At 48.3% G+C, this 130852-nt stretch overlaps 16 protein-coding genes and 5 long non-coding RNA genes across 54 annotated transcripts in view; 12 read left to right on the forward strand and 9 right to left on the reverse strand.

The window, feature by feature from the left end:
- The first annotated feature begins 349 nt into the window (after nucleotides 1-349).
- Nucleotides 350-1017, forward strand: LOC133144742 (uncharacterized). The gene is made up of 2 exons (XR_009710766.1): nucleotides 350-527; nucleotides 618-1017. It is a non-coding gene; the product is annotated as an uncharacterized LOC133144742 (long non-coding RNA).
- Nucleotides 1018-4272: 3255 nt separating this feature from the next.
- LOC133144688 (protein Wnt-2b-A-like) lies at nucleotides 4273-6579 on the reverse strand. The gene is made up of 4 exons (XM_061267575.1): nucleotides 6354-6579; nucleotides 5553-5830; nucleotides 5194-5458; nucleotides 4273-4502 (listed from the first exon to the last, which is right to left on the reverse strand). The coding sequence occupies exons 1-4, from the start codon at nucleotides 6478-6480 to the stop codon at nucleotides 4273-4275; spliced, it is 900 nt and encodes a 299-aa protein (XP_061123559.1). The 5' UTR covers nucleotides 6481-6579.
- Nucleotides 6580-11722: 5143 nt separating this feature from the next.
- Nucleotides 11723-13540, forward strand: aurkaip1 (aurora kinase A interacting protein 1). 3 transcript variants are annotated; one of them, XM_061267368.1, is made up of 4 exons: nucleotides 11723-11869; nucleotides 12252-12366; nucleotides 12663-13045; nucleotides 13198-13540. In XM_061267368.1, exons 2-4 carry the CDS (start codon nucleotides 12315-12317, stop codon nucleotides 13312-13314), a joined length of 552 nt encoding a protein of 183 aa, XP_061123352.1. In that variant the 5' UTR covers nucleotides 11723-11869; nucleotides 12252-12314; the 3' UTR covers nucleotides 13315-13540. The 3 variants fall into 3 exon arrangements, with proteins under 3 accessions (XP_061123352.1, XP_061123370.1, XP_061123361.1); XM_061267386.1 differs by having other exon boundaries at nucleotides 11866-12005; XM_061267377.1 differs by lacking the exon at nucleotides 11723-11869 and adding an exon at nucleotides 11956-12107.
- Nucleotides 13541-13912: 372 nt separating this feature from the next.
- LOC133144275 (matrix remodeling-associated protein 8-like) lies at nucleotides 13913-18562 on the forward strand. 3 transcript variants are annotated; one of them, XM_061266847.1, is made up of 10 exons: nucleotides 13918-14193; nucleotides 14974-15000; nucleotides 15113-15415; nucleotides 15598-15699; nucleotides 15844-16305; nucleotides 17384-17545; nucleotides 17616-17646; nucleotides 17722-17801; nucleotides 17888-17941; nucleotides 18017-18562. In XM_061266847.1, exons 1-10 carry the CDS (start codon nucleotides 14163-14165, stop codon nucleotides 18040-18042), a joined length of 1278 nt encoding a protein of 425 aa, XP_061122831.1. In that variant the 5' UTR covers nucleotides 13918-14162; the 3' UTR covers nucleotides 18043-18562. The 3 variants fall into 3 exon arrangements, with proteins under 3 accessions (XP_061122834.1, XP_061122831.1, XP_061122840.1); XM_061266856.1 differs by having other exon boundaries at nucleotides 13919-14193; nucleotides 14974-14996; XM_061266850.1 differs by lacking the exon at nucleotides 14974-15000 and having other exon boundaries at nucleotides 13913-14193.
- On the reverse strand, nucleotides 18153-20126 carry LOC133144700 (uncharacterized). The gene is made up of 2 exons (XR_009710753.1): nucleotides 19800-20126; nucleotides 18153-18753 (listed from the first exon to the last, which is right to left on the reverse strand). It is a non-coding gene; the product is annotated as an uncharacterized LOC133144700 (long non-coding RNA).
- On the forward strand, nucleotides 18998-29784 carry LOC133144114 (segment polarity protein dishevelled homolog DVL-1-like). Its single transcript, XM_061266545.1, has 15 exons — nucleotides 18998-19481; nucleotides 21658-21727; nucleotides 22058-22188; nucleotides 23497-23615; nucleotides 23744-23897; nucleotides 23961-24054; nucleotides 24151-24220; nucleotides 24474-24613; nucleotides 25039-25115; nucleotides 25285-25352; nucleotides 25422-25499; nucleotides 25585-25719; nucleotides 26132-26299; nucleotides 26378-26596; nucleotides 28206-29784. The coding sequence occupies exons 1-15, from the start codon at nucleotides 19312-19314 to the stop codon at nucleotides 28574-28576; spliced, it is 2064 nt and encodes a 687-aa protein (XP_061122529.1). The 5' UTR covers nucleotides 18998-19311; the 3' UTR covers nucleotides 28577-29784.
- Nucleotides 29785-29968: 184 nt separating this feature from the next.
- On the forward strand, nucleotides 29969-33801 carry LOC133144348 (uncharacterized). 15 transcript variants are annotated; one of them, XM_061267024.1, is made up of 7 exons: nucleotides 29969-30109; nucleotides 30239-30291; nucleotides 30431-30742; nucleotides 30809-30850; nucleotides 30937-31050; nucleotides 31585-31610; nucleotides 31695-31961. In XM_061267024.1, the coding sequence occupies exons 1-7, from the start codon at nucleotides 30027-30029 to the stop codon at nucleotides 31959-31961; spliced, it is 897 nt and encodes a 298-aa protein (XP_061123008.1). In that variant the 5' UTR covers nucleotides 29969-30026. The 15 variants fall into 15 exon arrangements, with proteins under 15 accessions (XP_061123008.1, XP_061123018.1, XP_061123036.1 ...); XM_061267034.1 differs by having other exon boundaries at nucleotides 31698-31961; XM_061267052.1 differs by having other exon boundaries at nucleotides 31701-31961.
- On the reverse strand, nucleotides 33006-36075 carry LOC133144710 (uncharacterized). Its single transcript, XR_009710758.1, has 2 exons — nucleotides 35939-36075; nucleotides 33006-35422 (listed from the first exon to the last, which is right to left on the reverse strand). It is a non-coding gene; the product is annotated as an uncharacterized LOC133144710 (long non-coding RNA).
- A 135-nt stretch (nucleotides 36076-36210) lies between these two features.
- LOC133144438 (OX-2 membrane glycoprotein-like) lies at nucleotides 36211-39781 on the reverse strand. Of its 2 annotated transcripts, XM_061267124.1 has the most exons (7): nucleotides 39635-39781; nucleotides 39085-39138; nucleotides 38920-39012; nucleotides 38559-38810; nucleotides 38171-38500; nucleotides 37397-37520; nucleotides 36211-36845 (listed from the first exon to the last, which is right to left on the reverse strand). In XM_061267124.1, exons 1-7 carry the CDS (start codon nucleotides 39645-39647, stop codon nucleotides 36821-36823), a joined length of 891 nt encoding a protein of 296 aa, XP_061123108.1. In that variant the 5' UTR covers nucleotides 39648-39781; the 3' UTR covers nucleotides 36211-36820. The 2 variants fall into 2 exon arrangements, with proteins under 2 accessions (XP_061123108.1, XP_061123114.1); XM_061267130.1 differs by lacking the exon at nucleotides 39085-39138 and having other exon boundaries at nucleotides 39635-39773.
- gemin8 (gem (nuclear organelle) associated protein 8) lies at nucleotides 38934-41646 on the forward strand. 3 transcript variants are annotated; one of them, XM_061267270.1, is made up of 4 exons: nucleotides 38934-39075; nucleotides 39849-39891; nucleotides 40728-41040; nucleotides 41199-41646. In XM_061267270.1, the coding sequence occupies exons 1-4, from the start codon at nucleotides 39053-39055 to the stop codon at nucleotides 41456-41458; spliced, it is 639 nt and encodes a 212-aa protein (XP_061123254.1). In that variant the 5' UTR covers nucleotides 38934-39052; the 3' UTR covers nucleotides 41459-41646. The 3 variants fall into 3 exon arrangements, with proteins under 3 accessions (XP_061123254.1, XP_061123262.1, XP_061123245.1); XM_061267278.1 differs by having other exon boundaries at nucleotides 39008-39610; XM_061267261.1 differs by lacking the exon at nucleotides 38934-39075 and having other exon boundaries at nucleotides 39739-39891.
- A 6244-nt stretch (nucleotides 41647-47890) lies between these two features.
- LOC133144452 (neuronal membrane glycoprotein M6-b-like) lies at nucleotides 47891-60747 on the forward strand. The gene is made up of 7 exons (XM_061267143.1): nucleotides 47891-48410; nucleotides 56211-56397; nucleotides 56481-56640; nucleotides 57060-57228; nucleotides 57750-57823; nucleotides 57910-57975; nucleotides 58324-60747. The coding sequence occupies exons 1-7, from the start codon at nucleotides 48341-48343 to the stop codon at nucleotides 58474-58476; spliced, it is 879 nt and encodes a 292-aa protein (XP_061123127.1). The 5' UTR covers nucleotides 47891-48340; the 3' UTR covers nucleotides 58477-60747.
- Nucleotides 60748-61790: 1043 nt separating this feature from the next.
- Nucleotides 61791-66959, reverse strand: LOC133144520 (ras-related protein Rab-9A-like). 3 transcript variants are annotated; one of them, XM_061267303.1, is made up of 3 exons: nucleotides 66284-66959; nucleotides 63554-63759; nucleotides 61791-62946 (listed from the first exon to the last, which is right to left on the reverse strand). In XM_061267303.1, exon 3 carries the CDS (start codon nucleotides 62900-62902, stop codon nucleotides 62297-62299), a length of 606 nt encoding a protein of 201 aa, XP_061123287.1. In that variant the 5' UTR covers nucleotides 62903-62946; nucleotides 63554-63759; nucleotides 66284-66959; the 3' UTR covers nucleotides 61791-62296. The 3 variants fall into 3 exon arrangements, with proteins under 3 accessions (XP_061123287.1, XP_061123277.1, XP_061123270.1); XM_061267293.1 differs by lacking the exons at nucleotides 61791-62946; nucleotides 63554-63759 and adding an exon at nucleotides 63866-65661 and having other exon boundaries at nucleotides 66284-66488; XM_061267286.1 differs by lacking the exons at nucleotides 61791-62946; nucleotides 63554-63759 and adding an exon at nucleotides 63866-65614 and having other exon boundaries at nucleotides 66284-66465.
- An 11917-nt stretch (nucleotides 66960-78876) lies between these two features.
- tmsb4x (thymosin beta 4 X-linked) lies at nucleotides 78877-81201 on the reverse strand. 2 transcript variants are annotated; one of them, XM_061267538.1, is made up of 3 exons: nucleotides 81042-81201; nucleotides 79964-80073; nucleotides 78877-79812 (listed from the first exon to the last, which is right to left on the reverse strand). In XM_061267538.1, exons 2-3 carry the CDS (start codon nucleotides 80061-80063, stop codon nucleotides 79778-79780), a joined length of 135 nt encoding a protein of 44 aa, XP_061123522.1. In that variant the 5' UTR covers nucleotides 80064-80073; nucleotides 81042-81201; the 3' UTR covers nucleotides 78877-79777. The 2 variants fall into 2 exon arrangements, with proteins under 2 accessions (XP_061123522.1, XP_061123530.1); XM_061267546.1 differs by lacking the exon at nucleotides 81042-81201 and adding an exon at nucleotides 80219-80634.
- A 577-nt stretch (nucleotides 81202-81778) lies between these two features.
- Nucleotides 81779-87039, reverse strand: LOC133144420 (ribose-phosphate pyrophosphokinase 2). The gene is made up of 7 exons (XM_061267110.1): nucleotides 86705-87039; nucleotides 84094-84277; nucleotides 83551-83649; nucleotides 83225-83349; nucleotides 82852-83025; nucleotides 82607-82766; nucleotides 81779-82382 (listed from the first exon to the last, which is right to left on the reverse strand). The coding sequence occupies exons 1-7, from the start codon at nucleotides 86824-86826 to the stop codon at nucleotides 82290-82292; spliced, it is 957 nt and encodes a 318-aa protein (XP_061123094.1). The 5' UTR covers nucleotides 86827-87039; the 3' UTR covers nucleotides 81779-82289.
- On the forward strand, nucleotides 83393-86820 carry LOC133144731 (uncharacterized). The gene is made up of 2 exons (XR_009710764.1): nucleotides 83393-83682; nucleotides 83861-86820. It is a non-coding gene; the product is annotated as an uncharacterized LOC133144731 (long non-coding RNA).
- A 3028-nt stretch (nucleotides 87040-90067) lies between the features above and the next one.
- Nucleotides 90068-113673, reverse strand: LOC133144020 (histone deacetylase 4-like). Of its 4 annotated transcripts, XM_061266389.1 has the most exons (28): nucleotides 113398-113673; nucleotides 112928-113339; nucleotides 110361-110543; nucleotides 104290-104358; nucleotides 100142-100488; nucleotides 98988-99138; nucleotides 98340-98481; nucleotides 97732-97850; nucleotides 96870-96998; nucleotides 96658-96767; nucleotides 95824-95958; nucleotides 95553-95736; nucleotides 94502-94743; nucleotides 93611-93826; nucleotides 93299-93494; nucleotides 93092-93225; nucleotides 92917-93019; nucleotides 92786-92832; nucleotides 92593-92700; nucleotides 92386-92441; nucleotides 92108-92195; nucleotides 91926-92045; nucleotides 91723-91820; nucleotides 91533-91651; nucleotides 91250-91383; nucleotides 90986-91070; nucleotides 90705-90849; nucleotides 90068-90301 (listed from the first exon to the last, which is right to left on the reverse strand). In XM_061266389.1, exons 3-28 carry the CDS (start codon nucleotides 110380-110382, stop codon nucleotides 90262-90264), a joined length of 3339 nt encoding a protein of 1112 aa, XP_061122373.1. In that variant the 5' UTR covers nucleotides 110383-110543; nucleotides 112928-113339; nucleotides 113398-113673; the 3' UTR covers nucleotides 90068-90261. The 4 variants fall into 4 exon arrangements, with proteins under 4 accessions (XP_061122373.1, XP_061122365.1, XP_061122380.1 ...); XM_061266381.1 differs by lacking the exon at nucleotides 112928-113339; XM_061266396.1 differs by lacking the exons at nucleotides 110361-110543; nucleotides 112928-113339; nucleotides 113398-113673 and adding an exon at nucleotides 108051-109000.
- LOC133144738 (uncharacterized) lies at nucleotides 100424-103221 on the forward strand. The gene is made up of 2 exons (XR_009710765.1): nucleotides 100424-100549; nucleotides 102297-103221. It is a non-coding gene; the product is annotated as an uncharacterized LOC133144738 (long non-coding RNA).
- A 3745-nt stretch (nucleotides 113674-117418) lies between the features above and the next one.
- aamp (angio-associated, migratory cell protein) lies at nucleotides 117419-120710 on the forward strand. The gene is made up of 11 exons (XM_061266904.1): nucleotides 117419-117912; nucleotides 118159-118293; nucleotides 118363-118482; nucleotides 118585-118724; nucleotides 118794-118938; nucleotides 119094-119177; nucleotides 119348-119463; nucleotides 119547-119641; nucleotides 119752-119842; nucleotides 119903-120057; nucleotides 120135-120710. The coding sequence occupies exons 1-11, from the start codon at nucleotides 117822-117824 to the stop codon at nucleotides 120208-120210; spliced, it is 1248 nt and encodes a 415-aa protein (XP_061122888.1). The 5' UTR covers nucleotides 117419-117821; the 3' UTR covers nucleotides 120211-120710.
- Nucleotides 120711-122201: 1491 nt separating this feature from the next.
- Nucleotides 122202-124401, forward strand: LOC133144412 (G-protein coupled bile acid receptor 1-like). Its single transcript, XM_061267100.1, has 2 exons — nucleotides 122202-122340; nucleotides 123293-124401. The coding sequence occupies exon 2, from the start codon at nucleotides 123347-123349 to the stop codon at nucleotides 124388-124390; it is 1044 nt and encodes a 347-aa protein (XP_061123084.1). The 5' UTR covers nucleotides 122202-122340; nucleotides 123293-123346; the 3' UTR covers nucleotides 124391-124401.
- A 32-nt stretch (nucleotides 124402-124433) lies between these two features.
- Nucleotides 124434-130174, reverse strand: LOC133144212 (keratin, type II cytoskeletal 8-like). Of its 7 annotated transcripts, none has more exons than XM_061266789.1 (11): nucleotides 130035-130174; nucleotides 129609-129738; nucleotides 128688-129017; nucleotides 128368-128576; nucleotides 128232-128292; nucleotides 127839-127934; nucleotides 127589-127753; nucleotides 127396-127521; nucleotides 127105-127325; nucleotides 126984-127009; nucleotides 124434-124973 (listed from the first exon to the last, which is right to left on the reverse strand). In XM_061266789.1, the coding sequence occupies exons 2-11, from the start codon at nucleotides 129708-129710 to the stop codon at nucleotides 124888-124890; spliced, it is 1422 nt and encodes a 473-aa protein (XP_061122773.1). In that variant the 5' UTR covers nucleotides 129711-129738; nucleotides 130035-130174; the 3' UTR covers nucleotides 124434-124887. The 7 variants fall into 7 exon arrangements, with proteins under 7 accessions (XP_061122773.1, XP_061122788.1, XP_061122757.1 ...); XM_061266804.1 differs by lacking the exon at nucleotides 130035-130174 and having other exon boundaries at nucleotides 128688-128842; nucleotides 128930-129017; nucleotides 129609-129779; XM_061266773.1 differs by lacking the exon at nucleotides 130035-130174 and adding an exon at nucleotides 125315-125432 and having other exon boundaries at nucleotides 129609-129779.
- The window catches only part of LOC133144327 (keratin, type I cytoskeletal 18-like), a 2213-nt gene continuing 1069 nt past the window's right edge, over nucleotides 129709-130852 (forward strand). The window contains exons 1-4 of the mRNA XM_061266918.1: nucleotides 129709-130172; nucleotides 130260-130342; nucleotides 130529-130685; nucleotides 130762-130852. The exon at nucleotides 130762-130852 is cut by the window's right edge and continues 71 nt beyond it. Of these exons, the coding sequence (XP_061122902.1) occupies nucleotides 129795-130172; nucleotides 130260-130342; nucleotides 130529-130685; nucleotides 130762-130852 (709 nt within the window). The 5' untranslated portion in view covers nucleotides 129709-129794. The remainder of the gene's footprint in view (nucleotides 130173-130259; nucleotides 130343-130528; nucleotides 130686-130761) is intronic.

Below are 130852 nucleotides of genomic sequence, written 5' to 3' on the forward strand. Positions count from 1 at the left end.
TATGTTGACAGGCTATGCAGTTGAACTGCATAGTTCTAAGTCTAACTTAGAAGTGCATAGTCTAACTGTTAGACTGAGCTGCTCTCTGTCTTTATGTCGCTCTTTAAGTGTTCAAACGCGGTGGCTATATGAACTCAATTCCGAAGTTAAGCTGATGGATATAATATCTAGTGTTTTTTTATAACGTCGTGTTTCATTAGAACAAAACAGCTTTAAAAAGAGACCCAACGGAGGCAACGAAAAAAGAAAGTTCTCCAGCCTTACGGCAGGGGGTGCTAGTGATCCCGGGATGCTACACGCGCCCACCTGTAGAATAAGTGATCTCCACCAGTTTAAATTGACAGTGAACAACTGAGGAGCACTCGTCCATTTCTTTCGTTGTTGTTTTGTTTCCTTTCGTTTTCACATTTCGTTTTACAATGGAGGATGACATATCCAAAGGATTTTCTTTCGGTCGAAGCAGGATGTCACCAGTAAAGGGAAATCGGCAGTTTGCAAACATACTTTATTGAGGCTGCGTTCGACTTGTAAATAATGGCATGAATATCATTTCCAGTGTTGGCTGTGCTTGTGTGGTCGCATGGTGGGTGGTAAGGGAAATGTGCTTTTCTTCCAAGTGTTGTGCAACAGGATGTCTCATCGGCCCAGACAGCGAGGACACCTGACAAAAACACCTCAAGGTCGCTGAGAAAGGAGAATAACACTCCGTCCTGGTGGTGGTCGGGCTTCGCGGCTGGGGAGAACCCAACCCAACCGCCAGACAGCTGAGGCCGGTCAGCTGCACTCACCGATAACACTCAGACAGGGAGGAGACGGCCATCGACCGGTCGGTCATCACACAATGTTTTGCATGTTTGAATATTCCTATTGTGTTTCTTTAGAACTGCGCAACCCGGATGAATGTGTTGTCTCTTGATGGTCACAAGTTCACGGTCGCGAGTTTTAGTGTGAGGGGACCTGGGACCCAGGCGCCTGGATTAGCTTGCTTTGTCAGGAATAAACAATTGGTCAATTCGGTCTAACTGATCAACTTGACAGAACCAACTCGCAAAATGGTTAGGTGCGCCCGCCAGTGTGCGGATTAGGACATAACGACTCATGTGTTAAGTGTTGATGGCAATTTGGAGTCCGATCAATAACTAGAATCCGTAGCCGTCAAGGAAGAGCAACTCCGGAGTTCAAAGGTTGGATTCGGACAACGGGACTTCGGAGCATGTCTTTTCAAACGCACAATCGAAAACAAGTTTTTCATTCCATGTGCTTTATTGAGTGTTTTGATGTGAGAAGATTGCTGACTGCTGAGATTTTAATTCAAATAGTTCAAATTAAATAATGAACAAGCCACTCTCGAGCAACGTTCCCCAACCTTTTTTTGGGGGGGACACGTTTAGGTGTCAGACAAATTTTACCAGGGGGGAGGGTGACGTCAGTGCCTCCCTAGTCATGAACCTCACCGCACGTCACAGCTCTTTCTGATGAACTAAATTGAGCAGTCAATCAATGCGTGAGACGCCACTGTGGACGCCGCAGCCGATGTGGCTGTATTGCCAAGTGCTAACGTTGTCCATTTCCAAATGCTGCAAAGGAAAGCAAGCAAGGTAGGTAGATAGGTCGGTCTTAATGCTCCGTTTGAATTTGGCGTCTTCCGTGTGCAAGCATCACGTTCCGTATTCAATGCGCCCTCCCTCGGTCCGTCTGCTACGTCGCCAAAGTGAGAGCAAGTCACTGGCAAAGTCCTGTTTACAAAAAAGAAATGTTGTTCGGCCGACTCCTCTTTTTATAAATCCGGTAGGAGCGATTCAGCAGCAGCTCTAGCTCTAGCTTTTGGCGGCCAGTGACACCATGCAGAGGGCTTGTGTCGTTCCACGGTTTGGTATGTTCCAACTGTGACCGCTAGAAGTCGCTACATACCTTTTTCTTTTTAAAGGAAATGGTTCGCTGGACTCAGCTATTGTATAGTGAGTGTGTTTTTTTTGTTTTTGTCGGGCCAAGACGCGTGGACTGAAGCCAGCCTTAAAACATTCAGTGTTAACGCCGTGTGCCTGTGCGACGCTTGCTTGGCCTCGCTTGTGTTTGGCCAGTTGGCTGGCGCATGTCGGGCGGCTCTCGTGGCGTGGCCTGGCCTGGCCTGGCCTGGCGGGATGAGACGCAAACTTGAAAACTTCGTCGATACGCAGGCAAAGCTTCCTCTGTTTGAATGGAGCGTGCTCTCTTTGTGTGAGACGAACGGACCGCCAACTCTCGCTGAGTCGTTGCCGGGCGGACGATCGCTGGAAGGCCGGCCGGCCGGACGATCGCTGGAAGGCCGGCCGGGGTGGCAGAGACAAATGGGGTGTCTGGAAAGGGCCAGCCAGACACGCTGACACAGCCAGATAGCCAGCCTTGCGAGCAACGCACACAAACATACACACACGGATAGCGACCAAATGATTGATGCACGGGCGGCAGGCAGGCAGGCAGGCAGGCAGACGGGCAGGCAGCCACGCAGGCAGCCACGCAGGCAGCCAGGCAGGCAGGCAGGCAATCTTTGAAGAGCCGCTCTTGTTTGCATTTGGCTCCAAAATGTTGCTCGTTGAGGAGTTTTGTTCTTTTGAGTTACTTCTATGTTATTTAGTGCCTTTTGGTTAATGTGCTTGCTGGGCACGAGGTCAGAAGAAGATTCTTGAAGTTCCACGGATGGCCATTCGTATTTGGCTGAGTCACACAAACGACCATAGGCGTGAAGGGGAACATTTTGCCGTGACTCTAGTTAAAACATCTAACTGTAAATAAAACTGAAATCACAGTATTTAAATGTTATTTTGTATACAGTTAAACAACTAATACTGTAAACGCAACTGGAATCACAGTATTTAATTGTTATTTAGCATACAGTTAAAACATCTAATACTATAAATCCAACTGAAATCACAGTATTTAACTGTTATTTAGTCCACAGTTAAAACATCTAATACTGTAAATACAGCCAAAATCACAGTATTTAACTGGTTTTTGCTTTACAGTAAATACAATAATACTGTAAATAGGGAATACAGTATATCTACTGTAAAACGTTTTTACAGTAAGTTACTGGTTACTAGCTGCCAGTTAATTACTGTAAATTTCTCGGAAATTTTTTTACAGTGTACGAAGAAGCGGCTGAGTGTGAGTGAGCCTGAACTTTGGCGGTTGTTTTTGTTCAACCCGCTGTAGCGGAAAGTACGATGAGCGGCAAAAGCAACATCTTGGCGCTTTGACAGCATTCAGGCGTGCCTGGAAGAAAATGTTTGCACGCGTGCAGAGATGCTCGGGGTGTGCGTGCGTGCGACGTCTGCTCGGCGCTGCCCACGCAGCCTCGGCGCATCTGAGCCCGACCAAAATGGGTCAGGGGATGCTTCTTAGAAGAAGCGCTTGAGTTGTGGAGCCCCGTTGCACTGCTCAGAGATCCGTCCACGTCACTCAGGTAGCCATCGTCGAGCTTGTCCGTCCGTCGGCGGCGTTTGTCAGCTGCTTTGGCTCACTGCTATCTTGTACCTCCCTGCCGGCTCCCGTTCTTTGGTATGTTGCTGGAATTTTTCCAGGTCACTGTTGTTTGTACCTTGCGAGGTGGGTGTGTAAATTCCCACAGCGGGAGAGAGATAAACACACGCAGCCATGCAGTGACGTATGTACACAGATCACAACCCGTTCTGCCAAAGGGGGGGGGGGGGGGGGTGAGTATAACTGTGTAAGCGCCCCATGCTCAGCTGGACATTTTCTCTATTGTGCAAGAGGACGAAAGCGAGATTTGCAAGCAAAGTAGTTGGTGAGTCAGGGAAGGGCTTGCATTGGACTTGATGACTGAGTGAGAAAGGCAGAAGGGTCACAGATTGAATTTGAAATGCATTGCCCTCTCAAACACTGGCGTAACATTGTCCACGTCTTTAAGGAGGGCGTGGCGTGGCGTGGCGTGGCACAGCTTCCGCACAGAGACCTTCTTTCTTTGCCTACGTCTGATTTTGACTCAATGTGCCGCACTTTATACACAACGGCGGTGGTGGCGGCGGCTGGTTCTGAAAGCGCTCGACAAACAAAGGTCGGTGCCGTCTGCTGGTGGCCATCTTGCGAGTTCCCCCATCCCGAGTGGTGCCGGCTCTCCAAAAGTTAGAAATACGGTCGGGCAGAGCACTTTCTCACACACGCACACACACTGCCACAATGGCCTTTTTTGCCTGCCTGCGTGGCTGCCTGGCTGCCTGCCTGCGCCTGCCTGCCTGCCTGCCCACCCGCCATCCTGCCCGCCCGCCCGCCCGCTCAGGTCTTGTCCAACCAGTCAGCTTGCTTGGGGGCCTTGCACGTGTGCACGTCCAGCGTTTCCTTGCAAACCTTGCACTCCACGGCGCAGCACCACTGGAATTTGCACTCGCACTGGGTGAGCTGCTCCACTGTGCTGGTGTCGTAGCCCCGCCCGCAGCACATGACTTCGCATCCGTCGGGGCTGCGCGACGTCTTATTGCACGAGCGCCCGGCGGTGCCGATAGAACCTGGAGAGCAGACAAAAATGCCGCTCAATAGCATGTCTCGTTACGCCACAAAAAACGGATGGATGGATGCATGGATGGATGGGACGGATGGATGGGTGGGAAAAAAGAAATGGGAGTGCATTAACTCAATGTGCGCGTGCGAATGTCACCCACGGCAAGATTAGCGCCGCTGTTTGATGAGAGAAGCTCCGTGTTTGCCTTGCCAGCTATGACAACAAGCTCGGCAGTTATGCAGTGTTGGTAGAGTAGCTCGCGCTCGCGCTCGGCCTTTCCCAAGCCACTGCACCGTGTGTGTCTGTGTGATGGACGCTGAAATGGACAGTGGAGCGTGACAGACAGACAGACAGACAGGCAGGCAGGCAGGCTCTCACACTCCGAGGCCCAGTCTGCCCTCCGGCCAAGCTTAGTTCAGACAGACAGACGAGACGGGGCGAGAGAGACTGTGACCAACAAAGACAAGTGACTTTGTCGTGTGTTGTTGTTTTTTTAAAAACGAGTCGCTTGAGGCTGTTGCCAATCCCGCCGGCAACAGAGGTGAGAAAAGAGGGGCACCAACGGACAGAGCGAGTGAAGTGAGCCAGGTGTCGACACCTGAAGCCCGCTCAAGCGTTTCATCCAGGAATCGGCCACGCCTTAGGCTAGCAGGAGATGAGCTTCCGCGGACGCATTGGCAACAAAGATGCTTGATTACCTGTGGATTTGTCCGGCAGGCAGTAATCGGGGGAGTTCTCAAAGTAGACCAGGTCGTTCTCGGTGGCCTTGCGAAAGGCTCGGTCGGCCACGGCGAAGCCCGTCCCGTCTTGGTTGGTGGTCACCTCGACGGCCCCGTCGTATTTCCTTTTCAGGTAGTCGCCGGTCTTCCTGAAGTCCGACGTGGCCATCCAGCACGTCCGCAGCGCGCACGAGCCGCTCACGCCGTGACATTTGCACTCCAGCTTCATGAAGCGCTTGACTGCCTGCAAAAGGCCCGCTCGCGCCGTCAATTGGTGCAAAGGGGTGACCGGCCGGCCGGCCTAACCCAACCCAACCCAACCCAACCCAACCACCCACCGATCGTCCGCAGCGGTTGTTGTGCAGGTTCATGAGCGCCCGTGCGTCGCGGAGCGTCTTCTCTTTGGCGTCGATGAAGGCTTTGGCGAACCTGATCCCGTAGCGGATGTGGTCGCTACAGCCGCCCCAGTTGAATTCCCCTCGCTCGTCCTTGTCTCCACCTCGCTTTTGTGGGTCGCAGCTGCACCTGCCCAGCTCCCCTTGGCTGCAGGCCCGTGTCAGCGCGTAGACCACCCCGGCGGAGGAGATGGCGTAGACCAACGCCGCTTCTCGGCTGCCTGCCATAGACAGAACCGGGGGGAAAGTTTGGCAACCTAGGCCCGGCCGGACAAAGCGGGAGCTAACCCTAACCCGGATAGCAAAGACAAATGTGATGCAACGAGTCACAGCCTTGCTCTGACATTGAGTCCGATGTTTACAAAGCATGTACTTTTTGCATTTTTGAGAAGCGAAAGGCAGGAGCAAGAGCCAAGAAGAGTCTGTTGACGCCGCCTGGGCCGAGCGAGGGAGGGAGGGAGGTAGGTAGGGGCCCGGTTGGGAGGGGCCCGGTTGGGCGGCTGTTTTGTGTGGGAGGCCGGAGGAGGGCATTGCTGCTCATCATTCAAAGCAACGCTGCTCGGCTCTGACAATCGCTATGGTTCTGTAAATATTTACAGCTTTATCTATGAAGGGAGCAACGCTGACAAAGCTGCAAAAGGCTAGGGCAACGATGGCGCCCGCGGCAAAACGCCAGGGCAACAATCCACACCAAAGCGTTTGCCTTCAGCTACTTTCCAAACGGTACCTCAGCTCGGGACTTACTTCTGAGCAAGACGCGGCCGAAGACGGTGGGATCGTGTTCCAGTGTGCTGCAGTTCCAGCGATGACGTCTGAACTGGTGCTGGCACTCTCCGATCCACTCCTCGGTGCCCTGGCCGATGGCCCGCATGACATCCGGGTGGCGCTGGCACAGTTGCCGCTGCTTGTTGACCAAGGCCGGGATATTGTCGCAGATCACGCGTGCACCCAGCGCGCCGATGTACCTGCGCACGCATGGGTGGTGGCAAAATCAAATGGGGTCAAGTCAAAAGGCAAACGACCGCTACGAGCGTGGAGCGCCATCAAAGAGGCAGGCAGGCAGGCGGGCGGGCAGGCAGGCAGGCGGGCAGGCGGGCAGGCAGGCAGGCAGCCGCCTCAAAGTGCCCGTCAAAGGCCGCGCGAGCCGCAACTCATCTTTCATTTCTCCTGAGAGTGGAGAGGACTGGACTGGACTGGACTTGGGTGGCTTGTAAATTATGCGGTGTGGGCTGCAAGACACGCCGGCCGGGGTGGGTGGGTGAGCGGGAAGGAGGCGGCCTTCCGTTTCACTTTTTGCACGCAGCCCTGAAAGCAGGCTTCACCTGCCACCGCAAAAGCGCCCGCCGGGAGGCTGCCATTTTGCATCTTTGGCCATTCATTTGACAGATGTTTGGCATCAAGTCCAATATGGGCCAGGCGTCAATTTTTCTTCAAAGGCTGGCGCTTGCCTCGCTCAACTTTTGCCTTTGCTGCGTACGTGCGTGCGTCTTTGTACGTTGCGGCGCCGTAGAACAAGATTGTCGCGCTATGCTCTGATACATTCGGACCCACGAATCCTGAAGTCACACCACATATACAACAAGGCCTATTTTGGATCAGATACTTTTGTTGCGTTGCAAATGTCAACAACAACACTACAATGAATAGCATGGCCTGTATTTCAAGTGCATAGTTGAATTATTTGTTAATTTTTTTTATTTTTTTTTTGTAGAACAAGAAAAAGCCACCATTATCAGAACAGAGTTTTTTTTTTTCATGAGGTCATTTTTCCTGTTGCCTGCTGGCCCATCTGCTTGACGTTTTTGTTACAATATCAATGAGGAATACCATTTGTCTTTTTCCCTTGTTATTCAGAAAGACTGAAAAATGGCTTCGGCTCTTATACCCTGTGGATATGAATGAGCTCGACTCGAATTGGCAACAAATCGAAATGACCGGCTGCTTGTGCTGTCGTGGCAAAGTGATGATTGCTTCACAAACCTCAATTGCAAACTTCCCAAGTGAACCAGAACCTTCCCCATAAACTCATTTTTTTAAAGGTAATCTATTGTAAAATAAAATAAAAAAGGAAGGGGGGGGTGACTGTTATTTCTGAAAACTTGTGCATGCTTTAGGATTTGAGCGCTGAGAGGGGTTCTTATTTCTGAGCCACCAATTAAGGCACATTGCAAAGCCCTAAAAAAACGATATGTACCACGCGCGATGGCACTTTTTGACTCACCACCATGACGAATCCACTCGTGGGGTGAGCAACAGCAGCAGCAGCAAAACGCACGCCCAGCTGCCAGCAGCGCTTGTGGAATTTGGCCGTGACTTGAACGAGACTGCCCGGGACCCGCTGCTCCGGGTCTGGGCCAGCCGCCGCGTCGCGCTCAGAATGGTGTCCAAAGCCAGCATGCTTGCCTCAGATGAGATGAGATGAGATGAGCTGAGATGAGACGGTTTGGGAGAAGAGTCAGGTGGCGTCATCCAGCGGACGCGTGCATGCCGCCATGTGCGTATGCACGCGACTCGCGTGCGTGCGTCTCTTGCGCCTTGACCTGAGCGAGCGGCGAGCGCACCAGCAAGTGTGCGGCGCCCGCTGCATGCGCTAACGCCCGCCTATCCTTGTTCGTTCAGGCACCTTCCAGAGGCCACCATGGGCGTCAGCATCGGCAGCTTCATCAATGCGCTCCCAATGGCAGCTGGAATAGAAAAAGAAAAAAAAAGCCAGTGGACCGCTTCTGTGATAATGCTGGGACCTTTATCGGTGTGGCCGACACACTGACAGAGGTCAGGGGGAAGGAGCCAGAGAGCCAGAGAGCCAGAGAGCGAGGGGGAGGGCACCCCGCTGACGCCCACTGGAGGCCAGGGGCTTTGACTGTGGGAGGGACGGAGGGAGGGACGCAACAGGGAAGACGGCGTGTGTGCGTGCATGGCTTTGGCCCAGTAAAACAACCTGATTCAAGGCAATACCTTTGATTTAGGTAGACAAGCGGATGCGTGTCTTGTGGTCATCATGCTCATTGTGGAACACAACAATTTGATTTTCCAGGACTCCGGTCCACGAGCGAGACTGCTGTGCTGCCTTTGCAACCTCAGCTGGGTTAGTGAGCTGTGCCCTTCCCGCACTGGTCCAAAAAGCAAGAGCTCGCCACGCAAGCTTGGCTCTCTGCTCGCTCGCCACGCAAGCTTGGCTCTCTGCTCGCTCGCTCGCCTGGCTCTCTGCTCGCTCACCTGGCTCTCTGCTCGCTCACCTGGCTCTCCGTTGCAGCAGTTTCACAAAGTCCTTTTTTTGCTTGAAATTCCTTTCTGCTTTTTTGCCGGTGCCCTAAGAACAATCCACACAAACGGAGGCGTATCGTCCATCGGATCAGCGCCGTCTTCCTAAATACGAACCACGTGCGTACAAGGCAGACGGCTGGGTTGACTTCTGACCCAAAGAGGAGCCACACGCGCACTTGATTATAATCAAGTGCATAAAGCGTCTTCGCTCAGGTGGTCCCGGGATGCATTCTAGTCACTCGGATCACAGCTAAAAATGGCGGAGGATGGGCCACCGGCCTCGTAGCCCTAATGTCCGCAACGTCCTGTCCTCCTTCAAGCAACATCTGTCTCTGGGCTCACGGTGAGCTCGCTGGCTGCTTTAAACAGGCTCCAAACATCCAGCCAAGCTTTTTTTTCCCTCGCTCGCTGGCATCGTCACAGAATTTCAGTCCGACTGCTGATTTGTGGGCGTGAAATCGTAAAGCACACGCAATCCTGGCACCGAGCGAGCGAGCGGGCGCAAAGGCTCCGACTGCAACCCGTAGACGGGCATGGGCGCAATGTGGCAACGTAACGCCACGCCTAAAAAGACAACGTTGTCTGTCCTCTGGGGACAGAGGAGCCAGCCTCATTACACGCCGAGTGCGTGCCAACACCAGCAACCGTTTCTTGTTGAGTAACGCTAGATCTGGCCTGCCAGGCCAGAAGCCTGAGGAATGATTGGCCGCCTCAGAGGAGGTGTCGGAGCCGAATGAAGGATGGATGCACGGAGCGCTCGTAAAGATGCCAGGTACGACGAGCCTTTTCGGACAGCGACCCGGTTTGTCCGGCCACCGCAAAACGAAATGGAAAGCGGCGGCGGCGGCGGCGGGCAGCTTTAATTCAAGAGCCTCGGTAACCAATGGCCTTTACCGTACGGGAATGACGAGCTCGCCGTTGTCCAAAGAACAGAAGCGCTGGCTAAAGTTGCTTTCATGCGAAGGCCCGCACCAAGATCCCAAGCTGCACTGGGTGGAGGCAAAAGTTGAATCATTGGGTCACTTGCATTGGATACAAATATCCTCTGACCTGCTGTGTTTGACAACAAACTTGAGCTTAGAGACTCTTTTTGTTCACTTGGAAGCGGACAACAAGTACACAACGGTGGGTTAGTTATCTTAGTCAGAGAGCGAAGCGCTGACTGTGTGCTTCAGTTCTTGGACTTTCATTGCTAATTGCAGCACCAGCTGCCTGCCATCATTTGCGACCCAAATGATCTGAGCCGAATCACGTCTCGTGTCACGGCTGTCACTGCCGCCGGAGCCTTCTACTGTAAAGGCCGCTTGCTTTTCCAGCTGGATGTATTCACGCTGCGCCCCTTCTCTTGCTGCCAGAGAATGAAGTTGCCGGCAGTCGCCGCCCGAACAAGTGCGAGTCTTGGGCACGACGGCCTTTTCGTTGAATTTCAGGCCCGTTGCCTCAGTGGGGGCAGGCAGCGGCGGCTTTGCGCACTTTTGCGTCCACGCAGATCGGCAGATAGTGTCAGCAGAGATCTTATTAGAGAAATGGGTGGGTGGAGATTTGGACAGTAAGCTCCCCAGAGGGAGCTGCAACTGGCTCCTGTTAGCCACAGGCGTATCCAAATCAAAGGCCCGCATGCGCTGGGAGGTGGGGCAATCTCACCTGGTGGCCACCCGCTCTGGCTTCCCAACCCGCCCGACAAAAAGGGGCTCGCTCGGACAGAGTTGGATTCAGCCAAGACCCAAATGTGACATGCATTTTCAAATCATCGGAGCGAGCGTGTGCTGCGGAGTTGCCCTCAAACTAGCCAAAATGGCGCTCACACACAAATTCTGGCCGTAATGACGCTCAAACGCAACGATGGTGTCAAAGGAGCAAAATCAGGCAGTTTTGCACGCTCAGAGGAGGCGCCGCCGCAACTTTCTGCTCCAAATGCGGGTGAGGTCAAAGCTGGCCAACAGGGCATGTCTGAAAGAAGCCTCGTGAAGATCCCTCCCGCTAGGCTTCAATTTCCTGCCATCTTCTGTCTCCACTTCAGTTCGGGCGCTTCAATGGCTTCCCGTCGTCGCCGAGCTTTTCTGGCAAATGGACCAGCTGGCTAAGTGAGGACACAAGTGTTCCTTGCAGCATGGTTGACACCCCGCTTGAACCGGGTTCGCCCCGTGGAGTGGAACGAGACCAGCGGAGACTGGCATGTCCTTGGCAGGAGAACCTCCCTACCGATCACCCACTGTCAAGAGTGAATTGTTGCCCACGATTTGGTCAAGAGTGATTTGTTGCGTCTGGCTGGCTGGCTGGCTATCAATCAGCCAAGACACGGACGGAGCCATGATGTTATGATTGGGAGTGGACTTTGTGATACGTTGCAAACAAGGTCTAGAATTTGAAAGGAAGTTGGTTTTATCAGAAGATGATGTTCCTCACAAAGATGAAAAAAGGCGCTCCTGTCCTGTGGCAGTGACTCGTGGTCCGAGAAGTCAACACTTTCTTCCAGGTATACCGTAAAGTAATAGTTTGAATCAATACAAAGTACGTACTATATAGTGCGCCTCTGCGGCCTGACTCCGCTCTGTAGTCTGTAATCTCTTTCTTCTGAAGCCGTAATACAAGGCAGTGTGAAAAGAAATGCGTGAAGCAGCAAGGGCGTGAACCGTGATAGAGCGAGGGATGACTGCATTTCTGTCTCCAAAATAATTGAAGTGTGTGGTCAGATCACAGAGTGACACTGTTTCAAATAACAAACCTAAAGCATTCAGTGGTGAAAGTATTTGTATAGGACTACTCGATTATATTTGTTTTGTATGAAGTCTTCACTTATAGTCTGTAAGCCATCCGGAGGGTGGCGGTAATGTGCTATAGTCGGCCGTTAAATGACAACGAAGAAGAAGGAGGAGGAGGAGGAGCCCGGTAAGCGGAAGTACGTCCAATTCGTGCGACACCGAGCGGAAGTGGACGCGGCCCGCCCGGTGTTGTGTCACATTGAAAACGCTCTTCAGACTCATCGCTCGTTTGAGGTAAAGTCAATTCTTCGGTGCTCAGCTGCTACAGGAGAAGCGGTCCGGTCGCCTAGGCTCGAAAAGAGAAGAGCACTTTCTCTCTCGCCAGCGTCCTTTGTTAGCGCGTTAGCATTAGCTTGCACGTCAAGTTGAGGTGAGCTCCATCCGTATACCCAAGGCAAGACGTCGCCGCATCAAAACAGACTTCGACGCGTCCATTTTGTTTAGTTTGTGACGCCGAGAGAATGAGCGTTGAGTTGAGTTTTATTCACGCAACATCCAAGACATGCAACAAACAGTAATTACGGATGCGTGAAAGGTCACCCCAAGCAAGCTATTTAAAGCTTTTAAAAGGGGGCCTGGTTTCCCATGCGTGCACGTAACGATGAGCATTCCACAGGACATTGGCATGGCAAGCCACTCCTGATGACTTGACAGGCAGGCTGTTGATGCTCTCCGAACGATGTTGACGTCCAAACTGCTCCCTCGTCTTCGTTTGCTGCACAGGACCATTTGTAAGTATGAAGAGAGGGCAGGGCGTGCGTTTGCTGCGCTGCACCCGCCGCATGTGTGCATATTCATGCGGCATTTATTTGCTCATATCGCCTACGGCGGCACTCACGATGAGACGGGCTGTCTGCGCGCTTGCCCTCATGCTCTAAGATGCCGGCCGTGTGGGGAGTATCTTCAACACGTCGCCCGAGAGACGACTTTGTATGAAAGTCCTTGCTTCTTTGCGCGTTGAATGGATTTCAAATGTTTAGCGACCATCTTGTGACTTGTGTATTCTGATGCGTCCTTTGCCACGGAGACGTCGCAAGTGGCAGTGCGCAGCCGGCGCTTCTGGCGTCCGCCCGCCCCCTCGGCAGCAGGGCGGCGCGTTACACCGCAGCGGCCGACGACCGCCGTCCGCCTCGATGGCTCCGAGCGGAGCCGGAACCGGACGAGATGCTGGTACCCCGCAAGCTGTGCGTGAGTCCTCTGGAAACGTGGCTCTCGCTGCGCTACTCTCTTCCTCCCCTGCCGCAGCGGGAGCTGCCAGTTCTTGAGGAGGACGTCGATGCGCCCCTCGCTTGCAAAAACGTCCTGGAGATCCGGCGCCGCAAAATGAACCGGCACAAGTACAAGAAGCTGTTGAAACGGACCAAATTCCTCAGGAGGAGAGTGCGGGAGAGCAGGGGCAGAAAGAAGCAGGTACGTTCTGCCGGTCCAGATCGGTTCGGTTGACGGCAAAAAGCTTTGGGGTGGGGGGGGGGAGGGGGAATGAAAATTCACTCGAATCCAACCGTGTTATGTGAAAGAATTTTTTGTGGAGAAATTTCACCAAGATTGTTTTGTTTGTGCAGAACCGTTTTGAGAAGGACCTGAAACGGATTTGGATGCGCGCTGGGCTGAAGAAGGCGCCGGAGGGATGGAACACGCCCAAGCTCTTCATTAGACAACACGGAAACCGAAAAAACTGAGACCCTTTTGACCTGACGCGAGATAAACAACTTGCTCTCCGTGGTCCCTGTCGTGCAGTCAGTCTGCTCTTGTTCCGTTTTTTTGTGAGCACCGGGCGCAGTTCATCTTCGATGCTGTAGGTGGCACTGTCGCCAAGCGAAGAATGCCCACCGCAATGACTACAACTCCCTCCCTCTTTCTGCGGTCTAGACATTCTTGCTTGGAGAATTAAAGTGGTGAAGTGAAGCACATGTGAACGTGTGATTGTTCAAGGGTGGGGGTGGGGGGTAATCCACCGGAATCGCTACCAGCTCAGTGGCCTAGTGGTAGAGTGTCCGCCGCCATGAGACTGGAAGGTTGTGGGTTCAAACCCCGGCTGGCCGGGTCATACCAAAGACTACAAAAAATGGGACCCATTGCCTCCCTGCTTGGCACTCAGCATTAAGGGTTGGAATCGGGGGGTTAGATCACCAACTGATTCCCGAGCGCGGCGGCATCGCTGCCACTCACTGCTCCCCTCTCCCCCAGGGGATGGATTAAAATCACACGGGGATGGGTTCAATGCAGAGGACAAATTTCACCACACCCAGACGTGTGTGTGTGACAATGATCATTGGGACTTTAACTTTAACCAGCCTGATTTGGAGCAAAAAGAGAAAACAAGCATCCCCCGCTCGTGAGTTTTGCCCAGTGTTGGGTTTCAGGGGGCGGGGCGTCAGTCGGCAGCCCATCCACTCCAGACGTGTGCAGGGCAGGCCAGCCATCCATCCGTCCAGTCAGACGACCAAAACAAGTACCGTACGGTCCACCCCAGTCGCTCCGTGGTGACCTACTTGATTTGCTAACTTTTGTCCCATCCGAGCCAGACATGCACGTCGTTTTTGTGACTCTGCTGCCAGGTAAGTTTGTTGTTCTTTCAAAAGAATGGTCTCACATTCCGTTGGTCCACCGACTGTGTTTTGCTCTGGAAAGATGCTCAATCTTTGTTGGGAAACGCACTTGCCTTTGCGAAGAGCCACCGCGCCTAAAAAAAGTTTCCGCCTCGCCAAAACTATGCAGAATGTTACTTTTGACGAAATAAATGAACTGGGTCAGCGGTAGTCCAATCCGTAAGGTTCTTCAGACTGGTCGTGAAAGGCACGTTGCCAAGAAACATGAGTCGCCTCGGCCTGGGGGATTTTTTTCCCTGCTATGGTTTTGGCCCAATGTGTTTCTTGTTAACTTTGGTGTGAGCAGATGGAGGAGTCAGCGTTTTTCAGCAGCCTCCCTCCCTCCCTCCCTCCCTCATTCACTAACGAGCCTTTCTCAGCGGGAGGATTTCATGACCGGCTCTTAATTGAGCATTTCAAAGAGACCCGACCGGCTTCGAGGCAAGCAAACAAAGAAAGACACGGCAATAAATCGGCAACGTTCGTCCTCGTTGCAAAATGTTGACGTCAGCCAAGTGAGGTTGATTGGAGGTGGCAAATAGCAAAATGGCTGATGTCACGGAAAGTGCATTGGCGGCCTGGTTGTTTTTTGCTTTAGCCTTGGGCGCACACCTAAAGCCAGAGAAATGGTCTCCCTTTCCTCACCTTTTCTTTGTGCTTCGGGGTTGAGCTGCAAGCCTCACCTAAGCTTGCACCGATTTGAAACGGATGCAACAGCAAGACTAATTGTCCTCTTTTTGTCCCTTTCAGTTGTCGTCGTGCTCTTCCCGCCAGTAGGTGAAGTATTTTTGGGTTGTTTTTGCCGACACCTTCCGTTTGTAACCAGCGTCGCCGCGTTTGGCTAAGGCGTGTGCCTGTGTGTGTGTGTGTGTTTGTTTCCCCACACCAGCGTGGGCTCAGGGGAGCGGCAACGGCAGGCCGCTCCAAGCCGAGAACATCACGCTGGCCGTCGGCAGCCGGGCCGTCCTGCCTTGCCGCAGCCCTCGCGCGCTGTGGACCCAGGACAGACTGAGGGACCGCCAGAGGGTGGTGCACTGGGACGTGATCCGCAACACGCCCAAATACCGGGTGGAGCGCCTCCTGGATATGTCCCCCGGCGCCCGCCCGAGGCTCTACGACAGCGCCAACAAGGGCCGCCTTTCCATTCCGGCCTCGGCGTTCAAAGACGGCAACTTCTCCCTCGTCATCACCAGTAAGACCGGCCGGGCCGGGCCGAGCTGGCTTGGTGTATGAGCTAATATACGTACGGGCATCCGATTGCCCTCGACTCTTGTCGTTGCCGTGATGGGAAAGTGGTTTTGAGGCCAAGTCAGTTACAGAACCAGCGTGTTTTCACTCGGGCGGGCGCATCTCTCTGCCCCCTTCTTCCGCCAGATGTGGCGCAGAGTGACCGAGGAGCGTACACGTGTAATCTGCACCATCACTACTGCCAGAATCAACAGTCTGTTCGCATTCAGCTTAACGTGACCAAGTCAGGTGAGTGTTGCGAGGGAGGCTACACCCTTAACAACTTAAGTTATTAAGTCCAAACAAATAACCCAAAGCAAGCAAGTGGGTCCAATCGATCACGTTCCAGCCAGCGGGCGCAGCTTGACCAGGGCGCGTCTTGCCGCGCGACAGCTCTCAAGCAGAAGCGTTACTGGGACGGAGAGAAGACGGTGCTGGTGGCCTTGCTGGGCAGCTCGCTGGCGCTGCCGTGCGTCAACCGCCACCCCCTGTGGAGGGACGGGCTCCAGGAGGACCAGCAGCAGGTGGTCCACTGGGACTTCCAGCCCCCGGGCGTGCGTCCCGACAGAGCCGAGCGCCTGGTGGACCTCTACGCTTCGGGAGAGCGGCGGGATTACGGGCCGCTGGCGGCCCGCAACAAGCTGAGCGTGGCCGACGACGCCTTTCGCCTGGGCGACTTCTCGCTGTCCATTTCCGACTTGCGGCCGCTCGATCGAGGCCTCTACTCCTGCCACCTGCACCACCACTACTGCGGCCTGCACGAGAGACGCGTCTTTCGACTCACCGTGGTACCTTGGCTGGCCGCAGAGCCCACCGCGGCTTCGGAGGCCTCCCCCAACGACCGACCGGAACCAAGTAAGCCCGTCGCAACTCAAAGAGACTGACGAGCGGCTTTTGTTTTGAGAATCGGGTCTGGAAACACTGGGAGGCGATGCGACGGATACTTGGCTCCGCTTTTGTGAAGGGTGTAGCCGGGCGGGCCATGGCGCCAATTCTGATTTTCGCGACGGACGGGGCGAGCCGCACCGCACAAATGGGCCGACTCGGATTCTCTAAAGGGAATGAGAAGGGACGCTTTGAGTGGCAAAGATTGTGGCCTCTCCCACAGCGGAGCAGCCCTCCCTCGCTCAGATCCGCCAATCGTCACCATCGTGGGATTGATGCCGCTCGCAAAAGTTTGGCGGTGGGTGGCTGGGGGAGAGGAAGCTTTGACGGTGGCTTTTTCTTGTGAGGAAGGTTGACCACGCTTGTTGGTTGCTTCCAAAGCCCCGCTGCTCACTGGTGTTTATCAGAGCAGCTGTGTGTGTCCTGCCTGCGGGGGCGGGAGCATACCGGATGCGCTCAGAGTCCAGCATGCAGTTTCTCCAATGGCTTTGCCTTGGCTCCAATTCTTATTGAGATGATTGGCGCCCCGCCCCGCCCCGGCTGCACTTTGACGCCAACCTAGTAGTCAACGCGGACGAGTGCGCATTCCAAACGCATGAGAGCTCGCTCTCGGGACATAGTCCTTCTTGGACCGAACGTTCTATTGACCTCTTTTGCTACTGCCTTCCACCAACGTAGAAAACGGTGAATCCAAAAGCGACAGGCAGACAGAGCACATGAGAGAATTTGTCCCTTCTCGCACTTTTCCTCTCGGCTGTGGTCAGCCTGTCCTTTTTTTTTTTTTTTCCCCTCGAGGAGGGGAAAAAATGCGTCTGGAAGTCATTACTGGCGACATGACTCCCGTGCGCTTTACTTTTCCTCTCTCTGACTTTGAAAAAGGGGAAATGAGACAAGAAGAATCCTTGAAGGGGTTAAATCACCCTTTTGTTTCGTTTCCACGCGGCGGGCCCGCAATATTCTGGAAGGATCGGGACCAGCGTCGAGAGCAGGCATTGCGCCGGTCCACCCGTCAAGACTCGAGTCTTGACGGCTCATCGTATCTTGGCAGGAATCAAAGACGTTGACAGTCCTCACGTGGTCAACGTCATCCTCCCGGAGCATCGGAGCAGCCATGCGGTTCAACACGTGGGCTACTTCCTGGCGGCCTTCCTGCTTCTGGCCTTCGTCGGCGTCGCAATCCTGGCGCTGACTCGTCGGCGCAAAAAGAGAGGTGTCCTGTTCGGTTGGCGGCTAGCGTACAGCACCAAACACCCTTTTGATTCTTTCGACATTCCTTGCAGGCCTGGCATACCACCTGCGCGGATATGACGAGTAAGAGCCACGCAAAAGCAAATGTTGGTAAATGCGATGCCTTTGCGGGGGAGAACAACTCTTTTGTCTTTGCAGGAGAAGCGTCAGCTATGAAGGGGAACGCTCGCCGGACTGCGCGGAGCTGAAGAGCCGCGACCCGGAGCCGTCCGGTTCAGGTAGTAGATTGCATCCACTCTGCCAACGTGGAAAAGGAAACTCCTGACTTTGTGTGTGTGTGTGTTGATGCACGCACGCTGCACAGATTACAAAAACAACCTCCTGAAAGAGCGAGACATGAGCAAAGACTGCAACAAGGGTAAGCGGCCAGAGGAGGCCGAGCAGTTGGCTCGCCACACCAATGAACGTGCGTGTGCGTTCTGTCCTCATGCAGACTTTGATGGCAAGCTGTGGAAGTGAGGAGCTCGGGACACGCTGCTGCTGCTGCTGCTGGCAGGACCAGAGCAAACGCCGCCCGCCGCTCAAGGGGGACCAAATGACAACCGAGCAACACGGCACGTAGCTTTTACTTTTTTTTTTTTTCTCATTTGATCACGTTTATTCCTGAAAATGACAGTCACTTTTATTTGCCGTTTTGAGGTGCCATGCCCCCCCCCACCCCAATGTTTTCTACCTTTTCTGGCGTGGATTAGGTGTAATGTGCATGCATACGGACGGCGCTCAAAGGTCTTTTCATATGACAATAGTTGCTTTTGCACCCTTTGTTTTTTGTTGCGTCCATTCTGCTGTATTTTTATTTGCAAACCAATGTTCACTGTATACGGACAAAGTCGCCAAATGTTGTGGCACATTACTTGTTTTTATGTTTCTAAATTTGTTTCCAATGTGTAATAGTGCGATAGTAAAGCATAGACTTTTGGAATCAATTGATCCAAACAATGACAGTATTAATAAATAAATAGATAAGATACAAAGAAAACTCGGGGTGAAAAATCCATAACTGCAGGCACTGATATATGAACACGACTTGTACACAACATTTGAGGGTGGGGGGCCTTTTTTTTTCCCCTGTGAAAACTAAATCCCAGTCACCTCGTCGTATTTCCGCGACACCGGGGCTGGGCTGGGGGTATGTCTGGAGTGCAGTGCAGCTCCTCCGGCATTTGATGTCTGAAAAATATTCTGAACCTCACTCACATGTATTTGGTATGAAGATTTGAAATAGAAATGGACGAAAAGGCATGAACGAGAGCGTGGTGGTGTCGTCAAACGATTGACAAATGAAGGTCGTCCACACCCAATATGGCGGGCGGCGACGCGGGCGTCCCAAGGCGGCGCCCTAGCCCGCCCCGCATCCATCTCCGCGCTCTACCGCCCCCTAGCGTGCACGAGCAGTCCCCGAAAGCGCCACTCGGTGGCAGCAGCGCGTCGCCAGCGACGCGAGCAAACGTTCCTCCCAGCAGCGAATGGCAAGGATGTGGATGTGGATGTGGACGGTCCCTTCCTGTACTACAGCCCGCGGTGGAGCAGAAAGACGGCCAACATGTCCGAGTCCACGCGGGGCACGTCCCCGAAGCGGACGCTCGTTTACTAGCGCGTGCTGCTGCCTCTAAGCGGAGCAGAGGCGGCGGCAGCGGCGGCGGCAGCGGCGGCGGCAGCCCACAGTTGTTGCCCTTCTCTTGCGGTGGGTGGTGTGCCTCTGTCAATGCTCGCCCTCCTCTCGGTCTCATGGCGGAGACCAAAATCATTTATCACATCGACGAGGAGGAGACTCCCTATCTGGTCAAATTGGCGGTTTCTCCGGACAAAGTCACCTTAGCCGATTTCAAAAATGTGCTCAACAACCGACCGGTGCACAGCTACAAATTCTTCTTCAAATCGATGGACCAGGATTTCGGGTGAGTGTCGTTGTGCTTGTTGTTGTGCCGATTGTCTTATTGCCGGGAGCAGTCCGAGCGCGCGTGCGGGGGGGCGGGCGCGTGCACGCGCGGGTTCGCACGCTTCCTGGCACCTGCTCGTTATTCCCGGCCGGCCGACCGACCGACCAGTGCGCCGTGGACGAGCCAGGGAGACGAGTGTTCGGGCTCAGACCAGATCCGCACACTCACGTCCGTTGCGGCGTCATGTCTGCTTCCTGCTTTGTGTCGCGATTGGTTTTATCCGTCAATTTTCAATGTGTTCCAAGGCCCCTCTGTAAAATATCGATTCTCACTCACCGTCTTCGCCGACGCAAGAGCCGTATCAAACATTCCATCTTTCATTTGAACCGACTGGATTCTCTCTCGCCGTGATCATGTCTGCATTGGCTGGCTGGCTGACTGGCTGGCTGGCTGGCACTTGGCGCGGCGGCGACTAATATTAGACCGCCCGTATTGTCATTGGACTGGACCGGACCGGACTGGACTGGACTAGCAGCCCGTAGCGGTTTGCATTTGAGTCTTTGTCTCCAAAAGCATTGACGTTTGTTTTGTCGGACACAGAATCTTCCTCGGGCGTGAGTGCGTGGGCTGCCATTGACTGGCGACCAGTCCGCCCGGGGTGTACTGCCGCCCAAAGGGGTCGCTTCCAACTCATCCGTGACCCCAAACGGGAATGACAGGAGAGAACATGCCTTCTTTTTGCTCGTCTCTCCCTCCCGAATGGTCCGCCAAGCCCCGATCGGAAATGTATTTTGCAAAAAGTAAAAAGCATGCTCTCTCAAACGTTGGCAACTATGAGAAATGGGTTGCAGGCAAAAAGGACTTTTTTCAAAACCCCTTTAGTGTAGTTTGCCCGCCTTGGGTGCACGCGGAGGCTACGCAAATGTGCCATGTCCACTTTTCCTTTCCATCTGACAATAGCACCAGGAAAGCCATCTGAAAGCCAGGGCCCGCTCTATGTAATGTTTGGATTGACACCGAGCGGCCTGGTTCTGATGGCCGAGCGGCCAGGTTCCCGTGGTTGAGCGGCCCACTTCCCATGGCCGGGCGGCCTGGTTCTGATGGCCGAGCGGCCCACTTCCCATGGCTGAGCGGCCCACTTCCCATGGCTGGGCGGCCCGGTTCTGATGGCCGAGCGGCCAGGTTCCCGTGGTTGAGCGGCCCACTTCCCATGGCCGGGCGGCCCGGTTCTGATGGCCGAGCGGCTAGGTTCCCGTGGTTGAGCGGCCCACTTCCCATGGCCGGGCGGCCTGGTTCTGATGTCCGAGCGGCCCGGTTCCGATCACGCGAACGGCCCTGTTCTGATGGGCCTCCGCTTTACTGACTGACTGCGGCCTCCAGCGCTTTTTGGGCAAGTGCTATCCAGAGGCTCTCTCTCTCTCTTTCTCTCTCTCTCTCTCTCTCTCTCTCTCTCTCTCTCTCTCTCTCTCTCTCTCTCTCTCGGCGCTTGAACGGAGGCCGCTCCGAGCGCATTCGGGCCTCTGAGAACGCTGGGACGGTCCGGCGACAGAAAGGAGAGGGCGGCAGGCTGGCGAGCCAAGGAAGGAGGAGAAGCGCAAATGGGTTGCGCTTGCTTGCAGACGCTGTTTGAAATGGAAATGAGCATCCGGTGGACCCCCTGCCGCGCTGCAGCCATTTTCTCCCGGCGCCATTTTTCTCCGCGCTTTGAGGAAGGCTTCCTCAGAATGGAATGGAGGTTTCGCTGAACTGGCTGCGCTGATTTGCGCCCGATTCGTACCGGACGCTATCCACGTTTCACCGTCCGAAGCCCGTCGTGCCTCACTGATCCGTTACAAGCGCTACTCATCACAGATTCATGACGCGTCTCCGCTCCGACAGCAAATTTGGACCATACCGGAAATCCCCACGCGGACCTGTCAATCATTGACACCGTTCCGGTAAGAGGAAGCGACTTGCCGCAGCACGTCATCCATCAGCTTTGCCGTTGAACTTTGTCCCGGCGGGTCAACGGTTAACCAAGCACAAGGACAAAAGCTTTTTTTGCGGGGCCGTCCGTCCAAGGTGCCAGCGCACATCATCGGACGGCTCCAGGTTCTTTTTGTATGGAACAAAATGGAGTGCTCCGCCTTTCAATGACGTCATGGTGGTTCCAGCTGCGCCCTGACCTTGTGCTTCTTTGCCCCTCCCTCCGTAGGGTCGTCAAAGAGGAGATTTCCGACGACAACGCCAAGCTGCCTTGCTTCAACGGCAGGGTGGTGTCCTGGGTAAGTCTGACCATATGCAAACGCGGGCAGCGCCATGCAAGTGAGGACGCCGCCACGCAAATGCCGCTCAGCGCCACGACAAGTGCGTTTAGGTTGGGCTGCTTCATTAGAGCCACCTTGGCAACCGATATTTCTCCCTCCCTCCCTCCCTTGCTTGCTTGTCATGAGCGGCGTCATCTTCACTTGTCAAAACAATGAGCATGTTGATGCGTTTAAAGATGCTCACGCTTCATCACATGCACACACACACACACACACACACACACACACACACACGACTCCTGTCAGACAGCAAAAGTGTCAAATTGCTGCTTTGCGTCCGTTCGCTAGTTGGTGCTAGCGGAGAGCGCTCACTCTGATGGAGGATCCCAGTGCACAGAGAGCAACCCGGAGCTGCTGCTGCTGCCGCCTCCTCTGGAAAGAACCGGCGGCATCGGTGACTCCCGGCCCCCTTCCTTCCAGTGAGTAGGCCCGTCCGTCCGTCCGTCCGTCCGTCCGTCCGTCCGTCCGTCACCCACCGCTTGTCATCGTCGGTGTCCCTTTTGAGTGCCGGTGGGAGGGAGGGAGGCAGGCAGGCAGGCAAAGGTGCTTGGCGCCGATGCGTGAACTTGCCGCGTACGTGCCAGGGGTCAACTGTGCTCCAGGGCCGCTTTTGGATCCCTGCTCGCTCGCTAGCGCGGCTCCTCTTTGTACAAATGCAGTTCTTTATCTACAGCCAGTCATTGAGTAGCATTCGATACTCCGAGCACTCATCCATGTGTGCTGGCTGCCGCATGGAAAAGGAAAGAAAAGAGAAACGAAAAAAATGCTGTGACCTGATCAAGTACTCCTCTTCCCAAAATAGACCTTTTTGGGGGGGGGGGGGCTTTTTTGAGAACTCTTTTTTTTTTTGATTGCTCTCTGCTGGCCTGTCCAAACATCATCTTGTCCTGGAGTTCGGACGACTGCCTCCATGCGGTGGGTGCAATGTGACAGTGCAACGAGCTTCACACGATGATTCCCCCCCCCCCCCCCCCCCCCACACAGCCTTTTTCCTTTTCCTCTTCAGCAGAGTCAGCGGAGCAAATGATGAAATGAACCCATCCTCGCCGTAGCCTGCCTTTCGCGCTCTCCCTGAATATGATGAGCGCTTCATTTGCCTTTTGTGCCTTATTCACGGCATTCCCGCCATGAGGGCGCAGAGGAGCTTGTGCAGGTTGCTAATCCCGATGAGCGCACATGAAAAGCAGTCATCTCCGTTTCCCAGGAGGGAGGGAGGGAGGGAGGTAGAGAGGGAGAGGGAGGAGGCAGACATTTGCAGCAAGCAAAGGGGCTGGCGGATTTGAAAAAAGGGCTTTTTGCATTTGTCCACAGCTGCAGTTTAGCCTTGAATCATGTCGCTCCAGATCTGGAAGCTGCCGTAGCCTCACGGCCGGCGGCCAGATGCGGCTCGTAGTCCTGAGCCCCGCTCGACGTTGCGACGTGACGTGCGCCTCGCCGGCGGCGGCCATCTTGGGCTCACGGCCGCCCGTCCACCTTGGGCTCACGGCCGCCCCTCCTTGCCGAGCGTTAACTCGCGTTAGGCGTGCGCTATGCGTGCTTGCGGAAGAAACACGTTTGCCAAAGTGGACGCGCGGCTTCGGCAAAGCCCCTCGACCCGTAAGCCCCCCCATCTCACTTCACTTTGAAAAGGCGTGACCTTTCGGCCATTTGAAACGCGTACCTCATATTACGTGCAGAACCACAAATGTTGCCATTCTGCTGCCAACCGGACTTCTTCCCGATCGCAGTGCCAACGCGGTGAGCAGTCGCGACGGCCCGGATCCCGAGACGGGCACCGAGTCCCTCCTCAGTCACCGGCGTGAGCGGGAAAGGGAGCGCGCGCGGAGGAGAGCTCGGGAAAGCCAGCGTAAGTATAGGACAAAACGGACCGACGCGGAGCCGGCCGGCCGGGCCAGCGTTCGCTATTGGGGGAGGCGCGGCGCGGTCCGTCGGCCGGGCGCTCTCAACGCCCGCCCGTCTCCCGCTCGTTCCCAGTACCTCGCATCAACGGCCACACCAAATGTGAGCGCGCGGCCAGGGACTCGGCGGCGGCGGCGGCGGCGGCGGCTTACGACAGCCCCTCGGTGGAGAGCAGCGAGCTGGAGTCCAGCTCCTTCGTCGACAGCGAGGATGACCGAGACGCCAGCAGGTAAGGGCCTTTTCTCACTCCCTTGGCCCGCGCGCCGTTTCCCATGTTTGTTTTTCCTCTCAGGCTCAGCAGCTCCACAGAGCACAGTAGCTCCTCGCAGCTGATGCGCAGGCACAAGCTCCGCCGGCGCAGGCACAAAGTGGCCAAAATGGAGCGGGTGAGTGGCCAAATTGGCCGGGCGACGCCGGCCGGCCGGCCGGCTCCGGTCGTGGGCCACGCACGGCCGTCACGCTGGCTCCCTCTGCCCTCGCAGTCTTCGTCGTTCAGCAGCATCACCGACTCCACCATGAGCCTCAACATTATCACCGTCACGCTCAACATGGGTGAGTGAGGCAGGCAGGCAGAACTTCACGCGGGCTCAAAGGTGACGTGCTGGACGCAACAGCCTTGATGGCTGGCCACGCCCATTTGCCACCCGCGGTCGACTTGCAGCTACTTCCTGGCATCCATCCGCAAACTCTCGGCGCAGAAGCGTGCGAGCTGTGATGCGTCCATTTTCTTGACTCTATTGGCTTCCTTGAATTCAAAGAGCACCTTTTGCCCTCACTGAAGCTCGTTCTTTGTTCCGGCCACCAGAAAAGTACAACTTTCTGGGCATCAGCATCGTGGGTCAGAGTAACGACCGAGGCGACGGCGGCATCTACATCGGCTCCATCATGAAGGGAGGAGCCGTGGCCGCCGACGGCAGGATCGAACCCGGCGACATGCTCCTGCAGGTACCGTGCGTATGAAAAGAGAGCATCTGCTTTCGTTTCATGCTTTCGCAATGGTGGCTCCTTCCATGTTGCCCCGCATGGATCGTTGTTGCTCTTTTTTACGAGCGTTCAATTGTAAAGCAATCCAACCGCGCGCGCACTTTTCTTCGCGGCCACTAGAGGGCTGTTTTGAGTCAAGAATGAGAAGAAGGCTGCTGTTTAAAAAAATAAATAGGCACATACATATATACGTCGATATTTATGTCTAAAAAAGACGGCTCTCGTATTATGCGATGCATTTTTTGGGCTTCGTGTCAAACCTACTATGTAATCGGTATGGGAAGAATGCCGATCCGGTTATCGTAGCGGTGCGGGGGAGGGAGTCCGGTGAGTTGATGTAGTTCCGCCAGTCGTCAGTTAGCGAGCTCTGCCGTCTCTTTCTCCAGGTGAATGACGTCAACTTTGAGAATATGAGCAACGACGACGCCGTGCGGATTCTGAGAGAGATTGTTTCCAAAACCGGGTAAGAACTCCCGCTTCCAAATCTGCTCAAATATCCCCCTTTGGTATCGGTCGGCTCCTGTCCGAATTCGGAGTTGTTGAGCTTGCGTCTGAATCGTGGACGTTAGCGAAGAAGAACCGCGCCGACTGACGATGAACTATTCCTGACTGAGCCCGTGTCTCGTTTTCAGTCCAATCAGTCTAACTGTTGCCAAATGTTGGGACCCCTCCCCTCGAAGCTACTTCACCATCCCTCGAGGTAAGACCGTGTGAGAATCATCTCAAAAGACGGCGTGGAAAGCAAAGCCCTGTTATTGTCTCTGAGCAGCTGAGCCGGTGAGACCCATTGACCCCGCCGCCTGGATTTCGCACACCACCGCCCTGACGGGACCGTACCCCCACTACGGTAACGAGTTAACGGGCCACCGTCGCATCATCGCGGAGCGCACCTTTGGATCGTTTTGTCCTTGTTGTCTTTGCCATTTTTGCAGAGTTTGACGACTTGCCTCTATCGACGAGTAAAACCGACATGGCCACCGTCGTCAAGATGATGCAGTTGGCAGACTCTGGCCTGGAGATCCGGGACAGAATGTGGCTAAAGATCACCATTGCCAATGCTGTCATTGGTGAGCAAAAGAAAACTTTCTTCTGTGAACAAACCAGGCCATTTAGTCCTAGCTAGCTAGCTAGCTACTTGATATTTGTGGCATACGTTTAGTCTGAGGGAGCTAGCTACTTGGTATTGGCGACATACATTTAGTCGTAGCTAGCTAGCTAGCTCCTTGGTATTGGTGGCATACATTTAGTCGTAGCTAGCTAGCTCCTTGGTATTGGTGGCATACATTTAGTCATAGCTAGCTAGCTACTTGGCGGCATAAATTCAGTCGTACCTTGCTACTCACTTGTTATTAGCGGCCTACGCGGAGTCGGAGCTGGCTAGCTACTTGGTATCAGCAACATACACAGAGCGGCGACGGCGGCGGCGGCAGCAGCAGCAGCAGCTTCACCGTTAGTCTGCGACTTTTGTCACCGCGCCAGGCGCTGACGTGGTGGACTGGCTCTACTCCCGAGTGGAAGGCTTCAAAGACCGGCGGGATGCCAGGAAGTACGCCAGCAGTCTGCTCAAACACGGCTACCTGAGACATACCGTCAACAAGATCACCTTCTCGGAACAGTGCTACTACACCTTTGGGGACCTCTGCCAAAGTAAAGTGTCGATGCGTGGCTGGCTGGCGAGGTGGCTTGAGCTCACTGGCCTGACGGGCCGCTTGTTTCTTCACTAAGACATGGCCTCGCTCAATTTGAACGAGGGCTCCGGCAGCGGCGGCTCCGAGCAGGACGCTTCGCAAGCGCCCCCCCCCGCCGGCAACCCAGCCTGGCCCATGGGGGGGCAGCCCTTCCCCTGCCCGCCCTTCCCCTCCGCGCCGCCCTGCTTCCCGCCCGGGTACTCGGACCCGTGCCACAGCTTCCACAGCGGTAGCGCGGGCAGCCAGCACAGCGAGGGTGAGTACTCGCGGCGGCGACGTGACAAACATTTTTCCAAATCTCAAACGGCGTCATATCGCCAAACCGCCGTTTCCAACCGGGAGCCCCAGCAAATAGTGGGCCTATTTTTCTTTATTGCTTAACTTGTGCTGTCAACGAAACGCCGACCTGCCTGCCACATTTCGGGAGAAGTGGCCGCTCTTGAATGTCTGTCACAAAGTGCAAAGGGCAGCAGTTTGGCTCATCCTTCAATATGCCAATATGGCATCTGACAGTCAAGATAAGAAACAAACACTGACTTTGCTATCATAGTTGAATTTTTTTTTTTTTTTTAAACTTGCCGTTAATCATTCACTCCTTCCACGGCATCGCGTCCCACTCTCTAGCGCTACCTTGTGGCATCTTTGAAGCATTACAGATGGAGAAAAAAAAAAAAAAGAACGCAAATAAGTGACTCTGGCAAGGCAATGGTGACGAGGCGGGGGTCCGCTTGACTTTCGAACCATGCCCGTTTGCGTAATCGAGACCTCGCACGCTCTCGCTGTCTGTCTGTCTGTCTGTCTGCCGTGTGCGTCGAGGCCGTGTGCAGCTCTCCCTCCCTCCCTTCCTCCCTCCCTTCCTCCATCCATCCCTCCTTCCCTCCCTCCCTCTTGGCGATGGTGGGTGAAATGCACCATGGACGTACGTATGTACGCACACCTGCGCCGCTGTTGAAATTTGCCAAAAGAAATCTGCTGTAAGAGAGCCAATGGACTAGCGGCCCACAGGTCGCCCACTTTGTTGAACGGGCCAGCCCATCTGGAATCCATCTTCCCGTTTCTTTGGCACCATATATCACGTGTGTGGCTGTTCTGGGCTTAGCTTAGCCTAGTTTAGCTGCCGAGGAAGATGTGTGTAATTGTGTTGTTCCCTCTGTTTCTGCTGGGCAACCGTAGACTGAAGGAGGAGGTAGTCCCAGGACACCGGGGGAACCGGTAAGCCTGCAACAGCCCCCCCCCAACCACAGTCCAATCCCTCCCTCCCTCCCTCTCTCTCTCCGCCGCTTTCTCCCTCCCTCCCTTCCTCCCTCCATCCAGCCTTGCTGTCCTCACTCTGTATGCCTGCCCGTACAGGTCTGTAAAGTGAAACTACCCATCTTGCAGACACACCAAAGAGCGCAGAGTTGAAGTGTGTGCCTAATTTGCAATATCGAAAAGAATCCGTCTCAGGCAATGAAACCGTTCCTTTGTCCGGCATCACACGTCGCCAAAATGGAGCAAGCAGCCTCGCGCCTCACTTGGATCTGGATCCATTTGAATGATGGCGTAGCGGCCGGCAACTATGCTCATGGCTAGGTCAGATGTTCTATGACGTCGCAGCAAATATGCTCATGACAGTATGTTCTAGGTTTCCCAAATGCGTTTTCAGAAAGGTCTTATTGCACGACTACAAATGGCCCGTCCGTCCCTCCGTCTGTCCACGTCCATCCCTCCGTCCGTCCCTCCGTCCATCTGCCAGCCTTGTAAAGCGCATTCAAGCGCTCTTGGCAAAAGCTGCGTTGCCATCCGTCGTCATGGTATTGTGTTCAGGCGGTCCCACTTTGCATCGCCTTGCCGCTGACGTAGGACCCACTGCGTCTTGTGCACAGGTAGCCGGAGCAGTGGCTCCAACCCCGGCGCAGGCAAGGAGAAGGCTCACAAGTGCGGCGCGTCGGAGGCGGGAGGGAGGCGCGGCAGCCAGATGAGCCGTCACAGCCGGGCCCGGTCCAGCGGCAGCCGCTCGCACGGGAGCCGCGCCGCCGCTGCCGCCGCCCCCTCGCCCTTCCCCTGTGCCCGCAGCGAGCCCGGCCAGGCATCCTCCCGCGGCCCCCTGGGCTTGCCGCCGCCCTACTGCCTGGCCCCCAAGGTGGCGCCTCCCGGCAGAGAGCTCTCCAGCTTTCCCCCCGAGCTGACCGCCAGCCGCCAGTCCTTGCAGCACGCCATGGGCAATCCCTGCGAGTTTTTCGTCGACATCATGTGACGGCAAAGGAGACCCGCCAAATGTACGTGTTTGTGAAGTGCTGTTCAACGTGGTGATTGTGCGGAGCGGACCGGAGCGGAACGGTCCTCCGTTCCGTCCGTCTCCTGTGAGCGCTTGAATCGAGGCCTGGATCTCAATCCCCAGAGCGTCGACATGGGCGGGCGGCGTCTGTCTGTCCCAGACTGTGGCGTCAGCGCCTTTTGGGGTCCTGTTGCCATCTCCCCATCAAGTCTGCGACGGGGCGGCCCGAAGAAGATATTGTCTGCATTTGTGCCCAGGGGTCTCCTCTCGCTGAATTTTCAAAGAAACGGTCGACACACTGGAGGATGTTTTGGAGCTTATTTATTTGGTCGCTGCCGCCACCAATGGCCGTCTGTCTGTCAATCGTTTGGCCTCAAATCTTTGGTCGTCAGCGTCAGACACGCGTGCGTGCGTGCGTGCGTGCGTGCGTGCGTGCGTGCGTTGGTGCGTGCGGTTGGCTTTGCTTGCAAGTGAGCATCCAACAGCGTCGCCGCCAACGTGACGACGACGGAGGACAGAGGACGACGCCACTAACCGACCCACTGAGCAAGTCATCGTGGAAATGATGTGTTTTTTGACGTCGCGGGGCGATGTCCCTCCCGTCTGCAGTTTGAAATTGCTTGATTTCCTTTTTTCAATGTCGAGAGCAAAAAAAAATGAGAGCAAAAAAAAATGAGCGCGTTCTGAACAACCGGGCCACCTTGTGACACATTTTGTAATCTGCCAGGTTGTCTGTTGACTTTGAATAATGGACGAGCCTCTTTCTTTCTTTCTTTCTTTCTTTCTTTCTTTCTTTCTTTCTTTCTTTCTTTCTTTCTTTTTTTCTTTTTTTCTTTCTTTCTTTTTTTCTTTTTTTCTTTCTTTCTGTCTTTCTGTCTTTCTTTCTTTCTGTCTGTCTTTCTTTCTTTCAAAGAAGGCCAGCTTGCTCGCTTCCTTCCTTTGCGTTTCATTGAAGCGCACGAGGCACTTGCCATCCTTTGAGTCCAAGTGAAAGGCCGAGCCGAGCCGAGCCGAATCCTATTTTGATGAGCACTTTGGCGAGTTGTCTCTCCCTCCCTTCCTGCCAGCGGTCTGCAACACTGTTTCCAATCAACCTTTCTCTCGAACTGGCTTTCTGTACAATCCAAATGTTAATTGTACATAGATATGTATGATATATGATTAAAAAAAAAATCTCTATGTTGCCACTGTGGGCTAAAGTTTCTGTGAGTGCTCTATAACTATATTTGTACTTTTACTTTGTGCGCAGCGTGAGAAGACTAACTGTTGAGTTCTTCTGTAGCAGCAGACCGCCCGCCCGCCTACGCTCACAAAGGTACTTCCACGTATCACTTGCAAAGTTAGAGTCAGTTGTATTTCTGTCAGCGTAGTAGCCAAACGATGAGGCGCCTCGAGACAAGTCTCATTTTGAATTGGTTGCCAGGTGTGGATGGTCGTCAGTTATGAAGCCCTCTTGGAGTGTGCTTTTTCTCTCTATCTTGGCAGTGCTGCATCTCACTTCAAGTGTCAGCTGTAAGTTGCTTTTCTTTGAGTACGATTTGCTTTTGTGTTCTTCTTCGCCCCAAAAAGTCTGTATAAATTCTAACTCGGTCAAGTCCAGATGCGATGATAGAACCTTATTTGTCTTACCTTTATTCACAGTCGTGGTGGATTAACACAAAACAAAACAAAAAGCAAGAATGTGGGCCAGCATGGTGTGTAGTGTTCACTTACATGTCTTGCAAGTTTGGAATTTGTCCCAAACTGGGCCACGTTTCCATTCAAATGTTCCTACTACCGTCTCCTAAATATACGTTTGTGTTCATTCATGTGTTTCTCTTTTTCTCTGACCAGATTGTGATGGCTGCCCGAAAATCACGGTGGATGACAGAATTTACAAGACTCAAATTGGGGAATACTTTGAGATTAAATGTTATATTAGCAGCACGGAGCAATGTTCGAACGATGTCACCTGGTATAAGATGGAAAATGACGCATTTGTGCCGGTGACCGTTGACTCTCATATTGAGATCAAATGGAAGAAGTTAAGCAATGTGACCATGCTGCTGTTGTTATGTTTCACAAATATACAAGAAAGCAACTCAGGTTCCTATCACTGTGCAAGTGGATTGGCCGTAGGACACAGCATCAACGTGTCTGTGTATGGTATGTCTTTATACGGTCCTGAATTGGGATGATTACAGACCTTACACACCACCTTTGCTTTTCCAGATAATGACATAATGGCCAACATCTCATTTCGCAATGACACCAGTAAGTTGGTGTCTTCAGCATTCTGTTTATATTTGAAGATGATTGTTAGACACATACTTAAATAATAAAGTGTCTTTTTCTCTCAGCAGGTATGTCGAAGGAAGAGATCCGATGGACGTACGTGTACTCTGCTGCAGGCACCATTGCATTTGTCGTCATGGTGATATTTGTTTCTATCATCTTACTGCAACGGTGTAAAGGTGAGGCGTTTTCATCCAAATCTCTTTTTGTGTTTACGTGGTGACACAGTTCTACTTATTTTTGGCTGGTTGTCATTTTAAGGACATTTTTATCGCATCATTTTATACATCTTTTAGGACTCAACCTTTTTAAAGAAAGAACTAACACCTAGCCCGACCATCCTACTCTGTTGCCATTGTGGTGATACGAGATGTGGTGATTAAGAGAGCCAGAATTGTGCACTCGTGCAGCTTTTTTCCAAAACAGCAGGTCACGCAAAAAGTACTGAAATGCACATTGAAAACTTTAGAAAAGTTCACCTCTAAATGTTATATGATTGATATGTTCATTCATTTATCCATGTGTTTGTTTAGTCTTTATTTAGTTTAGTTTTTTTTATATCCATTTTTAGGTCCATCCTGGTATTTCAGCCAAAAGCCAAATACGTACCTGTATACTTGAGAATAGTGTACATCTGTATTTAAATATGAATACATCCACATTTATAAAGCAAAACCTATTTGATCTAAGAACATGACATCTCCTTCATGCAGGTCACGCGACACCAACAGAAACTGAAGTGAGGCATCCTAGTCGATCATCTCCGCAACCTAACATTTGGAAATGGCTCTAGAAATGAAGTCTATTGATTTTTGGGTGTGTGCAGCAGCAGCAGCAGCAGCAGCAGCAGCAGCAGCAGCAGCAGCAAAGCAGAGGCGAAGCCCAAAGTGTGCCAACCCCCTCCGGCAGCTACGAGATGAGCGCAGAAGAAGGAAAGCAAGAAAGAATGAAAGACGACAGATCCGTCACGTATGCCACTCTCGACCACCACCAGCTGCTCGCCGTCGCCGCCGGTACTCCCGCGAGAGCGAGGAGGCTTCAAGAAGAAAGTTCACACTATGCAGATATACTACTGGACGATCGGCTCTGACACATGATGGAAAGTCACCACCACCACCTTTCATCTGCATTCGAGCGAGGGAGGGGAAAGGGCGAACGGCTCGTTTCACATCAGCTTCCTCTCACATCCCAAATGGCAATCTTGGTTTCGGACGAATGACAAGTCACACTCCATCATTATTGGTTGCCACAACAACAACAACAACAACAAAGGCTCGTCTTATTTGATTGCTATGACGAGCGGAAGGTGAAGAAGAAGCAAGTACATAGTTGGCTGTGAGTGAGGGAGGGATGGAGGGAGCCTTGCGGTTGATCACGTTTGCATCTGCAAAATTAGCACCTGCACGCATTCTCACACTTTGACAAGTGGCGCTATCTTTTGCTCCTCTGATGCGCATGAAGAGTTAGCGCTTGGGCCAGTCGGAAGAAACGCTTGTCGAGCGAAAACAAATTCGAAATAAAGAAAATCAATGAGACACTTCGAACGTTGCGGACGGAGTAGCACCAAACATGAAAGTACATTTTCACAACAACAACATGTTGGGAACGTCAAGAGCCCATTCAAGCATACAAAAAGAGTCTAGTGGCTCATTTCTCAACGTGACTGGAATGCGGACGTCGGGCGTTTAGCACGCCATTTTTTCACAGGCACTAGTGATGTGCATTCCAGTTCTTTTAAGTGAACTGAATCTTTAGAATCAAAGTACTCAAAAGATTCGTTCAACGAATCGTCCAAACACACACACACGCACTGATCTTTTTTTTTATACATCAAATAATCAAAAATCATGGTCAAAGCTGAACTGAAAGTGAAAAGTGCCACACCCACCCTCACCCCCACTTTCTGATTGGCTGCTTGATCTGTGACGTCACACGAACACTCTATTAGGTACACCGCCATTTTCAAGTGTGCCAATCAGGAGGTAGGGGTGAGGGCAGGTGTGGCACTTTTCACTTTCATTTAATGATTTTTCCCTAATGAAGTGGCCTGACACGTGAAAATGGCGGTGTACCTAATGGAGTGTCCGTGTGATTCCCTCGTTAAGCGCACTTGCGTGAAAAGTTTTAGCTCCTGCCGAACGTGAAAATGAGCAAAATCTTGTTCTCTCCGATTCACTGAAAAGATTCGTTGTTATGAACGAAACGTTCCCTCACGAGCTAACACTAACAGGCACGCCAAACCACAGCAGATTGATTTGACGGCAACCTCACAAAGGTCTACATGAAGTGGACCACTAAGCCAAGCATTTCTCAAAGAGAAGTGAGATTTCATGGCCCCGCCTCTTTTTCCTCACACTTACAAGTCACTACAAATGACGGACATTTTGAAACCACAATAATATGTCAAGCGCAGGATGTTTTAAAGGGGAAGAAGCCAAAACAATGCTTTTCTTTGCAACATGTCATCAATTACAGAAGTTGGAAGCAGCGCTCTTGACCACACTGTGCGCAGGGAGTATCAATTGGATTCATAGTTATTCATCACATTTATACTTCTTTTAATTGGATGGAAGGATGGATGGATGGATGGATGGATGGATGGATGGATGGATGGATGGATGGATGGATGGATGGATGGATGGATGGATGGATGGATGGATGGATGCATGGATGGATGGATGGATGCATGGATGGATGCATGGATGGATGCCGATGGGTGTAAATTGAATTGCCATTCTTCAGTTGTGCCCTTAGTAATGACTGGCTGGCTGTTTATGGTGGGCAGGATGTGGTCCCCTCCCTTGCACATCCTGCTGGCTCAGAAGGATGCCACAAAACACATTCAAAGCATTCATGTGGTTAAGGTTTTTCGGTTGTCGTTTTTTTCCGCTTTGAGTCGTCAATAAAATGGCAGATATCGGGAAAACGTTTTCACTTTTCAAAGTGTTGGTTTGTATTTGACACAAAAAGCCTAGTGTTCTACTGTACGTTTGGGTGTGTGCATTGCTGTGTGTGTGTGTGGGAGCAAAGTATTTTTGTCAGGGCCCGGCCGGCTTCCAACTGCAGCCTCCTCAAGGCTTCCTTCCCGCCCATAGCAAAGACACGCCCTTTTGTCCAGGCCGAAACACCAATCCACCAGGAGAGCAATCGGACAAGACATTTTTGCACTGACTGATTCCTAGTCTACTGCTACAAAGTGTGCTTGCTCACTGCTAGCAAGAAGGCTACTGGTTGGGAGGCGTAACCCAACAACGTTCCCATTGGCAACAGTCTTAGTAGAGAGGGCACAAAGAGTGCAGTGAAGGCCAACTTGTACCACACAGCTCAAGAAGAATGAACAAAGACCGGAGATGGCAAAAGTACATGCTCGCTCGCACACTGGGAAAAGTAGACGAGTCTTGTTGTGGGGTCAGATTGAAAAAAGTCTCTTTTCAAATGGAGGGAGTGAAAAGAGAAAAATTGACAGAAAATTTCAAATTGAAGTAAAATACAGAAAGTGAGTGAGTGAGTGAGTGAGTGAGTGAGGCAGTGAGTGAGGCAGTGAGTGAGGCAGTGAGTGAGTGAGTGAGTGAGGCAGTGAGTGAGTGAGTGAGTGAGGCAGTGAGTGAGTGAGGCAGTGAGGCAGTGAGTGAGTGAGTGAGTGAGTGAGTGAGTGAGTGAGGCAGTGAGTGAGTGAGGCAGTGAGTGAGTGAGTGAGTGAGGCAGTGAGTGAGTGAGTGAGTGAGTGAGTGAGTGAGGCAGTGAGTGAGTGAGTGAGTGAGGCAGTGAGTGAGGCAGTGAGTGAGTGAGTGAGTGAGTGAGTGAGGCAGTGAGTGAGGCAGTGAGTGAGTGAGTGAGTGAGTGAGTGAGTGAGTGAGTGAGTGAGTGAGTGAGGCAGTGAGTGAGTGAGTGAGTGAGTGAGTGAGTGAGTGAGTGAGTGAGTGAGTGAGTGAGTGAGTGAGTGAGTGAGTGAGTGAGTGAGTGAGTGAGTGAGTGAGGCAGTGAGTGAGTGAGTGAGTGAGTGAGTGAGTGAGTGAGTGAGGCAGTGAGTGAGTGAGTGAGTGAGTGAGTGAGTGAGTGAGTGAGTGAGTGAGTGAGTGAGTGAGTGAGTGAGTGAGTGAGTGAGTGAGTGAGTGAGTGAGTGAGTGAGTGACTTCAGACAGTGGCTGGCTGGCTGGCTGGCTGGCTGGCTGGCTGGCTGGCTGGCTGGCTGGCTGGCTGGCTGGCTGGCTGGCTGGCTGGCAGTGAAGGAATTGTCAATTGTCACAGTGACAATGTTAGTGTTGCCAAATGATGATTTTAAAATGGAGATGAACTTTCCATGAACTAAAATTGTTTCTTAACCTTGTGTGCTGGATGTCCCTCCCATCCAGAGTAGCAGAGCAAACTGCAGACCAAGTCCAAACATGTTCAATTGCAGCAAGCTCACCAACGCGTGCTATCCAACAATGTTTGAAGGAACTTTGAAATGATGCAGCTGCTGATGTCTTCCAAATGATCACCTGATTGATCTTCATCTCGTTTAAGCCATGATAGAGCTTCACCACTCCAAGTGCGATTAGTTTCCAGAGCCTGAAACAAAACAATATAAAAGGTCAATGTTTGGCTCAAAGTAGTCAGAGTTTTTAAACCTCAAAGCTTCAATATTTCAACAGTGTAGGTATTTATTTATTGAAATGACTTTTTGGTCACTTTCCATCAGGTACCACTGTTCACTTAACATGGTTTGCTTGACTTTTGTCAAAAATATTTTGGTTTTATTTTCTCGACGCTCTTTATTGCTCAATGACATTTTTAAAGTCTTTTTTTGAAATCATTATTACTTTTAGGCCTAGATGGTATTCTGTATCCCGCTTACTGCTTTATCACTTGGGATGATGATACCAGTTTGCTGCCATAGCTAGCTTTTGAACTAGCTAATCAGAGGAGCGTACTTCAATTCTGAATATTGATTAAAAAAATAATAATCTGTAATTAAAACAGCAATAACAATCAGGTTATCTAAGGAGAAACGATTTTCTCAATGCACAGAAATGAAGACTTACAGGTCGGAAGATGAAGGAATAAATGAAGGCAAATAAAACTCACCCGCGGTCAGACTGCTGGATTTGTAAATGTCGCTAATTAGTGTGTTTTCAACATTTCCGATGAAAGGGCGCCATGGCTTCTTCCAAGGAAGGAGGAGCGACTCGCGAGCGACACACGAGAAGGGATGCGGCTCGTTAGCCAAGGCCTCCTTCCCTTCCCTTCCCTCCCCTCCCTGCGCCCATGGATTCATTCAAAGCAGGAAAGTGCAACCTCCAGTGGCCATTGTCTGTCCTGCAGACATTGAAATAACTAACGTCTTATTCGAACACAAGTCGAGTGCGTGAAGGTTTTATTTGAACTCAAACATAAATCTACATATTTCATCTTTATTAGTGCAGCAGAAGAGGGCATTGCATTGATCTTGCATAATTATACATGTATTTTCAAATCAGCGTCAACATAAAAATCAAACTGATATATATCTATATATATATGTATATCATTTATAACGTAACCATAATATAAATAAGATCCAGCGTTTATAAAAAAATAATTCAGACAAGTTTAAATTTGCAAATGAGCCAAATGTTTTTTCTAAACATTGGATCTGAAAGTCTGTGTCAGGTACTATATACAATTACTTCAAGAATCTGTCTTCAGTTTGCTAAGAATCTTTCAACTGAAAAGCCCAACTAGGACGTGACTTTTGAGCATGACTGGACTGTTCCTTCTACAATGGTATGAACTGAAGCTATCATTAAATGACAAACTCAAGTAGGTGTCAAAGGCTAATGAAATCGCAGCAAAGCCCCAAGACATTGACTTGCTGTAACAGAAACATTGTGAAGCTGCATAAAGCGGCGCTGGGTTGAAATTGGCTGCTCAGTTGGTTCATTCTGCTGATCGCCAAGCCACAAGCTGTCTGGGAGTGCCGACCAAAAACTACACGACCGAAATGAACTTAAACCTGTGAAGAGGAACCAAAACAAGGAACATGATCAAGTTAATCCAGGTGTTGTTGTTTTGAATTGCCCTTAATAGTTCCAGTGAAGTGAAAATGAAAATGTTTTTCTAAATGGGATCAACACACAGAGGGAGGGAGGGGATAACAATGAATAGTTCATTCATGGGTTCAAAGTGAAAATGTTTTCTGAATGTGATAAACCCACATAGGGAGGAAGGAGGAGATCATTATCACATATTTGAATGATTAAAGACATTGACAAGAACACAAAACGAGGCTTGAAAACTTGTTTGGCTCTAAAATGCTGTGAAAGCAGCCACACCGGCGGACCAAGGTGGCGATGAATAATTAGGATAAAGAAATGTCTGTCTGACAAAAGCAACGTTTCAGCTAAGCAATGTCATTTCACATGGTATTTCTGAGGGTACACTTAAGATCAGGGGATGCTTTGAGTTGAGTGCTTGAATTGTCAATTGTTTGTCTGGATGCGAAGAAGCCCTTTGAGACGGCTTGTGATTTAGGGCTATACAAATCAACTTGACTTGACAACTCACCGCTTTAGTTTTCCTCTAATGCAGACTCCTAGGACTACGAGGACCGTCACACCAATTGCAACAATCACAGCCAGCACAACCATCCCAGTAAGAATGACTCCTGTTTTGGGTGGTGCTCCACCTGCTTCAAAACAAACAAAGACCAATGTTTATACTCAGCTTGCAAACACTGCACCTTCTACTGCAAATCAAAACATGAAGAAATGAGATGTCATTTGTTTAAAAATAAACATTACAATGACTCAGAACTCAGTTATCTAGAAGTGAAACAGAAAGTTAGTTCAACTTTCACTTTAACTCCTCGCAGATACTGCCAGAATAAACAAGTCATGGAAATGACATTTAAAGCAGGCTTCTAAATTGGGTGGAGATGAACTGGTAGAGAAGATATGCTCTACACTGTCGACGCCAGCCTTACATCATGGACAAACTTTTCTTGGGTGTGTACAATTTGGAAATCGGCCCATGCGTGACCGACACCGGCAATGTGTCAGTCAACATTGTGACAGCTCTCATCTTTACTTTAGAAGTAAATGTCAGGTGGAACTTGAGTACCACTCCAGAACCTCGGAGTAAAACCGATGAATCCGTTCTAGTCACCAATAAATACTTGCTTGGGCTTGACCCTACGAAACCATTTCAGCCTAACATTTTGCGCTAGTGTATGATTTTAGTTTGAAGGACAAACATTTGTGTCATAGATTTGAGTTGTGTAAAAAAAGTGGAATGTTTATCAACATTTCAAGGAAAAAGGTGGTTGGAAAGTGGACATACCTGTGTCTTCTTCCTCCAGGCTGGTGGGATCCCAAGAAAAAGGAACCCTCACCGTCTTCTTTTGACTGCTGCTTTGCACCACGCAATCCGAATGGCCGTCCCAACTCCCCACCACGAGCAAGGTGACATTGTGAGTGCTGGTGAACGTGCCGTCCTCGTTGCCCACCGTGGTGGACACCGTCTTGTTTAAAATGGTGGCGTTGTGCGAGAAGTCCCAGCGGATGAAGGGTGGCGGTTTCCCGGTGGCGGAGCAGCTGAACACGGCTGTCGTGGTTCCGTCGGTGAGCCCGCTGTCTGGTTGATCGACCGTTGCGTTCACCTCAGAGATTCCTGCCAAATTTAGCAGCCATGAGCAAACGGTACAAGTCATCCGACTGACTGGTTTTACCTTGCACGGTCAGGCAGGTCTGCTTCCTTTTGGAAGGCTCCGGGAACACGTTGAAGATGCAGATGTAACAACATTCGTCCGCCCACGTGGCGTTCTTCAGGGTGAGGGACGCCGAGGTGAGGGACGTCTCGCTGAGAATCACCTTGCCCCGGTAAGGCTCGTTGATGTGCTGTCCGTGGTACTCGCTGTAAGATGCCACATTCTCAAAGCGGTTGTCCCGCAGACGCCTCTGCCATGTCACCTGCTGCACACCTGAGGCGAGCGAGCGAGCGAGCGAGCGAGCCAGGTCAACCGCTTGTGAGGGAGGGGAGCGGCTTGCAGAGCAAACGGGTGCCTACTGCAGTTTGACTGACTGACTGACCTTTCTGGTCGTGCAGCTCGCACTTGCAGGAAGCATCCTTGCCGTATTCCACGGTTATCTTCCCCAAACCGGTGACCTGCACGCTGGTGGCAGCTGAAACACAAAAGAGTCCATGCTTGAATGATGGGAACAAATGGTCGCTCTGGTATTTTGCAAGTAAGTCACCCCTTAGAAGCAGGAAAGGGAAGAGTAAAAACGGCTGCCGCATCTTGCCCGTTGCTGCAGAGAACAGAAACAGAGGTGACTGACTTTCTTTCGGTTCATGTTTCTTGGAAATGCCATGTAAAACGAAACCGAAAGAAACCTCGTGATGACATTGACTGCATGAGGTTAAAGCAGATTGATTTAACGCCCACTCTTCGAACTCACTTGCGTTACAAACGGGCAAAGTGTGCGAAAATAAGAACCAAAAGTCGCTGTTTGTTATATGACGTTTGCTGTTCATTTTGGGGGGGAAATGTATTTAGCAGAAACATAGCCTACAAACGTTTTGTTTTTTTTGGTAGAAAGAACATATAAAAGACAGATCAAAGCAGACATTCGAAAAAGCAGACAAATTTAAAAACAATTCGGTTGCCGTTTATTTACCAACAACCACTGTGCGGCGGTAGTGAGTGGTTTTTGCAAAGGCTGCTGGGAAATGTTGAGGGTTTTTTTTTTTTTTTTTTTAACTCAAAACAGATTGTGAAATGTGAGTTATTCAGCTAAAACTTACCTCCCGCGTTCATCTATTTCGTGACAGCGGGCGAAGGTCGGGCTGTTTTATTTGTAGTTAAGAGGCTTACACGTGTTTGTTTGTTTGGGAGATGCTAGCGCCCAATGCTAGCGCCTAATGCTAACCAATCGCCTCTCTTGTTTGGTAGCAGCCATGCTAACCTGCTCTTCGTCTGTCTGCTTGATGCTGAGATCTCTTTTATATTCCTCCTCAGATTGTTCCTACTGTCGCCTGGCACTGAAGAGCGAGCGCACATGGTGAGAGCTTCGCGAGGAGAGCTCGGGGCGTACTCCAGCCACAACTTCATAAGCGAATGACAGTTTCGCATTTGACTGACTGCTCTTTCAATTTGTTGGCGGTTGGCTAACCAATTTTCTCCAGAGTGGAAAGAAAAATAAATAACCAAACTGGCAAACTTTGCTTGTGGGTAAAAAAAAAAAAACGACCGTAAAGTTTAACATACCCCGGATAAGCGAATGATTTCAGCCTCAAACGTGAACGCTTATTTGTAGAACTTTAGAAAATATCTTTTGTTATTTGACATATATATATTCTTGGATTTCGAAAACTCGGTTGACGTTTTTTTGCTATTTTTGCTAAACATATGCATAAAAATCACGAATACATCTAGTATTTAGTATAGTATAGCAGCATACAATATGAGCTTGAAATCAAATGATTGTTAATCGGACTACAAGTGCTCTTTATAATTCGAAACATTGTTAAAAAGATGTGCTAGTATATCTTTTTGGGGCAAAACTAAGGATTGGGTTTGTTTGTACCATTAAAATACTATAGCTTGCAAACAAGCCAACAGAGACCGCACCGCGTTGGTCGCACTGATTTCTCACGCTCTATTGCATTCATCACGTCATCTTTGTTTCTGAGTTTGAAATATCTTGTGCGTTGAGACATTTTTGGGGTAGAGAGAAACGCTGTTAGCTGACGTTAACAGTTTGGGCCGATGCTTCAGTTACAAAGTACTTTGGGAGGTCCTGCCTCAGGCTTGCAAATGCCGGTCAGGTTGTGCATGCTATTGAGCCCTCAACCGCCATGAATGCCTAATACTAAAATCATGTCTTCTCCTCGACAGGAGGACGGAAGCGCTCCAATGTCCTGGTTTACCAGCCCCGTCTACAACCGATACTGGCAGCACTACGGCCAAGCGATGGCCTGGCACCAGAGGCACAGGCGGGCCTACCAGAAAGCCTTGGAGGCCGCTTCCGGCCCCATCTACCGCCGCCAGCGAGAGCGCTACGCGGACTGGCGTGCGTGCCAAAGTGACAGTGAAGAGGAAGAGGAGAGCAGCTCGGACGATGAGATCGAATGCGACGTCAGTAACATGGAGATCAGCGAGGAGCTTCGGCAATATTTTGCTCAGACCGAGAAACACAAAGAGGAATTAAGTAAGTAGACAATTAAGGAAATTGTGAGTTCAATTCTCTTCTAATTCATTCATTTTGCCATGCCAATGCAGAAAATGCGGTATTGTTTTGCCGCCCAAAATTCAGTGACTAACTCAAGAAACACCGGTTGACTTGATGACTCTTGCCGTCCTCCGCAGGGCAGCAGCAACAACTTGAGGCCGAGCAAGGGGACAGCTACGTCCCAGCCGATCGGGACCTGCGCAGCACCGGCCGGCAAGCCAGCGTGGCCCCGCCCACCGAGCGGCCGGGCGAAAGGCGTGGGGCCGAGATGAAAAAGCTGTACGGTGAGGATGCCGCCAAGATTCTGGCCATGGAGACGGCCATGCAGCTCACCTTTGACAGAAACTGTGACCGCAAGCAGCCCAAATACTGGCCCGTCATCCCGCTTCGACTTTAGCACTAGTTGGCATATTAAAAGTGGAACACGGGAAAGAAGAGATCTTTCAAAAGACTTCATGTAACTGTGGGTTTGTTGATGTGGGGACAATACTTTTCAAGATGATCAATCGTCTCATTTTGGGAGGAGGGGAGGGACGGACGCTTGTTGCAACTTGTCTTTTATAATAAAGTCAATTTTTCCTTTGACTTGTGAGTGCCAACGTGAGACACACTGTATATTTCAAAGCACTCGCAGTTGACGTTTCCTCTAAACTACAACATTTAAAAACAAGGATGTGATGATTCAAAACCACCACACAATGTTGCCTTAAGTACGGCTTGCTAGCATAATGCTAACATTTAATGGAAAATGCAATTGACATGTGCACGGGTAGCATTAATAGTCCTCGTTTTGTAACCCTTTGGACAAGATATTTGTTCACAAAAATGATCTTCACTGACATGTTTATTCTCTAAAAAAATGACTAATAGACATTACAGTGTAATGTTGTTTCAGTCAGCTTGTGTAAGAAAAAAAAAAAAAGATTGTTCTTCTTTGCTGTCTGCGTAAGCATTATACTGCCTCCCAGTGGCCGAAGCAATTACATTCTAATGATCTACTCTAATTTAAAAAGCAGAATCCGAATAGTTTGCTTCTTTAAAAACAATAAGGCTAGAACGACCCAATGGCGTTTCCTTTTCATTTCAATGTGGAAATATTTGAAATAATGTTTTGAGTTACTTTTTACAAACCTCTGTGGCTGATAACACAAGTGTTCAAATCTGTAAATAGTGAGGGATGAAGACAACTTGACTTGAGATATTGGGGACTTGCAAAGCAGAAAAAGCAGCAAGATGAAAGAATGAGCGACCACAAGGCAGCATTAACAATGATGGCAACAGAATCGGAGAAGCAAGGTATCCCCCATCCATTGCCTTTCTTTGAAACGATAAAAGCATCATTACCACTACTGTGACATCATTTGGATTTTTTTTCCTTTCTTTAAATTTGAATCTTAGCTTTTACCTTGACAGAATGACTCAGGGTGATGTTTTTCCCACAATTGTTTGGCGCCCCCTGGTGGCCAGGCTTCTTACCATTTGCCGTACCCCAGCCAGCCAGCCCCCGCGACCTCCAGGTGTGCATACAACTAAAATGGGTGAGTGGAAAAAAAAAGTTACTCTTTAAAAAAAAAAAAAATAATTAAAAAGGTAAACGCACACAGAATGAGCAGAATGAGGTCATGTTTTGTGTCTCACTTTGCGTTTGTGTGTGTGCTACATTTCGCTTTGTCACTGCGCTGGCTGTTGGGAGGCTTTGCTCGACGTAATGCGCCTTGCTTGACGATTGTGCATCTCTGTTAATCAGTTTAAAGGATTAAAGAGAAAAGAAAAGAGACCCCACTCAGTCAGTCTGCTGCCTTTCACCGTTTCACTAAACCTGCATGTTGTTGGGTCTTTTTTTTTCCCCCTCTCTCTTCCTAAACGCAGGTTGGAAAATGTAATCGGCAAAGTTTGTTCCTCATCCATCACCGAGTGCACATGCGGGCAACTAAGCCCCCTTCTTAAAGTAGATTAGAAAATGTGTCACATCCCACTAACTATGACTTTAAGGCAATTGAGAATATGACAGCCACAAGCTCTTTCAGAAGAATGATTCCAATTCATACGTTTGCTGACTTGATTGATTTGGCGAGCATTAGAATGCATCCATGACCGTGACAAGACGGCGTGTTTGTACACACCTCATCGTCAGCTCCTTGTTGAGATGTTGATTGGCTTTTCACGGAATGATCTGCTCGCTTGGCTGCGGTGGTGCCTGTTTGAAGCACACAGTGCAATTGTCATTTATTGTCATGCGAGGACATCTTTTTTCACTCCAACTGAGAAAAGCACAAGCTTTGTCTTCGCTTGACTTTGGCAACATCTGGTTTCAATCATGCAGCCAGCCAGACCCTTTATGGCCTTCAGAAGTCAAGGATGGCCAACGGGATTTATTCCAATGGGCCTTTTCCTCCAGGAGCTCCTTGTCCTTTTTGGAAGATCCTTATTTGGCCTGCTTGTTCACCTCAATTCTACTTTCACACGGTCACTGTGGGGTGACCTCAGTGAGGGGTGGCCAGACATCCTTCATTTATACTAATAATGGATAGGCTCCAGCACACCCATGACCCTCGTGAGGATGTATGGCTATTGATCGTATTAAACGTTGTATTTAAAAACACTTACAAAACGGAATCTAGGAAAACACTACAACCAAAATCTGCAGGGGGAAAAAAAAAACAACAGATTATCCAAATTCCACCCAGGTGTGGGGGTGACCATGACCACCCCTGGTCACCCTGTAGCGCTGCCCCTGGTGACTACTCCCGCATCCTCTTTTGAGGATTGGCTGGAATATATCCCAGCGGGTCAACGCATGGCTTATCCACGTCATGACAATGAGACGCTCTCAAATGTTGGGGGGGGGTTGGGCCTTGACCACGCCGACCGCATCTTTGCACATGTTTTCAGCAATGATTTTCAAACATTAAGAAAGAGCTCTCAGAATTGTCTTTACTGGGTCATCGACGGACGGCGCTCTATTCGGAGCCAAGCTAATGTTTCCGTTTCTTTTTTTGCAAAGCAATCACCGCTTTCCAAACATCCAGCCCGCATCTTCAAAAGCTGCCGCGTTGCGTAGGCCGCTCGTCTTTTTCTCGCTCAGCCCGACGGCTACTCCCGTGTCGGAATGAGTGGTCGTTGAGAGGACTTGTTGCCATGGCGACTCGGCAATGCACTAAACTCAGAGAGGGGGGGGGGGGGGGGGGGGCGTCAAATCACGCGTAGTCACAGGCGAGGAGTTGTGGAATCGGACGGCCTACGCAGCAAGCAAACAAAGATGAATATGGATGAAGCACAATCGGCATGCTTGCCTTTCTCTTCTCCTGACAAAGGATTGATGAAGACCGTCGTCAAGATGTTCCGTCTTATTGTGACTCATTTGGTACCGCTGGCCCTTTTTAGACGCTCCTTAACGCTAGCGCAGGATTGAATGTCTGCATTTCTTAAACCACATCCATAAATGTCATTGGCAGTCAATGAGTTAAATACACCAGCATCTTTGGGGAAGAGGTACACTAGGTCGCACAAGGGTGCAAGCATACTGCACGTGCGTGGATGTGTGTGTGTGCATTCGTGCGTGGACGTGCGAGAGAGAGAGAGAGAGACGGTTGTGGGTGGGATGATGGCATAACAACATGTGGAGCAGACTGCACACAAAATCTGGGCCAACGGGATTAATGGCTCGTCAGATAAATTGCGAGATGGAGAGATTGGTCCGATGAGGGGTGTGTGTGTGTGCGTGCGTGCGTGCGTGTGGCGAGTGAGTTAGTTTAAACTCGCCAAACTAAGTCAGGTACAACCAGTTGTCATTCCAAATGGAAATTTTCAGCCGCGTTCTGAATGGGTTTGCTTCAATTTACACGGTGGTCTGTCTGCTAGTGCTCCATCACAACAGCACCTTTCCAAATAGAAGATGACATCTTTCGATTGTGTGTGTCAGGGATGGATTATCCTATTCAGGGATGAGAGTGAAACATCTCCTTGGCGACTGAAAACTGAGTGTGTGTGTGTGCGGGAGGGGGTCGTAATTGGGTCACGACCAACACGGCAGATTAAAAGCCCTGATCGCAATGTACACACTGAAACCTCTGAACGCAAACTCCCACACGTACGCGCAAGTTCAAAATGATTCATTCCCTGGCCAAAAGTTCATTTCTATTGTTTGACGCAGCCTTTAGCAGGAAATTACCGAGCAACAGACATGACATGGGAAAGACAATTAAAATGGCGGCTAAATTATCGGTATGACGTGCAGACGAAATAAACAAATTCGCTATAACGTGTGCGCAAACATGAAAAATGTCACCCCAAAATGCAACTTTGTGGTCGTTATATATACCGTTTTTTTCCATGTATAATGCGCAAAATCTAACTCATTTATTGTCCTAAAATCTGGGGTGCGCATTATACATGGGTACAAAAAACGTTTTTTTTTTTTTTTTAATCCGGATATCATACGGAGGCCGCCATTACAGATGTGCTTTCTTCTCTGCTGTTCACTTCGAACACAATGCTCTGGTATCAGACGCTTGCTCGATCACCTGCTCGTTTGCTGTCCCAATGTACCCTACACAAATCCGAAACATTTCTTCGCTATTGAGTATGCTAGCGCATGCGCAGTGATACTGACCGGCAGAATAACAGCCGGTTGTTCCCAAAGATGATCTTTTTTCTGAAATAATTTTACGTTCACGGACTTAAGTAGGAGTCAAAATTTGGGTGCGTATGGGTACAGGCTTTTTCCCAGCATCAACATGCCATCTTTAGGGTGCGTATTATACATGGGGGCGCATTATACACGGAAAAAAACGGTAATCCTTTTTTAAGAGCAGGATTTCTATTTTGAAGCAAAGTGTTACTATTCCAATTGTACATAGGCGAAACCTACTCGGTCTTTTTGATGGAAAAGTCTGAAGCTCCTAAAGCCGTCCGTTTTTGAGACACGAGCCGGTCGGTAGCTGTGTGAGTTTGTGTCAAATTTGCATGGACAGACGGCTGAATTCCAATATTGCAAATTTTCTCAGACAAAGGCAAAGCACTTGAGCAGCTCAAAGTGAGCCCGACCTTTGCTCTGAGCTCTTAAGCTTGGCGGTCGAACGAGATGCAAGACGGCCTCTCGATTGTTGTGTCGGGAAGGCAACTGAAAAGGTCGGTTTGAGGCTTGAGGTGCTCCACCCCACGGGCTTGCTGCAGGCAGGGCTTGCCTTGTCGAAGACAAGGCAGCCTCCCTTTTGCAGGGTGGCTTACTTTTACATTCACAAGAGCAATCCGCTTGTGCTTCCGAGCTTGCCGTTTGGCCGCCATGGTCAGCGTGCGTCCCCTCGGGCCCGCCGAGGCAGAAGAAAGTGTGGCGCCGATAAGATTTCTTTCACTCGGCTTCTCTTTCTCTCCCTTTTTAAAAATGTGCTTTCTGGCTCCCGGCGCTGCAACTGACACGGAGGGTCCAACCACTGCTAGATCACTAGCAGTGTGGAGTGTCTCCATGGCAACAGCGGTTCCTGTACGTCTTCCTGAGATCAGACGGCTTCTCTGCGAATGATGAGACCACAGACTGTTGCGCCACTTTTATGGACCATCCAATCTGAGAAGAGGTGCCCTGGTTTTCTGCCGCGTCCTTCCCGTGAACTCAAAGAGAGAGCTGCTGATTGCTTTGAAATATTCTCAGAAAGCCGATAAGCGGACGTTGGCTTTCAACGCAGAGTTGCGCAGATGTCTGGAAGTTTGCTCACAATGGAATCCAGTGATCACATCAAATGTATTAGCGTGTGACGACGCAACATGCTAGGTAGCACTGGTGGGAGAAGGCAGAAAAGGTCCCTAACTTCTCGTTCCCTTTGATGCTACTTTCCGTGAGCCTAACTAGAGCGTTTAGCCTTTCGTTAGCATGACACATAACGTGGTTTGATTATTTTGGGGAAGTCAAGTCCAAAGTTTTCTCGACAATTATTTGTTCTATATGCCCCCCCTCCGTTCGTCGAAATACGACATTAGTATTAGTGAGAACGTGTGGGCCGGGTGACGGTAACCAACAGTAGGAAGAACTGTATGTGATCTTCTGGACGCGTTCTTAATCTGGCTCCGGGGATTATGGGAGGAAAAATATCCGATGAAATTCATCCCTCCAGATCAGGGGATAGCAATACCTGCATCTCACCTTGTTCTATACGGACAGTATTGGATGATTGGAGATGACTCACGCCGGCAGATACAATGACGGACTCGCACAATGACGGGGAATCGAATCGGTTCAGGCTCGCCGAGAACACGCGACTGCAATGACGTCAATATTTGAGCGTTTGCTTGGAAGACATTCAGCGAGAATAGATAAACCCATTTCTTTGTTTAGGCTCGCAGATCCGCTTTCAAGGTCGCTCGCACGTCAAACGGCCGTTGTGAGCGATGACCCTCGGCCACATATGGCACATCAGCCCCGCGGCTAAATGCACCCGCTAAATGTCGTGTATGTCACGTGAGACATTGTGGTGTCTGATACTTGTCAATGTTTTGAGGTATAGGGATAATTCCTCTCCCTGGACTTGTTTGCCTCAAACGAGGCCACGCGGGGGACTGAGCTAAAAAGCGTAAGAGGATTCGGGACAGATGGTGTCCCATTGTTTTGGGATGTTATTATTGGAAAATGGGGTGAATTATAGAATTATAGACCACCCTCCACATCAGCATCCTTTCAGGTAAACAAAGTCGGCCCTCTTGAGTCAAGTGGATGATCCGATTGGTCAATTGTGACATCAGTGACCACAGTTCAACTAAAGCTCTTTTTACGCCCTAATTTATACTCCGCTGAAAGCACAAGATTTGCTCGTCTCACTTCCCTCCCTGATTTTTCGTCTCAACTCACCAGATGGAGAGGGGGCAGGCAGTGATGCTTTGCGCGCGTGTGTGTGTGTTGTGTGAGTGTGTTTATGTGTGTTGAGTGTGTTTAACGCATGGTTACACATGAGTTTGCATATTTACAGCTCTTGCACATTTGGCTATCACGCTGTGCATAACCCAATTAAAGGATTGCGTTGAACGAAAGGTGCGGAAAGGTGAGGCAATCTTTTAGAGACCACAATCCAACCTGACGAGCGCGTTTGCACGTGAAAGAGCGAGAGATTGTGCTCAAGCGTTAAGAAGCGCTTGGGAGAGGGGAGGGGTGAGAGAGAGAGAGAGACGGAGAGAGAGACAGCGAGAGAGAGAGAGACGCGCGAGCATCAAGTCCCCACTCCACAATCCAGCAAGCATCCTTCTACTGTAAGCCCCCCAGTGCCACTATAGGAGACCCTAAAGCTCCATAATCATGGATGGAACAAAGCCGGCCCTGGACTCCAACGCGGAGGAGACTCAAGACGAAGGACAGGAAAGCAAAGGTAGGCTGGCTTCATTCCCCGCTGCTATTTGCGCCTTTCTTTTTTTTCTTTGCGCCAACCGGAGTCCCGTTTAACCCGCGTGTAATGGCTTCCCGCTGCAAACAATAGCGAGCGGCGCTACTATTTCCCCCTTCCTCCCTCCCTTCCCTCTCTCCGCGGGGGAAAGCAAAACGAGGGCTATCTTTCTCACCTAGCCAGCCCGTGGTGCAGATTTGACGTTAATGGAAGACATAACGCTGCGCTGCGCCCATGCGCGTGCACGACTGTCTTGACAAGAGACACCTCCTCCTCATCTTTCGTCTGTCATTGTCCAGCGGCATCGCTCGGGGGCTCGGCGTTGTGATTGTTTGGGGGGTTTTGCTTCCGTGTGTGTCTCGGGCGAAGTGCCTTCAGAGAGGCTGCCGCTGCCGCCGCCGCCGCCGCCGCGCACTTGACGCAGAGGCGCGCGCGCGCGAGCGCTCCGAGGGCATCTGGCACATCCGAGCGAGCGTCCCTCTTCAGGCTCGGCGTAAAAGCTTCCTTAAAAGGCGCCAAGCTGAATCCCCTCGTAAATGACGTCAAAGTGTCTGCTTGCGTGAACGTGTCACGGTCCCGTTTTATTCGCCGCCATACGCTCAGGTGCGGACTGAATGAATCACTGTCCAGTGCAAGACATTGCATTTTTAATCGGCTAAAAACATAAAAGAGATTGCGAAGCGATGAAGTGAGTGCTTTTACAAAGTGTCATGACTTTCAATACGGTGTTACTTACGTTAGACGTGCGGCCTTAGGGGCGTGGCCTGCTTCGTCTATACATGGCAGCAAGCGGGCGTTAGTCCTTGTTCCCATTCTCTATTTCTCTTCCCTAATGGTTTTGAACTTCCCTCGAGCATGGCATTTGTAAAGCTGCACTTCATTTCGGCCATCGAGTGGGAAATTGGCATTGGTTTACCCTTTTCTTCAGCCCTTTGAGTTTTGACAGCCAGGATGTCCAAATCATGAGCACCATTTTTCACATTTGGATATTTTCGCACACCTGCGACACGCAAGCATGGTCTCTTCCCAGCTACGCTGATGTCAATTGGAGCTGAAGGAAGGAAAGGGGTGTCCCTCCATTCTGCTGCTTTAAAAAGCCATGACATCACTCCCTCCCGAGGCGCGCCGCCCCGCCGCGCGCACGGCTCTAGCCCGTCGTGCAACATCAGCTGGGCGAGCCGGCTCGAAGACCCAAAGGGGGTTAGGGTTGAGCACCAGGGCGGCCATGTTGACAATGAGCGGTTAACCCATGGGTGAGTCCTTTGGCGGCCGGTGAAGGCAAGTGGACGGCGTCAAGTGGTGAAACGTTGCACAACTGAATCCGCCCACTCTGCCGTGCCAAAATAGATTGTAGGCTGGCCTGTTTGTGTAACCATTTGTGTGCGCGCCTTTTGACATCTGGAATGTGACCATGAGCTTACAGCATCCAATAAGACGCTGCTGAAGATTTACAGTAGGGGCCAAGAGAAGCGAGTGCCCGAGTAAGAAGCTTGAGTTGGCGGCAGCCAGCTGATTTGCCTCCAAACGGGAGGACGGGCGGGTTGCATGGTATGAAGCTCAGGTACGGCTTAGGGCGGATGGATGACCGACCGGTATGATTTTTTTGAGGCTAATTCCAATATTTGCTGGAATCAAATTTGATAACCCACCTATGATCCAATATTTTGAGCAGCCCCACTCGTTGAAACACAGCGATGTTTTTCATTTGAGGAATATGAATGAAACAGGCAAAATCCACCTGTTTGGAAGCATCTTAAGGCACGGCCATTTTGCCACATGCATCACTGTTAGGTCTCGGGTCACAAGCAACCACGGGTCAGCAGGTTTCTGAAGCTGAGCCGTGACGGGTTGTTGAGAGCCGTTGAGAAGCGTGATGTCTTTTACAGTTGACGGCAAAATGGCGGCGTTGGATAAAAATGGATGAATTTGGTGGCGCACAAATGCAATATTCATCAGAATGCTGTGTTTCGCCCAGAATTTATGAAATGACTGTGACCACCAGGAAGAGGATAAGATTGACTTTGGCAGAATAGGGGAGAAGGGCTGTGAAGAAAGTTGGTTTGATGACCATCTATCTGTCGGGTGCTGACATTTGCTTTGCCTTTCTGCGATTCATCCCTTCACACTTCATTGTGATAGTTGTCGTCTCTCAAAACGGGCTTTTTGTCAACCTTGAAGCGTGACGACGTGACAAATTAAACCGAGAGCGGAGCACGCTTAAGATTCCGACCGCTAGATTCAGTGTTCAAAATGTTGGGACTTTTTTTCTAGCTGTTATTTGCTTGCTACGGTGATGGCAAGACATTTGTATCCATCTTAAGGGGAAAAGAGGTAGGTACCTGAATGCTCTCAGGTGTCCGAGGTCCCTTTCCTCCAGGCACCAGGCCAAGATTGTTTTCCTCTCCTTGGGCTTTGGAGCGATATGTGGGAGTGCTGATGAAAAGAACACACTTCCATTACATTATTGTCATTAGGTTTCTTTTTTTGAGAGGTTCTCTTCTTTTTACAGCTCAAGCCTACTTGATATAAAACAACTTTCAATTGAATTTGGTCAAGGAATAATCGACAAAATAGTTCAACCTTATAAAAGTGACCACAGAGACATTTTAAGAAGTCAAATGAAATGCCAGAGGGACTTAAGTGGGCTTCCGTACATTTCGGATGGGGCTATTGCATCCACGCGTTCTTGTTATTTGATTTGATTCTTTTATCACTGTATTGTTTTATTTTACTCCATGTAAGGTGACCGTGTCCGATAGGCGCCGTAAAATGAAGTAGTGTATTTTTATGATGATTAAATGAAATGGGAAAGGCCTTTTTGTTTTTAAGACAATCTGGCTCATTTCTCCGGAAAGGCCTCGTTCTACCACATACATAGACGCTAGCTACGTCATGGGAGCACGTGGAAAGCCGTCCCACAAGGAAAGGGTCGGCTGCGGCCCCGGCTCCGGCTCCGGCTCCGGCTCCGGCCGGTGCGTACCTCATTTGCCCACAGCGCGCTGTCAGCCTCCATCTGGAGATGCGCGCTTGCGTCTGTGTATGAGCGTTGGTTGTGCTTTCATTTGTTGACGTGCCAAGGACCAGGGGTGCTTGGTTAAAAGGTTCTATTTTTACATACATGCCTTCCTTCCTGCATTCAGTGCGGGGGGGGGGGGGGGCGGCGCATTGTGCTCCCATTCGCCTCATTTATCTGCCGTGTAGTACAAGCTCAGCTTTGTGGCCAGATTTGAACCCGCCTCCACGTCCACATAATGGACAGCAGTGATATTGGGCCCTGAGCGAGCTAGGAATAGCAGTGGGACAGGTTGGCACAGCGGGCCTTGTTTTCCACTGACGTCGGCCTTATCCGTCTGGCCTTCCTCCATCGCCCGCCCATTCCGAATCCCCTCGTCAGCGACGTCCACCGTTGCTCATTAATTAGCCAGCTCCGTGGAATTTTACACATAGTTATTCCGCAAATCTGCGAGGAAGTGAATCGGCCCTCGCATGGTTGGCTGCCACCGACTTCTTCAGCATCTCAGAGAGAGCGCCACATCGGCCAAGTGGGTTGCGTAATTTCCGAGCCGCTCGCTCGCTCGCTCGCTCGGTCGGTCGGCGCAACTTGTGCCCAGAGGGGCCATTTTGAATTTTGGTGGAGGAAACTAATATCGTCCACTCCGCTTGAGCCTACCCGACGGCACGATTTTCAAAGAGGAGACCAAAAGACACGAACATCACGTGTTCCCTCCCACGCAGTGGTGCACACCAGAAGCGGGAATAAAACGCTCCTTGAATATACGTACGTCTTCAAATATGCATGATTGAGTGAATGGAAAAAAAGAAAGAGGAAATAGAGAGCAAATGAGATGTACTACTGAACAGCGTTTGTGACAAGTTGCCATGGCAACTCATTGGCAGCCCCAAGGGAAAGAGGTGCTCTTTTTACACAGAGCAGGTGAAACCAGTTGGACGCCAAGTTAGATTGTACATGACAACAAATTTGCTATTAGCCAAAACATCCTTCCACCCAATTGATCAAAATAGAGCCTTCAAGCTTTTCACGGTTCATTTGAAGTTAGCTGTCAAACTAAACACAATAGGAGAGTTGTGAATTCCTAACAGCTTAGCCTTTATTCCGCTAGCTTAATGCTTAGACACAATGGCAAGCACATGCACAGAACCTTTTAGGAAGCTGATATTTGAACACAACTGAGGCAGCTACACATTTAGAAATTCATTAGACGGTCATATATTCTTTATCATGTGCGAGGAGCTGAGACAAGCTCTTACTGACGAGAGAGGGCCAAATGGTCGCCCGGGTTTATATCGTCTATGTATCTGTGATTTTCACGTCTATTTCGGCAATCTTACAATCCTGACGCATCGTAACAATTTTGGTCGATAGAAAACTTCACTCTCTCAAGAATAAGCCCAAAAAGAACGCCGAGACGATATACGACGCAGTGACCCGACACTGGCGTCGTAACATATTGTCTGAGCCAGCAAGTCGCTGTAAATGCAGCGTGAGCCGGCGCTCATATTTCACACGCCGCGGCGCGCGGGGCGGCTAGCGTGGTCCCAGGAGGCAGCGAGGTGGAACGCAGGAGCAACGGGCTGACCTCAGAGCGTCACCTCAATTCACTTCTAATGAATAGTCCATTGATTTCCATTAGGCCCGGCCACGCCGGCCTGTCTCTTTCCTATTAGCGAGCTTTTAAAACCACTTTCATGCCTGGAGCAGTGTTTAAAAGAACCGATGGAGTTTTGGCTGAAAAGCCTTTGGGGGCTGGGAGACAAAGCATCTCAGCGTAAATGAAAAGTTGCCACTTGTTTTCAAGTGGTTTTTGAAAGCAGTCGAAAGTGGAGATAAAAGGAAATATCCCAACGTGCGCTTTGATTTTCTTAATATTGCTGGAATGTCTCCGGACCAATGTAGCAATGAGAGTCGTTTTAGTTGGAGCCATTCAACCTTTTTCACTCCATCCCCCTTCTCATCAGCCCACTTCTTCATTAACATGAATGGGATTGAGATCGATTATGCAAGAAACTTCTTCCCCCGTTACGCAATGCAGAATCTTCATCACGAGCAGCGTACTTTGGAGTGGAGCGTCTTAAGTCCCAGATTTAATCTAGCGGCAAATGACGGGGTTTATCGCATATGTTGGCCATCACCCCAGCATGCTAAGCAGCATGACATCAGAAAAAAGCTTCCTGCTGAAGCCAATCACAGCGTCAAGGCTTGAAATATTTGCTTTCCTTGGCAGAGCACTCCATTCTGGTGTTAGCTTAGCTTAGCAATTAGCAAGGCTTCTCCATCTTATCTCTTTGTGACAGGTGTCAGCAATGGCGCTTATCCGCCAGCGACCATTATTGACTTCCGTGCGACGTGCGTAGGTCGAAAAGTAGGCTGCCGAAGGCGGTTTGCTAGCTAACCGCCACGTCCTAACTAGCGTGGAAATTCCCTCGACCCCCAACTATCTATCGGCAGTAGATTGATTACGTGAGCCCAGCAAATCATTTTGGGGCATTTTGTTGGGCGGTTCTTCTATTTTCATCGAGCGACCGACCGTCTTCGCAGTTGATTCTCAATTTTGCCATTCATTACATTCTGCTGCTACTGGATCTGTCGCTGGCATAGACGGATGGACAAAATGTCGTTGTCGTAAATACATCATTCGGAGAGCGTTTCATCCATTTGTCATTCTTTCCCCATGAATAATAGATCCAGTCAATCTCGTGCATATCCAAATGAGGATTTGTTTGCCCAATAGGCTGGATGAAGTGAAGTCAAGGCCAAAATCAATTTGCTCTTTTAAAGCCATCAATACGGGAGAGTCAAAGGGCTCGCTCTGCCGGCTCGATAGTAAACTCTCAAAGGAGAGTTTTCAGTTGAAAATCAAATCAAGCCCTTTGTGTGCTTTTGCAGCATGTCCATTTATTTGAGGTCTGCCGCAAGCTAATCTCTGCCTAAGACGATGGCAATGTGTGCACGAGGAACCCTAATTGTGCGGATGACCTGTCATTCGCCGTTTGTGAGGCAACGGGATGGGATCGGTGATGAAAGCCGACAGGGGGTTTTTAGCTTCGCTTCGTGCGAAAGTGAATCTCGTGCTCTCGCCGGATTATCTGTCATGGATCATCAAGCGAGTGTTTCTCTTTGAGGTGTCAGACTTCCTGAGCACACAACATCTCATTTCTGACATGGTGCAGGTGCATATTGTCTCGTGTAGGTATTTTCAAAGACCGCCTATGTTCGTATGGGCTCATTAGAAGGGTCCGACCCGTATGGCTTACATTATCCATTTATGTATTTATTTATTTATTTATTTATTTATTTATTTATTTATTTATCGAGGCCAATTCCAATATTTGGCCGAATAAAATTCCCATACTTGATAATCGTCAATGAATTTGAAAAAATACATAGCGAATGAAATTGTCAAAGATTTTAGTCTGTCTTAACCTTTACTTTCTAAGAAAGATTTGAAACATTTGACTGTTATTCAAAACTCCCATACTTGATAATCGTCAATGAATTTGAAAAAATACATAGCGAATGAAATTGTCAAAGATTTTAGTCCGTCTTAACCTTTACTTTCTAAGAAAGATTTGAAACATTTGACTGTTATTCAAAACGTAACTTTTACAAGCTATACAATTTGAGTAAAGCTGATTTTTTGGGGGGCTTGGGTTAATGGTCGTATGCTGTAAAGAATACAATATTTTGGGTGGATTATAAAACACATGGAGCAATTAATCTCATTTGTTTTTTCCTTGGATGCCGAAATTCTGCAAAGTGTCAAACGTGCAAAAAAACTACTGATGCTTTGGGGTTGCCAAATGGAGCAGGTCGCCATAGAAACAGCACAAAAGACATTTTTCTTTCATCCTATCTTTCCTGCCTGACAAAACTTCCAGCTTTGTTGGCGAATCTATTTTTAACAAGTTATGTAAGAGTAGCCCCCCCCCCCCCCCCCCTCCTTCTTTGTTGCTCTTGATTCTTTTGACTGTTGATGTTCGCACACGGAGGAAGCTGCGTGATGATTGTGGAGCGTTTCAGAAGGAGAACACTCAATGCTGCCCTAGAAAAACAGCTCCTGCTTTACAATTATTTATTTATCACTGGGGAATGACTTATTCATACCATCTGATGGAGATGTTTCTTCCATGACAAAAGAGGGTGGTGGGGGGGGGGGGGGTAGCGTGTTTGTACAACGAGCTGCCGCTAGCGTTAAATCTGAAGAAAAAGATTCATCCGTTTCAGCGGCCTGCAGTGATATTAATGGTTTTTAAAGAGGTTAAGCAATATACTTGTCATTGTCTGTCTTTCCGTGTTGCCGCGCCATTTGTGTTCAACTGTCACTAAAGACATTTGCCGCAGTTGCTATTTGCAATTATGTCTTAGCATTAAGCTAGCAGACTTGGAATGTTTACACCATGCTTATTTCTTTCTACATTGTACTAGACTATTACTGTTGTTCAAATACATTTTGGATTTTTTGTTTCGATTGTTCCTATGTACATTGCCCCTACCCCGTGTTCTCCTTCAGAATTGTTATTGTCGAATATTTGTCTAAGCGCAGGAAGAGTGGCAGAGTAAAACAAAAAATCAAAACCATTGCTCAATGCTCACTGTGTTTGCTTTTTACGTTGACAATGACAAACGTCTCGAATCTTGTTTGAAATACTTTGATCCATCAAGTTGACAGTAAACAAGTTACAAGCAATAACAAGTGAAAATGGGCCAAAGGATTGTGACGATTCCAAGCACGTGTGACTTGAACCCTGCACGGCTGCCTCCTACAGGATGCTTTGAGTGCTGCATCAAATGTCTGGGTGGGGTCCCCTACGCCTCCCTGGTGGCCACCATCCTCTGCTTCTCCGGCGCGGCCCTTTTCTGCGGCTGCGGCCACGTAGCCCTGACCGGCACCCTGACTATGCTGGAGAACCACTTCTCCAGGATCAGCAGCGACCACGGCACCCTTACCACGGTGTAAGTTGCGGCCCTTCCTCAGCGCTTGGAAGAAATCCACCTTTGCTCCACTTGAAGCCTTTCCCATCTTTCCATGTGGCCAGCGTTCAGATCTTTCAGTACATCATCTACGGCATCGCCTCGTTCTTCTTTGTCTACGCCATCGTCCTGCTGGCCGAGGGCTTCTACACCACGAGCGCCATCAAGAAGGAGCTGCAGAGTGACTTCAAGACCACCGTGTGCGGACGTTGCATCACCGCCTTTGTACGTCTCACACACACACATGCTCAAAGTATGGTGTTGATGCTTTCTTTGGGCTCTCTCTCTGGGTGGTTTTAGGTGCTTTTTCAAAATCTTACAAACCATTTTGGGCCATTGATTACATGCAAAATGTCCCTATTCCTAGCAGCTGGATCCCCTGTAATGCCAATTGGATTATATTTGATATATCCTTCTTCGCCTCACAGAGCCAGCTAGCTTGAGCGAGCGGGAGCATTTTCTGCCCTCTTGAGAGCAAGCCAAGTTGGACGAGCAAATGACATTTGTGTTGTTTACTCGATTTCCATTTCTTTGTGTGTCTTGGCATGTGAAGAAACGGACAATAAAGCAGACTTGGACTTTTGACTTGGATGTAGCAATCTGCACATTTGGACCATGCAAACCCATCTCTCTGCTCTTTCCAGTTCATGTTCCTGACCTACATCCTCGCCCTAGCCTTCCTCACTATCTTTGGCTTCACGGCCATCCCGGTGTTCCTCTTTTTCAACATGTGGAACACCTGTGCCGCCATGAGGTCCCCGGACTCCAACATCACCTCGCCCGACTCCATCTGCGTGGATGTCAGGCAGTACGGTAGGTGGCACCAACACCATTTTCGTAAACTTACCAACACCATTTGGTCAACTTACCAACACGCATTTTGTAATTAGACTCCAAACGTCAAGCCTGAAATAACAGAAAGGAATACATTCCGTTGGGATGGATGGAAACACTTTGGGCTTCCTTTCAATAGGTCTGAAAACGACATTGTGATGATGGAAATCCTGACTGGATTTAGTTGCAAATCCACTCGGGCCGGCTTTATCCCGCCCGCTGTGTGTTTTGAAGGCCCAGTGTGTCACTGTATGTGACCTGCACAGCTGGCTGGCTGGCTGGCTGGCTGGCTGGCTGGCTGGCTGGCTGGCTGGCGAGCAGGACAAGGATCACATTGGCATCCTGGGCAGCCATGCTCTTCAACGGCTGCATAATTACATTCCCACTTGATTTCAATCGGCCTAATATACATGTATACTATATATATATTTTTTTTTGGGATGAGCAAATAAAAGGAAACACAAGCCACGTGTGCCTGACTCAAAGCTTTGATCCCACAGGTATCATTCCCTGGAACGCAACACCGGGAAAAGCTTGTGGTGCCACCCTGGGAGACATCTGTAACACCAGTGAGGTGAGACACGTTGTCAAGCGGGACATTTGCTCTCATTTGGATCTTTTTTTCATCTCCACTAACCTGAAATCTGTTCTGGATTGTAGTTCTACCTGTCCTACCACCTCTACATTGTGGCATTTGCCGGTGCTGGAGCGACTGTTATAGCACTGGTGAGCCTCTCTTGGTCTCTTCGTATGCACGTTGCCATGGTGCAAGCCTCTGTTTCCATAGCAACCTTCTGGCTCCGAGCGTAAAGCCACGGGATAAAACACTCCCCAGCTGTGTCTGTGTGCGCAAAGGGTCACTGTTTCTGTTTGGAGCTCAGATGAGGGCACGTTTGGTTCGTGGTCATTCAAAGCGATGCTTCCGACACAACATTCTTTGGAACGAGAGCTAGAATTGGCCAGAGTTGACCCAGCTATTGAAGTTTGCGAACCATAACTGGGGGTCAGCTCATATTGCATTTAATTCAATTGGGGTTCAAATCCTAAACACATCTCGCCAAAATGTTTCCACAGATTCACTACTTGATGATCTTGTCAGCCAACTGGGCTTACCTGAAGAGCGCCGTCTCCACGCACGACTACCAAGACATCAAGACCAAGGACGACCAAGACCTGGAGGCAGAGGCGCGCTCCAAGGAGGGCCAGAACTCGTCCTCCTACTCATAAGGATGAGCCACTCCCTCGTCATAGAGCGCCGCCCGCCCATTTCCTCCGCTCACACTTTCAACTGCCACACTTAGTAACCCATCCGGCTCCTTCATAAAAAATGCTTTCAATTTTTTTAAGACAAAACAACAACAAAAAACACCCTAGTTATAGTCAAGGGTCCCGCCATCTCCTGAGTCTCTCTGCTCTTCCCTTCCCTTACGCCATGTTGGATAGAGTGGGCGTGTTTTCCCACCAGAAGGGAACGGGATTGAGGGTCAGGAGGAAGGGCACCCCCCCCAAAAAAAATCGGCTTCCGAATGGGAGAGCTGGTCCATCAGGCTGGAGCTCGTATACGGTCGGTGGGTTAACCAAGAGTCACCCGGCTGTCGGGCCGCGGCTCGTCCGAGTGGGCCGGATGGCGTCCTTGCCCACCGCTGAGCCAGCGCAGCCTCTCCATGACCCCCCCCCCCCCTTGACTAAATAAACTGTGTTGACTGTGGGCGCCCGCCAAGCGCAAGTCAGACAGCAACAACATCCTCTCTTTTTTTGATGTTTTATATGCATATATATACGTATATATATGAATATATTGTGTGAATGTGTGCGAATGTTGTCGTTTTTTAATACCTTCGGAAAATGCCAGCGACTCTTAAGATCATTCTTATGTTTTCTTTCTTCTCACTTTACTTCTATACATCACTAACTATTGTTAATGCTCAAAATATTGTTACTGTAAAAACTGAAAAAAAAAAAAATACAGACTATCCCTTAGCAAGTCAAGTCATTTGAAGGCATATGTGATTTGGCATATTGGAAAACGCTTCGCTCAGTTTGAGTTTAATGACTAAGAGATTTTAATACTCAATCATTCAGACCAAAGTTAAAGGTTAAAGGTAATTGCCTAATAATTATTTTCGCAGCACCTCGGGTTTCAAAATGTTTGCGATTCCTGTCTTAAAAGGGTCTTCAGCAGTTTTTCCCAACCAGACACACGTTTTAAATGAGAAAAAATGTCCCTGTCAAAAATGAAAATGAAAGTTAATCATAGATGTTTTAGTGGATGCTCTGCTTGTAACTATAAAATACTGGCATAGATAGATAAACAAAGCTAATTTGTGGTCAATAAAATCAAAAATGTAATAGTGTCCTGTGGCACACTGGTTGGGAATAAGTGATCTAAAGCCCTTGCTTAAAAAAAATAAAACATATTTTACTTCTTTTTGAGGAAAAAAGTCCCAATTGTAAATACTCAAATCATCCCAAAAGATTTAAATTGATAGATTTAAAACCATTTAACGCAATCAGTTTTTTGTCCATGTTATTTACTTATTTATTTATTTATTTATTTCCAAACATGTATTTTCCTTCTGTGTGTTTAGGACTCCAATGCTAGATCAGCATTTGATCATTTGGTTGTGTGAGGGACACAGAGCAGTCATAACACAATGGATTGAGCTTCTTGTGATAGAAACATTGAAAGAATTCATTTAATCGCTTTTGAGTTCTTCTCATTATTCTGTATTGATTATAAATCTCATTTGTATTGTATTTGTAATGTTTTTGATGACCACTGACTCGTCAGTCCCGCTGAGTGTTTTTTTTTTTTTTTTTTTTAACCCTCTCAGATGAGCCACAGACTGTTTCTGGATGTTTACACACTGAACAAAACAAGTCAGGAATTTTCATACATTCATTTTATAATCTGATATTGTTTCGTAATCATAATCTATACTGTATAATTGATCACTACTTAGTCAACCCTAAAAAAAAGAAAAAGTACTATTTGATGAAATGAAGCATGTCAGTATTGTCCAAGTGTGCAGCTGTCTATTCTGTATTTAAAAAAAAAAAAAAAAAAAAAAAGGACTTTATTGCCATGTGTGCTATGTTTGATAAATATATCTCCTCTGCCGCCAAGTGGATGTCAAGTCAAATTTAAATTTCCTATCCGACAATTCATGTCAGGGTGTTGTAATTTCCTTATTATTTGCATGAAGGAGACCTGACTGTGTCTTTGCAGTTTTTTTCAGGTGATGTGTGGTAAATTGTATGACAACTTTGCTAGGCGGTGTTTTCCCCCACTTCCTCTAACCCCCCCCCCCCCCACCGCCCATTTTCTAAAAAACCAAAACAAAACCCCCAAAAAGATCCATTGTACTTTGATGGCAACGTAGTCTATGTAGGTGTTTCCTTATGCTTTTTAATTTAAGTTGGGAATAGTTTTATGACTGCTATACAGTGATGATTTTTGTAACCTTCTCTAGTAAAACCGGTATTTTTATTATCGTGTCACTGTTGTCTCCTGCCTCTTTCTTGACTTCCCTTTCAAATGAATGTGTTATGCAAATTGGACATTTAATCACACCCTTGCATTCAATCCGTAGTTGGATTTTACACACATCCAAACAAAACGGGACATGAAATCACATGACTTCTTTCCACATGCATCCATACCGTTTTTATATTAATTTGACAGCTTACCTGACAAACGAATAGATGTGATGGTCATGGGTACCCACCCTCAAATGAACCCTGGACTGGTGGCCTGTCAACTGAAGAGCACATGTGGACAAGCATTTACATTACACCCTTCAATTAAATGTGTTTAAAGGGAAGCTCAATTTTGGTGGTAAACGTTTATAATAGTTAAACATCACAAAGGAAAGTTTATAATTTGCTCATTTACATTATATACTGCATTTTGAAGGGAGTGTATTTGCGATTAGCTTTAGGCTAGTGCCGTATTGGCATTGAGCTTGTGCGGTATTAGCATTAAGCTAGTGCGGTCTTCTTTGCTTGTTTCGCAAACACGAGGTCTATATTGACTATAAACAAACTGTCATGACGGAGCTTACATTTTTTGGGGTCATTGTTCACAGTTGCTTTTTGTGAAGTGACTCGCATTCAGCATTGGAAACGGACCATTTGGTGTTCAATGAAGCGATTATGCATGGTGTTTGTATTTTGAGGGTCGCCATGAAAACCCGTACAAACACTTAAATGAGCAGAAATCACTCGAAGAAAAGGCTCATGATCAGTTGAAAATCTGAAAATTGTGGAATGAAAAATCTCGTGATTTTGGAGTAGAGAAACACTTCGAGATTCCAAATGCAGCCAGTGAGCGACATTTCCAAATCACCTTCCTTGGAAATGAAACAAGCCATGCCGTTTCCTTCATCGACTTGGGCTGTTCCACGTGCGTGACGTCACATGCCAGTTGGTGCTGTGACTCGAGCGCCAACCGGTGGACATTTTGAAGTATTAATACTCTTCACTTACTTATTGAAATAGTCACATGCTATACTTAAGTTCAATTATAGATACTTGGCTGATCTTTGTGATAAAAATGTTCTTTAATATAGAATATTAAAATAGAATATATTGTTCAAACACACAAAAAACAAACTTTTCTTGAACATGGTGTATGTTTCGGTCTAGTATAACACTTTTTAGAATATCGATTTGTTATTGTTGAAATGTTAAACTTCAACAGCATGTTTTTGTAACATTGTTGACGTTCAGTAGATGTCGCCTGTAACAAAGGATTTCACTTAAGTAGTGTCTCAGTCTGAACCCTAGGGGGCAGTATATATATACCATATATACCATATATACCATATATCTATCTATCTATCTATCTATATCTATATCTATAACGTACAAGACAGCGTTTTAAGTTCTCAAATCAAAGTGTGACGGGACAATGGTGGTCAGGAACTAAGCTGTATTTCGAGTGCAATTTAAAGCAACCAAGTGAGGTACATGGAGCAAAACCAGGTCACACCACCACAAGCAAACATAGGCCAAAGAAACAAAGAGGAACAAAAGTGGGAGCGCTTCAGCAGCAGCTGGAATGGGTGACGCTCTTCCTACTCAAGTCCACCGTGTTGGTGTGGATGAGGTGGTCCGCGCGATCGTCCCGCGTGAGGATCAGACGGATGGCTTCTTCAAAAGCTGATGCCACATTGGTGGAATCCTTGGCGCTGGTCTCAAAGTAAGGCAGTCCTCCGTTGTCACGGCACCACCGCTGCGCGTGCTCCCCGGACACCTGGCGCTGGTCCACGTCCACTTTGTTGCCCAGCACCACGAAGGGGAACATGTTGGGCTCCTTGAGGTCGGCGTAGTAGGCGAACTCTTTCTTCCAGTTGTCCAAGTTGCCAAGACTTTGCGCGTCGTCCACACTGAATGTGAGCAGGCAGCAGTCGGAGCCGCGGTAGAAGGGGGTGCGCAGGCTCCGGAAGCGCTCCTGGCCCGCCGTGTCCCAGATCTGCAAGGTGATACTTTGGCCGTCCACCTCCAGCTCCTTGTTGAGGAACTCCACGCCGATGGTGTGGAAGAGGCGCGAATCGAATTTGTTGCTAACGAAGCGGTTCATGAGGGAGGACTTTCCCACGCCGCCGTCGCCCAGGAGAATCACCTTGAACAAAGGCGACTTGGAGGTCATGGCTTAGGCGGGGCCCGTTTTGAAAGTCCAGGCGTTGACGTCCACTGTTGATGCAAAAGATCACAATATGAGCAAAGTACACGATCATAGTTTGTGGTGCATCTCCGTATGAAGCGACTCGTGATGAAGTATTCATCCAATTTGCTTACGTACTGTTCTGAACTATGCGATGAGAGCTTGAGTGCGGACTGCGGAGTGTATTGAAAAGTTCAAGGGATCGGATTTTTTTGGATCACATGTTCGTATGTGCGTGCATCATCAAAGAGTAAGAACGAAGCTAACTCGAATGGAATCAGATAGTCAGTCTACTGCTGAGAATGAGCAAATTGAAAGGGCCAGGCCGCCGCCAGGCCGCCGCCGTCAGATGCGTGCGCGACAGACAGGCTAAGCCGTGCCTTTCTTTTTGCTCAGCAAAAAAACAAACACTTTTTTGTTGACAAAATGCTGTTGGGATTACAAAAATCAATGTTTTAATGAATTCTGAATTTTCGAAAGAAAATAAGTTGAAAGCTTCCGGCTAGTAAATTGATACACTGCACAATGGATGGTGTAAAATACAGGAACTAAAGCAAAAAGAAGAACTATTAGTGTTGTACATCGTTTGGATAATAAGCGCTAATGTTTTGACTGTCCGATAAAGGAAAAACCTACCTTGTACTTTGACTTTCTCTGTGACCTGTCAGTACAAAAGTGTCTTTCCGTTCATTCAACCGGCCGGGGAGTTGACGCAGAAAGGCGGCGGCAACATGGCGATGGACGCCTGCCTCTGTTCCAACTCACATGAGCCCCGTGTCTGGGTCACGCCTGCCTCCCTGCCTCCGTCCGTCCCTCCACCCGGTCATGTGCAAGCTGCCACACTTTATCGTTTGAGCCAATGGGGAGGAAAAGAGAAGCTTTGTGTGAATCTCACATGCGCCGCATTTACTGTGGAGAATGAACAAATCCATTCAGTCAGAGATGGAATCATTCCTGCATTTCTCATTTTAATGACTTTTTTGTTTGAGTACAACCAAGTGAAGCGAAAGAAAAGATCATTCAAACCAAGGATATCAAAAGAGGAACATGAAGAACAGTAAGGTGTTCAAATCTTTTACACTCTCAGGAATGCAGATTTGATACAAGGATTCACATATGCGGCGGGCGGCACTGAAAGTTGACTTCAGTAGGGTGAAATTCGTTTTATCAACACTTCCCAAAATAGCAGAATGGACACTGACCAGATTCCACCGGCCTCACAATCTGGAAGTGTTATCTTCAAGATTACACTGCTTGACGTGGGCCTAATGGCTTGAATAAGCTCAATTGTTTTGAAAGGTGATCATTAAAAGAAAACCTGAATGCCATGTTATACACAGAAAAGTAATATTAGTAAAAAAAGATGCTCATTTCTGTAATTAGCAAGTGTGTGTGTGTGAGAGAGCGTGTGCGTGTGTGCGTGTTGACTGGACCTCAGGCTGTTTCACGTTGAAAGATTCACATGTCAAGCATTTCTTATGAGCTTCACATGCCTGATCACATGAGAGCCTCTGGTGATGCAGCCAGGGTTTTAGTTATTTAAAACATTTTCAAATATTTGTGCCCGTCAGGCAGCACGCTACACTAGCGGGCGGCTAGCACATTTGTTTCCCAGTCCCCAGGTTCCAGGTTTGAATCAAGCTGTGTGGGTTTTCTCCCGCCAGTTTTTTCCCCCAAAACATGTCATAAAATACATTATTCCAATTTCCATCCATTTTCCATCATATCAGCCAAGAGGTCAAAGGCCACTCACAACAACTGAGGCCACATCCTTAAAGCGATTTAAAACTTCTTATCAATATTGAGAACAATGTGACTTGCCACACAAACAATGACGACAACAGTTCAAAACTGTAAGAGAAGTTTGCTCAAGTATAAAAAAAAAAAATTCTTTCTTTCTTTCTTCATATATAGTCCTTAATCACAAAAAGGGCTTCGTTCACATGGGTGAATAGCAAACAAAGATCAGAGGCAGAGCCAGCCGCTGTGGTACCACTGCTGTCCACAAGCGCGGCAAGTCACAAAGGTCATGGCCTGGTCATCGGGGCCTCCCCGCCGCACCCACGCCGGCATGAAGAGCGTCCCGCGGTTCACCTGCGCCACCCTGCAGTCGGAGCCGCCGCAGCGCCGGCAGCGGAGCCGCCGCGTCTCCGTCCCTTCCACCCCGTGAGGAAGCTGCCGCTCGCTCACCCCACCGGACGAGTACTCCTCCCTCAAGCGCCGGAGCTGGGCGCAGGCCATCTCCTCCGCCGACATGCGGGCCAAGCCCTCGGGCGTCAGGGAGCCGCTCATCAGGCCCATGTGCAGATGGCTGTTTTTTGGGTTCTTCAAGTTGGCTACTTTGCTTCTCACGCAAGCTTTGTATTTGAGCTGATTGCGGGCGTGGATGCGGTGGATGTGGCGCTCCACCTGCGCAGCCAGCTCCGTGGCCTGGTCCGAGTGGTCAGGGCGGAGAGCGGAGATGAGCAGCTCAACGCATTTGGACCTCAAAGCGGCTGTAGCGTCATCTGTGCGATTCTCTCCGGCCAAGGAAGAGCAGGGAGCCTCTTGCTCTGAAGGAGCGCCACTGGAGTCTTCTGCCATTCAGCGTTAGAAGGACCAACTCAAAGTGCGGAGTGAGAATATTTTTTTCAGGTCCTGGTGAACTCCCGTCGTGCTGTGTGCCTTGCGCCTCCACCAGAGCTGCTTTCAAGGAACCTGTTGAGAACTTTGGCGATGAGCGCGCCGCTGCTGTGACATCACACCTGTTGCGCGTCAATACGTATGTCATCGAAGGTTAGGATTTGTCTTTCAATGTGCCACTTCCATATTTGCATCGCTTTGAACGGACATATTTTCGATGGATTATGAACAACAACAATCGCTATATGTACAATGCAAATCAGCCAGTTGCACTAATGTTCACATGGACAGAACATTGGGAATATTTTGGGGTGTGGTGCCGATCCCTGGATGATACTCCCGAGCTTTTGCGCTTTCTTCTGACTGTCTGCTGTGCGCTCTTATGTGCTGTGTTATTTGTTTATTTATTATTGTTTATGCCCTCTTGTTTTTATTTTGCCTTGTTTATCGTGTACTGTGTCTCGTCACCGTGGGATACGTCATTTGGATTGCTTTGTGTGTCTTGGCACGAAGGAATTGACAATAAAGCCGACTCTCTGACTCTGAATATACTAGCTTGTATTGTGTACAAACGGAAGAGTCATGTTGACGTGCAGTACATGCCACGCTTTCTCTTTGTATTGCTCTTTCATTTCAGGCTTTCCACTTGTGCTTCGATGCAATCTTCATTCGATTTCCTACTTGTGACATACGTAATGACAACAAAGCACTCATGCAAGGTGCTTTCTCTTTTAAAAACAGTACCTGAACTCTTTCGGCCTCCTGAACTGCTTTGGATCGAAAACAAATGTCAACAAACTGACTGATTGTCCGGAGCGGCCATCTTGAGTTAGCCGCAAGATAGTGCTGTCGTCTCGAAAAAGGGGCCGACAAATTCTTCTTCGTTTGGTTTTGATTAGCAAATGCCATTGAAGTCACATTACCGTCACCTATTGGTGTGAAGGAGGAATAACACACAGATCCAATTCTAAAAGCCAGCTGACTTTAATTGATACCAAATATTGCTTCTGGGTACTTTAAACCAGACTGCTTGCTTGTCTATACGAGTCTCTCAGATCAGAAGCCGTTTACTTTCACAGAATAAACCAAAAGAATTGATTCTGCGTGTGTGACCCAGTCCAGAAATGAATACTTTTTTTCTTTTTTTTTTAAAGACATATTCACTGGCTGGTTATGGTATTTTAGATAAGATAGTAGAATGCTATCTGTACATCCACTCAAGAATTTGGGAGCTCATGGTATCTCACTCCAAGTTGGGGCAAGTCTTTCAGCTCTTGCCAAATTGTATGCTATTTGGAAAAGAAAAGAAAAAATCTGGCATTTTGTCATTTTGGAGCAGAGATTCTGGAGATTCTGGATTCTTGGAGAAGAATTCTTAAAAGCTGGTCAATCTTTAAAGGACCATGACATGGATAACTCTTGCTTGTCCATATAAACAGCATTGAACTAACAAAGGGTCTATTTTGTATTTCTTAGAAATATTGTTCATAAATCTGTCTAAATGTGTTAGTGAGCACCTCTCCTTTGCTGAGCTATTAGTCCACCTTAGGGAAAAGATAGCAATAATAGCCATTAAAATAATGAATTGTCAATAATCATAGACTGTATTGGCATTCTGCTGTCTCAGATCTTTTCATAAGGTACGTATATGATGAAGGGCATCAGGGGAGGTCATATATAAGCTGAGGTATGGACATCACCATCCACATTTTATATTGGTAAGAAGCTCTTTATATTTACATAGGCACACAAGGCCTCAGAGGGGAAGCTGGCGTCTTCATTGAATAGGCTTCAAGCCGCAGCTCTTAAAAGCCCACACCAAAGCTTTTGGCTGCAGTAATGTTCTCTCTCCCTTAATGCAAATGTACGGGAATGTTCAGAAGGCAGCTGGTGGAGGGTCACTTATGAAAGGCGCGGCGGCGGCCACCGTCGGTGAGGACGTTACGACGAGAGACGGTCATCCATCCATCCATCCATCCATCCATCCATCCTTTCAGCCGCATAAAGAATGGCTTCCAGCTGACCTCCCTATTGTTGACCGCACAAGCATGGAATGCTCCTGGTCGGCTCTTATCAGATCATTCCACTGAGGGCCGTTGAGCATTCCTGCTCTGTGGGAATGGAATTTTACCAGCATGCGGCCCGCTAGGATGGCCTTAGTCCAACAGGTGGCGCTCTATACACTGTGGTGACAGATTTGGAGTATCACTTCCTGCTTGTGCTGGCCCCTCCCCTTGTGCGGACCACACCAGACCAGACCAGACCAGACCAGACATGTCGACGGGGGCTAAGGGGGGGCTAAGGGGGGGCTTGGCTGATACATACAAAGGAGGGCAATTTATAAATAAATATTCTGTAGAATTTCAAATAAAATGCTGGACTGGCTTAACAAGGGCTAGAAGGGAAACTCAGAAATTCTGAGAGGGATTTCTAAATACATTCTATATGCGGTTTGAATTTCATTGTTACAAATGTGTAGCACTTCATTGACGACATGGAGCACTGGTGTCAAACTCAAGGCCCGGGGCCCTGATCCGGCCCACAACATCATTTTGTGTGGCCCGCGTTTCACAACACTGAGATGTGCCAGATTTTCTTTTTTTTCTACCCCCCTCCCTCCGTGCTGCATATACTATGTGAGAATATAACATTGATTTGGGTTGACAGTCATAACAGGGAAACCATAACTATCACGTGGCCCGTGACAATAACCTTGACGCAGAGCAGTAAAATGACAAACAGCGGGTGGAGATAAGAAATGAACAAGAAAACGAGCGGAGCTGTTAGAACAAGCTGCCTGCCGACTCGAAGGCGCCATCTTTGAACCTCCCAAGATATGAAAACATTTCAATAACGTGAAAAGACACACAACCTTGTAGATCACACATGAATGAAAGGCATCCATAATGACTCAGGATGCTGTTTAACAGTGGAAAGCATTGTCTCTGCGCTGAGTGCAAAATGGAGGTTCACTTTGAGGCTGGGCTTAATGTCCTTTGACAAGCGTGTGTGTGTGTATGTGTGTGTGTGCGTGTCACTACTCGCCCACTCATCACCAAAGCAAACACACACACACACACACCATGACCTTGAGTGTGATCCCACATGACGGAAGGAACTTTTTTCCCTGAATTTCAGCCCCGAAGGTTGATCTGTTTTGACTGCCGCTCCTGCCGCGTTCCGTTAGTTCCCACTTTGAGGGTGCCATCGGCGAGACATTGTCATGGTCACCCCCCTTAGGAAACAACATGCCACCAAGCACCAAGACTGAGATGGAGCGCTTTGGATGCTGTCTGATGTGGCAAAATGTGGAGGTGCAAGTCGTGGTTGTTAGTTGCTAAATGCATTCCTGAATTCCGACAATTCATTTCACTTGCCTCTGTTACACACAAAAAAATGACATTGAGCAGATCCAAAGTTCTCCCATTAATCCTTCCCCCCCCCACACCCACCCACACACACAGCAACTGAATATAAGCTTGGCCTAACGAGTTATATATAGCCACATCCTGTTATAAAGTGCCTGAGTGGCATTTTTCTCTCAATTGTAAAATGAAACAAAGTATTGCCAAGCAGTCCAATCTTTTGCCCGTAATTCAATTCTGTTTGTAAGCCTTAAAGGATCAGAACAGAAGTTCTTTTCGATTCCTCAATTCAATTTCAATGAATTTCTGCTGCCTGGTTTCCAAGTGCACATTCAGCTTGGTTGTGTAACCGAGTCTCCTTCGGCGTCTTCAGTCACCTCCTCTCTGGTCATTTCCGTTGCAATTCTAGATGTCCCATAGTTGAGATTCTTTCGACCTGCAACGTTGGAGGACGCCAGCGGTCGGCAAGTCAGACGAGAGAAAAATGCAAGAAAGGCACAACAGGATGGGGAGTATGTATTCATGTGAGCATGCACACGCTCCAGATGCTGATGCGCAACCTTGCAAATTCCTTCCTGGTCACGTGGCAAATCATCCGGAGCAGATTGAAAGCAGGTCGGTCGGTCGGTCGCTCACCAAGTCTCTTTTGCAATGTCTGGCTAGACGATACAAAAACTGTCGACCCTTGTTCTTTTCTTTTCTGTAATTCTTCAAAATGGTCAGAATGGAAGGAAGGTGCCAGAGTGGGTCCACATAAGGTTTTGATCACACCAAAAGCCAGGTGGAGGCTGCTGTCGTTGAAACTTGTGCTTTGAAATATCCGGAGGTCGTTGGGTCGGCCATCTTGAGTTTTGCTATACCAACTAAATAATCACCACCTCTTGCCTCGGTGATGGAGTTCAGAAGACACGACACTAACATCTGATCTCATGTGATTAGAGGCAGACTTTGCACCGTGGACCAACGCATACTCGTGGTTCCGCCCAATTGGACTTCTTTTCGACAATAGAGAATAACGAAATTTTAGGGAAAACATTTAATGGCGGGGGGGGGGTCATTTTTTTCCCAATGAATTTATATTATTATAGAAATTCGTCATTTGAATAGAAGGGGTCCAGTCCAATATATGATGGCGCAATACCTGCATAGTTAACAAAGGGAGTGAATGTCCAATAAACCCATTTTATGACATGCGTTGTTTTAAAGCTGTCCGTGATATTAATGAAGGAGTAGTTGGACGCCCGCCGGCGGTCCGGACAATCCTGGCCTCCCAAACAACCCTCCCACATTCCGAAAAGAATGACGACTCTGCTCTGCAGCAGAAATGGCTGATTCTTAAGCTCAGGGCCAAATAGCGGAAGAGGGGAAAAAAAATGAGCCGCTCAACATGGTAACAATGAAAAGGCATCCAGGTTATTTGGCTGCTTTCAGTGCAACAGGGGAAGGAAGGAACAGCCCATATTCTTTAGCGCTGACTTCATGCAGGAACACGATCATACCCCCAAAAAGTCAATTGCACTTTGTTTTTTTCCACAGCAAAATGAATCGCTTGCAGCCAAGCATTTGTCGAGGAAAACCTTCTTCACCTGCCACGCTTCATTGATCACATCACCGGCCCACCACCAGAAGAACCACCAAAGGCTTCTTTCTAATGAGCAGCAATGCCCACAGATCAGTTGGACAGCTGCCACAGCAGGGGAAACCTCTTGGCAGTGCCTACAGAAACATTCCCTCCATTTTGAAGGTCCAGCATTGACCAAGGCTGGCTTTGTTCAGTCGTGACAAGTAACAAAGAACACAAGCTACATAACTTGAGTATTTCTTCCGTACTTGCTTGGTCAAAATAAGCGTGTTACTGCTTTTGGTCGATTGATAAATACGTTGAAAAGGGGGGACTCGTAAAACATTGGTACATTAACATTGGCATTTATTCATGTCAAAATGATCTTCACCGTGCAAGTCTAAAAACTACTGGTGTTTAAAAAAGGATCTTGTCTAATCTGGGGGGACAAGTATATCCGGATGAAGATTTGGAGTTGCTATTTTTAGCTAATTTAGCATTTTCAATTGACAAGTTTAGCAACGCTATGATGACATAACGGCCTGAGCTAATGCTAGCTTAGCTAGCTGGTTTTCCTATGGAAGTTGACACTTACTTTTTTCTGTTGTTGTGCCCAATTATCAAAACAAATATGTCTCCATTATCAAAAGATGTATTATATCTCCATTCATTCAGACAATTGTTTGATGACTTTGTTCGTTTTTGAACGCGTCATTTTTGTAATTGTAAAAGTACAATGATGTCCTTTTACTTAGGTACAGAATGCAAGTATTTTGACCGCTTCTGCCGCACATATGACATAAGTCTAATGCCACAAGTGCAGAAGGACGAATTCGTCTGTTGCCGTGGCCTGCCTCGAATGTCTGAGGAATGGCCAACAGCACGGCAGGGATGTTCACAATTACACTTCGGTCCAGCTCCTGCGCTTGCGTGTGTGATTGGCGAAAAACAGAAGGGAAAAATGAGGCGCTGCGGACGGACGGATGGACGGATGGATGCAGTGATTACATAAAGCGACGTGTAGTGATTGGCTCCTTCCAAGCGGGCACGCCACAACCTGGTGGATTATGGGTAATAATGGTAGGAGACTGCAGAGAGGACCGACTGTCACCACGGACGCTCTCTATGGATATTAATACCACAGCCAAGCTTCAGAATCAAAACGATGCTGTGAAATTCGACATCAAACCCTTTCGACTATTTCAGGGCAAATATGCTTTGGGGTTACAAAGTTTGTTGACTAGTATGATTAGACGACACAAGCGCAACCCAGATACCAACGGTTGGAGTTACCTCACTGGAGCCAAAACACTTTGACAACTTGTTGACAGAGGAGGGCCTTGGCTTTTTTTTTCTTCTTCTTTTTCAGTTCTCTTAAATGATGTCGGCTATCAGCGACCCATGCGCGCTGAAACACAAGCCAGCAGCCAGGCCAAAGCATCTCCCTCGAGCCCGAGGCATGTACACAGATCGGCCGCTTTGAGTCGGAGCCATCGATTCCCGGAGCCATCTGCCCGATTGCGGTTTCCGTGACAACGCGATGAAAATGCCCACTTTTATTGAAGGCTGCCATCTCAGATGTTATTGTCTCATGTTGTGAAAGTACGCAGCCGTTTCGACATCCACTTCTCGAGTTCCCGTGAAAATAGCAGAGCTGTCTGCAAAGAGATCCGCTTTTCCGCTTGTGACCTTTTTGCCCAGGCTTTCACCTCCATCTTTCAATTCCTCCATTGTGTACCAATGCTTTAACCCTCAGACTTTTTTTTTTTTTCCCTGCTGCCTGCTGGGAATCAGTGGCATGCTCTTTGTTCTGTTGCGTGGCTACAACAGATCCGTCCAGATCAAATAAATAATGGATACTAGATCAACGAAAGAGTTTGCGTACCTGAAATTGAGCAGATCAGACTCATGGATACGTCCTTAAAAAGGTCGGCCGCAGTACACTGAGAATTCTTGTTTGAAGTGTTCCAAAAACAAAATGGCAACACGTCAGGATTCGGAGTGTGGAAATGGAGCAGGGCGACCAAGTGCAGCGTGGACCAGCTTGGTTTATTGGAGGACTCAAAGTGACACGACTTAACAAAACAATAACTTGAGCGACTGACCGGGACGTGAAACGAGAAGACAGCAGGACATGACGACAGCAACAGGAACCGAACCGGACCGACATCGTGGCACTAACACACACCACGCACACGCAATGATCCGACCGGGAGTGCCACACAGACAGGACTTAAATACAAGACAGGTAACAAGAGGCAGGTGAGAATGAGCACACTAATCGTGAGCACGCAGGAGGGGAGGGGAGGGGAGGGGCGAGCACACGGACAGAAAGCACCGACATGAGCACACAGGAAGGGAGGGGCGAGTCGTGACCCAACATATGGCATTTTTCCATTGTTCAAGCTTACTTTTGGATTTTTTTAGCATCATTTATTCATTTATTATTTTATTTTGAATTGAATACGGTTCCTTTTTTGGTATCTTACGATGATGATTTCTTTTCCCACCATATCACACAGAGACATTTGTAAACGCTAGAGCCCTTGTGAAGATCCAAGAGATAAGTACCAGCATGTCCCTCCTACTGAAAGCAAGGTGGAAAATAAAACAAGCTTTTCCAAAACCAAGCTTTAGAGAGGAGGAGCGCCCGCTCGTCCTCTTGATTGGCCCAGGCTTGGACTCCAACCCTTTGCATCCACCGAGCTGTACAATGACACAGATTGACAAATCCATTTTGCAGCGTGGTCCTGTTTGCTTCTCTTCTAATGGCTTTAGCTCCACTGGTGTGTCTGGCCTGGCGGACGGAGCTAGGAATGCTCGTTCCCAACATCGACCCGTTGTTCCTCCATCGGATGCTGCCGGGGACTGGAATGTGGGCAAACGTTTGTGTGGCCATTCTAATCTCATCAGTTTGTTAGTTTGACGGAATGTAAATGGCCTCTTTCGACACATTGGCTCATCCTCATGAAGAGCGGGACATCGACTTTGGGGTTGATCGTTTTTTCCACTTTGATGCCTTCAAAGTGTGTGACTCCTCCAGTCTCGATAGAGATTTGCTTTTTACCAAATGGTTTCATTCTTATGTGACAATGTCCAAATATACTAAACTGCATGAATATCAATCCTTTTATGTCAAGCTAAAAATTGGATATTCACTTGATGACATGAGAGAAAGGGAAGATAAGAAATTTAGCCGCCAGTTCAAAGCCAAATGTATCAAAAGACATTCAAGGAAACCAGGACCACACACACACACACACACACACACACACACACACACACACACACACACGGTGTGTGGGGCAAGAGTTTGGGAGATTTGTTCTGGAAAGGGAGCGATTGTTTCTGGGAACTTGCCCCGCTGACCTTTCCAGACAGAGACGTGGGCGGAGGGAGGTGTGTGAGGGTTCTTTTTTGCCGACAGTCACAGCCATTCTTCCTGAAGCCTTCAGCCTTCTCCAACTACTCCTTTGCTTATCCGTATCTTCGGCCCCAGTTATTCTCACATCCTTCATTAATTCCAGTGATTCCCCTTTCTACCATTAGATTTTTTTTAACCACCCGCCTTTGCTAGGAAATCCTGCAAGCTTAGCGTTCAATCATGAAATGGAGAGAAGAAATAAGAGAGAGAGAGAAAATAGGGCCATTCTTCATTGCGCTCACCTGCTCGGACCTACACAAGAAAAGTTCACCACTATTGTTTGCAAATTGGTAGGGGGTCTCAAGTCCTCTCATAGCGGACATTCCCTCCCCTCCCACATCAGGTCTACAGCAACATCCGAATGTTGCGCAAGTGGGCCGAAAGCTTAGCGCCACCCCCCCCCCCCCCTCCCTCGCCAATGTAAACAAACCCGTTCTGGCCGAGGCTCGCGTTACTCATCCACATCCCGATTTGGTTGGTTTGCGAGAAAAGAGGCCCGAGTTATGACAGAGCAAGCTGGGCCTTTTCAGGTTCTGCTCTTTCTAGGAACCCACGATACGTATGACTGTATGATGATGAGTTGAGTCGTTGGCTAATAATTCCTCCACGCTGTGACGGTGACGCCATGTGCCCCTTGTCCACTCAAAATGGCGGGGGGAACAATTGCGGCATGCATTGCCAGATTGACAAACAAAGACGCCCGACCGACCGACCGACCGCTGCTTGGGTTCAATTGGGATCGGGATGCTGCAGATGGAGGGGCGGCCAGGGAATGTCGGCACACGTCAGCCTGAAGCCTTTATAGGAGGCGGGGGGTGGGTGCAAACAAGACACAGAGAGCGTCTGTCTTCCGTTGAAAAAGACAGCGAGCGGGGCATTCAGGCATGTGGGAGCCGATTGACACGAGTGACAGCTGAAATGTTTTCAGTCTTGTGATCGGAATTTATCATCACCGCCAAAAAGCGCACAAGTCGTTGAATGACCACATCACCAACTTCAGGATAACAAGTCAGCAAAATCACCCTTTGATACTCGCATGGAGGAAACTTGGCTAAGAGGAGGTCAAACTTTCAACTCCAAAACAGGAAGCTCCATGATTTCCTTGCACAGCTGCAGGAAAAAAAATCCAGCAGGTGGCGGGAGGCCACGAAATACGTTTTTTTTTTAGTTATCAGCATCTAAAACACATACGAGTATTTTTAGTTTTTTTTACTCCTTACTAGGTCATCATCTTGATTCATTGAGGAACTGGCCATATTATGCTTTGTCGGTACATCATACCTGCATGGTGATGGTAGCGTCCTGCTGTTTTTCTGGCTGGAACTTGAGCCTTTCTACAAGAAAGCAAAAATAATATTCCAAATGTATTTAAGGTAATCAGAGGTACTTGCGTTTGAACGCGATTGTTTAATCCTGAACACAGCCACATCCCTGCTTATACAAGTTGACTTAGGTCAAGGCATTATTTTTCCTCTTGAAAAGACGACCAAAAAAATGGATTTGGATTTGCCTGAAATCATAATGACAACTGAATCACGCTGAATGCTGTGTATCATTTTAGCCAGGTAACCATGGCGAGCTTGGCCATTTGTTACCATGGAGACGTCATACGACTAGATGCGGTCAGCGGCAGAAACTCAAATGGTGATACGGTAGTTCCGTTTAACAACTCTCGTTCCTCGCTTCTGAGCTACTGACCTCCGTGAACTTCCTTTCAACTGGGCCTCTTCCCTAAGAAGTGAAACATGTACAACTGATTCCGAAACAGTGTTAGCAATGGTAACGAGACGGAGGAGTCGATATATACGTATCTTTTTTTTATTTCAACGAAAGTCGAGCAGATAAATGAAAAGTGGGAGGAAGGGTCGATGAAAACTAGACCACGGGTGGTCTGCACTGGTCCACACCGAAACATTTGTGTTTTGACAAAGAGGAGGGAGGGCTATGTATGGGATGGATGTCAACACAATGATTGAATTCCCTCCAGGATTCTGCATATGTCATGATGTCCTTGGTTGTCAAGGCAAATGGAAAAGAAAAAAAAATCTCATTCCTCCTATAAATGCAAGTGATCAACACATGACTCACATTGGCGGAGACTCATTGGACATCCTCACCATTGCACAATGACGCTTTTGAGCAAGTCTTGTGTCATACAATTGATATCCAGAGAATAGGTCGGTCGGGGTGGGGCTGTGGTGGAGGGGAGCAAACAGTCCCCTAACCTCCAGGCAGGCCTAAGACTCACGCGACGGCTACTGAGAAGAGAAAAAAGAAATCTTGCTGGCAGTAACAAAAAAAGAGGAGAGGAAATTGAAACGGCAGCTACAAGTATCATCTGCCAAGCATGTGCTCTTTTCTGGGTTGATTTGTCCAGACTGCTGATGGATGGCCTGAGAAATCAGCCGCATTTACAGCCAGGTCTGGCATCTACGTATCTGTCCAACACAAATCAAAAACAATGAATGCTCAATTTCATTGAAATCTTTGCAATATCTCATCGCAGTGTTGTGAAAAGTGAAGAAAATGTGCTAGAAAGTGGACGCACACCATTTGCCTTTACGGGCCATGGGAAATGGGCTTTGAATCTGGCCCCCGGGCTTTGAGTTTGGCCCCCGGGCCTTGAGTTTGGTCGCCGGGCCTTGAGTTTGACCCCCAGGCCTTGAGTTTGACCCCCAGGCCTTGGGTTTGACCCCCGGGCCTTGAGTTTGGCCCCCAGGCCTTGGGTTTGACCCCCGGGCCTTGAGTTTGGCCCCTGGGCCTTGGGTTTGACCCCCGGGCCTTGAGTTTGACCCCCGGGCCTTGGGTTTGACCCCCGGGCCTTGAGTTTGGCCCCCGGGCCTTGGGTTTGACCCCCGGGCCTTGAGTTTGCCCCCCGGGCCTTGAGCCAGTAAAATGGCTCTTCAAAGGGCTTTTAAAAATGGACAGACAGGTTGGTTGCCTCACATTGAAGTGGTGTGCACTTACTTCCACAAGGGGAGGAGGGCACTTTACAAGCTGGCAGAGAGTTTGAAGAATGTGCTTTTATAGCGCTGTGTTTAACAAGCCTTTGGCTAGCTGTCTGCAACGTTGAATGAATGTCATTCTTATCAATCAAAGCAGCGGAGGGAAATTTACTCACCTCTCCGAGGAAATTCGACATTTAACAACAGCTCAGCAGCTTTGGTTGATTGCGTCCACCTGAGTGCTCGTGGAATACTCTCTGAAGAGATTTGATCACTGGCGTGTTTTTATAAGCAGTGCTTTTTCCCCTACGTGAATCTAAGTTGGGTCGCAGGCGCATGGCCAATGCTGTTGTTGCCATGGCGACAGATACACAGCAGCAGAATCAGCGTGTCTCGATTGATCGAGACAAACGCAAAGATGAGTGCCAAAGGTTTGTTGCCATGCGCTTGGGTTCCCTTAGCATGACGGTGACATAGCAAATCGAAGCACACGCGCTACACGAGAAAAGCATGAAAGCAGATGGCCGGATTCGAACGGGTCATCACATACCTCCACCCGGAGCCACCGAGTGTGCCTGCCGCATGTGGCGCATGGCTAATCTCCCGAGTATTCCGAGCACCATGGCAGCAGCTGGAAGACCAGGATGTGACTCAGCAACAGCTGTTGCCATGGGTTACCAGACAGCGCTACCTCAAGATCACATGACTTCATTGTGCCGTGATATGAGGGAAACTCCAACCTTTGCCATCAATTAAGGGGGCTAAAATGGAGCTAATTGTTCAATTCAATCTTTTCCAGACGACGTTTACTGCTTTCACGAATAACATGGCTGCCAACAACAGGGAGCTGCTTGCCAATTTAGTCATTTGCTTGCTATAATTTGGCAAATCTTCTTTTTTCACCTTGTTGTGTCCTTTTGACCCGAAGGTGAAAACAAATATGATCTAATATGCTTCTTTTTTTTTCAAATTTCCCAATCTTTGCGAGCTAATTAGAATGCTCAAAGTACGGTTTTTGAAGTTTCTCTTATATTTATTCACGATACTTTATGATTTCTTGTTCATTATTTCACTGACCCTCACGCTGCGGCTGGGGGACTTTTTAACCATGGATTTCCTCTGTGGAGGAAGGTTAATCTGGCCAATCTGCCCCCCCCCCCCCCCTACCTCCCTCCTGAATACAGATTAATATCTCATTAAGCGAAACTGATTTAACACCAATCCACTTACACTATGCATGGAGGACGAGATCAGACGAGGGAAGCCGTGCACGCTTCACGCTAACCGGGGGCGTCACTTTCTCCACGTTGTCCACCTAGAAGAAAGGAAGGAAGGGAGGAAGGAAGGAAGGGCGCGGCGCGGTGATCAGCGGGCGTTGGCGGCTGCCAACTCCATGCTAATGACATTAAGGCTTTGTCGGTCGCAGCTAATTTTAGGATGAAGGCAGTTTAGGAGACGGAGCAAATCTGCCGCTGAGGCGACACCTTGTCCTCTGGGTCACGCCGTCCGTCCGTCCCTTACTTAAACCAGTGCAGCGACTCAAGCGAGCATGTTTTGGGAAGCAGCCGGAGTCCCCGGTCGGTCAACGGGCCAGAAAAATCGGACCATTTTTGGAAAACCCAAGTCAGCAAAACTACAATACAATTCTATTCAACATAATAATAATCATTTGCAATTTAATGATGAGGGATGTATTTTTGTGGTTTCACCATCATCATGGCCAATTTAGGAACTACCATCATAAAAATTCATTTGACACCGCTGATCTACAAGTAGTCATTGGCATATAAAGGACTAAAATATAAATCCCCAGATTTGATTGCAACTTCAAGCTTTAAATTAGTCTCCAGCAAAAGGAGACTTGGCCCACTCGTCAGTAGCTTCAGTTTGGCAAGAATGCACACCTTTTGCTCCAAATGGTCCGTAAATGTGTTGGTTTCTTTTGGTTTATTTACCCTTCTGCTGCTGATGAGGGCCAAAGATACAAGCGTGATGATTGTGTCCTGCAGTGTAGCTTGCAAACACTTCTCCAGCACACATGGTAGTAACAAATCCTTTTTTATTACAACATTTCATGGTTTTCCATTCCTTGCAATGATGTGTGGCAGAGTAATGTAACTGTTGGGACTTAACAAAAAAAATCTTCCAACGATCAATCTCAAAGCACATAGACGCGGTTGGCTTTTTTTCTCCAAAATTGTCAATCACTCAAACAAAAGGGCCAAAGTACATTTTAACCACAAACAAGGTCCATTTTGTTTTCAGAACTAGAGGAAATCGATTTTTTATCATCCTGCGTGTATACAAGAAAAAAAAACATACATACAACAGTATCATTTTTGGGCGGTGGAGGTCATTCACATTGTACAAACAAAGTTGTGCACTTTTTTTTGAAAATTAGAAAGACGACATAATAGCAGAAAAGCTTGACGCCTTAGCTTTGGCGCAAAAAGCAGCAACGCGGGAAATTGGGTGGCGACGTGCATGGTGGTGTGTGTGTGTTTGTGGGGGGGGGGGGGGGGGGGACTTCCCGGGATGCAGGCCCTTCCTCGTCCCTTCCACCTCTCCACTGCAGAGCCAAGTCGGGCACTGAAAAACTTCCAGGATCCTGTACCACATACTCCTCCGCCCCCCTCCACTCTTCTATCTTTCTCAACAAAACAGACCTCAAGATGGCGGCGCGTTGCGTCGACCGAAGGCGTCGTCCCGTCTGCGCGATCGGGTCGCTCACTTACAAACTTATACAGCTACAAGAAGTGACTGATGAGAGCAAGGCAATGCGGAAGGAAGGAAGGAAGGAAGGAAGGAAGGAAGGAAGGAAGGAAGGAAGGAAGGAAGGAAGGAAGGAAGGAAGGAAGGAAGGAAGGAAGGAAGGAAGGAAGGAAGGGAGGGAGGAGTGTTGCGGAGGTGGTGGGTGGGGGATGCGGAGCATGGCGAGGGGCTTCACGACGTCGTCGCCGCCTTCTCCTGTTCAATGGCTGAAGGGAGGGAAGAGAAAACGCTCAGTCATATTTGTGCAGAGAGAGAGAGAGAGAGAGAGAGAGAGAGAGAGAGAGAGAGAGAGAGAGAGAGAGAGAGAGAGAGAGAGAGAGAGAGAGAGAGAGAATGCAGCTCCCAAGGCTTACTCACTTTCTTTTGTGGGCAAGCTGTTCTTCTCTTTAGTCTCCGTCTTCTTCAGCTTGTTCTTGTCGAAGCTGGTCACCTCTGAGATGTCGGGTTTGTCGCTCATCTTTGCAGGTCTGCAAGACCGAAAAAGTCCTCATTAAAAAAAGAAAAAAAAATACAAATAGTTCCCAAAAGTAATTGTCCAAATAGTCGTTTTAAGAATTCCTGGTAGTCTTGATGTTTAAAAAAAAACAGCACCTGTGTATGTGCACCCCTTACTATGAAATCAGGGCGTTGGCCAAATGCATGTAGCATTACGCAGATGATTTTCGCTCGTGGGCTCGTAAGCTCTCGTTCTTTCTTTTGTTCGCCCTGCGGCTGTGCCCGTCGTCATTTGATTGGCATCCATCCCTCCACCCAAGTCAGTCAGTCAGTCGACATCGGGATGCTACAATCAAGTCCGCTCATTTCCATAACAATAGCGCTCCGCTCCGCGCCGCGCCGCCGTGCCGTGCCGACTCCCACAAAGAAGACGCAGATGAACAGTCAAAGCATTTGCTCCTCAATAATTGGCCAGTCTAGCAATATTCTCTTTTTTCCTGCTCGTCATGGCCAACTCCACGTTGGACGACCCCACCTCCTAATTCCATGCGGCTCAACGTGAAGAAACCACCGCCCGCCCAGTTCCAGTTGCTCATTCCAGCACAAATCATTCTTGGTGCGCAACACATTTGAGGAAGGCCCGTGACGGGTAAGTAAAAGTGGGCGCTAATGGGGGGGTGGGGGCCCGCTTGGAACAAAGGGAAACACACACTTTGGCTTGCGTGCGTGCGTGCGTGCGTACGCGCGCATGGGTGCGCTGGTTGGACAAAGAGCGCGTGCATTCTTGGATGAAATCAGTCGCAGCTCCTCTAAAAACAAAACAGCGCAGCGCAGCGCAGCGCCGTTCTGCGGTTGCACATGTTTTCATTTCCATAAAGCCAGCATCAATGCAACATTAGACCTGCTGTGGAGCTGCCGTTTTAAAATAAATAAATAGATATTTCTTGAATGGGGACGAGAATGGCTCAAAAAGACAAGTAATGATTCAAATGTAGCTTACCGTGTGGTGAGGACGAACGGTTTGGAGGAACTAGGCGGTAGGGTGGCAACAGCAGAAAGCCTAACTCTGCCGGACGCAGGCTTACATATAGTCACCAATATGCTAATGAGGTGACATCACCACCATCGCGTCCACAGTGGCGCCACCTGTTGGTGATACCTTTAAACAAGACTTTTGAATGCTTATTACAAACGGGAAGAGGGAAGGGGATCCGAGTCCAAACAATTTGGCGAGTTGTTTCCCACGCGTTTATTTCCCACGAGCGTTTCCTCACGAGTCGTTACCGTTTGAGGCGACGAGGGTCATGAACGTGCACAAGGCGCCCTCTCGTGGTACGATCCAGCGAACAGACCGAACCCATCTCCAAATGAGTCATCTCACGGCAGGCACACCGTCAAACTGTCATAAAAGGTTTGTTTGGCATATTGGATTTCCAAGTGAAATGTCCGAACGAGCCCAAAACAAACGATGAGCTTTACAGCTAAATGACTCGGACCTGCTTTGTACTCGTCAAGGGCCACGGGACTGTTGAAATGCTCGAACAAGCACGGCAAATTTGGGGCACACGACGCCAAACTTAAGCTTATGGGCAAAAACCATTCCAGTCTGGTTTCCAGAGTCTTAATCACAGCTTTGAAACATGATGGCCAACCGACATGAGGCTTCACAGCTCATCCTTTTTGTGTACCATAAGGAAGCAATAGATTGAAGCACACCAATGGAAAAATAGACCAGAATACGCTCTTGTCAAGTTTTATTGCCAAAAGATGCTGCTTGACTTACAATACAAAAAATAGAAGACCCATTGTAGGTGCAAAATTCCTCGGTCATGGCTCGAATTGTGTTTCAAGCCATCTCTGGCTCGTTTCCATGACCTTTCAATTTAAAAGCATTTTAAAACACTTGGTGGGTTGCTAGAGGAACTTGAATGACTTTTAGCAACAGCTGATACAAATGGCTAAAGGTGCATTTCACCAAATAAAGAAATGTCTTCTTAAGTAAAAGAGTTGAAGTGGAATGCTCCAAAGGTAAGTACGGGTATGTAAATAAGAGTGTTGTCTCACTACACCTCCTGGATGGAAACTGAAATTCAAAGACAAGCTGCGGGCGGGCGAGACCTTTTCCGCCCAAACCACCTGGAGACTGAGGCGCTTACGGTCGCAGCCGACCGACCGACCGACCGAGAGCTTGGATGGCAAAGGCGGAGGAGGCCAAAGGAAGCCCTCCCTCTGCTCCGCCTGCTCGTCTTTACAAAGGGACGTGGCTGAAGAGGTAAGACACGGATTCGCCGTTATGGGTTCTCCTGATGGCCTCTGCCAGGATCATGGAGATGTCAATGACCTACAACATTGGACGGACAGACAGACAGACAGACGCCGGCGTCAGTACACGGCAACATGAATTGATATACAGCGAAACGTCGAGTTGGACTTTTTGCGCTCCTTCTGAAGTCCCAAAATGGCACTGCTGTTTTATGTAGCTCCATTAACAACGCAAACCAGGCTCTCATAGCGTGGAGAACGTTCATTGTTGCCCAAGTACGTCCTTTTTCAAATGTTGCACACCTGTATCTTTGGGCAAGCCTTCATCTTCTCCTCCTGCGGGATGGTGTTGGTCACCACCACCGCCTCAAAGGGTGCGTTGTTGATCCGCGAGATGGCGGGGCCCGAGAAGATGCCGTGCGTGAGGATGGCGTAGACCTTGACGGCGCCGGCATCGATCAACCTGAAGCGCAGGAGAGAGAGAGCCAACGTCAAAAGGGACAAACGGATACGCAAGAAAAAGACAAATTGGCAGCTGTGACACCGACTTGTCGGCGGCGTGGCAGATGGTACCGCAGGTGTCGGCCATGTCGTCCACCAGGATGGCCACGCGGTCCTTGACGTCCCCCACCAGCACCATGCGGTCCACTTCGTTGGCCTTCTTCCTCTCTTTGTGGATGAGGGCAAAGTCCACGTTGAGTCGATCGGCGATGGAGGTCACGCTGCACGACAAGGGCTTTCATTCTTAGATCGGTACTTTGAATGACTTGGGGACTCCGTTTGATGGCGTAGCACGTCTTTTTGGTCTTTTCATATCAAATGCGGCCCTCGGTTCAATACAGGCTGAAAATGAGCAAGCGGGCCTTTCGACGAACCACCGGGCCTCGGAAGCTTGCCGCCGCCGACGGCCGATCATCTTACCGCTTTGCGCCGCCGGCATCGGGAGACACTATGATGCAGTTTTTCCACTCTGGGATATTTTCCCGTATCCACTGCAGGACAGCCGGCTCTGCGTATAGATTGTCCACGGCGATGTCAAAAAAGCCCTTGAGAGACAGACAGACAGACAGACAGACAAAGACATTATTCATGTCAATCGAGGGTGGCCATTTTCCATTTAGAACACCGCGACAGATGCTATTTAGCGTTAGCGCTCAGCTAGCAGGACTGAAAGGCTAAGCCATGGAGTTGTTTTGTATCCATGTGGCACTCTATTTCTCTTTTTGAAGTGTTTTTTGTCCACTCACCTGGATTTGTGAGGCGTGGAGGTCCATGGTGATGATGTGGTCAGCGCCCGCCACAGACAGCATGTTTGCCACCAGCTTGGCCGATATTGGTGCTCGGCTCTGGGACGAGCAGATGTTATCATCACAACTCAGGTGAGTGTGTGTGTGAGTGTGTCGAGGGCGATTGGGTAATATACATATACACTTAAAAAAAATCACAGGACGTTTGTCCTTCAGAAGGTTCCATTGTAATGGGGGCCAGTTCTTGTGAGATTTCTACCTGAGCATTCTTCATATGTGTCTGTGAATTTCCTTATTATCACTCTCTTAGGTCAAAGCGTTGGTTTTGTTGCCAAAACACTAAAAGGGGTTGCCGCTGATGCTGAGCTAGCAGACGACAAAGGCTGACTCGGAACCAGGACTTTAAAACAATCACGTGACTATCCAATTTCACTGAACTGGTTCCAAATCATTGTTTGATTACATTACAATTGACATTGTGCCTTTGTTTAGCCATCAATGCAATCAATCAATCAAGTTTGCTAATAACCGCCGCCCGTCTACCTTGTCCTTCTTGTCCTGCCGAGCGTAAGGGAAGCAGGGGATGACGGCAGTGACGCGGGATGACGAGGCGATTTTGCAGGCGTTGATCATAATCAACAGCTCCATGAGGTTGTCGTTAATCTCGCCACAGCCGCTCTGCACAATGTACACGTCCTCGCCGCGGACACTCTCCCCGATCTCCACGCTGTTGGTTCCATGGGAAAGAAAAAACGGGCAGGAAGTTAAGTACAGTGGAACGTTTCGGTCGAACGATTTAAGAATTGGATCCGAATATGTGAGGGTGAAAATATGCTTCTTGAACAAGTTTGAAGAGAGCATCTCGGACGGCTTTGCACACCGGCTCGAGTTTTCAAATGTTTTACAGATGCAATTCATCACATTGATAAATGTAGGGGTGTTCAGATTATGAAGGGAAGGGGGTGCTGCAGGCTTTTTGACCACTCGGGGTCCTCAAGTTCGACATTGTTAGCTCAGGGTAACAAAGGGCTCTTAACTGCTTAGTGTAGCTAGCTACTAATGTTTCTCCTGCCTCAAAACTCAGGATTTGGAAAATGATTGTGTTTAAAGGGGAAGTCAACCCCCAAATTGTGATGTCATTTTCGGTGGACAGACAGCAAGTGGTAAAATGGCCGCCCGTGAGCTGGATCAAAAAGGACGGAATTTGCCTCAAACTAAACCTTAATCAGGGATGCCGAGTTGAGACGAGCGGGGGCACATCTTGTAAAGAAAACTACCAGATTGACTTCCTCTTTCACATGTCCAGTGACGCTTGCAAAACCTGCAGGACGGCTACTCGTCCAACAAGTCCGGGTCAAACACATGTCGTACTGTGAAGGCAGCAGTGACAGCAAGCGTGTGCGTGAAACATTCCCGTTTGGGGGACTCGCACCAACGTGGCCTCAGCCATGTGATGGTTGACCCTGCCTGGGCCTGGATTACCTTCCCGCTCACACACTGAAACGGAACCGTTTCCTCAAACGGTTAGCTTTACCCCATGCGCGAGCAGGATCTGATGAAATGATGATCTGCGACTGTCAAACTGCAAGGCGAGTCCAATCATGAACATGGCGAGGAGGTGGAATGCGCGTCTACATCCTAGCACTGCTCGCCACTGGCGAACTTTGTGATCTCCAGGCTGTTGGGGTCCTGAGCTCTCTCCCCCCCGTTGTTTACTTGTCTGTTCATCGTGTGCCGTGTCTCGTCACCGGGGGATAGGGGAAACGAAATTTCCGTTTCTTTACGTCTCGGCATGAAGGAATTGACAATAAAGCTGACTCTGACTCATGCGACCGCCGCTGTGCAGACCTTGACCGGCAAAGGTCAGCTGGTGAAAGCGCGTGTGGGGAGCTGTGAGAAGAAGTGTAAACCTCTCACCTCTTCTCAGTTTGAGGGGTTGAGAAAAATCATTGGTTTTAAAAGTGTTCCCAGGCTGAAAAGTGCAGAAACGCAAGAGAATCAATCACGACTTCCCTCCTTTGACACGGCTCTTTCAAAATCTCATTAGATTTTTGGGCTTAGTCATTACAAAGTACAATTACTTTGTGTTTAAGACGGCTTTTTCAGGTTCAAAAAATTCCTGAAAAACAGAGCACGAGTAGTACATCCATTGCAGTCCTCATCACATCTGCACTTTCTACTTTTGCCACTTCTTTTTCCACAGTTCCCTAGCAAAAAAGAAATGCTCCTGTCTCTCAACGATGAAAATAAGTACATGTCTGAGGGTGCCATTACTGATGCAACTTGGAAAAAGGCCGGACAAATCAAAAGCATGTGATTCGACCAACGGCCTCCGCATGTCGGGCGTTCACCACAGTACTAAAAGTCAACATATCCTATGTTCTTGTGAACACTTTTTTTTCCTTCTTCTTCTTGCTGAGGTGCCACTGACTAACACTTCAGTCCGTCTTTTGTAAGGAACTGCCATTAACATTGAACATGAATAACCACGCTGCAGTGTTGTTAACCAACGTAGAATTCAAGTTGAGAAGATTGATTCCAACTTGATCCTACTCGCTCCTCCCGTTAGAGGCGCGCGAAGGAACATGTTCCATCCCGTGTGTTTCATATTTCAGACACTCCTTCAGCAAACATACTTTGTATTCATTTTAAACATACTTTGTATTAATAACATAAAAAACAGCAATATCCAAATGGTCGTATTAAACACTATTTCACCACATTGTCGACGGTCATTAAGTTTGGCGAAAAAAAAAAACGGCCCAACATTTGAGCCACCATATTGAAACGTGAAGCCGTTAGCTAGCATGATTAGCGCACACACACACACGGGCTAACATGTTACCTTGTAGTTCCCAACCACGGGCGGTTATTTAACGTGAATCCTACAAGTGCAATTCAAAAACAATGTTTCTGGAGTAATTCTCATGAGCGATCGACAAAGAAAACGCCTTGTCCGATAATGGATGCACTAACATTAGCGCTCTAGCTTGTTGTGTTTACATGAGGCTAGCAGGTCACGTGTGGACGGAGTGGACGCCGTAGTCAACTATTGTTAACTTCAAGCTAACGCTAACAGAAGGAAAATCCAGGCCGGTCGGCCAGCCTACTCCATTTCACTCCAAGTTGTCAAACAAAGTGTGAAAATACTCACCATGTCTCCTGGTTGCTGAACTTCTTGGTGATCACTTTACCCAGATCCAGTCCTAGCCGATCCGCTACTTTCTGGGACAAGTCGTGGTGAGAGCTCCCGCTGAAGAGGACGATGTTCGGCATGTTGCAAAATTAATAATGACAAATAAAAGGTTGCGGGAAAGAAGGATAATGTAACAGCAGGTCTCCCCGCTGAAATAATGGCGAAGATGAGGGGCTTCTGTTAATGTTGCATTGCAGTGTTGCAGTCTTGCGCCTCCGACGGTCGACGGCAGAGAGAGAGCGAGACTGGGTGGGTGGGTGTTTGGATGGAGATCGAGCATGAGCGGGGGAAGAGGGCACACTGCATGTGGAAGGAAGTCAAGCGGCGTCCCTCCCTCTCTCCCTCCCCTCATTGGACGGACGCCCACCCCGCGACATCTGGGCGGACGCACACTTTGAAGAAACGCTCGAAAATGTCATGTCAAATGCAATTAGGTGGCTCGTGTACTCAGACTGACTGCTAAGCGTGAACACTTTGACAAATGTTTGTGTTTAAAAAAAAAAAAGATAAGAAAGAACTCAATTGAGGATCTGGACCAGATGCAGTTATCGGATTTTTGTTTTAGGTCTTGCGTGTTGACCTTCTTGTGATACAGAGTCTCCTAATTTGATTTACCACTCGAGTGGTCAGCTGCTGAGCTTTTACGCGTCACATCATCTCAGTCATGTGCCAGGCAGTAAATTGGCTGTTATTTGTAGCCGGACGCTAGTTAAGGGAAGGATTCCTTTCGAATGAGGACATTCAAATCAACGGCAACAACAGAAAACACACTAGCGATCAAAAGATGGACCGAGTAAACATGGACTTTGCAAGATTCTCCACGTTCAATCAAATCGATCCCAGTTCATCAATCTCAAATGACCTTTAGCTCGCTGTTGACAGCTTCCACCGAAGAACAAAGACACACATCTTTTTCAGAAATATATTTTATAGATGTCAGAGATGAAACGTCCAAAGCGTAGGTCCCCAAGAAATAACATTTTTCATCGTAAACGAACAAAAAATAACTTCTTTCCCATTTACATGTAAACCGAGAACTGCTCTTGAGCCACAGTGGTTATTTATTTGTAGGACTGGCCGAGGTGGGTGGGACAATCAGATGTCCTCCTCCGAACCCTTTCCCCCGATTGAAAGCGCAGCGTCGACAGTGCCTGTTTAATCATCTGTGAAAGAGGAACATTCTTTGGGAGAGTCTTTCATGAATGTAGCAAACACAGTCCATCCATATCCATTTTAAGTGCTGAAATCACCAGTCGGAAACAAGATCATTGGGACAAAGTCTTTTCAAATGTTTGCACACCGGCTAGGAAGAAAACTCTTGGAACAACGCCACCAAAAGTGTGTTGGTCCTTCCTCCATTGTGCAAATATATTTTTTGTTACATAGACAAGCAGGCATGCTGACTGAGACAAACCATGCAAAGAGTTCAAGTTGGTGCGAGCTGATGGGCAAAGTAAGACGTCAACGTGTCTACGAAAACAACAAAGTCATGTGATTCACATTATTAAGACACAAAGAAAACAAATGGAATGTTTTTGTCGGACCGTAAAGTAAAAAGTTGGAAAATGGACGTACGATTTGAAATAATGCTCGTAGTCAGGCCTTTAGCGGACAGGTGAAGGGTGGGGCCAAAATCGGAACGATACGCTGATGACTTCGCGGCACCAGATAAACCCAGTGTAAAGGTGGAGTGTATGTCGCACCGCTGTCAAAAAAACGAAACCAAAAGGATTCTTGAGCCACAAGCAGTGACCCCAATTGTCTCGCAATATCTTGATTATCGCACTTTGATGCCAACCCCGAAAGATCAAACACGAGGCACGGCCAGTCGGGCTGGGCGCCTTTCAACGTCCGCAACATCTGCCTTTTCTAAAAACAAAAAACAGCTCGCTACATAAAATGGCCGCCGCACCTGCCTGTGGCGAGATCACAGGCATGTCGCCAAGGTAAGGTGAGTGCGCGAGAAAAAGACCACCGCGTAGGCAACAAAGTCATCGACTCGACAAGTCCAAAGCGGCGGCGGCCGGCCGGCCGGCTTGACGACTTGACATCGAAACAGTGCAGTCAGTCGAGGAGTAGCTAAATAGGCCGCTTCTTTTCTTTTGCTTTGTTTTTTCCACTTCCACGGAGAAACACGGCACCGTGTTGCGTTCACAATATCATAGCTGTCATTAGAGTACATTTACAAATGTGTCCATATACAAATCTTCTATAAACAGTACAGTATAAATACACAATCGATGAAAAAACAAAAACGCAGGTGCCCAAAGAGCAGTACAAAGAAAGTTGCTCCTTACTTTTGATGAATACAAAAAGAAGAAATTGGGTGACAGGATAACTATCCAGAAAAGAGATTCAAAAGAAAAATGTTTAAATAAAAAAAAACACTCAAATGTAAAGTGGTGAAAAATCATGATGCGGGATTTTTATCTTCTTTTTTAAATCGATATGAAGAGGCCATGGCGCCCGCCCCACACAATTTACTCAATTTTATATACACGACTGGAGTTTCACGAGTAACTAGGTAGTTGCCAGCCACTCACGAGAGCAACCATCAAATGTAGTGACCTAGGAAGAATGTATTGTCAAAAGTTTGTTAGATGCAGAGTCATGCTTTGGCTTTCATCGCTTAGACAAAAATGGCCGGCCTCTCCTCTCCTCTCATGCTTTTTCTGCAAAGTCATCTTTTAAAGGGAAGCTACATACTAAGAGTCAAAGCATCAAATGATGTGCGTTTCCACCAAAGCTGGCAACTACCTTTCCAGAGCATGTCCTTTTCCTCCCCCCAAAAAAAACCCACATCAGAATATAAAATCTTCATGAGGCGCATGGCCACGTTCCAAGTAAACATGCTGAAAGACCCAAGTGTCCAAATTGTCATCCCTCCCTGGCGCTGATCTCCGAGAAGGAAATCTTAAGGCAAACTTTTCCTGAACAATCGTCAAATCCAGCAGACCCTCACCAAGGCACTCCTCATAGAACCTCGAATGGAAATGAGAGTTTGTAAGAGCAAAAGTCCACAGTGAATGCATGTTTGTCAATTGTTTTCCCGTCGCACAGCTATATCGTTGAGAAAAAAAGAAAATGGTCACCGGCAGACGGGGATGGATGTCTTCCAGTGTTGGCATCGGATGGAAGCCGTTTGGTTTCCTCAAACAATCTCACTTAGCCAAACTCCCCCCACTTAAAAATCAGCAAATGCTGCCTTGGTCACTCGCCACTGTAGGCTGTCGTCGGGGGCGGGGGTGGGGGGGGGCAAAGACAGACAGAAAAACATCTCCAGACGAGCGCCACGAAGTAACTCTTATGTTTTTATTCCCCCCCCCCCCCCATCTCAGTCCTCTGTCTCCTGATTGGCTCCCTGCTCCGAGGCTTGTCCCTCCGCCAATCAATCGGTGTCAGGGGGGACTAAATGACGGGATGAGTCGAGACTCCTTGCCGGCCGCTCAAAGAGGTGTCCTCGGCTCAAAGAGGTCAATGCTAACAGCGTGACACTGCTACGTATCCCCACCTGGTTACAATGGCTCCTCCTCTTCCATTGGTTCCTCCTCTGGTCTGATGCCGAAAGATAACAAAATGCAATCAAAACGAAGGTCGTGACAATTGATCGGCCTGTCGAGTTAATTGGAAGAATTGAGCTATTTTTAAATACACAGAAGTTTGCTGACCTCCCCCCCCCCCCACACACACAATACAACATAAAACAGATAATGAAATTCAAACAAATATTAAAAAAGTTATAAAAAATGTTGTAAAGTTAAATGCTAATGAACAAAATATTGTGAAAAAAAAAAATGTTGCTGTCGTAAACGTTAATGGACCAAAAAGTATCTCATTTTAGTTTTTTTTTTGCCAATTAAATTCTGTCATGCCAAATATGGGAATTGACCTAAAAACAATCCAATCCAATCAGGCCCGTATAAAATGTTTGTATATTTCCAAGCGGTCTTACGCTCACCTGTGATCCACAACGTTGGTGTTGGCCACCGACAGAGAGGCCATGGCACTGACGGCCTCGGCCTCCTCCGAGTCACCGCGTTTGGTTTCTAGAAGCGAGAGCCCCAGCTGTGGCAAATGGTGACATACCGAGCGCCAATATTTACCTGCGAGGAGGGACGACAACCAGGAGGCGGAGTCAGTATGACAAAGTAGACACATGACAAGAACTAGACTGATGATTGGCTGACTGGTGGACCAGCCATGTCTTAGGAGTCCAAGGTTGGCCCTCGTGCAACTTACAGTGTGTCTCGAGGACCTTCTCCAGAGAGCGCACCACATTAGCGTTGGGCCTGTTCTCCAGCACAGCCTTGGGTAGTGGGTCCAACTGCTCACACGCACACCACAACAAAAACATGAATGATACGTGGCATTTCCAAACCTTCCGCAAGGGGGCGCACCATCTCCTTCACTCTCCTGATGTCACGAGTCAGTTTTACATGAACAATGGCTGTGACTGTCTGGGCCCGACTTTATGGAGTCTCAAGGATGGGTCGGCTTTCTCACCTCCTGTCCCAGCAAGGCAGCGACGCAGGCCTCTGAGGCGTCACAGATGGCCGTGAGATCATGACCCCCTTCCAGAGCCAGGACCAACCTGCCTCCGGCAAGGCTCATCAGCTGGCGGGTCAGAAAGCCAAAACCTTGGAGGCAGTTCAATACACACACAGTGAGGAAGGGTTGTTTGAAAGGAGAATGTTGGATGTTAAATGTAATGTTCGAATTTGGACTTGAATCATACTTTCACGGGGGGCGGGGCTTGTAGTGATTCACCGGTAGATCTTGTACCTACATTTGGATGTCAGCATGTAGCCTCCAAGAGGTGGAGGGTGTCCTTCCACTGCGTCAAAGCCGGAGGACACTAGCACGATATCCGGAGCAAACTCATTGGCGATGGGCATCACCACCGACCTAAGAGAATGAGACGACGCTTGGGGCTTGGGATCATTTTCAAACCTCACGCGTGGCTCTTTCAGGGGTACCTGAAGGCAGCCAGGTACTCGACATCTCCGATGGGTGGGTCGAGCCCCCCGGTGAAAGCCACGTTGACGTTGAAGCCGACCCCTGGGCCACTTCCCACCTGCGGATGACACGCCAACTTATCACGTTCTACTTTCCTCAAAGACTTTGGCCAAAATGCCAGACAAATGGGGGGGTGGGGGATCATCGGGGTAAATCTTCTCACCTCCTCAGGTGCGCCACTACCGGGGAAGAAATTGCCATCATCGTAGCGATGAATAGATAGGTACAGAACATTGGGGTCATCGTAGAAGGCCTGCTGGGTGCCGTTGCCGTGGTGAACATCCTAAAACGACAGCTCGTGAGCAAGAGTCTTTCTCGAGCAAGTCAAACGGGCGCCGCCCTTACCCAGTCGACGATGAGGATCCTGCTGATGTTGAGTCTCTGCTGCAGCAGTTTGGCAGCGATGGCCACAGAGTTAAAGTAGCAGAAGCCCCTGGAATGCCAAAAAGACAAAGCACCCTCTCAATTGGCATATTACTTTGTTGAACTCCTTCACTACTATTGACGGCTACGTATAGACGTCCAAGATCCATTTGAACTGATGAAGGCCAAGAAAATTCAAATGTACTGTAAAGTGGGTCATTTCGGTGTCGTGTCGAGCGCGATGACAGCCGCGGCCTTACATGGGAGTGCTTTCCTCGGCGTGGTGTCCTGGAGGTCGCACCACAGCGAAACCATTCTGGGGAAGCGGACATTCAAAACACAGGAAAGAGACCATTTCAAGGAGAAGAAAGAACACATCAAATCAAGACTAATATATCCAAAAGAACACATAAGAATACAGTATCCTATTTGCTGGTGAGACTTGGATGAAGATACGTTCAGGATACCTTCAGCTCCCCGGTGGCCACTTTGAAGACCAGCTCCACAACAGAGCCGACGGCGAGGCGAGCTGCGCTGGAGGAGTGGACTTCGTTCCAGATGGTGTCACTGTCCACCTGAAAGACACGAGCAGCCAGTGTGAACCGACCGCCTTGACTCTTCTCCATTTCATCCGTGGTTGAAAAGCATGACGCCACTTACGCCCACCCCGCCACACGGTAGCCGCACAAACATGGGCGTGACCGAACCTGGGCAGTGGGGAAAGCTCAGTCAGGTCAGGTTAAGTCAATGGAGACCTGAGCAACTCTGCGCGCGTGCGTCAGCGGACTTACAATCAAGTTTCTGTCTGAGAGGGTTGGTTCCGTACAGAAGGACGTGGGCTTCCGAGTGGACCGTCTGCAGTTCTTCCAGAGTGGCCTTCCTCCCACGGATGCACTACCCACACACAAATCAAATACCGAGTGCCTTTGCCACTTGACGTGCGGGGCGGGGCGGAAGGAAACCAACCTCGCACTGAGCCCTGAGTCCAGTTTCTTGCAAGCGGGACCAGATGCTCTGGATCCGCCCCGCGTGCTCCGGGTGACTGTTTGTGTTGCCGCACATGCACTGGTGCTTCTGCATTAGAGAATCGTACACCAGACCTGGCGGGGGAACACGCATCGATCGGATCAGAAAAAGAAATTGCGCAAGTCAAAAGAGGCGGGGCTCGCTCACCTGTGGTAAAACGAGGCTTGGTGGGCGGATCGGACTGCGGGACGCTAATGGAGAACGGGGAGGCTGAAGCTGGGGACGACTGAGCCCTCGATAGAGGACGGTGGCCTGGGAAGGAGATAGACAGTCCGGCAGCTTCCATGGAAGCCTGATAGTTTCTCAGCTGGTGAATGCGCTGCTGCTCCAACAACAAGGCCTGCTGCTCACACACACACACATGCAAATGTTATCACGGCTGGAGTGAAAAGTGTATCGTCTTTCAACTCCCGCTAAAGATCTGGAATCTGCCAGACATGTTCCTTCTTTCCTCCTCACCTGTCTGAAGAGAAGCTCCTGCTCCGCCTGCCTCTCCCGGTGCTGGTGCAAGGCTGCTTCCTCCTGGAGCTCCAGCTGCTCGGGAGGCTCCTGCTTGATGGTGATCCCCAGCGGTAGCGCGCCGACATCTTGGTGCTCTCTCAGCTCCTCCTCCGTTTCCTCCGGGTGGCTCTGGTGCTGGCGGCCCACGGGCGACTCGCCGGGCTTGGCTATCAACTGTGGGGACGCAGAGGCGGGAGGCGAGGAAACGGGTTAACTAACGGCTTCCGACGGTTGCAGACCAGGTAACCGCTTGCGTGTGTCACAAGGGGACAACTTTGACATCGTAGCATTCGGACAGCTCCGAGTCGACCCGCCGATCCGGGGGGGGGGGGAGCGCCGAGCAGGGCAGAGCAGACAGAGGAGAGAAAATCCCTTGATTCATCCGCCCACTTTCAATCGGTGCAGCTATCACAGCGACATCTGCTCTCTTCCACCCTGGTCGTACGAGGCACAAGCTTTTGCTCTTACCACGGCAACACACAATTACCTCACAGCCCATGGAAACTTGGCCATAGTCAAGTGGACCTGGAGCACGCGCACACACACTCATACACACAGACGTACACACAAGACGTGCTCTGCGCCCACGCCCAAATCTGCTTCCACCTACTCCTCAAAAGAAAAAAAAAAGAAGAAAAAGGGAGAATTTGGATGTGTAAATCAGGAGCATGCCAAACACATATACACACACACACACACTTACACACAGCTAGCTACATTACATACACAAACATGGCTGCTCCAGACCTCATTCCTACTTCTTTGGGGTTGAAACCTTTGAGCCTGGATAAATAAAAGGCCAAGCCATGCTGGCAAAATACTTCCAAATGAATTTGCACGCTCTCTTACTTTGTTGAAGTGAAGCTGTTGCTGCTGTTGCTGCTGTTGCTGCTGCTGCTGCTGCTTGTGCTTCTCCAGGAACTGTTGGTGCTGCTGCTGGACCACCAGCTGCTGTAGCGCCAGCGCCTGGGCATGGGCTTGAGCGGCGCTCCCTTGAGGCAGCGGCGCCGACTGGGTGCGACCCAGAGGTCGATGCTGGCGCTGCAGCTTGGCCATGGAGGCTGCCGGCGACATGGACAAGCCGCTCACACCTGAAGCCAAGAAGGGCGCGTTCGTGAAGGGGCCATAAAACGGCACGACACAACACATAATCTTCCTAAAGTCCGATTTGAAAATGGGTCGGCAATAAAAAACGACAACAGTAAAAGACCATCTGGACCGCCAGACGGCAACTCTTGTATAGTGATGACACAACTAGAGAAATGAACAGCTTAGTTCATTTTTCAGAAGTCCGTGAGCAAGGAACCACACGGCGCTGGCAAAGATACTTTGGAATTGATTTGTTTTCCACTTCATTTGTTTTCATAAACATATTTGCTAATTACTTTGTGGGATTGAACTGAGAAGTAGAAAAATGGACTCAATGCATGGCTAACGATATGCTAGTTCAGGGCTTTTCAACTGCTTTTGTCCAAGGGAGCAGGATTAGAACCAAGAAGCAACTCGGGGACCACTGCTTTGGCGGATTTGGGTTTTTATTTTGCACCCAAGGAGGATAGACCTATACAGGCTATTTTGGGAATGTCAGCTACATTTGACATCAGATGGGTGGCTAAATCATTTACAAAATGAGTCAATCAAGTGGAAATAATAAATCCATTTTACTTTTCAAAATGTTCCAATTATTTCCAATTTCGCCGGCCACCTGCAATACTGCAAAGGACCACTCGAAGGCCGTGGACCACCGGTGGACAATCCCGGTGCGAGTCAATGGGTGCGCTAATGCATCCATGTCTGTTCTCTCAAAGTACACGCAGACCAAAAAAAAAAAAAAGGAATAAAGGCATAAAGAGGAAGATGACACGATTATTTTTAATCTCAGTCAAGTGACTTTTGTTACCTGTCACCAGGGGGCTCTGTGCAGGAGTCTGGTCCATCAGTACCATGTGTTGCAGCAGCGGACTGTGGCCGCCTGTCCCTGCTGCCGCTTCAGCCAAGTAGGGTGTCAAGTGGCCACCTGAGAGGAACGGCGGGCTGAGGGAGAGCGCTGGCTGCAAACTGCCATCTTGTTGAGCAGACGTCACCTAAGCCAAAGACGACGACGACAAGAAAAAAAAAAGAAAAGCGCGTTAGCTTTGTTCATATCCAGCCCGCGACAGCAAAGTTCTTACATTGGATGCGGCGGTGGCGGTAGCAGTGGCGGGCAAGCCCAGGGTGATGTTTGGTAAGGAGGGCGAAGTGTAGAGTGATAGTTGGCTAATGGAGCCTCGCTCGGCACCACTGCACACCCTCTGGCTCATGGGCGCCTGGCAAAGCACATTCAACAAACACACCGAGATCTGAATGGCTTGAAAAATGGAGTCAACCTACAAAAGCATAGTAAGAATTTTAAATTGTTGTCATTCAACAGCGATGATCATTTATGACACAGAATCAACTCCCTATTTATCTGTTCAAAATAACAATGCTACGTTTTGTTTCTTGCTTCATATGGGGTGGAACTTTTTCTTTTTCCTGCTTTTCCAGCTGACGCAAGCAATCTGATTTTATGAGACGACTATAGAACAGGGAGGTCAAATATAGAACAAAATCTAACCTGGATGAACATCTATTTATCATTAAAAAAAAAAAAAAAAAAAGGTAGACAGGACTAAAAAAGAAAGAAACAAATACCCCCCCCATGATGTCATCATTTCGGAAAAGCTTTTGATTGAAATGGCAAAGTCTGGATAAGAAGACGGCGAGCCGATGGCCAAGTGACTGCAAGAGCGCGGCAATGTTCACAAGCCTCCTCCGCACTCCACCAGTGCTCCTAATGGCTGCCGTAAATAGAAGCTTGCAGGCGCCTCAGCCGTCCTCCTCTGCTCACTTGTCACTGGGAGAGCAGAGCGGTGGGCTCTTTGCCGCTAACTTGCCGCTGAGGCAATAATGGCAAAAAACGCCAAACCAATCTGGCAAAACATGGGCTAGGTTTTACGTTGACGGGCCGAGTGAGCGTCAATGACCTCTTTGCTGTTGGCGACTGACGCGCTGATGCCGTTTTCATTGGGGATGTTGTTGGAACTGTTGTTCGGGGAGCTCGGGCCCGAGCCCGGGGCACTGCTGCATGCCGAATCTGCATCGTAGAGGAGAAAAAGATCAAAAACATTTGAATGTATCCGGGTCCACCAAGAGACATGAAATTCCAAAGTCATTAGAACCTGTCAAATCTTGCTACCTGCCATGTCGAGAGAGCGTTTTTTTGCAGAGGCCATGGGGCTGTCTCGACGACGGAGGAGCGGACTGCTCCTCCGCTCGCTGACCTTCTGCTTCAGCCTGGAGCGCAGCTTCAAGTTGGGTTCGGAGGCTGAAAGGAGAACGGTTTGCAAAAGTGATCTTCCGAGCACTACCGGATGCTGCTTTTATTCAAATTAATGTATGATACGATAATATATGATGTCAGATATTATATATACGTAGTACATCATAGATGAGTATATTGTATACAATATGAATATTGATATACATCGATATCAATATTACCGCAACGAATGATTCGATTTCAACAATAATTCCGAGAGCTTGACACATGCTATCGTCATATTGAAAATATAATCGGCATCAACTCCGCACATCTGCGGAGCGCAAAATGTGTCAACCTGATCAAATCCACAGAAATCTGGAAGACCCAGCCAGCGAGAGAGCGAGAGAGCGAGCGAGCGAGCGAGCCTGTCTACATGGCAAATTCAAATCCACGTTTGAAGTCAAATGAGGTCACAATCACGTACAAGCCTGCCAATATTCTTAAGTGGTCTTGTGAGGTTGTCTGTCTTCTGACTCAGGCAGTCTCACGTTTTGGTAAAAAAAAAAAAAAGCCATTTCATTTAAAAAAATGATCTATTACATTCTTATGATCTATTTCGGAAAAAACACAAAGCGACAACAATGGATGACGGCTGTTGCATCAGTATGCGCTATTACCATCTGCAACATGTCCTTGTCAGATTAACGTGTCGATATTTGAATTGTAGTTGTTTCATCTCGAGGAAGAAACACGGCAAATGTCGACAGGAGCGCGAGAGTGTGCGTGTGCGTGTCACCTGTTTTCCGAAGTGGAAAGTCATCCCGTGGATTGTAGACGCCCAGCACGGGATGATTATAGGTGGACATAACAGTCTGTGGAGGTGAGCTCTGGTCAAGAGAGCTGTGCTGAGTTTTTCTATGGCAGGACAAAAAAAAAAAGCAACTTATAAGAAGGTTCAACTCAAAGAGTGTCGTGGTAAATCTGCGCGGGTAAGAATGGTGTCATGCACCAAAGAAGAGACACCTGCAAAGTGCTTTGGACATTCGACAACAAGGACCAACAGCAAAGTGAAGAGCATCGATCATCAAGTTAGAATAAGCAGCTGGAAAGTGAATAAATCTGTTCATATTTTCTTTTTCTCATCAATCGCTCAGCACAGACCGAAGCAGTAACGGAGGTCGTATGGTTGCATAAGTGTGCACACCCTTTGGAAGAGGGAATGTGGCTGTGTTCAGAATGAACCAATCAAATGGAAACTCGTGTGAAAAGGATGGCCACTATTAAAATGATGATTAACCCCAAATAAAATTCTGTTTTACTACGGAAAGTTATGTTTGGCGCAAAAAAAAAACAACAACAATTCCTATCGCATTAATGCTAAAACATCGTTGAAATTTGACATACCTGTACCAATAGGGAGCATCGCTGAGGGGGCCACCCTGGTTGAGGCTCCCACCCTGGTTGAGGCTCCGCTGAGCCAGGGCCTTTTTTTTGTTGAGGACAAATTCCTGGAGACGCATCTTGACCTCCGTACTCGCCACGGCACCTGTGAGGTGACAAGAAATAAGTCATACATGGGGTTAAAAAAAAATAAAAATAATCACATTACAACAACAAAGGTGACGATGAAAATTGCGTGCTGGAAGGCAGACGCAGATCGCCGACGTTTTAACCCAACACACATAAACACAGCCAGCCGCCTGACGGTGCTCAAGGACTCGTGTCCACTTCCAGCAACCAGCAGCTTTGACAGCTCCTGGAGCACGCTCAGGAAGTCAAATGGAAACAGACTGCCACGCGCGGAAATGGAAACACTTGCCCTTCTCTGTCCAGTTTTTGTTTCCTTCCCTCAAATAAACTAGCTTTCATCTGCGTACGGACACGATGTTGAAGTCAGTTCATGCTAAAAGACAATTTAGAAAGGGATACCGAGGGGCTGATCAACAACATCACACTCGAAGCATAGGTAGCATCGGACAAAAAAAAAGTTTTTTGTAATAAACTTGAATACAACACATCCATCAAAAGAAAAGTGCGGTCAGGGCAACGTACTCTCCTGCCCCCTTTCCTTGTTCTTCAGCAGCTGCAGCTTCTGCTCACGCTGCTGCTTCTCCAGCTCTTGCTCCAGACGATGATTTTCCATTTTCCTCTGGTGCTCCAGCAGCTCCTGTTGGTGCTTGATTGCCAACAGCTCCTGTTGTTGCTGTCGGAATGTGGAGAGCCAGAGGGGGGGGGGGGGGGGGGGGGGGAAAACAGCAATATCCAAATTAGCCCAAAGCTTGTGTCCACTTTCAAATTTTGAATCATTTTTGGTGGCTTCACAAGTAAGATTTTCCAAATGTCAAATAGATGCCGCCACTCGCTCGATAAAGATCGGAGCTAACCTGCGGGATTCATCGACAAAGTAGAGGCAAACACATCTGTGAGGAAAATGACTGGTGGATGGTGACAGGAAGGTGACTCTGCCAAACTCTGGAGAAATATTTCCCACCATCTCCCCTCCGTCAACGTGAATGTATTTGCAGACATTTGAGAGCAAGTGAATGCTTTCATGGCTCGCTGATTGAAGACGGACGGGCGGGCCTCCCTGGCAGGGCCGTGCGTCACTGGCTGCCACCCCAATGATCTCTACCAGAAGCGGAAGGACCTCCCGTAAACATTGCCCATCCCTCAAGGAGTAAAGAGGGAGAAAAGCAATGGAAAATAGAGAAAAGATTCCTCGGGAGGATTAAAACAGAAAGGCAGGGAGGGAGGGAAGGAAGGAGGAAATGACAGAAGGAAGGCAACATGGGGGAGGGGGGTCAAAAAATGGGAACAGAGGAAGGAAATGAGGCAAACTGAAGGGAATGAAGGAATAGAAGAGAGAGAGAGAGAGAGAGAGAGCAAGGAAAATATTCACAGCAAGACAATAAGGAAATGGAAGAAAGGAAAGAAAACAGGAAGGAGGAAGGAAAGAGCGTGGGCAAAGAGAGAGAACGACTCGAGCGAGCTCCTAAAAATCCTCCACAGTGCAATCGAATCTCCCGCCTCACAATGGTTTGAGCCATCATTCTGTGACTAAACGAGCTGGGGAAATCTTTCTCAGACGACTCCTCTCCGTTCACTTTCCACTCCGGCGGGCTCCATGTGGCGTTCTCGTACGGACGGAGCCTGGCCTTTCATTTTTTAAAGAGGCAATTTGAGGGCGGTAAACAACGATGATTTACCTTGATGTGCTCCTGGAGCTGAGCCTCGTGTTGCCGGGAAAGCTGCTCGTGCTGCCTTTGGAACTCGGCGATGAGGATCTGCCTCTGGATTTGCTGCTTCTGTTTCAGGCTAAGCAGCTCCTGTTGCAGCTGTTGCTCGCGGACAGGGGCCGAGGCCACGCCCCCGCCGGCCTGTGGCGACAGAGGGGACACCTGCTGCTGATGCTGCTGCTGCTGATGCTGCTGCTGCTGCTGCTGCTGCTGCTGCTGCTGCCGCTGCTGCCGCTGCCGCTGCTGCTGCTCCACACGCAGGTCCATGGGGATGGCGGCAGGCGGGAGGCGCAGCGGTAGTGCTGAATTGATGTCCACTGGTGAGACAGCGAAGGCCCAACAAAGTGATTGGAAATCAGATGATTCAGAAGCTGAATGGTAATAAACGTCTCTATTTTTTAAAAGTGAAAACAATTTGCAGTTTTAGCATTGAGGCAAAGCCCATGCACCATTTGTCATGGCGGGCCCAATCGAATGACACTGTGGGCCAAAGTTGCTGGAAAGGATGGCCGCTACAGTATTCAATCAATGAATGCGTTTCTTTTATTGAATGATTCTTGAAAATATTTGATGATTTTCTTTTCCCCCCCCCCTTTTGAAACTGCAAACGCTAAGTGACAGAACGGCAACAGGTGAGAAATCAAAGGGAAGGCATGGTCTTGATCAATCTGCACATCACACGGCTCCGACGAGAGAGACTCCTTCACGCAAAGTAAAAAGCGCGTGTGAGCGAGATGAAATCCAAGCCGATGGCTAAGGACGACAGAATCATCTGAGATGACAAAAATAATTTGGGAAAATATAAACCCGGCAGAAATATTTGCTGGTGAAAGTGGCTCGGACAAATATGACCACACCCTTAATTGAAAAAGCTGTGAGCTGTTCACTGCGCGTTCATTTCGCTCAACCTCTTTCATTCCCTCATCTCCCACTCTTGCTGTGCACAAGATATCATCTTGCCGTCTTTAACCTGCTGGGCCTCTCTCACGCTCTCTCTCTCTCCCACTCGCTCACGAAACAAGACCTAACAGCTCTCAAACACACACACACACACACACACACCTCGTCTCTCAGTGTGGCTTCCTATTGCCATTGATTGTAAACACAACGTTCATTTAACGAGGGCAATCAACTATAGGTGGGCTTGCCACTTGCGGACAGTCATCATCATCAATATTGTCCCCCCCGACCCCCACTCGCTCCTGGGCGGTTTCATCGTGCCAGCTTAAATTCCTAGCGTGGCATTTTTCCCGCATTTCCCCAATAAATGGAGCCACAAAATGGTTCCGCGTGGAGCCATGTGTGAGATGCACACAGAATTAAGTTGTATTCTTTAGCTTCTTTTCTTTTTTTCCGAAATAGCATAGGACCAAAACTTTTCAAACAAAGCGGAAACTCCAACCTGTAATTCAAGTAAGGCTGCGACTAACGATTCTTTTATTCATGAATTCATCTGTCGATTATTTGATGATTCAAAACTGGGACATGCAGCTCTTGTAAATTGAGCTATACATGGTTTTTTTTTTTTTATTGTGTGCTAAAAAGGTATTTACGTATGAACTAAAATGCATTGTATAGTAATGCACGTTAATAATATTTTTTACGATGATGCGCATTTTGTAATAATTCAGCGTAGTAATCATAATTGTAATTGAATTTGGATGAATCGCACAACCCAAAAAGGAGACTATATCGCAAAGAAAAACAAACATGCAGCAAGAATTGAAATGCGTCAGACTTTTTTTTTTTCCTTTAACCAATGGGAAAGATGGCGAGAAAAGATGATACGTTGGATTTAGCAGCAAGGGAGTCTAGAACGGGAAGAGAACAGGTTTTTGAGATCACAATGATAGAAACCAAAATGATTCACGGGCAAACATACGGAAGACAAATTGTAAACGACGACGACCGAAATTCGTTTTCTCGTCGGTCGTTGGAACGTAAACAAGGGAGATTTGCCGGACGGACTAGTGAGTGATACTTGAATTAAGTATCGCAATTAAAAAGTTACAAATATCTGTTAAGCAACAATAGCAGAATATTCAAGAGTTTCGATTGGCCATGTTTGAGCGTGCCAAACTAGGATTTGGACTTGGGTAAATCACACTCTCTGTTCAACATTTAGGTGACTGACAACACTCAGGACGTGATGTGAAAAACGGCAAATCTTCTCAAACATCTTCAACTCCCAAAAGGGCAAGGAAAAACTCCAAACTCCAGCTAGGGGAAACGAGAAACCTTGAGAAGAGACCACGTCTCCGGTCGCTAGAATTTCCGAGCGTTTTTTTTCTCTATACAACACCATTTAATGTCTTTAATTAAACTATTTGGCTTTTAAATGGAACAAATTGCTCTCAAAATTGAAATATAAATAAAATAACATTAATGATAATGAACGATTGACTTTTTTTTTTTAAACACCGTTAATGAGCAACACTCGCCCTGTGGCTAACTTATATCTTTCAACCACCTCGATGCAAGTTCGAGTCTTGGACTCGGGAAAAAGTTCAGTCTGGTCTTGACTTCCGACCAAGCGTGAAAATCTGATTGCAATCGTGACACAATTAGGGATGCACCGAAATAAAAATTCTTGGCCGAAACCGAAAACCAAAAATGAGGAAACCAAGGCCGAAAACCGAAACACCGAAAGAAATGTCAGTTATTAGAACCACAGCATTTATGGCTACATGTGTACTAACCTCACTAAAATCAAGGCATTGCAATAAACCAGTTACGAAAGTATGAAAATATTTATTTAGCACTGACAACAATGCACAATATAAATTAAAATTCAAAAATAAAATGTTTAACTTGACCCAACTCATGTGTACATTAAATAATAATTTACAGGCTTATAACTGACTGTAAAATTAAATATGTTCTCTTATAAAAACACAGAGAACTTTCTTGCCTTTTCAAAAACGTCCCCCACAGACGGAGTGGGCGTGCTCGGTGTCAGTTTCCTTTTCTGTGTCGCCTTCTTCTCATATTCAGAATGGCGATCGGGATGTTTGGATTTCAGGTGATGAATTAAACCCGACATGGAGAAACTTTTTGCAGATGCACCCCTTTCAGCATTGCATGTTTTGCAAATCGCTATCCGTGGGTCTTTCTCTGAGATAGTGAAATCAGTCCACACCGCAGACTTATCCCGTTTTCCCGCGTGCTGGCTGCGCTGTTTGCTCACGTCATCACAAGTTTCGGCCGTGTTGTTTCGGTGATTTAGGTCTTTCGGCCAAAAACCGAAAATGCACTTTTGAGTCATTTTCGGCCGAAAATTTTCGGTGGCCGAATTTTCGGTGCATCCCTAGACACAATCTACCAAAAGGCGAGTTCCGACTTGCCGCCGGCTCCATACAACATCCACACCACACAAATGTATTCCAAAAAAAAAAAAAATCACATGACTTTGCATGGCTATCCCTGCTTTGGCATTCAAAACAACGATTGACAAACTACCGGTCATGGTAAACCCTCAATTTGCATCAACAAGGAAACGACATTTGACTAAGACGCAGCTTTTGAATCCAAGACAGCAGCATTTTTAAAGAGGTGATTCCAGCGAGTGTCAATATTTAATCAGCTTAAACGTCAGCGGCTAAGAAGAACAGCATATGAAAGGTTTGGGAGAAGCTGGAGATGAGTTCCGAAGCAACAAGCGGGTTGACCCTCGCACTGCTTGATGCTCAGCTGCAGAAAGCTAAGAAAGTAGCAATGGGAGGACACTCAGTGGGTTAGGGTTTTTTTTCCCGAGAGGAAATCAAAGTCTTTGGCGATGTTTTGTGAATGGCCTCTAAGATGACAAAACGTGTGCAGCAGCAGAAGAAGACATGAAATGATGCACAAGTGTTTGCTTGTAATAAAATAAATCCAAGAGCTTTATTTAAAAATAGGTCTTTTTCTTTGCTCTTGAAATGCATATGCATACATCCATTAAAAAATAAACGGTGCAAATTCTTATTTGAGATATTTCTTTTCAAAATTATTTCAAGAAATTGTGTGTATAAATGCAATGCAGGCAAAATGAATGCAAAGCTGCACAGGATGTGGTGTGTATACACACACACACACGCACACACACGCTCAAGCAGAAAAACAAGCACGCGTGGGTGTCCAACCTGTTGGGATGTGGTTGAGCGCCGACGTCTTGAGAACCTCCAGTGGCTGCTCCTTCCCCAAGATCCCTTCTGCGGGAGAGAGAGAAGACTCCGCTTCAAATATGGTCCGCAACATCGGGATGCGCTTTGAGCAACAAGCCCGCTAATCAGGCGCTTCGGTCCGAGCGAGCGAGCGGGATTCAAGCGATCTGCTCGGCGCCAAGCTTAGATATCCTGCTGCTGCTGCTGCTGCTGCTGCTGCTGCTGCTGCTGCTGATGCTGCACCAGCATCTGGCTGTGACATGAAGAATTTCTTAAGGTGCCCAAAAACACACTCGGACGTGAAGGGGTGGCGAAGGGAAGAGCAGACTGCATTGCCGTGAGTTCACTGTGCAAATGGGTGGGTGGGTGGCTGCTTGGTGTGTGTGTGTGTGAGGGGGGGGGGGTGATGGGGCTCGACTGATACTGCCTGTGCTCAGCATAGCAAACGTGGCTGGCAGCAGCAAAAAGGGATGGGGGAGTGGGGCATGGGAGGTAAAAATAGCTCACCCTTTTGTGTATAACAGCACATGCGGAGCACGCACACACATGCACTGCTGTTGCTGCACTCCTGTGTGTGTGCGTGTGCGTGCGTGAGTAGGCTGTAATTATAGTGGCAACATGAAAAGGCTTTTGTAGCTGCCGAGCCCTGGGAAGAAACGGCTATAAAAAGCAGAGTGACAGAGAGCCATGGTGGCGGTGGCGGCAACGGCGTAGGGGAAGACAGGAGGTAAAGGAGGCGACAAGAGAAGAGGGGAGGATGAGGAAAAGAGGCAAAACGCCAAAGGGAGGGAGGAGATTGAAATAGTACACACAATGTCTGTGCGTGTAGAAGTAAGCATCTCTATTATTTATTCATTATTTATTATTCAATCCTTTTTTTTTTTAGCTTCAACCACCTGATCCACTTGGAGACATGTGAAGGAAAAACATGCAATTATTCTTCACATCCCAAAAGAGAGGAAAACAGGCAAGCGTCTGGCTATTTCTGGAACTCTCTCTAGAGCGAGCTGGCACATGGGCTTAATTAGCTGCAAAGCCGGAGGAGGCACCCTGCACTGATTTGGAAGATGCCCGTCGCCACCTGAGTTGAGACGGGCTACGATAGGACATTTGCCGGTCATCCATCCCGCCCTTTTTGCAGCCGAGGGAAGGAAACGGGTCGACGGCAAACGGGTCCCCCTTCCCGACCAACGTATTCAAATCGCTCGATTTGCAATCCAAACGACGAGACGCTACGACACCTGCGGCACGTCATTTGAAACCGCTTTTGCGCCAATTAACCGCGGCTGATTTACATCTCGGACGGTAATGTCGGAAAATGAGGGCGGCCCGGCCCGGCTCGGCTTAGGTGTCTTGTCTGCGGTCGAATTGACAAAAGACGACTTTGAATCCCGAGCGCACGGCCGAGACGCCAAAGCGGAGCGCAGGTGTTTGCCGAAGCAGGAGGAGCGGCCAGGCCGGGCCGGCCTCTGCAACAGGGCCCGCCGAGCCAATCTTGTTATGCTGCACTCCCGTTTCTCCTCATCCTCCACTTGCATCCTCAACGGGAGCGCATACAAAGAGACGGCGAGCTATAAATAGCCTCGGCCCGGCTCGGCTCGCCTCAGGTCGAGACAACGCAGCTCACGCTCGCCCAGTGTGCCGGACGGCGCCGTAAATGAAGGTCGCGCGAGACGGCGGGTCACTTTGTCTGCCGCGTTGCCCAATGTCGCTCGGTTCCAGCGCGGCAACGGCCCACGCCGGCCGGCGTCGTTGGATTCAACGTGAGCAAGGTGAACTTGACAGGGACCGTGCGAGGAGTCATGAAAGACTCGGCTCCCTCTGGCTCGCAAATGGACTTCCCCCGTGGCATTGGATGACGTCAGATGGCAACCACCCAAGACAGAAAAATAATGTGGTGCTTTTATTCAAAGAGTAACACTAGCTAACGTCTTGAATTAAACAGACACGGCGGACATATTTGAATGAAAGCGGGACTGTATTTCCTGCCCACGACAGAAGCGTGGAAGTGCCAATGTGGACTGGCAAACACATTCCAATGTATTTAAAGGCTATATGTAAGTTTCTTCAAAGGCATATGCTCAAACGTATTGAAAAAAAAGGCTGAACGGAAATCACACACTGCAGTCATAACTATAAATGTAAAAAGTCACAACTCAACAACAATAACGTACTTTTCGAACAATAACGTAGGCCAAATGCTAAATTGCATTTTTGTAACGGGCGCAACACTGGGGGAAAAACTTTTTACTATTTAACCTCCAAGTACGTTCAAACATACTTGCCAGTGATCCATTCAAACGTACATGCAAATGTATTTAAAAAAGACCAATATGTATTTGCAAATCATATTTGCCAATCAAATAGGTTTACCCCATATTGGCAGATCCTCACTCATTCAGCATTGTCGATATTCAGCAACGGCAACTTTTGCTGACATCAAGAACGCTTTTGCTCTTCACTCCACTTCCCGTGACGGCCGCTGCATGTTTTCCATCTCGGCGACGGTGAACGCAGGATCAGATGATTAAATCCATTTCTGTCAACAATCTCTCAGCCTTTCGCTAACCCGCTGTATTAGCTTTGTTGTTTGCGACGCCGTGCTTGTTTTAAATCTCCTAATTGATGTTTTATTTGACAGCATCGCTTTAGATGAGTTTTTCAATCCTAGCCAAAGGAGCAATATGTGGCTTCTTTCTTTTCCCATCCTTCCTAGGAAAGGCTGTGAAAGCAAAAAAGCATTCAGGGCCTGCCTGCCTGCCCGCCTGGCTGCCCGCCTGTCTGCCTGCCTGCCTGCCTACCTGCCAGCCTACCTACCTGCCAGCCCGACTGCCTACCTGCCAGCCCGCCTGCCAGCCCGCCCGCCTGCCTGCCTCGAGTGTCAAGCTTAATTGCAGTAGGCAGCTCATTGGCAGCACACAGTGTCTCTCCTTTCTCCCCGACTAAAGGGACACGGACAAAAGATAGACACGGCTCCTTTCATTAGCTCAAACTTGCAAGCCGTCCCAAAAATCAATTAAAACCATGGCTCACATCGCCTTTGGAAGGTTCACGTCCAGTACGGGTGATGTGCTCCAGTGAGGGTCAAAGCATGCATGCGCATAAAGTCAACAGTGCCGGTGACCCCCCCCCGAAGGAACTTCCCAACCGAGGGGGGGTGTCTGCACGCCGCCGAGCGACATTTTGCAATCTGGCGTAATTTCGTAACAGGTAGAATTCAAACTAAACGTGTCAGCACAAGTAGACAGCGGCAGGATCATGAAAAGACGGTTTGAAATGACCATTCACGCTTGCATCACAATGGCCGCCGCACAAAAGACAGAGGCAGGCAGGCAGGCAGGCAGGCAGGCGCTTGTTGTATGGTGATTTTTTTTTAGCTGCTCTGCACATGGCAAGACAAAACCAAACAAAGCAAATTGCTCAATTGTCACGAGTGGAATCGACACAGGAGGCCAAAAATAATGACTGTTTGCTCGCTCGCTGGCTCGGCGTGCACGCACGTGCCACCGCATATCTTGTTTGTGTGAGTCTAAAAATAGACCTGGGGGGGGGGGGGGGGGGGATAAGCCCTCTTTATTGCAGCAAGAGCTTTTAACCCCTTCGCCCCGGGATTTAAGCAGTGCGACGAGCTGTCGCGGGCATTTGGAGAAAAGGACGAAAAGCTGTCGTCGAGTTGAAATAGAATTTGAACAAAGAATGGAAGAAAGTAGAGCTGAGGCGATGGATTATTGTGATCTTACCTCATCCCGATCAGTGACGTCATTGGGCCCGTGTTTGTTTTGCTTTTCGTCAACAGCGAGGGACACCGACCGACAGCGCACCTGGGCATTGTCGCTCGGGCGTTGTCTAAGCTACCGTTTACGTCAGCGGCGGGCCAGCAGCGGGCCAAAGCTAGCAAAACTCCCCATGGCCGTACGGCAGAGATGAAAAAGTGCGCAAAAACAAAACCAGCGCCGCTGACAGTTAAACATGCACAATGGCAATATTTTTTAGCACTAGCAGTTCAAATGAATTTAATTTCCTTTTTTTGTGTGTTCTTATAGCTTGTTGTTGTTGTTTTTTAATTATTCTATTCTAGTTGTAGTCTTTATTTTTTCTTCTCCAATCGATTTTATTGTAGTCTATTCAATTTATTCTAGTTCATAAAATGACAGCTGAAGTGTTTTATTGAAAGGTTGCCAAATTCCATTGTCAAAATGTCATCATTTGGACAAAATATCAATCGTCTACCAACCATTTAACCTTGCATGAATAAAAATGCTCACTTGTTTTCAGATGATTCTCCATGATTTTATTTCCCTCGAATTGACTGATGTATCTGTCATACAAGAAAATCTGTGTGCTGTCAGATCCATCGTTTGCCATTCGAGCTAACACGCTGGAGTGTCAAATAAATACCAGCAACGTGCGTTTGGGCATACTGCGTCATCAGTCCTATGCAAACACATCAGCTTGTAATTGATACCAACGTAACAACAACTGATGCGCAGTGTGACCTGCTTTTGTTGTGGGACAAAAGTACTTTCCTTTCTTTCTTTTTGCCGAAGAGAGATTTGCGTTAAATGAGATTTAATCTAAAAATGCCATGGCAGTTGGAATAAAGAAAAGATGCGCATTGCTAAGCTCATTTACTGTACGTATTATAAAAACGGGCCAGCAGCAGGCTTGCACGCACACGTGCTTGCTAACCCGGCGCTAACGTTGCGCATGCACAACACGGGGAGGGGAGTATGAATTGAGCTCCTAAACAATAGTAGTTCTGTATCAAAATGGATGCAACACGTACGAGAGAGCTACATTGTTACCATGTTGCTTAATTCCAACGATATACCGTTTTTTTCCATGTATAATGCGCAAAATTTAACTCATTTATTGTCCTAAAATCTGGGGTGCGCATTATACATGGATACAAAATAAAAAATTTTAATCCGGATATGATACGGAGGCCGCCATTACAGATGCGCTTTCTTCTCTGCTGTTCACTTCGAACACACAATGCTCTCGTATCAGACTCGATCACCTGCTCGTTTGCTGTCACAATGTACCCTAGACAAATCCGAAACATTTCTTCGCTATTGAGTTTGCTAGCGCATGCGCAGTGATACTGACCGGCAGAATAACATCCGCTTGTTCCCAAAGATGATCTTTTTTCTAAAATAATTATACGTTAACCGATTTAAGTAGGAGTCAAAAGTTGGGTGCGTATTATACATGGGTACAGGCTTTTTTCCAGCATCAACATGCCATTTTTAGGGTGCGTATTATACATGGGGGCGCATTATACATGGAAAAATACGGTACTAAAAATAAAATATCAAACAAACCTGTGGCAGTCAAACATAATGAAGGGAAGACTCACTCACTCGCTCACTCGCTCGCTCACTCCCCTTAACAATCAAATAGATTTGACATTTTCTCCATGACATCGGAACCTCTAAAATCAAATACGCGGAAAATTTGACGATTAAAAACGCGAGCACATTTGTCAGGAGAAATCTGCCTTTCAATCCACATGAAAATGTCAGCAAAGTCTTCAATATTTGAACAAAACCATTTACAAATGCAATCCACATCCAAACAGACTACTTGGATGCTCCTTTGCGGACAAGATGCATTTAAGCAGCGAGACACTCTGACGATCATTCGTATCGAGTGGAGCCAATTAGCACGCCTAAGAGCAGATTAAACGCTTCTACCGAGTTGAACCTTTCTGCACTTTGTCTCCGTTCAGAAGGGAAACCGGTCACATCTATCAACACGGCAGGCAGATGGGGCTGACAGCGGCGGGCAGCGCTCAACCGCTTCTTACAAGGGGGCTCGCTTGGTGGTTACAATTTGACGACAAGCTTCCCCAGCGGCACGCGCTTACGACCGCCGTTAGAACCTTGATACGGTTTTCGTCGACTCTCTCTTCCATTTCTCCTTATTGGGTGAGCGAGATCTGATCGCAGCGGACTTGTGGCGAGAGGCGGGGTACAAACCGGACCCCTCGGCCACCCAACCAACACGACACACATTTCCAATAGGACTTTGACATGCGCCCGGCTTACCTTGATGATTGTGCGACGTCATCACTGAAGTTGAGAGGTGGCGGGTGACCAAATAGCCAGGTTATTTTCGGGCCTAGTCGAAAGACAATTCAACCGTGGCGCCAGAATGTTTCCGGATTAGAAATTTGCCATTAGCCTTTTGGATTTGGCAACTCCAACCAAGAGTGTCAGACTGGTGCCAACCTATCGGGGAGAACGAAAAAGAGCTTCACATTAAATTGAAAATGGACAAATATACTACATACGTCTATCCAAGATGGTGGGGTTACGATTTTCATTTGTGCGGGATATTGATGGAGCCCTGTCACAAAAAGCAAAAATCAGCATATAGCTGACGCCCCACCTCTAAAATGATTCTGTAATTGCTTCGGGCTGCCACAAGATGGCGGCAACACAGAAAATGAACGGGATCAAAACGCATCAACACCATATACTGAGCATGCACCCAAATCGTTAACCTTAACTGTATTCAATAGTTCCATTCAAATTAAATAAATGAATCATAGAATAATAAATAGTAAAATTGAATTCAAACTAAACACCATAAGAAGGTCTTCAGTAGTATTAGCTTAGCATATTAGCCTAAAAACATGCTAGCGAAAATAGATGTGACATCACATCTGGCCAAAGACTATTTCCCTTTTGAAAAAACGGAATCAATGAAGTAACATAGTAACACCAAGATTCCAACAGATGGCGCCAAAGTAATGCATGCGTTCCCTGACCAAAAAAGACAAACAACAGCAAATAGTTGCGTTTCAGTGAAATGAATGATAGGTTCGAAAACAAAACAACAACCACCCACAAATAAGCAAACCAACAAAAGCTGAAGAGTCAATATGCAAGGGTTCACTGGAGTGTGTTTTATGCTATAGCATTTATTTCGCGACATGCGCGGCCAACAAAGACAATTGCGATTTTGGTCCTTGATTAACTCGTAATCGCTATAGGCAAGTCAAAAAAAGATGACCAGTTTGGTCTCTATGACAATAGAGCTGAAAAATGATTTTTCTCTTCTTTAATTTAAAAGTGTAGCCTGAATTCCTGACGCCCCAAGCGAAAAGTGTCAGATGTAATCAAGACAAGAGGCTGAGATGCCAAATCAACTTCACCACTTTTTTTTTTTTTTTTTTAAAGGGGGTTGGGGGGGGGGGTAAAACTGTCTGAGGGCAAGGTAGATGGTGTGTTTAAGCCTTTGTGTATATTGGCTAGGGGTCTCTGGTGTCCTCTGAAGCAGGATGGATGTGCGTGTGCGTGTTTTGACAGTGGGGAGGGGCAGGGTTCACGACAAGAAGGCCAGACAGTGGGGCGAATTTCCCCCCCCTGGAAAAAAAAAAGTCGGTCATCATGTTGCTTTGTGATGGAAGAAGAAGGAGGGGCAATAGTTGCTTCGCCTGGAGGGTTAGGGGGGGGGGGGGGGGGGCTTGGTGCAACACCATTCTCTCAGGGCATCTGTCTCGAGGGGGGGTGTTGGCGTGTTCATGTGCAATAGCGTGTGTGTGCGCTTGGCCATTGTCCCCAGAAAGACCTGGCTTGATGCATGGTGACAGATCTGGGGAGCCCTCAAGAAAAAAGGCCCAAAATGAGTTTGCTTCAAATAGCGCAAACTTTCATACTAGTTGCAATAAATGTCTCGCAAATTTGAATGAAATGAGATGTGCTGATTGAAAAGCTCCCCCCAACGCTAACTCTATAGAGCTCAAAGGAGCATCTACACACTGGACCGTGAACCACAAGGGGGCGCTAGTATAACCAATTTGGCTACACCATGCCCTGTGGTTGCGCAATACCACTTCTTTGGTTGTTAGTACCATAACTGTAGGATCAAATGAGAAAAATCATTTCCATTTGAATACATTCTGCAAGAACTTTGTTGGCATTTTGGTTCCTTTTCGCTGATGCTAGTGGGAGTAGCTTTGCTCAGCAGACGGCAGCAACCACAGCTCAAATAGATGTGTTTTTAAACTTACAATAAATAGTATATTTTAATAGTAGGAGGTCAGTGGTTGTATTTGTAGTTTGTTACGGTCGGAATTTCTTTGAAAGTTATTGATAGGCTAGCTATGAAGCTGCAAGTAGTGATAGCGGCAAACTCTTAATCACTTCCACTATTATACGACCCAGTTTTATCGACACCACCCCAAACTATTCTTCCATCATTTTTTATAGCACTCATCTTCATTAGGCAAACCAGACCCTGCCCCAGATTATTTTAGGTCCGAGATGGTACAAATATGGGCAAATATAGTCAACCCCCCCCCCCCCTCCCACACCCCCACACACTCACCATTCCTCCTCGGTACAATTTGGAGTCTTCAATCATTTAGTGTGGCGGAAGACACACGTACGACTCTGCTAAGATTTGAACCCTGAACCTCGCAGCTGTGATGCAAACGCACCAAGCGCTACTTTTAAATGACGGGACGCTGAGAGCGTACAAGACTGTGATGGAGGAGAGTTGGAAAAAGAGTCATGATGAGCCAGCCGCTTTGGTTGTAAGCGCTTCAACGCCCCCATTGACAAAAAAACAAAACAAAAAAGATTGACGCATGCAGAGAGAGAATTACCTCCGCCCGCCCATCCCGAAACCAGCACACAGTCGCACAGGCCTTGGGCTTTATCTTCCCTCTCGTCGACACAACAAAATAACACAGCAATAACATAAAAGTGGCGCAGTCAAGCTAAAGCCTGAGGTGCACTAAAAATAGACTCGCTCGCTCGCCACAATCGGCATAATAAACGTCCCACCCTCATGCCCTGGACACTTCCCGCCCTCAACTGTGCAAAGCAACCGCCAAGGAACGTCGCAGCCGCCGCCGCCGCCGCCGCTTTCAAGACCAAACCTTCCTTCCTTCCTTCCTCCCCCCCGAGAAATTAAACAAGCAGGCAACGCGGGGAGAAAAGTTAAGCGAGTCGTTGCAGAGATGAAGCCCCGTCCGTCCGTCCGTCCGTCCGTCCGTCAGTCCGCGCATCACATCCCTGCGGGGGGATCAAAGTGGCGACACGTTCACCATGTACAGCCCCCCCCAAAACTCACCGGAAGCTCCACTCGATGGGCCCGGAGGCGACCAGCCGTCCCGACCGACGTTCGTCCCGCGCGGCGGGGTTTAGTCCTCTCCCATGCGACACCGCCGGGCTTTTTTTCTCCGCTTGGCGAGAGGAGGAGGAGGCGGCGGCGGCGGCAGCGGCGGCGTTGGAGGAGGAGGGGGCACGAAAAATTCATCTCCTGACAGATTCCGCCATACTGGATTTTTGTCTTCAGGCCCAACGTCACATGGAGGAGCGCCCCTGCACGCAGCGAGGGGCGGGGTCCGGCTGGCCCGTGCGCGCGCGCGCGCGCCTGAGCGTGGGTGCCGTGTTAGTTTGCGTGCGTGCGTGCTGTTTTCATTCTTGCGCATGTGCTACTTGCGTGCGTGAGCGTAAACCTACGTAAACATCTTGCGTGCGCGTAGGTGCCTATGTACGTAAAGGCACAAAGCAGTAGTGGCGGGCCTGAGCCCTGAGGGAAGAAGCCCAAATGTGGCCAAAGTGCTCACACGCTTGACTTCCTTCAGACTTTTTGCGTAAAACAAACCAACAAAAACAAATCAATGAAAAATACTGTTAAAGTACAAATTGTCGCTTTATTCATTTCACATCCAAGCAACTGTTTACGTCTATCTACAAGGGGAAAAAAAATCATGTGATATCTTACGTGTGGCTTATAACGACTAAAAATAGATTGAGAGGGAGAGAGAGAGAGAAATCCATCCATCCATCGGTAGAATAGAGCTCCAAAGGCTTATTTGCTTTCTTATGTGGGCAGGAGCAATTGGATAAGATCTCAATCAAGAGGTCAATCATGCTTGACTTGAGTTGAGCGGGGGGGGGGGAGTACCCATGCAAGAAATGATTCAAATCAAATAGGTTGCACATTCAAGTGAAACATAGCTTAGCTGCACTCAGGCATTGATTCTTTCACGTTCCACTAGAGGGCGCCCATGTGCCACTACTGCTACAATTGAGAACCACTGTTTGTTTTTATTTTATTTTGTTTTATGGGGCATACCCAACATGCGTGTGCATTTTCTTTGTCATCGAAAGACAATATGTTATCGTGAATATTTTTGCTGAGCGACCCTCACTCTCTAGCTCTCAGCCCCCAGTTGGAGAACCACCGAACCAAATGAAACAAGCGTTACGATCAGATTCTTGCTCAATGTAACATGAGGGGCTTCCCCGCTCGAATGCAATGAATGTTCATTTCCACTGCTTTGGCCTCTAAAGCGTTCCTCGGATTGGGGCCGGTCAACAGAGCGCTCCGGTTCTTTTTTCGCACGGGTTCAACGGTCAGACGCTGTTGACAATATCCAACGACTTCTCGTTCAGGGCGTTGCGCTATCTCGCATCGTAAAGTCATTCGAACATGCGTAAAGGTCAAGTTTATTGTGTCCAATCTTTTCAGAGGGAATCATCTCAACATTGTCTTCCCGTTTTGATGACTATTTTTAGCCCAGGCGCAGCTTTCTGCTGCTTGACTCGCATTTATGAATCGGGGTCGTTCCTCTTTTGGAGTACAAGGGAGGTCTGTTGGGATAGCCGTAACCATGGCAACAGAGAATTGTCATTTGTATTCGGCAACAGAGCATCAGTTATGGAAGGTGACCGCGTCTTGTCGAGACCCTCGCTCTGGCACGCTATCGAGATCTCTTCCCAAAAATGGGCAAAGCGATAAGAAAGCGTCGTCAAATTGGAGCCAGCCAACGATTCGTGCAGCTTTGTGAGACTGCACATGACCACAACCTAAACATAAGACGGGAGCAGTTTTATCGCGGGCAGCCATGTGCAATAGTCATGCGATCCATCTAATGAGCATCTTGATGTGACACACCTCTGTTGAAGAGGCAAAGGGAAAAAGTGGATGGTTTTCTTCACTTCCAAAGGATAATATGCTGTTTTTACAATTGAATTCCAGCCTCAGTGTGTTCAGCTCTGCTGTGGCTGACAAATTGCTCCATTTATTGCTTTTACCGCCTGTAAGCAATAAAAGGCCATAAAAGATCATCATTATCAGACATACGATTTGTCATCAAATCCAGCTTGGTTATGGACATCTGTATTATTGTTATAAGGACTCTCGTACAAAAACAAAAACAAAGTGTGTGTAAATGCATGTGCGGTCCGAGCAGTGATGTCAAAAGACGGACCGATTAGACTGGCTTATTTTGCCGAGAGCGCCGCATGTGCAAATTGTTTGGTCGGTGTCCCGCGTTCGTGTTGCCAATGTCAGTTGAAGCCTTTTGCGTCCAACCAGTGAGGGAGCCGCAATATCCCCAAACTCTCTTCAAATCAATCCCATTTTGGCTGGTGGCTGGCTGAAGGGCAGCAATGGGGCCAGAAAAGTCAACAGGCCTAGCCTAAAGTAGCACCCTGCCACCCACCGCAGCGGACACATCACAGCAGGATCACACACAACTGGCTGTTAGCGGTTAGCCAAGGGAAGCTCAAGTCTCACCCAGCGTGCTCCCGCATGAGTCCAATGCAGCGTGCGGCGGCGGACAAAGTAGGAAGACTGAGCTCAGGCTTGCTTTCTTTACGATGAACATATAACAGTCACATCCAGTGCGAAAAAAACCCCACGTGCTGGTTATTTCCATCCAGCGGCTAGCACCCCACCTTAGTTACTGTGTCTGTCAAACTTTTAACGAGTTGCCCCGTTGACATCTCGGAGCTGAATTCATGTGTACCTTTCGAAGTCGCCGGAAAACAAAAAGACACATTAGGACAACCTCCATTTCAGCAATCATCCTCTGCGCTCATGCATTGATTGGTGTCATCATCGTTTTCAGGCTTTGAAGCATTCGCTTGGAGTATTTGCAAAACAAAGTGGAAAATAGGGCTGCCCATTACACACAGAACACAACTTGGTTTCCTTCATTGATCCTCTATCATTATTATAGTCCAAATGTGGAAAATCATTTCCACTTGACTCACTTGGACGAGCCTTCTTTGAGACATTTCATGGATGACATATGCGATATTGATGCTCAATCTTGCTCAAAGGAGCCGCTCATCCATCCATCCCTTTAGCAGATTTAAGTGTGTCATGATGGCTCCTTTGAAAGCTTTTTCTGGGAAGTAGAGTGACTTAGTCACATTTAACCATCAAACCAGAAATTTCCATTACAGACCGGAGAAATCCCACCACTATAATTCAGCATTGATGTTTGCTGCTATGATCTTTCAACATACATGCAACCGTGTTCCTAAAAGCTTTTCGCCACAGAAACTAAAGTGATCTCCATGACTCTTCAATAATGACATCATCAGGGTAATTGCTCTGACTATGTGTAGGCCTGTTTTCAGCCTTCATTAAGAGAGTATGCCACTCAAATCATCAAAGCCTTGGTACTCGTATCAGCATTTAAAAATAGATAAATATATGGTTGTAGAATCAAACTTTCTTTTTTTAATAGCCAAGTTTATTCTAGACCTGTAAGCAAAGCAACTTACGCAGCTAGTATGTAATCTTGAGCCAAAGCTCTCAAATTAGCATTGATTCGGAACCCTGCAACTGTGATTTGTCAAATGAATGAATAAATTGTCAAATAATATAGTACAATTATAATTCTGTGATTGATTCATTCCTTTTCCAAAGCGCTTCTCCTCCCAAGGGTGTGCGGGAGCCCATCCCAGCTGTCTATGAGTGCTAATATAAAGTTCAATGGCTGTAAAGGATTTACTTTGCAATATTTTTGTTGTACTGCTCTTCGGTTAGTGTGTGTGTGTGTGTAACAACGTGAAACAGAAACATATATAACATAGTATCTCATTAAAACTCTGTACAACATTCATGGTTGAGCTGGATGAATCAGATCATGATGGCTTCTTGTTTCAAAATCAGAATAAAAAAAATACAGATGAAATGGTCCATTTTGCCCACAAATACTTTTTGGGGGGGTTCGTTTGGCGGCGGTGTGACTTTCATTGTTAACACTGACATCTAGTGGATGTGGCTGTTATGGCGCAGTGACTGCTTTCGTGATGTCATCATCCTGCGACTACAGTAGGAATTTACCCCGGTGCTAGTTTTCAGGCAATCCTTCATTTCAAACGATCTAAATAGTCGGCAATTCTGGGACATTTACTCGTCAGGCATTGTGATATGATGTCGCTGTGATAAGAGCAACCGGACGGGCCATTTTATGGGACGTGAGCGTGGTCATAATTCGGATTGAGTACCTGATTTACCCTCGCAAACAGAACTCCGGGCAAAATATGGAGCGAACCATGTGAAATAGTGTCTTTAAGTTGCTTTCATTGTTGTCTATTTCTTATTTTCGACATCCCGCTCAGCATGATCCGTTTCTCATCAACAGCACATGCGACATTTGCTCGGATTGAAATATAATCGTGTCTTCGTTGAGCGAGTGCAAAAGCTGCCTCTTGGTTGAGTTGTTTAGCTGGAAGCGTGCTAACAGCATGGCCAACCCGGAGCAAGATTCCATCGAACTTCACGGAGACGAAGAAATCATTGAAGTCATCGAGCTGAACGACAATGATGATGACCCAGGTGCGTTGACGATCAACTGGTCAAAATCTCGACCATCTCTGAGTTCGATTTGAAATATCGTGTGGCAATTTGCAAACTATAAGCGTAATGTGTTTGAAATCCCATGTAAATTAGCACCTCTCAAATAAACGGTTCCGATTCTTATCTGGACCCACAGAGAATTCGAGCATCTCGGTGTGTGGTCCGGTAAAGGTTGATCATCAGCTTGAATTGAAATGTCTCCCATTTGGCTTGCGCTGCTGACAGATCACTTGGCCGACGACATGGAGGACATTGGCTTTGAAGAGCCCGCCGATGCAGACAACGACGAAGGCTGGGAGACGGAGGACGAGATGGAATCGGAGCGGGATGATAGCGACTTGACTTTCTCCAAACACACTGGTATCGGTGCCGCGCACCGTGGTCTCCCCTGGCATCAATCGGTCTTTGACATTTTCTTTTTCCCTTCAGGCTCTGTGTTTTGCGTGAGCATGGACCCAGCCACCAATACCTTGGCAGTGACCGGAGGAGAGGACGACAAGGCCTACGTGTGGAGAGTGAGCGATGGCCAAGTTGTCTTGGAGTGCACGGGTGAGTCTGCAGATGTTGATTACAAAATGACAACGCTTGAAAAAGGATAGCAAGAGAACAAACACATGTGGAAACCTTGACAAGTTCTCCCATTTGGTCCAGGTCACAAAGACTCTGTCACCAGTGCCGTTTTCAGTCACGACTCCACGCTTGTGGCTTCAGGCGACATGAGCGGCCTGATTAAAGTCTGGAAAGTGGAGACCAAAGAAGAGATCTGGTCTTTTGAAGTCGGAGACCTGGAGGTAAAGCGCATTTGCTTTGACTCCTGGAAAGTGCCGTAAGAGCTGGAGTCTAATTACCTGACTCTTCAGTGGTTGGAGTGGCATCCCTGCGCTCCGGTGCTCCTGGCGGGAACCGACGATGGGAACATGTGGATGTGGAAGATTCCCAGCGGAGACTGTAAAACCTTCCAGAGTTCTGCATGCCAGTCCACCAGTGGCAAAGTCCTTCCTGACGGTAAGCCACTAAAAAGGAGCACAGTCATGCCTTCAACTTGGGACAAAATCATATTCCCCCATTGAAATGAATGGACATGCCATCAATCCGTTCCAGGGCCCCAACATTTTCCACGACGACGACATTACATGCTTGCACACGATGTTTCTTCTCAGGTAAACGCGCTGTGGTGGGTTACGAGGACGGAACCGTGCGCTTGTGGGATTTGAAGCAGGGCAACTGCATCCATGTCATTCAAGGTACATTTGTGTTGATCTCATTAGAACACCAGAATTGAGTTGGAAGACGTTTAGAGAAGAAAGTAAGAGGTGTTAGGAGTCTTTCATAAAATGTTCATGTCGTGGTAATGACTCATTGCAGATCACTTCATTATTACTTTTCTCTTTACCATCCGCATAAAAACCAAAAGGTCAAGATGGACACCGGGGGCCGCTAACATGCCTTACATGCAACAAGGATGGCTCGTTGGTCCTCACTGGCTCAGTGGATGGTCGTGCCAAGCTCATCAACACGGCTACCGGCAAGGTGGGTGCCATGGCAACACCATTGCAAAGATAGATGCACATTTTTTTCTTACATCTCCATTTCTTTTTGACCCTTTTTACCAGGTGGTGGGCGTGTTCTCTTTGGACGGGGGCAAAGCCAAAGGATCGAGAGATGGGGAAGAATCCAACTCTGTGGAGTCGGTGGGCTTCTGCAACATGTAAGTTGGCTTGTTGTAATGGATGCGCATCTTTTGCACACCGCTGATTTCTTTCTTTCTTCTCTCCGACACTTGTGGAACACACTCCTAACGTCCACCATCTTCTGCAGGCTTCCACTCGTCGCCGCGGCCTATCTGGATGGCACCTTGGCCATTTACGATCTTTCCACACAAGTGCTGCGACACAGCTGCCGGCATGAGGTTTGTGGTTTTGCCGCTCCACGCCAAACAAGGAAAATCCTTGACTCTCTTCGCCTCCAGGCTGGCGTGGTTCACCTGCAGTGGGAGGAGTCTTCTTCGCTGGTGTCCACCTGCAGTTTAGACGGAGCGCTGCGCCAATGGGACGCTCGCTCCGGCAAGATGGTGTCCGAGTATCGCGGTCACGCCGCTGAGATCTTGGACTTTGCAATGAACAGGTGGGACATGGCGGATTTTTTTTTTTTGAGCTTTAAAGCAGACTTGGCTGCAGCTTGACGCCGTTCATCTCCTCCAGGGAAGCGACGGTGGCAGTCACTGCCTCAGGAGACAACCAAGCCAAAGTCTTCTGCCTCCAAAGGCCCGATCGATAAGAAGAAGTCGAAGAGAGTGAATGCAGCAGAGAGGAATTTCAGGAACCAGGGCAGAACCCGAACCCAAAAAGATTTCAACTCCTCGCATGGGCTTGTCACACTTTGTAAAGCTCCACCTGATGAACTTTGCCGAAATCATTTCTCATCATGTTGGACTGGTCAAACTCCCTCCGGCCTTTGTTTTATTATTCCTACCTGGGCTAACCTAATTGTAAATACAGCATGGAAAAATATACTAAAAGCACATTTTACTCCATCTGATTTTTTTGTTTGTATTGTTTGGTACAAATCACCAATTATCAGGATATAAGTCACTTCCATGAGCTTTTAAACTTTGTGATCCCTTGAGTGGCATCTTGATTGTAATCTTGACATTTGATCAGATCAGAAAGAAGCTTGTAAGACATTTGGGAGCCAAGAAGACTCCTGAAGAAGTGACTTTTCCTTAATTGCACTTTAAATGTCATTAATAAACTAACCGGCTCAATCTTTGAACTCCATTGAAGCATGGGATCTCAGTTTATCAGGTAAGATGGTTATCGATGGATCAGTCTGTCCAACTGAGTAGCACAAATCTCCCCTGGCTGGCTGGCTGGCCGGCCGGCTGGCTGGCTCCTAACCTAATCATAACCGATGGTGCAGATGATGTTCATTTTTGAAAGTTCTCAACGAGTCGGTCAGCCTGGCACCGAAAACACCGCTCGGGGCCCAACAATCATAATAATCTCTAAATCCGTTCCAACTTTCAACTGGTGGGATTGTTGTCCTGCCTCACAGGAACGAGGATAAACATCCTGTGCACAAGTGCTCCTTCCTTCTCCCAACATTTCTGGAGCCTCTGAGCTCATTGTGTCTCCTTGTGTATTGTAACTCATCCAGACACGGGGTGTGAATTGTCACAATGTGTCTTCTTCGGCCGTGGTAAGAAACAGAGCTCGGGTTCCAACTTTGGCCGCGTGTCTTCCTTTCTCAAGTGGAGATGTTGTGATGTCCCGTCTAGCCTGGTCCTCCTGCGTAGCGTCTTTGCAGGCGCGTCCAGCTTGTGTTTAAAGCCATTATCTGACAGGCCTCCAAACTCTCACCGCCTTGGAAAACAAAGCCAGCCTCCGTCGTCCTTCCATCAGACGCGGGGGCGGGGTGTTGTGAATTTATCACATACTCTATGCCCTGAGTGAGTGAGTGAGTGAGTGAGTGAGTGAGTGAGTGAGTGAGTGAGTGAGTGAGTGAGTGAGTGAGTGAGTGAGTGAGTGAGTGAGTGAGTGCAGCACAAGTTACCTTTTTTTTTTAATGCCAGCACTTGCAAGTTAATATTAAAATGTAATATGTTAAATGTATATTTAATAGACAATAAATTAATGTCAAATAATGTATATAATATAACATATATTTAATTGGATATAAATTTAAATATATGAAATTGAAACTTTATATTGTTATCAACAATTTATACAATTGACAGTAAAAAATCATGACGGTTGTAAAAATATATTTAAAAAATAATACTTAATTTAATATAAATGTAAATATAATATTAAAATGAAAGTTGATATTTATTTTTTGTTATCAACAATTTATACAGTGAAAACTCATTTCAATGAATCCATTTGCTCAGGATGACTTTTTCTTTCTTTTTTTCCTGCACTTGTACTAAGTATACTATAGAGATGGCGAGTACCTTTCCTGTCTCTATTTGGTTGGGTGTGTTCCAGTAAAGTGCTCAACAAATTGAGTGTTGACCTGCAACTCGATGAGGCTCGGAGCCTTTACCAAGTTTACCCAGTTTTAACCAGGATTTGCTTTGTCTTTTATAGCAAAGGAATAAATGTACACCTTGGAAAGGAGATGCAAGGGGATGAGAGAGAGAGAGAGTGGGTCAGAAGTCTGTTACCTCCTCCTCCTTCTCTTCCTCCTCCTCCTCCTTTCCAGCGTGCGGGCGGGCGGGCGGGCGGACAGACATCTGGGCTGCTCAGTGTCTTGTGACGTTTCCAGAACTTGGGATCCACTAAAGAGATTATAAAGGAAGCAGCCATGATCATTCTGAGCTGGCGAGCGAGCGAGGGCAGATGCGGCAGGCAGAAGGGATGATAACATGCTGAATGGATCCGACTTTACCCATCTTCACTCAGAAAGGTAAAACCGGATTTCACTGACTCGGTTAGATTTCCCCAAAATTCAACGTGTAATCTAGCAAAGGTTGTGGGATTGACACTTTTAAATGGAGCATGTGTCATATGGAAGGAAGCGTGCTTGGTCCCTGCTTCATAAACTGCAGTTTGATTCCATTGAAAAAAGTTAGCGTAAGCACTAGCCTCCATTTACAACCCATTATTTGCTCCATAAAATGATATTTGTCTATTGTCTTTGCTAAACTACCACTAGTAGATTTCAATTATTATTATTTTTGTTCAATCCGATTCAAGCAGGGCTTTCAAAATCAGTAGTGTGGGCAGAAGTTCATCAAACAAAGGGCTTCTTTGGATTCTGTCTTTTGATGAAGAAGAAATATAACCGACAACAGCTTGTTCCGATTCTAAAAGCGATGAAGAAAAGTGGAATTTGATGTTATCCGTAATTGTTGATGGTAAAAGTAATCAAAGCAAAATGCCACCAAAGAAGTTCAGCGAGTCTGCGTGACGGCCGGCGAGATTCATGACTAGAGCCGCTGACTCCCCTGGAGTCGGATGCCAAACTAGAAGACTGGCCCATATCTTCATTTTGAAGTTCAACGTTGAAATGTTGAATTTGTCTCGGATTTTTTCGTTATCAAAGCTTTTAATTGTAAGAATTCATGTTGACATCTGATCCTTTGACATTTTTCACAGAGCTAGGTTAAGGAAAGTGTGAGGCGCTTTCTTAGTATTTGCCACCGAACGCCGCAGGTACCAAATGGACAGCCGCTGCTTGGACCTTAACGTAACTCTTAATAGTCGTCTGTCTGTACGACTGCTAATGAATCCAAGGTTAATAAGTCCACCTGGGAAAAGATTTCTTTCCCCTTGTGGCTATGAACAGAATGTGCAGAATAAAATAAGAAGAAATAAAATGTCTTTTTGTGGACACCTTTGATATCTCCTTGGTGCAGGGTCGGCGCACGTTGACGGGAACGGAGCGGGCGGGCAGGGATCCCCGAGCAAGAATGGACTGCGGCCAGCCTGGCGCGGTGCTCAGCCAGGAAAAGCTGATCTACGCCATCACCGTCCCGCTGTCGGTTTCCATCATCCTAGCCAACCTGGTGATCATCTTTGGCATCGTTTGCAACCGGCAGCTCCACAACACGCCCAACTACTTCTTCCTCAGCCTGTTAGTGGCGGACCTGTGCACGGGCGTGGCGCTCCCTTTCATCTCTCTGATGGGACTGGACCGCCAGCTGAGCTTCGGCTCTTGCCTGGTGGCGCACGTTCTCCCAAACTTCCTCTTCCTGGCCTTTCTGCTCAACTTGGTGATGGTCCACTACGAGCGATACGTGTGCATCGTGGAGCCCCTGCACTACAGCAACTTGTGGATGCATCGAAGTTTCCCCCTGGCCTTGCTGTTGGTGTGGACGCCGCCGCTCCTGTACGCCTCCCTGCCGGCTTTGGGCTGGAACAACTGGAGCGGGCCGGATTGGCACGGCTGTCGCGCCCGTGACCAAAAGTTGCCCCTTTCGTCCAACTGTTCGGCCAACGTCACCCCGTGCTGCTCGTACAGACGCGTCTTCAGCAACGCCTTCATCTACCTGGAGGTCTACGGTCTGGTCCTGCCCGCCATCCTCACCATTGGCGCCATGACCTGTCGCGTCCTGTGGATCACGCGGGGCCAACTGAAAGACATCTGCCGGCTGCACCGCTCGGTGGAGCGCGGCCAAGCTTCGGAGCAGGAGCAGCGGCTGAACATGCGCTACACGCGCTGCCTGGTGGCCGTGTCCTTGACCTTCCTGGCCTGCTGGCTTCCCTACCTCATCTACATGCACGTGTGCATGGCTTACTTGATCAGCGACACCAAATGGAACTCCAATACGCTCATCGTCCTCTCGTGCACGGGGATCGGAAGTATGACCGTGGTGCCGCTGGTGTTGGGCCTGGCCAACCGGCAGTACACGCGGCCGGCGTACGAGCTGCAGCGGAAACTTCGAGACAGGTTGAGGCAGAAGATTCGGACGTGGAGGGAGTCTGCGGGCAGGGAGAATGACAATACGGAGTAGCTTTTGTTCATTTGGAGGAAGATATTTATATATATATAAAAAAAAAAAAAACTTTTATTCTAGGTCCAAAACAACTGAGCAGAACGTGACGATGTTATTGGCACTTTGAAAATAAGCACGGCTCTATTTTCCTCTACACGCTCGCTTTTGCGCTTGAACTTGTCAACTGGTGTCCAAAACTGTCCAGCGGTGCTTCTCAAAATGGCGTCTGTGAGCTTGGCAAAAGAATGGATGAAAAATCCTTTCAAAAAGCGCATGTGGATTTGAAAAGTCCACACCCCTGCTACACATGGATGTTGCATCGGTGATGTTGTTGTTGCTACTGATCAAGTGGTCGTCGTTGTTCATTCGTAGTAGCTGAGCACCTAGTAGAGGTTGGCAAAGAATGGCGGGGTCATGTGACTGTTGCATGGTTGGATTTCACGCACGCACGCCTCTTGTTCCTTTGGCTGCACTTGAAATGATTGTAAGCAGTTGCCTTCCTGCAATGTTTACTCCTACTTTCCCCAGCGGTGGCTGTTTATCTCCGTACTGGTATGCAAGCTGAGGAGGAGAGAAGGATGCACTCCCTTGAGTAGTCCATCTACAGTCAGAAGACACAAGGAATAATATTGACCTAAGTTCCATACGGACATTTATTAAGAGGCTCGTGGCAGAGAGTTGGCTCGCGCTCAGGAAGTACAATTTCCATTTTTCTTTTTTTTTTTAAATGTCAGTATAAGGACTGCAAATGTGTGCTATGTTTATTAAAAGATGGATTTGCGTCAAAGCAAGAGAGGATGTTGGAATATATTGTGTGCCTCCTTTTCCTGACTGAAAATGGGCTCTTATGTGTAGCACGTGGGTGGAAAGAAGATGGAGCCAGGAGCAAGAGCGGACTTGAATGAAATTAGGTGCAAACAAGGTCTAAAATGATGCACGCACGGCGTGAGGAGAAATGAGATGCCCGCATGGATCTGGGTGTTCCTTCAGCATGACCTGTCCTTGTACAAATACGTTTTCCGTATGGGAAGAACGTGGACACGTCCCGAAGAATGAGAAGCTGTTGGGAATATTTAAGACAGGCTTTTGTCAGGGACATTTGCTTTCCTCATTTATTTTGAACACTTATAAAACCAAAGAACAAAGTTGGACTGCGCTTTTTTTCAAGCAGTCAACATGTACCCACATTTATCGACTGTATTTGATCCTCTTTACAATGTCTGAGCGATAGGTCAGTTTCTTTATTTCGTTTAGGTAAGACAAATGTCGTCAATTCGCACGTTTGACCTACTGTATAGTTGTCAGGATCGGAATGGAGCAGCTTGGAAGGGAGGATGAGGCCGGCCGGGAACAAACTACCACAACCGGCAAACTGACATCACGTAACCGACCCGCCGACCGACACACTGGCTAACCGAAACAGAACTGGCAAAGACAGGCACTAAAAGAAACGACATCAACGACCCGACCGGGGGTGGAGCGACACGCGGGCAGGACTTAAATACGAGACAGCTAACGAGCGGCGGCAGGTGACTGTGATGACATCGCTTGTGAGGTGACAACAGGAGGGGAGGGGCGAGTACACAGACGGAAACCACGACAACCTACACAGAAGAAAACAACCGAGGACGAGTCGTGACAATATTGGACAAACCAAAAATGGATCTTATAAATCATAATCAAGTGCTGCTTTACAGCCTTAATTAATGTACCCAAACACCTTTTTTTAAAATCTTACACAGTATCTGAAGCCAAAACTCAATATGACATATTTAAAAAAAAAAAAAGTCCTCAAAGTCCCTGAAATCTTCAGCCGATGTTGTAACGCGACACTGCTGCTCGCGTGATGAGTCACAAAGGACCATTTGACTCCACTCGTCAGTCCAATTGGGTGCTGGCTGCCTGGACTTTTACAAATCGAAGCAAAAGAGACGTTTGGATTTTGTGGAACACAATTGTGGAGTCAAATGAAAAAAGGATTGCTTTCAAATGCACTTTTATAGTGATGGCAAAAGGAAGCTGCAAATTTGCTTCATGGAACAATTTTTGGACTTTTCCACTCCTCAAGATGGCACTGTTGATTGGAAGGAAGGAAGGAAGGAAGGAAGGAAGGAAGGAAGGAAGGAAGGAAGGAAGGAAGGAAGGAAGGAAGGAAGGAAGGAAGGAAGGAAGGAAGGAAGGAAGGAAGGAAGGAAGGAAGGAAGGAAGGAAGGAAGGAAGGAAGGAAGGAAGGAAGGAAGGAAGGAAGGAAGGAAGGAAGGAAGGAAGGAAGGAAGGAAGGAAGGAAGGAAGGAAGGAAGGAAGGAAGGAAGGAAGGAAGGAAGGAAGGAAGGAAGGAAGGAAGGAAGGAAGGAAGGAAGGAAGGAAGGAAGGAAGGAAGGAAGGAAGGGGTTTACGAAATAGACGCCCAGTCAAAAACAACAACTGGTTGATAAAGCTGATTTAAAGCTTCATTTTCCCATTGCTACTTTCAACTATAGTGCAAATAAAACATTGGTATTGTTAGCAGCGGGAGGTTGCGCCATTTTTTTTTCCAGATACAACTCAATATTATTATAATTCATAACAACAGAATGAAATAAAACGCTCAAAACTAAGTGAACATTCTTACCTGAATTGCGTAGGACTTGATCCATTCTGCAATGAAGACAAGGAGAAAATCGGTTTGGGGAGAAGTACTACTGATCATCTTTGGCAAAAAGATTTCACATTTGCCAGTACTTCAACAATACCTCATCTCCTCTCCCTCCAGCAGCTTGCGATAGGTGGCCATCTCCATATCCATGGCTAGCTTGAGGTTCATCAGCTCTTGGTGTTCTCGCATCTGGCCGGCCACGTCTTGTTTGGCGCGCCTCAGGGCCTCTTCCAACTCACCGATGTCCTTGCGGGCCCCCTCCAAGCTTTGGTCTCCTTCCATGATTGCGTCGTCGACGTCCTTCTTCAGAGACTCTTCCTACGAGCAGAGAAACCAGCACCTCAAGGAAAGGAAAAATCCCGGGACTGCCCTTATGGTGTCAACAAACCTTTCTTTTGAGAGCATCCAGGTCTCCATTGAGCCTCTGGATGAAGCGCGCCGTGTCTGAGATCTGCCTGCGTACATCTCGCACTTCCTGCTCGCGCTGTCCTGCTTCAAAAACCATTGCATCCATCTAGAAGCAAGCGGAACGGATCGGCGGTCTTGAATCATCTGACACGGGACGTCCTCCTCCTCTTTACCTTCTTCTGGTTCCGATGCTCCGCTTCCCCTTTGCTACGAGCAGCGATGTTGGCGTACTGACCCTTGACGCCCTCGACGATGGCGTTCATGTCCAGAGAGCGCTTAGCCTTTCCTCGTATAACCACCGTCTCGTTTTGGATTTGAGATTGCAGCTCTTTGATTTCCTGCGAGGAGCGCCGCCGCAATGTCGGTGGGGCGGGGCGGGGCGGGAGTAGAAACAAAAAGGAGGGGATAAAACCTCCCGCTTACCTCATCGTAGCCCATCCTGAGGAAATCCAGCTGTCCTATCAGATCTTCCAACGCCAGAGTGAAATGGACAGCTTCCAAATGGCCTTCATCTGCATCCTTTTGCAAGGCACAATTTGAATACATGCATGATACCGAGGACTGTGTCCGAATGCAGTGACCTCCAACCAGGGTGCTGTTATAAAGCTTTGCCTCAGAAGTCCTCAAAAGGAAAAAATACTAATCGTCATTTTACAAACCCAAGGAATTCTTCCCAAAACGCTGATGAAGATTCACGATATGTTCCTTGCGTGGAAATGTTGAAAACAACTGCCAGAAATATCGTAAAGCACCCGAAAGTCGATCCATCGTCTGGCCTGGCACCTTATGTAGAAGCAAAAGGAGTCGCTACGGTACCTTTTTGGTGATGATGAATTCATTTTCCAGTTCTGCTTTCCTCAGCAACTCCTCCTCATATCTGAAGCCAGAATGAAATGGGAAGTGTAGCGGCGGTATAGAAGGAAGGAGACAGCAGGTCAGGACGAGCTCTCACCTCTTCTTGCTGTTCTCTGCCATCTGCTGGTTGTGAAAGAGCTCGTCCTCAAGTTTTGTCTGGTCACCGAGTAAATGGTCAATCTGTTGCTTCAGCGCCTCCTCCAGTTGCATGGCTATGCTCGAAATGTTAGCCACGTACGGCTCTTGCTCTCGGAGGATCTTCAACTTTGCGTCTAATTTTTGGTTTTCATCCTCCTGCTGTTTCACCTGACACAGTGAGACAGACAGACCATGGTCGGTCGGTCGGTCGGTCAACTATCAAGCAAACAAGTCAAAGATGCAGAAGTAACTGTCATTGGAACGAACCACTAAGTGTACCTTTTCAATCAACCTGACAAACTTATCGTTGAGTGCCACCATGTCGTCCTTTTCCCTGAACTTGCCCGCCGAGTGGACGTTGTCGCTCGGGTCGCTTCTGGCGGGCGTCGCGCTGCCGCCGTCGGGGGTGGACGACTGGCTGCTGTCAGCTCTTCCTTCGGACATGGCAAGCAGCGAGAGAACGCAGTGACACGCGCACGGGAAGAAGATCGGAGCGGGATGGCTCCACCGCACCGGCTCACCTCCATTTAAAGCAGGCTTGGGACGATTGTTGCCTCCCCCCGCCTCTGCCTGCATCCAATCCAAAGGTGGAAGGACGGGATTCAAGTCCTTTCAAAATAAAAAGAGAAAGAAAGAAAGAAAGAAAGAAAGAAAGAAAGAAAGAAAGAAAGAAAGAAAGAAAGAAAGAAAGAAAGAAAGAAAGAAAGAAAGAAAGAAAGAAAGAAAGAAAGAAAGAAAGAAAGAAAGAACGAAAGAAAGAACGAAAGAAAGAACGAAAGAAAGAAAGAAAGAAAGAACGAAAGAACGAAAGAACGAAAGAACGAAAGAACGAAAGAAAGAACGAAAGAAAGAACGAAAGAAAGAACGAAAGAAAGAACGAAAGAAAGAACGAAAGAAAGAACGAAAGAAAGAAAGAAAGAACGAAAGAAAGAACGAAAGAAAGAAAGAAAGAAAGAAAGAAAGAAAGAAAGAAAGAAAGAAAGAAAGAAAGAAAGAAAGAATGCACAAAAGTCCAAATGAATTTTACTGTAGATGTAGCAAGCTTTTTCTTTTTCATCCAATCAAACAAATGCCAAGCCTGTTGCGAAAATGCAACAAGTCAAATGATACCAGGACTAAATTCGTCATAAAATAAATATGAACTTATAAATGTAACTTGCAAAAGTAAATATACAAAGTATTTCTACAACCACTACTGACCAAAAAGCGCAACAGAAAAAAAAAAACTGAATTCCGAGGAGGTTGGATGTTAGCCATGAGCCAATAGCATCCGTCCATCCGTCCATCCGTCCATCCATCCATCCCCAGGGGGCGGATTGGATCAGTGCACCTGGAATAAATAAAAGGATCAAGTTGCGTTGTCAAGCTCATCCATCTTCTCTCATCATGCCTTCAACCAGCGCGGCGAGCATGTTCGGTGGCGCGGGCGGAAGAGGCGCCAGGGCGTCGGTGGCCAGCTTGGAGGGGCTGCGCAACGTGCTGCGCAATAACCAATCGGAGCACTCCGATTGGATCCGCGCAGCCGGCGGCGGTGCCGTCACGACCCCCGTCACGACCCCCGTTTCTCCGGCCCCTGCGGATGACAAACAGACGCTGCGAGCTTTGAACGAGCGGCTGTCCGGATACCTGGGCAGAGTCAAGCAGCTGGAGAAGGAGAACCAGCAGCTGAAGGAAGAGATCGAGGAGATTGGGGGGAAAAGGAGAACGGCGGAGGGCCGCGACTGGGGAGCGCTTGACGAGCCGCTCAATCACCTCAAGAAGAAGGTGGACGTCACTCTTACATTGGGATGAGGTGAATTTCGCACTCCGACTTTTCAAGTCTGCTAACGTGCCACAACTTGACTTCCTCAGATAAAGGAGGTCACCATGCATAACGCCAAGTTGCTGCTCCAGATTGACAACACCAAACTGGCCAATGCTGATTTCATGAACAAGTCAGTCTCCAGATTCCGCTTCTTCAGTTCATTTCTTTCCTCAAATTGTTGGGAATTTGTGTCAAATTTCGACCTTTAGATGCTCTTCTTCAGTTATAAAATGTTGTCTTCCTCAAAAGACTCGACTTGAATAAACGTTTGGAAAAAGGTCTTTGAAGTACTAAGAGTCCCATTCCTGTCGTTGAGGCTCAACGATGAGACAAAGGCCAGGAAGGCGATTGAAAACGACCTGGATGACTTGAAGAAGAACATTGAGGACACCAAGCTGAGCAACAGACAAACACAGAAGGAGATTCAGCTCGTGAAGGACGAACTCGCCATCTTCGAGCAGGACCACAAAAACGTTGAGTCTTAACGTCAACACCGCCAAAATGAAGAGCCCAATCCACTTTGGGACTCGAGTGTCTCGTACTTTGCAGGTTGTGGATGACCTGTGTGAGAAGATCAAGAACTCTGAGATCAAGGTGGAGATTGAAACGCCCGACTCCAACTTGCCTGAGATTGTCAACA

This window comes from Syngnathus typhle, linkage group LG2 (assembly GCF_033458585.1).
Source record: "Syngnathus typhle isolate RoL2023-S1 ecotype Sweden linkage group LG2, RoL_Styp_1.0, whole genome shotgun sequence".
NCBI lineage: Eukaryota > Metazoa > Chordata > Actinopteri > Syngnathiformes > Syngnathidae > Syngnathus > Syngnathus typhle.

Excerpts from the sequence above, each read along its gene's own strand:
- gemin8 (XM_061267261.1), top strand. The coding sequence starts at position 39,739 with ATGCTAGCGCCTAATGCTAACCAATCGCCTCTCTTGTTTGGTAGCAGC. Across the intron at positions 39,892-40,727 it reads CTGAAGAGCGAGCGCACATG|GAGGACGGAAGCGCTCCAAT; the intron begins GTGAGAGCTTCG and ends TCTCCTCGACAG. Across the intron at positions 41,041-41,198 it reads GAAACACAAAGAGGAATTAA|GGCAGCAGCAACAACTTGAG; the intron begins GTAAGTAGACAA and ends CGTCCTCCGCAG.
- LOC133144688 (XM_061267575.1), bottom strand. The coding sequence starts at position 6,480 with ATGCGGGCCATCGGCCAGGGCACCGAGGAGTGGATCGGAGAGTGCCAG. Across the intron at positions 5,831-6,353 it reads CGGCCGCGTCTTGCTCAGAA|GCAGCCGAGAAGCGGCGTTG; the intron begins GTAAGTCCCGAG and ends TGTCTATGGCAG. Across the intron at positions 4,503-5,193 it reads CCTGCCGGACAAATCCACAG|GTTCTATCGGCACCGCCGGG; the intron begins GTAATCAAGCAT and ends TCTGCTCTCCAG.
- LOC133144020 (XM_061266371.1), bottom strand. The coding sequence starts at position 104,404 with ATGTTGCGGACCATATTTGAAGCGGAGTCTTCTCTCTCTCCCGCAGAA. Across the intron at positions 96,999-97,731 it reads CTTTCCACTTCGGAAAACAG|CCTCCGAACCCAACTTGAAG; the intron begins GTGACACGCACA and ends TTCTCCTTTCAG. Across the intron at positions 95,959-96,657 it reads CAGTCGCCAACAGCAAAGAG|GCGCCCATGAGCCAGAGGGT; the intron begins GTCATTGACGCT and ends GTGCTTTGCCAG.
- LOC133144438 (XM_061267124.1), bottom strand. Across the intron at positions 38,811-38,919 it reads CGAGCTGCACGACCAGAAAG|GTGTGCAGCAGGTGACATGG; the intron begins GTCAGTCAGTCA and ends CGCTCGCCTCAG. Across the intron at positions 38,501-38,558 it reads GACCTGCCTGACCGTGCAAG|GAATCTCTGAGGTGAACGCA; the intron begins GTAAAACCAGTC and ends TAAATTTGGCAG.
- LOC133144520 (XM_061267293.1), bottom strand. The coding sequence starts at position 65,500 with ATGGCAGAAGACTCCAGTGGCGCTCCTTCAGAGCAAGAGGCTCCCTGC.
- LOC133144212 (XM_061266756.1), bottom strand. The coding sequence starts at position 129,779 with ATGAGCTTGACAACGCAACTTGATCCTTTTATTTATTCCAGGTGCACT. Across the intron at positions 128,293-128,367 it reads GCAGAGAACAGCAAGAAGAG|ATATGAGGAGGAGTTGCTGA; the intron begins GTGAGAGCTCGT and ends TTCTGGCTTCAG. Across the intron at positions 127,326-127,395 it reads TGGATGCTCTCAAAAGAAAG|GAAGAGTCTCTGAAGAAGGA; the intron begins GTTTGTTGACAC and ends CTCTGCTCGTAG.
- LOC133144114 (XM_061266545.1), top strand. The coding sequence starts at position 19,312 with ATGGCGGAGACCAAAATCATTTATCACATCGACGAGGAGGAGACTCCC. Across the intron at positions 23,616-23,743 it reads GAGAGCTCGGGAAAGCCAGC|TACCTCGCATCAACGGCCAC; the intron begins GTAAGTATAGGA and ends GCTCGTTCCCAG. Across the intron at positions 24,221-24,473 it reads CACCGTCACGCTCAACATGG|AAAAGTACAACTTTCTGGGC; the intron begins GTGAGTGAGGCA and ends TCCGGCCACCAG.
- LOC133144420 (XM_061267110.1), bottom strand. The coding sequence starts at position 86,826 with ATGCCGAACATCGTCCTCTTCAGCGGGAGCTCTCACCACGACTTGTCC. Across the intron at positions 84,278-86,704 it reads TTCAGCAACCAGGAGACATG|CGTGGAGATCGGGGAGAGTG; the intron begins GTGAGTATTTTC and ends TGGAACCAACAG. Across the intron at positions 83,026-83,224 it reads GATGCCGGCGGCGCAAAGCG|CGTGACCTCCATCGCCGATC; the intron begins GTAAGATGATCG and ends CTTGTCGTGCAG.
- LOC133144452 (XM_061267143.1), top strand. The coding sequence starts at position 48,341 with ATGGATGGAACAAAGCCGGCCCTGGACTCCAACGCGGAGGAGACTCAA. Across the intron at positions 48,411-56,210 it reads CGAAGGACAGGAAAGCAAAG|GATGCTTTGAGTGCTGCATC; the intron begins GTAGGCTGGCTT and ends TGCCTCCTACAG. Across the intron at positions 56,641-57,059 it reads GACGTTGCATCACCGCCTTT|TTCATGTTCCTGACCTACAT; the intron begins GTACGTCTCACA and ends TGCTCTTTCCAG.
- tmsb4x (XM_061267538.1), bottom strand. The coding sequence starts at position 80,063 with ATGAGCGACAAACCCGACATCTCAGAGGTGACCAGCTTCGACAAGAAC. Across the intron at positions 79,813-79,963 it reads CAGCTTGCCCACAAAAGAAA|CCATTGAACAGGAGAAGGCG; the intron begins GTGAGTAAGCCT and ends CCCTCCCTTCAG.
- aamp (XM_061266904.1), top strand. The coding sequence starts at position 117,822 with ATGGCCAACCCGGAGCAAGATTCCATCGAACTTCACGGAGACGAAGAA. Across the intron at positions 118,483-118,584 it reads AGTTGTCTTGGAGTGCACGG|GTCACAAAGACTCTGTCACC; the intron begins GTGAGTCTGCAG and ends CATTTGGTCCAG. Across the intron at positions 119,178-119,347 it reads CTGCATCCATGTCATTCAAG|GTCAAGATGGACACCGGGGG; the intron begins GTACATTTGTGT and ends AAAAACCAAAAG.
- LOC133144412 (XM_061267100.1), top strand. The coding sequence starts at position 123,347 with ATGGACTGCGGCCAGCCTGGCGCGGTGCTCAGCCAGGAAAAGCTGATC.
- LOC133144275 (XM_061266847.1), top strand. The coding sequence starts at position 14,163 with ATGCACGTCGTTTTTGTGACTCTGCTGCCAG. Across the intron at positions 17,546-17,615 it reads TCGTCGGCGCAAAAAGAGAG|GCCTGGCATACCACCTGCGC; the intron begins GTGTCCTGTTCG and ends CATTCCTTGCAG. Across the intron at positions 17,802-17,887 it reads CCCGGAGCCGTCCGGTTCAG|ATTACAAAAACAACCTCCTG; the intron begins GTAGTAGATTGC and ends CACGCTGCACAG.
- LOC133144348 (XM_061266965.1), top strand. The coding sequence starts at position 30,027 with ATGGTCGTCAGTTATGAAGCCCTCTTGGAGTGTGCTTTTTCTCTCTAT. Across the intron at positions 30,110-30,238 it reads TCTCACTTCAAGTGTCAGCT|TCGTGGTGGATTAACACAAA; the intron begins GTAAGTTGCTTT and ends CTTTATTCACAG. Across the intron at positions 31,051-31,697 it reads CTTACTGCAACGGTGTAAAG|CAGCAGCAGCAGCAGCAGCA; the intron begins GTGAGGCGTTTT and ends GGGTGTGTGCAG.
- aurkaip1 (XM_061267368.1), top strand. The coding sequence starts at position 12,315 with ATGTTGACGTCCAAACTGCTCCCTCGTCTTCGTTTGCTGCACAGGACC. Across the intron at positions 12,367-12,662 it reads TTTGCTGCACAGGACCATTT|ACGTCGCAAGTGGCAGTGCG; the intron begins GTAAGTATGAAG and ends TTTGCCACGGAG. Across the intron at positions 13,046-13,197 it reads GCAGGGGCAGAAAGAAGCAG|AACCGTTTTGAGAAGGACCT; the intron begins GTACGTTCTGCC and ends TTGTTTGTGCAG.